Source organism: Carex rostrata, chromosome 15, assembly GCF_964058835.1.
Source record: "Carex rostrata chromosome 15, lpCarRost1.2, whole genome shotgun sequence".
NCBI classification, from domain to species: domain Eukaryota; kingdom Viridiplantae; phylum Streptophyta; class Magnoliopsida; order Poales; family Cyperaceae; genus Carex; species Carex rostrata.
Window position 1 is genome coordinate 6,134,471 of NC_135932.1, and position 115,548 is coordinate 6,250,018.

Below are 115,548 nucleotides of genomic sequence, written 5' to 3' on the forward strand. Positions count from 1 at the left end.
TGGAGACAATGAAACAGCCTTACAGCCAGAGCGAAGTTAAGTGCTTGATGCTTCAGCTACTTGAAGGAACCATGTACTTGCACCATAATTGGGTTCTCCACAGGTAACATTTCTGTTTCTGCCCTCTTTTTTTCTTGATGATATTTAGGCGTTAAATTTATTCTGTGTAATAATGTTAGGTTTTGTACTGACAGGGACCTGAAGACTTCCAATCTACTTCTAAATAATCGTGGGGAGTTAAAAATTTGTGATTTTGGGCTAGCTCGTCAGTATGGAAGCCCTTTGAAACCCTACACTCCCTTGGTAGTGACTTTGTGGTACAGGTGAGTATTTTGATGGTATTTTTTTTCTTTTCTTTTCTTTCTTTTCTTCATTTATCATTTTCTCACCCTTGCAGCTTGCAATATGCTGTTTTCTGACATAGGATTTTCTCTATTGGCGGTTAATGCAGGGCACCTGAGCTTCTTCTTGGAGCAAAGGAGTATTCAACCGCAATCGATATGTGGTCTGTGGGATGTATAATGGCTGAATTATTGGCAAAAGAGCCCTTGTTTAATGGGCAGAATGAAAAAGAACAGATTGACAAGGTACAAATTTTCAGAAGCAAAACTTTAGGACTTCCCTTTACTTATTAGTCGTTATGTAATCATTTATTTCTATGTTTCAGATTTTTAAAACCCTTGGGACACCAAATGAGAATATCTGGCCCGGTTACAAGAACTTGCCTGGTTCAAAAGTGGTCTTCACCAAACAACCGTAAGTGTTACTTCACTTATCTGAAATTGTCCCAATCTCTTGGTCGTTCTAATTTAAATAATATCTCCATTTCTTTATTTCTCAGGTATAACAGGCTGAGAGAGAAGTTTCCACCCACATCATTCTCTGGCCGACCAACCTTGTCAGAGGCTGGATTTGACCTACTCAATAAGCTACTGACTTATGACCCGGAGAGGGTAGGCATTCTTTAATATTCTCTATTTTTAAGGAGGTTCTTGTATTAACCTTTCCTAATTATTTTTATTTCTCTTTTTGCGTGTTTCAGCGCATATCTGCAAAGGAAGCTCTTAGACACCCTTGGTTCAGTGAAGTGCCTCTTCCCAAGTCGAGAGATTTCATGCCTACATTTCCTGCCCATAATGACAAGGATAGGTATTAACACATCTATTTCTATGCCTCATTCTAAATTCAAGACTTTTGTAATTGTGCATTAGTCGCAACTGGAAAGAAGATATCTCTAATATATTGTTTTGTGAAAAAATGCTCATTTTAATTGGATGGTTTAGTACCCAGTAAATGCCACAGAGCATCTGCATTGATCAAATTAGTTAATTTTTAACATTTATGCAAATTTGTGTTGCAGGAATGTAAGACGTAAAGTCATGAAGAGTCCCGATCCATTGGAGCAGCTAAAGGCACATTCAAGAGGCGTATTTGGCTAGGCTTGATAGTAACTTAAATTTAGCTTTTTAATTTGACCCTCGTCAGTTAATTTGGTACGACAGGTTTCTTTGCGAGGTTAGGTTATGCTACCCAAGAAGGTGAAGATGTATGACACTTGCAGCTACCTCGTGGAGATGCCAGGATAGAATTTTTTTATTGGAGGATTTGTATGCCGCAAGTCTAGTTCTACTTCCCTCGTGATAGCAAGGTGTGGAATATTCAGTTTTTTTTTTTTTTTAAAATATTGGCTAAAGCAGTTTCCTCTCTCTGAACTCATGTAATGTATTCCCTCCTTTGGTGTGAACAAAGCTTTTAGAAAGTACAAAATGTTATAGTTCTTTTAGAATTAATTTTCTAGAGCATGTTTCTTTTGATCATTTAATTTTGTTTGCAAGAGTTTGAATGGTGGGAGGCGGATGGGATGGTCCGTGCTTGGTTCTGTTCCTGACTAAATGGATGAGAGATGAAATCACAGAGGTAATGCAATTATGCAGTGGCTACTTAAATAATCTCAGGTTTACCAAATGTTAAGTAAATCTGAAATTACCACGATGAGTTGTAGCTGGTGGTGATAAGATAACCTGATCTTTCTGAGTGAATATTGAGGTCGGAAGGGGTGAGAATAGTGACTTTCTGACTTTATTCTACATGGAGTAGTCCCTTGACAACTGACCATTTGATGAGCTTGTATTTCTCTGTATATGCTTGCATTGTATGAGCTGATTAAAGTAATATTGAGAAACAATAAGAAAAAAGAAAGGGGAACTAATGCATAACAAGCAGATATATCTGATTTGAAAAATTAAGAACAATTTTTTTAATTTACTATTGGGGGATGTAAGATGCGGTTGAACTTAACTTTGTATTGCCCATATGCAGCTCCATAAATCATAAGTTGTGGCTTCTTCAAAGTAAAGATGGGCCCAATATGTCTACTTAAAGTAAGTATTTCAATTTTACCTGATGAATGGCCTCTGAATTGTGGCCTTTTGTGGCAAGTCTAATCTCTCCCACCCTCTCTTTATATCTCTTTCCTTGCCCTCATAGATTATATGCCAATATTACCATCAAAATTCAGTTGGCTCATCTTTTTGCAACCTTTCTAGAGTTTGATTTATTTTTGCAAACTTTTTGTACCCTTATAAGTGCAGTAGCAGAGTTTTGGTGGTGCTACTGTGAGCTAATTCATATATGTAGAGAATATCAAAGGTTTGTTTAACTATAAGATTTGTATTTGTCTTCCTTGTGTTGAATATGTTTGTTGTCATTAGCTACATCAAACCTTCTCATATTTTGGCTTTATTGTACTTGGTGCAAGCAAAATAATAGAACACTTGTTGAATGTTCCCTGGGGCTATCGTCAATAGTTTGAAAACCACTACTTGTCAGTTGCATGCTATTCCGGAAAATTTGTAAGCAGCCTTGTTGAATGTTCCTTGAAACCTTTAGATATCTAGAATTCTTGATATATTAGTCCCTGGTAATATTTGTGAAATGCCTTTCTTTGGAAGAATGAAATAAGAATAGATGAGAACAAAATGTGTAATGTGTTTATTATGTCAGAGTGGTTTTCTGCTGCAGCCTATACTGGTTGCTGATGCTGGTGTTGGCAACATTTGGCATTCTACAGGTTATTCCAGCTGCCTATGCATTTTGTATTAGTTTTGTGCCTCAAAACCAGTACAATCTTGCGTGCTGCAACTATTTCTTTTTACAAACTTGCATTACACTGGTTATACAGGGGATAATTAGGTATCTACATTAGTTGATAATGTGTTTATGATTTGGTTCATATTCTATGTTTATGAATGAATATTTGCTATTTGCATAGTTTGAGCAGCTAATTAAATTGACGTCCTGAGAAATTTATCATTTTTATTTTATATATATTTGTCATGTGTTAGTTCACAATGTCAATTGGACCGTTTGAGCATTCAATTTTCAGCTTGACACAGATGCCGGTGGCTTCTCCTGTCCTAGTTTTTTTAATCCCAACTCATTTCGAGGAATCTAGGTTATGTTGGTTTTTTATACGTTTTTTTTAATCAAAACTTGTTTGGTCAGGTGTATAATGAACCAATGTGGACATTTGGCTTGTTCAATGTTTTGTACTTTTATTTCACATGTTACCAGTTTTCCGAATAACAGTTGCTTGAAAGCTTGCCATTGTTTAGCTTGAAAGCTACCATACTACAGGATTCCTAGATATATGGGTTTTCCAAAATGAAGCCATCAATGAGAGGGTTCAATTTTCAGAACCATACAAGTCAGGATAGTTTCAATTTTCACGTTAAAATCCAATTAGATGTGAACTGTCCGAATTTTGTTGTACTTTGGCCTGTTCGGATGTTTGGGTTCAAAATGGGAACTGATGGGTTTGATGATAATTTGATTTCTAAATCCTAGATCCGTTCGGATGCTCAGTTTCTTCCCAGCAAGTTCCTTCCTTTCTTCCCATACTTCTCCCCAAACAACGTAAATTGACGGGAAATCAAAAATTCAGTCCGACTAGATTTTCATTTTCCCAATTCGTGCTCTCCTACTTTTTCTCTCTTTGACCTTTTTTCTCAATCTCATTCGCGTGGGAGTAGAAAGAAGCGGATGTGCAAGAAAGTAGACGGGAAGAGCTGCTAGCACTGATTATGACTGGAGAAGGTACAGATGTTCATTGATTTCATCTATTGTTAACTCTAGCTCTAGCTGCTTGAGCTTCTTCATTGATTAGATTATTTTGTTCCTCTTAAACTTGTTTTTTCTTCAATTTAAGCTTCAATTTGTCATCGCTAATTAGATAGGTATAACTTCATAGTAGATTCATCATGAGAGTCAAGTGCACTAGAGTCATAATTTTTGAAATAGGTGATGTCAGAATTTTTTATTTCGAGTAGGGTTTCATTCGTCTTTTTGTTTTAATTAGTGGCAGCAGCTGCCAGAGTTGTATTAAATCAGAAACCAAAAATTACATCCTCTCTTAAGTCTAGAAGCATGTCTCTACTATCCTTACTCTTACAAATCAACATCACAGAGAAAATAGAGCAGTTGGACATCAACTGGTAAATTAGCAATAAGAAGAAAAAAAACAGCAAAACTAGCTCAAACAAAAATTAACAATGCCTGGAGGACCATAGGCGCTCTTCTACCAGAATTCTTTTTGCCACCAATTTGGGTTGTCTCATACCACCTTTGAAGACTCTTTCGTTCCTTTCTTTTCAAATAAACCATGCTACGCAAATAAACCAAGCAGTCTAGGTTCTGACATCTTCATTTGTGCTGTTTTTGCAAACTGCTAGGGACTCATACCATATACTCTGTACTATTAAAAACTGGCTTGAAAATTTGAAAACCAAGTTTTAATGAGACACACCACCAGACGTGCACTGCACAGGGGCAGAGAAAAAACAAGTGCAGTGCTGATTCAACAAGGCAATTCTGGCACATGACACATCCCAAATCACATTGAATTTTCCTTTTTCGCAAGACAGCTTGTGTCAGAGTTATATCTTGTATCATGAAACTCGAAATACAGCTGACTGCTTTTATTAATTTAAGACTATTTTTCTCTTGGGTTTTACCTGTTCTTTTATTATTTAAACATGTAACTAATAGGCTAACTAGTATCAGGTGCATGTAAACTAGATATATGCACGAGGAAGTAATAGGTTTGCTATAAAAAAGAGTAAATGTATGTGTACTTTAGGGCAATAGTTGGGGATTGGCTTTTTTTAAAATAGGTTTGCTCTTAAACGTATGTGTACAATCTGTTTTATCAATGAAGAACTTTATTTCATTTTTTTCCCTTTCCATACAATATATTATGTTTATTGTCTTGAGCAGGTAAGTATTGTAACATCTTTATTTCATTTTTTTTCCTTTTCATACAATATAAGATGTAGTGAAGCAAAAAGGTCTTTTGATCTTTATTCTATTTTATGGTTTCATAAACCCCCCTTATTCTGGTTCAAAGATGAAACCAAGTCATTAAATTTTAAGCATTCTATGATTTTCAGAAAGATAAGAGTACCAATATGTAACTTTGTTTATCTTTCTTGTCAGAACTTTGTTATTCAAATCAAATCAAATTTCAGTATATCTTGATAAGGCCAATAAATTAAGCATGTCATTAGTATTTATAAGCATGTATAATAGGGTTTTCTTGTAAATTCAGTATAAGCATATCATTTCTTTGTTAATTTTGCTTTCTTGTGTGCTTGTTTCTATTATTAGTGTTTGCTCCGTTTTTCTTTGGCTGCGGCCTTGGCCTTGGCTCTGGTGCTGTTGCTTGGTGGGTTGGGTTCTGACTTCACTGGTACCGTTACTGGTACCAGCTTAGGCGTTTTTCTTTGGATCTGGCTTTATTGGTACCGATACTGGTACCAGCTGTGGAGCTTTTCTTGGCTCTGTTTTTCTGGCACCGAGTTGGTGTTGTTCTCTTGTGCTGGCCTGCTTCTCTTGCCTGTGTGCTGGTTTTTCTTTCTGTGCTTGGTTGGATGAGCGTTGTTCTTTTCTGACTTTTGTTGGTGCAGCTTGTGTTGTATGTGTGCCTGGTTCTGTGCTGGTGTTGTATGTGGGCTTGGTTGGCTGTTCTGATTATTTTCTTTCAGCACCATTAGTATTTTTCTTTCCCTTTCGATTTTTTTTTTCTGTTGGCTGTTGTGATTGAAGCATGTAGATTTTTATTGACTGTTATTGAACCAAGTTTCTAAAGAAAAACTATTATGAACTTTATCATGCATAAGGGAGAGGGGGGTTTCCGATGGGCATCGGACCAAATCCGGTTTGATGGGGGGTTTAAACCGTCAGATCTGCTTTAGGATTCGCACCCGCAATTTTGCGTCTGCTTTAAAATCCGTACACACGAATCCTAAAGCAGATCTGACGGTTTAAACCCCCCATTGAACCGGATTTGGTCCGATGCCCATCGGACACCCCCCTCTCCCCATGCATAAGGACCTTTCTTAAAAAAAAACCATAGATGTTTGTTCAATAAAACATACACAAACAGAAAATACATTGAAAACATATCAAATAATAATAAATATATTAAACATTCTGCAATAAACATGCTAATTAAATACTTATTATTTAACTATAAAAAATCTTTATATTTTATAAAATAATAATTAAGAAGTAACATTATATTATTATTTAATTAATTAATTTAATTTTATTATTGATAATATATTAATAAAGAAAATTGTATAATATTAAATATTTTATAAAAAAAAATAGAGTTTTTCATAACTCATCTCACGGTACAACCGAACATTCAATTTAATACATTCTCATAATTAATTCTGTGCGTATCCTTATCCGGGTTTTAACTTTTTCAAAAATGAGTTTTCATTTTTGTCAAATCTCATCTTATGTAATCACGTGACATCCGAGCCTTGAGGGAAATGTTTTTCCTACTAGAATATAATTAAACTTGAGTAAGGTAAAGAGAGTACGCATTCATGTTGAAATATACTCGAGTCTAATGTTTCATGTCGTAACTAAATTAGTTTGTTGATTTTTAACTTTTGATTATAATTCAACTTTTTACTTTTTTTTTATATGAATTAGATTATTTCCTAAGTTAAACTAAGACCAAGTTTATACTTGGCTACCTGATTTTTAATTTCGAACAATTTATTAATGGTGATAGGTTAAAAGTTGGGCTTTTGAGCAATTTCATTAAATGCAAAACCCTTCTGTATTCTCCATGACTACATATTGGCCCAAAATACTGAGTCGAGATCGCTTATGGTTTCGACTAGTGTAGTAAAGAATGTCCGTTTAGATCGATTAATCGGTCAATTAGTTATTGGTGGTGATTAAATTATTATGATTTTTTTATTAATCAGACGATTATTTTAGAATATGGCTGATTATTTTCAATTATTCTTAATTAATCGCTTGATGGTATTCTGTCTGTCCGACGACTGCATACCGTTATTTACAATACTAGTTTCGACAAAACATTATTTACAACACTAGTTTTGACAAAACGTCATAATAAGAGCCTGTTCGGCAACTCAGTTCCCATGGTATTTTTATAGGAAAAAGTGAGGTGTAGGTAAATTTCCTATACCGTGTTCAGTGCTCAAGTTTTACTAACTATTTCCAATTCCTATAGGTTTATTTTCTTTTTCCTCTTCACATTTTATGAGGAAAAAAAATTTACTGGGAGCTCCGTTATATTTCTCAAGATGGCATGCTCTTGCAAAAAATCAATTAAACAATTGAATTGTGAATTATTGACCGCGTTCAAAGTTTAATTAAACTTGGTTGAACCTTATATGTTTCATATACTCCTGCTACTCTGTCTCAAGATTTTTTTTATGGCATGTCTCAAGTTCTAGCATTTATCGGTCCATTAATTAAGAGATATAGTTAATTAACTTGTTTATTAATTAATTAATTAATTAATTAATTAATTAAAAGAGGAGTTATACTCATCAATGTTGTTGAATTAATTAAATTAAAATTAACTTGTACAATCAAATACTCGATTAAATAAACACAATTTAATAATACAAAGGCTAAAATTAATTAAACAAGCACAATTTAGTAATACAAGAAATTATTAAACAAGCATAATTAAACTAGCAACACTTAATTTTAATAGATTAAGCTAATTTTAAGTTAAGTTTTTATTTTCTGACATCTAACATAATCATCCCACATAAGCCTAGCAATTTCATCTCTTTTTTCATTCCGTGCCTGACGTAGATTGTTAAGTCAATTCAACGTATTTCTCATGCATTGTATAGTCAATTCACTCATTTAAACTTTTTTTAGAATCTGATATACAATTATATTGATCATAATCAGTGATTAGTATTAATACACTTAATATAGTTTAATATCAATATTACATCTTCTATAAAAAGAAAAACAAATAAATATCCTAACAAATTTCTCCATGCATTTGCCAAACACCTATATTCACGAATTTTCTATGGGTTTAAATAACTTTGATTTTGACAAATTAAAATTTTCATTCCCATATTAAAAAAACCTATTCCCACGAAATTCCCATATTAAAAAATCCTATTCCCACGAAATTCCCATGCTACCGAACATGCCCTAAATCTGTGTATTGCAAATAATTCAAGGTTTTTCTGCTAATGTATAATTAGCAAAATGTACCTCTACATGACAAATATTTCATTAATATTATAATTTTGATTACTAAAAGACGGAGCATGTTTTTTACAACAAAAAACGGAGCATGTAAGTTTTAATGTCCGCGAAATTTTAATGTACCTGGGATGATACGGATCCCGGGTTGGATCATGGCAATAACTTCGTGCCAATTTTAATGTCCGCGAAATTAAATACGAGTTCATTCAGTTCAATATTTAATTTACTTCTAAGAACTAGTGGCAAAAGCAATACTTTGTGGGAACTGTGAAGTGACAGGTTTAAAACCGGATGAAAAATCTTGACTTGATCTCCAATATTTATTCAATAATAATAATAATTTATTTATGCTTCAAAGAAAACAAGAAATTTGCTTGCGTGTTATCATTAAACATAGGTGATGGGTCCGAATAATATCATGTTCTTTGTAATTAATATTTGAGTACCTCTCTTTCTTTTGCAAGACACACATGCACGGTAATTTGCACATCATTTTTCTAAGGAAAAGAAGGAAATCTAACAAAATAGGCAAAATTTGAATTGAACTGTCCGTTCCGTCAGAAGTTTCCAGGTCCAGGTGCAAGCTGAATTGATATTGATTAAATGTATCCAAAAAGATCGCTGATTTATTAACAGTTTGTATTATTTTTCTTTTTCTCTTTCTTTTTCATCAAGAAAGGCAAGAAACTTGATTATAATTTAGTAGATCTTGATTAGGTCTTATTTCCCTTTTTTTGCAGCTATATTCTGATACAGAGAATCAACTTGCGATCTACCCTGAGTAATAAAGTTTAATTCTGAGTCTTCATTTTTCTTATATTTACATCTCAGTCCTTAAAAAAGATTTTCAGAAGATATAAATCTTCTTCGCCAAGTAACTCTGCTCCCCTCTCCATATATTCCTAATTCCTCCTGTTCCAGCTCTCATTTACTCTGTTTTCCAGAAAACAAAAGAATTCCGAAGCCAGAACAGAGAACCAGAAAAGAGAGTACAAGAGAATAGAACAATGGTGAGGAAGAAGACCGTCATGGAGCCAATTGCTACTACCTCAGCGCGTCGTACGACATTTAAGAAGAGAAAGGCTTCTCTTTTTAAGAAGGCGATGGAGCTATCTACTCTCTGCCGTGTCAACGTTTGTGCGATTGTCTCTGAAGGGCCTCATGACCCAAATCCTGACATGTGGCCCCCAAGAGAGAACACAATGCAGATCCTCTCCAAGTTCAATGCCATGCCGGAGGCCGACAAGAGCAAAAAGATGGTCGACAGAGTTGGCTATCTTTACCAGCAAATGGAGAAGCTGCAACTGCAGTTGAGGAAAGTGCAGAGCGAGAATTGCGAGCTTGAGAACGCAATTCTGTTGCAGGAGGTGCTTTCTGGCCAATCCTGCATTGCGGATGTGGCATCATTTGAGAGGGTATCCAGTCTGGCGGTTATGGTAGAGAGACGTCTTGGTGAAATCAACAGGAGAATGAGGGACCTGGCCTCGGCGCCAGTGCTTCACCGCACAGCTCTTGACATGTGGGCCCCGTTAACTGCTGACTTGGCTTTGGAGGAAGGGGGCCAGGATGCGGGTGCACGTGTGTTTGGGCCCACTAGTGATTACGTGACACCTATGATGGTGGGGCAACCGGTGGAAGATGAGATAGAGAAGTTCTTTAGTTCTAATTCAATTTATGGGTGTGATGATGAGATTACTGCTCTTCTCTCCTCTTAGATTTTCTTTGCATGCATTTCTAATTTTTAACTGCTTAGTGCTTACCTAAATTCTATTTTTTTTTTAACTGCTTGTAATTTGGTGAAATTAAAAGGAAACTAATTATAACTGTTTAGCCCAAAATAAAGGCTGTTCTGAAATTATTTTTATTTTGTTTGTGGTACAATCCTCAAACTAGATTAATTACTAATTTACTACTGTTGTTGTTTATTATGATTGGCTTCTCATTTAATTTGTGAAATTCCTGTTGGGTTTTGGGTTCCCCTTTAACTGTGGTGCTTCTCATACCGTTGCTTCCTTCCATGAAATCTAGTATTATTCCGTTCTGGTAAAAACTGGTATATGGATATCAGAACATAAGACATAACATGTATCTAAGTTACTTATACAAGCAATTTGTTTTTTACCAACTAAAAAATGGTACTGCAAGAGGAATAGCAAAGATACTTTGCACCATAGTTTCTCTGTCTGGAGTTACAATTATGACTTTATACAAGGGGCTTGTTGCAAAAACCCTATGGCATGGTGTTGGGCACATATAAGGAGGTACTAGATTTTACCAGAACCTTGATGATGACAACACAAGTGCTAGATGAAGACCAAATAATATCCATTTGCAACCTATTTTGGGAGCTATGGAAGGCCAGGAACAGTGAGGTCTTCACAGGAAAGAAAACATCACCACAAGGCATCCTCAAAGAGGCACGCATGCTGGATCCTCCAGTATACTCACTTCGACAGCGGGCACCAATGCAAATGGAGGTATCCCCAATTCAAATCCATGCAGGAACACAAATAGTGCTGGTCGATGCCTCAGGGGAGGTATCTAAGAAAACTGGCACAGGGCCGGGTTGTGTGCTTCGATGAGTATGGGAAACTAGTGGATGCAGGGGCGGATCTACTGTAGCACAGGGGGTCTCTCTGAATTTCGAGTTTTAGTGGTGATTTATTGGTATCGATCGACTCTGCCTCTCCCTGAATTTTTTTTTGCCCCCTTTTGAGTGTTTGAGTTGTAATTCGGGTTAAATTTAGTGTTAAAATCAAAATAAATTTTTTGAATTATGATTGATAATATTAATTATAAGTTATAGAATCATAAATTATAAGTCAAGGTGTTGAAAAAATAAGTCAAGACATTATTTTTTTTTATCGAGTACCCAATTAGTTAATGGGTTTAAATCCGATTCGATAATTTTTTGCCCCTCCCTAGCGAAAATCCTGGGTCCGCCCCTGAGTAGATGCAATGCACACGTTTATGGTTACTAATGACCCGTTTCATGCGGAGGCGTGTGCCCTACTGCAGGCCTTGAACCACATAGAGAGTGGTGACAGCACACACCATTGGGCGATTTTCTCGGATTGCAAAACTCTGGTCGAGGTTGTAAAAGCCTTGACACTAGTCCTTGCCATCCTGGCAAGCAGGGACTACAGTAGAGGAATGCATAAGCAGCATAACGGTATGGAAATCAGTCCAGCATAGAATCATATTGTACCATGCAGGGAAGGAAAGGATGACACAACCTCACTGTGTAGCAAATGAGGCAAGAACAACGCAGCTAAGCTCAATAGGAAGGAATTGTTACGCTAAGTGCACCTCTAAATTTGCTCAAAAAATGAAAATAAATGTGATTGAAAGTAAATAGATGAGTTTAGAGAAATTTGACACGCGGAATGTTAACGGAGTTCGGCAAAATAAAGACCTACTCGAGGTGAGAACGAAGTCTCAAAGTCTAGATAAACAAGAGAAACACTCAATATATCACTCTAACCTAATCTAAATCAAGATTGGTGAAGTGAGTTTGAAGTTGTTTGAGAGATATTGAAGTTTTAAGCTCAATCAACAATGGTGGAACTAAAGCTCCTAGAAAATCGCCTCTTTTGCAATTAGGGACAGCTGAAGTATTTTGGAAAGAAAGCCCAATCCCCTATTTATAGAGTCAGCTCAAAAATGAGCTAATTGAGCTAAAACGTTACAACATTTTTCCTTTGCAATTTTTAGGTTTTCAAATTGTCTGACAGCTCAGCTTAAACGATCCAAAACTTTACAACGTTTATAAAACGTTACATAACGTTTTGCTCTGTAAAATCTTGATAAAAAAACAGGAATTGTTTAAAACTCAGATTTAATTAAAACGTTACAACATTTTGTGAAAACGTTACAACGTTTATAATTTGAATTTTAGCTTTGATACAGCTGTACTTAACGTCTTTGACAATTTCTAAATCGTTACAACGTTTTGTAAAAACGTTACAATGTTTTAAGTTGTTTCTGTACAGCTGTGCTTCATCAGTTCTGACAATCCTAAAACGTTATAACGTTTTAGGGTATTTCTGAGTTTGATCAAGCTGTTACTTCAGCGTTTCTGACAAGTTCAAAACGTTACAACGTTTTACCTCTGTTAAAACAGCCTCAAACTTACTTTACAAAGTATCTGATTTTACAATTTGTATTCTTGATAAAGATCTTCATGATTTCTTCAGTCCAAGCACTCCATAATGTAATTCCATTTGACTTGAACTTACATATCTTTCAAAAAAATAGAAGAAATCGTAAAATTATTGCACCAACAACAGGAATGGCATGGAACTGGTTAGGAAATTAGAAGTAGAGATGTCTTTAATTCGGCAAGTTCAGTTATAGATTCTTAATTTCTGTTTGTTTTAACAGCACAATGTAACTCTTAATTGTTCAATGAAATACACCTACGGTTTCTATCAAAATAAAAAAAAGGAGGCACCATATATACCATACATAAAAACATGCGTCATAAACTTGGTTATATTGGGTTAAGAATTTTCACAAGTCGACGAAATGTAACATTTAAGAATAATACATTTTAATCCTTCCTGATTTAATTACATCACAAGTTAAATAACGCAATATCTCAATAAAAAAAACTGTACCTTAATTTGTTAGGTTTAAATGCCAACATATATTTTACATAAAAGGATTCAAATGCCTTATTTTTTATTGTTTATGATTCCATCATGTCTACACTTTTTTAAATTTTCTAATAACAAAGATTTTGTCTACACTTTTTTAAATTTTCTAATAACAAAGATTTTAAAATATATATGTCAAAATAAAACAAATAGATGTAATTTATATTATTTTCACAATATATACATAAAGATTATCACTTTAAGTTTTATTTATATGAATCAATATGTTCATAAATTATCACTCAAAATTTGAGTTAAGATGTGAACCATTCGATCTAAATCTGCACTAATATTAAAGGGCCCCGTGTCATTATAGGTGTGGATCAGATTGATCTGAATTCTGATAGTACGGTTCAGAAATAAAGTTAATGCAGAGAATACGGATTCCGTCTCAACGAGCTTTGAATCTATCCAATGTCTAAGAATGGCCTGATTTATGGATTAGATGCTTTCAAAATCGATTTACTCATTACGCCTCCAAAATTATGTAAAATTTGTTGTCTAAAATTTAATATTTAAACGAAATTTTAATATCTAAAATTTATAGTATGTTAACGACAATATAAAATTGTGAACTTTCACTTTATTATAAGAAAACTTGGGAGTTAAAAAAAAAATTAACGCATAGATGTTTCGTATTATCTGTTTTTTATAATTTACATAGTTTGTTCTCCAAATTTCAACATTTGGAGGCATTATGAAGGGAACGATATTTCTGAGGCACATAATCCCCGTGGCTATTTTTGTTTGTATAAAAAATTATGGTTAATTATACTCCCGAAATTTTTATTAATAGCATAAAAAAATAAATCAAAATACTCTATTTTGGGAGAATTTTATAAATACCCAAGTTGCAGAGCTAATTCACAACTTCAATTAATAGAGTCTACACAGACAATTTTCCTTAACTCTTTTTTTTTTAATAAATATTTATTAATAAAAAACAAAAAAAAATCTTTAGGCTTAAACTTTGAAGGACACGAATTCTCTTTTTAAAAAAGCCCAAAATTTTATAATCAAACTTTGGTTGACGCAAATTCCAAAAAATAAATAAAAATAAAACTGGGGCTGCAGATTAATCTGCAGAACTCAGTCTGAGACAGCATATTATCTGTACAGATCTCAGTATTTGAGTCTGCAGATTGACTCTGCAGCCTAGATAAAACTTGAATTTCTCATAAGTGAGGCTGTTCTGTTTTTTTTTTTTTTTTTTTGCTATTAATTAAAATTTCGTAATATAGCCTCACCTTTATGTTGGTTTCACCTCGAAAGTTGTAAGCCAGATTAATAAAGAAAGTTATAAGCCAGAATAATAAATTTAGCTTTGTTAAAAAGATGGGATATTTCATGGTTCTTGTCAAGTCCCTATTTGGCATTTCGTTGCATGTTGCCACTGCTTCAATATGTGAAAAAAAAATTACCTTCGTCGAGATTTTTTTTTTTTTTTTTTTATAGTAAAAATTGAATATTTAAATATCTACATAATGTAACTTTAGACGAGAATTGAGATCAGAACCTTCAGACAATTTACATGAAACATAATGCTATGACTGAAAAAGACAAACTAAATAGTGATACGCACAGAAACTATCAAGAAAACAAATCTACTTTATCAACTTCGATCTGATGCGTTATAACATATCGTTGTGTGATAATTTAGGTTGTAATTTGCAAATAACATTTTACATAAAATATAAAATTTAAGAATGAAAACTGACTACTTCATGTTTATTCCTTTTTAATATTTGACTGAGAGAACTATATATGGTGATCATTTGTCCTATAAATTTTTATATCTTCATTTTTAAAGTTTACAATAATCGATCTGAACCGTTCAACATGATCTTAATTTCTATGAATGGTCTACAATCTTTATATAAAGTGATTTTCTATTTATCTAGTAAAAATAGTGATTTTTTTTAAGAAAATATAAAATTTATTTTTCATATACATTTTGATGTTGAGACTGTTGAATCATTAAACGGTTATGATGGACTGTGTGAACTTTCAAATGAAAATATGAATTCATAGCACGGACCGCTGTGCATACTACTAGTCTTGTTTATAATTTTTCACATTGTTGTTCCACTTTCAGATTCTTCTCATAATTTTGGTATGACTTTAGAATCGATGTATACTTTAAGTCATGAATAAAAATGAATTGTATGTGAAAAACTATTATATATGTCTTCTAGTTGTTAAATTAATTTTGTGTGAAAAATGTATAGTCCATGTAAAATTGTTTATTACTTTTAATATATTGCTTATTAGATAAAACATATTTAATATAAATTCTACAATTTTACAACTGAGATATTATAGTAAATCAATTAATTAGTACTATAATTCAAGCACCTATTCACCCAGACAAGATCTGAATTCTCCATTGAGTAGATCTCAGCCACTCATCAAAAGCATATTTCAATCTCAGTCTTTAATCAAAAATTTCGATTTTATACTTGTGAAAATATACATAATCAAAACAATAAAACATCTTCTGTCGGGCAATTATCATTAATTGCTTTAAGAATTGCACTCTCAAGTTGCGAAAAACTGATAGTAGTTTTATTTGTGAAATGCCTGAAACGAAAAGCAGAGTCGGTGTATGTCAATCTCTTTCATGATACAGTCGATCCTAAAGAAGGAAGACACACTATTATCGTCACATCTTCACTCGTAAATTTCAGCTTTCGGTTGAACAAGAAAGCACAATCACTAGGTGACCACATCAACAGCTCCGATGCAGGATAACATTGTTGCAATGTGTGTTTTTCGGAAAAACAAACAGGTGTAGAAAAAGGGGTTTATACTAACAATTGTACATGGTTAATTTGCCAGCTAAATCATTGTGGATGAAATTGATGGCAATGTCTATTGGCTTTTGGGAGCTCTCGACTTATCTATTTGAATATATTTGCAAAACATACATAATTACATTTTACAGTTTTTCTCTTGAGTATCTGTGCAGGTTCATGACAAGTGAAAGACTAGTAATTACATATCAATGATGAATTAATACACTGTAATATAACATTATGGATGTGGTCATGAAGGCACAAGACACTTGATAGCAAAAACATTAATTCAAAATTAAGGATAACGTATATGTAAGATTGGTAAAATAAGCTTGAGATTGAAATATTACCGATCCTAACTATTTTTTTTTTAAACTTCGTCCGCTACAACACGAATGTTTTGTACCACCTCGATAAAAAATACAGCGGTGATTGAACTGCAAGTATAGTAAAAGAATTAGACATTAAAAAAAAGAGAAATTTAGATATATATACCCATCATAACTTCTTCAATTAGATATTTCTCCATCAAAACTTCAAAATTAGTTATTTGTCCATCTTAACTCACTTAATTTATCAATATCCCCATTTTTTGATTAAATCAATTGAAAATGCTGATTAATAGAAATAAAAATTTAAAAGGACAAGTATGCCCTTACATTTAAATCTGTGTTTCAATGGCAGTTACACATGTTTTGGATTTGTTCACGTCGACTCCTACGGTCCTACCATAATTTAGTGAAATCTAGAACTCTATACCTTGAACCTGCTTTACTCTCATACTGAGTACTGATTTCAATTAGCGTGTGTGCAAGATTCAATCTCTCTATGAGTGGATTTTTACTATTGATTTCAGAGTGGACTTCTTCCTGAATATTTAGTAACCAGCAGATATTAGCTAGCTCGTAAACTCTCTCCTGGCCCTCCACTCGAATAGTTCATTTTTATTTTTCTGCTCATTTTAGCTGGAAAATAAATATGTGTGTTATAATCTAATTCATCAATCCAAGAAAGAATCTCATTTTAATTAGCAATTTAATTTCAATTCGTTTTATTTTCGTTTCTTTTTTCATGCATGTCTCCCAAGTGCAATAGAAGTTTAAACCAGACGAACTGCTCCTACCACAACATAAGCCAAAAATCTACCATGCAAGACATGAGTTGTCAACACATCTGGGTAGACTTAAAAACATGTAATTTCCTTGACTTTACATATGAGCAAAGCAGCTGGACCCGCTGCACAATGTCGACCTTATCTTCATCTCCCCTTTGGCCCTTTCTATGAGATTGAAAATGGTTGGTTTCAAGGTATTACATTAAACTAATTAAGTATAGTATTCCAAGTAAATTAATTCCATTGGCGTTTAAGATCTCTTACCTTGTGAAAGGCACTCCATGTGCCTGACTATATTCCTACGATTCTAGAACTGGGGATAAGAATAATGAGAAGAGTTTGAACTAGAAGTAGTTTAGGTTTAAGCCACACAGAGAATCTTCTACCAGTACAAGCCAATAATATTGCCCAGGAATGACCAGCGGCCGGGCTTCATTTTGAGGAAACTTTATATACTAGCTTAATTAATTAACTAGAAGTAACAAATAGAAATTTATCCTGACCGACGGGCTTCATGAGGAAACTTTTACATATTAGCTTAAATTAATTTTTATCACCAACTTCAACTTCTCACTGATTGTTACGCCTTCGTTGCTCAAAACATTGTCATTCTCATTAGGACTAGAATTATTATTAGAACTGATAATCAATAAAGAGAATAGATCGATATTGGTTGAATCTTCCTCCATGATATACAATTGTGAGAGGAAGAAGAGAGAAGGTAGAATTGGACGGAAGGTGAAAGATGAGGTGCAAGGAAGAACTGAGGTGCAGCCGTGCAGGAAAGACCTTGGAGGGGGGGGGCAAAATTGTCAATTGAACTATTAGTCATTATTAATTTATACTTTTTAGTGAAAATTTTGAAACATGGGGATATTAATAAATTAAGTGAGTTTAGAGGGGAAATAACTAATTTTGAAGTTTTGATGAGAAAATATCTAATTGAAGAAGTTACGATGAGTATATATCTAAATTTCTCTTAAAAAAAAACTAATAGTAAATATAATTTACGAAGATGCCATCAGGGTCGGCCCAAAACAGAGATACAATTAGAGAAATGTGGTGTTGCTTCCCAGCACTTTTATATATATATACAAAAAAAAACTAAAGTTGGGATCGGTACAACTCGTACCGATCTAAATTTGACATCTCAATACCAGATCCCTCTGACACTATTTTCATAACCGCAGAAAACTACAAAATAATTTAAAAAAAAATCTGAGTTATAATCGGTAATTTTTATACCGATTTAAAATTTAAGATTTTTAGGATCGGTAGAATTGCTATCGATCTTTCTGTTTCTCTCTCTAGTTTTATATTAATTTCTACAGAAAAAAATTTTCCATTATAATACGCCATAAATTTTTCAGTACAAATTTTATATTACATTTAGGAACTTGAGACTAGGTCTGTAATTCTTAATGTAAATTTAGCTGGTTGTCCGTTTTGCAATAATCTAGTAATTCAGGTAGTCGGATCGAATTTAAGCTTGTGTGGCTTACCAATTTAATTTTTAAAAACCGGATTGATCAAATTTGTTTAATTTAGGCGATTAGAGATGGTTCTTTTTTAGGAAACTTTTTCTTTTAAGTCGCACTGAGAAAAAATTATTTATATTATGTTATATATTTAAAAAGAGATAATTTTATAAAGTTAATTTACAATTAACAAATTGTATGCATTTTTTTTAAATGTTAAAAACGTTTATAATGATAAGCAATACAATTAGTCACATGATAATTTATTTAAAAAGTACAAAAAAATATATATTATTTTAGAGTTACATCATACCTTAATTGTAGAATGCACAGTTTTTTAAAGATCCTGATAACAATCCCCGCACTTTTATCCCCGTAAAAAAACCCGCAAAAACTTCCAAAACAATCATGGGAGGACCGCTTAATCATTAATAAGCTGTTAGTAAACTGTCAGTGTTTAACTTGAAGCATCAAAGTATTTATGTTGAATTTGCAAGTATTAATCCCTATGCAATGATCTCTATTTATGAAAGAATAATTCAATCCATCAGTTATCCCCGCACAAAATTTTCTTTTTTTTGAATCATCCCCGCACAACTGGGGATCATTAAATAAACAATCCCCTCATAAATACTTGACAGTTATCCCTGCACAATTTTTTTTTGTATCCTCCCAGCACAACTGAGGACCATTAAATAAACAATCACCTCACCCAATAATAAATATTTCTCAGACATAATGATAAATACTTTATGTTACATATATAAATATTTTATGTTATATGGATAAATACTTCTTAGACATAATTGCAACTTTCAGTAAAACATCAATGATAAATACTTTATGTTACATGGATAAATACTTTATGCTACATGAATAAATATTTCTCAGACATAATTGCAACTTTCAGTAAAACATCTATGACTTAAATAGATTAGATGAATGTTATATATTACATGAATAAATACTTGACGATACAAAAATAAGCACTTTGTTCTTGAACTTGTCAATAAGTAATGTTTAATCAAATCAATGTATCATCATGTCAGTGACAATGATAAATACTTGTTAAAACAATGATAAATATTTTTTTGAACTTTGTTCTTAGACTTGTCAATAAGTAATGTTTAATCAAATCAATGTATCATCATGTCAGAGACAATGATAAATACTTGTCAGAAACAATGATAAATATTTTCTTGAACTTTATTCTTAAACTTGTCAATAAGTAGTAATGTTTAATCAAATCAAAGTATCATCATGTCAGAGACAATGATAAATACTTCTCAAACATTATAATAAATACTTGTCAGAAACAATGACAAATACTTTCTTGAAAATCAATAAACAGATAAACATTTATTAGTGGAGATTGTTATTAAATGACAATATAACTAATGCGGGGAATGTTATTAGATGACAGTATAATTAATGCGGGGATTGTTATTAAAGGACAGTATAATTTAATGCGAGAATAAATGGAAATTATTAACGGAATTAATGGAGGGATAAATGACGGTTAAGGAAGTTAATATTGAGATAGAGTACGAGAATAAATGGGGGAACATGAGTGAGGGGAATGATATAAATAGAGTCGGGTTAGTATGACAAGCTTAAATTCGACCCGACTACCTGAATTACTAGATTATTGCAAAACGGACAACCAACTAAATTTACATTAAGAATTACAGACCTAGTCTCAAGTTCCTAAATGTAATATCAAATTTGTACTGAAAAATTTATGGCGCATTATAATGGAAATTTTTTTTCTGTAGAAATTAATATAAAACTAGAGAGAAACAGAAAGATAGGTAGCAATTGTACCTACCGATCCTAAAAAATCTCAAATTTTAGATCGGTATAAATATTACTGATCATAACTCAGATTTTTTTTTTATTATTTTGTATTTTTCTGCGGTTATGAAAATAGTGTCAGAGGGATCTAGTATTGAGATGTCAAATTTAGGTCGGTGTGAGTTGTACCGATCCCAACTTTAGTTTTTGTTTTATATATAAAAGTGCTGTGAAGCAACACTGCATTTAATTTCATGCAGTGTAGTTGTTAACAGTACCCTCAAACAATACCAAAATCTCCCTTGTCACTTTCTATCCTGTATGTGTATTAATGAATTATGATTTCCGTTATGATATTTGCCAATTTTCTACGGGATGTTCAAAATATCTTGACATTTTGTAATGCATGCATATACACGAATACTATATATACATAATTTAACAAGACGCAATATACATTTGAATAAGGGAGACAGCAATTACACAGCTAATGAATCATTTAAATCACATATTCTAAATTTCACTACAAACCAAATACCGGGGAAAAATTTCAAGCACTAGCTCAGACATTCACCTCTTCGATTAAAAACTTAATTTTGCTCCTACAAAAATGCTATCATAATAGAAACTTCACAAATGTAACTTTGTTCTCCACATACTCCCGACAACCTTTTTTGGTGAAGGGTCGTGAGGTCCCTTGTCCCTTTGACCGGATGTGAAATAGAGCCAGCCATCCCAAAACCCTACTAATGTAGTCTTGATTCGAAATGGCAACCGCCCAATTACCGACCATTCCTACACAGTTAAAACTATGTCATGGAGCTTGTGTGTATGTTGTGTTGTTTGTGAGGAAAAAAGAATTGTACTTACAAATTATACTAGAAATGAACAAACTGAAATATTTCACATCCAATAAAAAGAAAAATTGGTAAAATGCTTACCAGTTTATTCAGATCAAATCGAAATATTTCACCAACCAAGACCATCTTTTTGGTGACAGGATGTTTCTCTGTAGTTCCACCAACAATAATTATAGAATTATTAACATTAACCCATGCAAATTCTATGTGAGAATCTGGCTTTGGCATAGAAGCAAGCTCCTTCCAACGGTCTGCACCATCTTCTAGCATGTATACATTGCTATACACCACCTGAAGAAACCCCCATATGCAATCATCAAATCCGATAGCAGATGGTCAGTTTAATTCAACAAATAATTGTATCAAATTTTGATATTGCATCTGACTAGGGTCTGAAGTGTTTTTTTTTGGGGGGGTTTATTTGGTGAAAAATTGAGCTTTTTCTGCAGGAATGATGCAGAAATCAGATTCAGTATCAGTAAGTATCAACTGAAGCTGCAATAGTTGATTAGGAATCATTTGCTAAAACACTGAATTATGAGTAGATCTGCTGCAAGTTAAGAAATAATAGGTGCTTTCTGCAAATACAGTCATCTAAAGGATTCAATTAAAAAAAAATGTTAGCTTATTAAAGCTTTATACCTCAGGTCTTCTAACACACTTGAAAATGGGTGAACCAGGTTTAGCCATAAAATCTCCTTCTTGTCCTCCAATTGCCAACAGCTTATCGTTAGCAACAACACAAGCCCTATTGGTATAAAAAGAAAACACATCTTTATGTTTATGTTTAAATGAAGGCACAACTTCTCAAAATACCCCAGCAAAATCTCAAATATGATATCTGTCCCCATGGAAAGGGAAGCATCATGCATTCCCTCTTCAAAACAAGAGAACACCCTCCAAATTCTCCCCTTTTATTTTCTTCATGATGCACAAGCTACCTTTTTTTTTTCATCTCCAAGCAAGTGAGGGGCAAGTAAAATCATATAATTTTTTAACAAATTGAAAAATAAGATTTATTGAAGGCATGGGTTATATTACCAATGATTCACATATGATATTGAGATTTGCAGGCACACACGTATTACCGCTAATAATACAACTAAAATTTGTAAACCTGAAAGTAAGTTAGAAACCTGTGGGGTCCACCACGAGGTATGGGTATCTCAATTCTCCACTTGGTCTCGAGGGCTTTTCCGTCTTTTACAGAAAGACTCCAGTGGTCAAACCCTATTTCATGCCTATCCTCCTTGCTCCCACCCATCACGTGCAGTCGACCCCTCCATAGCTGTGTGGCCGGTGCATACCTATGTCATACAAAGGAAATGCCCTTTATGACCCCTGAAGTAATAAATACTGGTTTTTAATTATGGAAATGGAGAGTAATGACATAACCATATTCCACATATGGAAGCGGATATAGAGACATGTAATTATTTTTTATCTACCTTTCCGAGTCCTGTTAATAGAAAAAACGAAATGGCTATATGAGTTTTTTTATGAAAAAAAGAACTTCTCATTTGCTGTTTTTGAGTTGTGGGCAGAGACCTTTCACCATTGGAGAATAGGTTGTCTAGTCCGGGTTTAGGAGTTCACCTTTGCAATAACACTTATTACTTTCAATATTCCAAGTGCAAAATCATAGAGAGTATATTTGTAGTGCAAATTTGAAATCATATCCTTGCGAACAACAAAATATCTCTGTAAGCATACAAATACAAAAAATACCATAGGGGTGTTTTCATATTTCCAACCTAGAGTATACATGACATTTTCTACAGCTTTTCTGAAACTTCAAGACTTCCAAAAACAAAATAAATAAATATACAAACAAATCAACAAAATAAATCACCAAAAAAAAAAAAGAGTCAGACAGAAAAAAAAATGGAATTCAACTAAAGCATTTACCTAGGAGCTGGTAGAGAAGGCAGGTCTCGCCATTCCTTAGTCACAGTATCCAAAACGAAATTACGGGCAGTAGGCCCCCTGCACTGTGGGCCATACTGTCCAGTGACTACATAGATGTACCTCCCATCAGTAACCATGCCCAAGTGTGAGTGTGCCATTTCCTTTGGCATGTCAAACCTCTCTCCCCATGAATTGTCAGAGAAATTATATACATCAACATGTGAGTGCACCTAGAAATACCAGTGATGGAGTCACATAGGAAAAGATTACAGTTTTTCTCGGGCAATCCAACAAGTTGACTGAAAATTGTCAAACTCGTAAGTGATTTTTCAAGCTTCTAAAGTATCTACCATTGTCTAGATCTGATGCTTTGTGTGAGAGTTTAGGATACCAACATTGAAGTATTACAGTTGTATACAGAATTACAACAACAATATAAAAGTGGCAAGATAATCAGACATTTCTTATTCATCTGTACAAAAATTACATTAAGGTCTGTCATTTCAGTTACAACTTCAGATTATCACTTTGTCAGTAAAATGGATGAAATATTTATTGGTGCTGAAGTCAAAAGGGTCGATTTCTTATTGGTGCTGATGTCAAAAGAGACAATTCTTTTTCCCAAAATAAGGCACTGCACATCAGCAGAGACTGGCATATTTTTTTTTCCATTTTTAATGTGAGATGATAATGCTGACCAGATCAGTTCACATTAAAAAAGTTAGAGAACTTTGGAGCTCTAAGATCCAAAATCGAGGTTCTGTGATACTTCACGAATAATTAGTGTAACTTATTGAAATGAAAAATGAATTTCTTGCTTACATAGTCAATGGTGCCATATCCAGCAAATACATATAAGAGATTTTTTATTTGAATGGCAGCCCCGTCTAGACGTGCAACTGGTGCTGGAGCCATCTCCTCCCATTCTAATTGTGGGGCTGGTATGTCAGCAAAAGTTGCATTTGGCCCCTTCAAGTTTGCATTTTTGTCATCCTTCTTTGACTACAGAGGACAAACAACTAATAAAAAAGGATCCTTCTCAGCCGTTCTGTTAATAATTTGATATACTAGTTTAATGCTTGTTGCAGTAAGAGCTACTAACCAAGTCTTTTTTTAATATTATAAGGTTGATTAACCAGTAAATTTGAAAGTCACAACTCCTTAAAAGCAACCTAATTCAGATCAGCAAAATAATTCAGTAGTAGCTTTTATAGCCCTGAATTTTACGTCTCGAGTAACCATTATCTTAATTCGCCTCTGTAAAGTTAATTTCTATGCTCCTCAGATCATTACTCAGTGACCTAATTTTAGGAGAAGTACCAAGTGAAATAATCCCCGATCTGAAAAACCAACCTTCGGTTTCTTGACCACAGGAGGGGCATTGGCGGTACCACTGGTACGGAGGTATGCATCCAAAGTGTTCGACCGAATAAGAGAGGAGGAGGAAGAAGGGGCGAAACGCAAATCCAAGATCAGAACCAGACCGAGAACCACAATGCACGACAGAACCAGACAGGACTTTCTCGACCCAGATTTGGGAGGCGTGAATCTCGCCATGGCCATTTCCTCAAGTCATATGGGGAGAGGCGTTTTCTCGAATTGTTGATGCCATCTCCAACTGCGTATAGCTATTACCGTCAGATGGGTCGGTGGCGCGGTGCTAGTTGGTACTTTGAAAGATGGAGAATCTAATGGGGGCTTAATCACAGACAATTGAGCTTGACAATCAGGAAGAACGGAGGAAGGCACACCTATTCAATGCCAAGTTGCGCACCTGGAGGTTGAGAATAGGCTCAATTCAGACTTCTTTCTCGCCTAATTTTGGGTTCTGGAACAAAAAGGGACTCAGAGAGGCGGGACGGAGGCTTCCCAACATTTACTGGTACAAAACAAGGTGCTGTCAGAACTCAGAAGAGAAGAGAAGATGTTACAGAGAGGTCCCCATAAGTTCAGTATTTGCGAAAGTGAGAAGCGAACTCGATTTGTCTTTCAGTATTTAATTTAGAGAAATTTGGATATATACCCATCACAACTTCTTTAATTAGATATTTACCCATCTAAAATTGAAAATTAGATATTTTCCCATCCAAACATACTTTATTTATTAATATACCCATCTTTCACTTTTTCACTAAAAAATATAAATTAATATTAATAAAATATTTTAGAGACCATTTTACCCCTATCATTACTTTCCTATATTCTTTTCTTTTCTAATTTCATGCGTGACATTTCTTCACCCCATGCCAGCCCTCTCCCCTTCCCCTGCTCTCCCTCTCCCCCTAGAGCTCCTAACCAAGAAAAAGAACTATTTAATTGGTAGATCTGAAAAGAACAATTGAAAATGGTCACGCAAAATCTTGGAGAAGAAGAAAGGTCATGCTGTGCCAGAAGCTTATCGGATTCGTGCAAAACAGTAGCAGACCTGATGGAGGAAGTGACTTGGCACTAGAAATTTTATGAACAAAAGGCGCAGGGTGCATCGCACGGAGTTGGGACGGATCAGCATACAGTTAACAGGATAGTACAAGAGGAAGAAACACATACTGGTATGGTACCTGGTACATTGACCCGGTACCACCCTTCCTGACAGGGTCAACACTAAGGAGAGGCAAGCTACTTTCTAAAAGATCAATACTCGTAACTATAGATTGCTTTGGCAATATTTTCATTTTATTTCTGATAACTTTAGGTTTTCTAGCAATTTAAACTTTTGTTTTCCAGATTTTACATTTCACTTATTTAACTTTACAAAAAAAAAAAAAACACAGCTCAAATCTTTTGAGCTGGAACGCTTTGTATTTTATTTAGTTACAAGACTTTTGTAACAGGTATCAATGAATTCAATAGGGGCTTGACCCTTATTTTACTAAAAAAAAAAAGAAAAGTCACGCAAAACCAATCACACGGAAAGTTTAGGAAAGAATCTGTTAAGGGTAAAATTGTCTTTAAGTGTTTTATTAATATTTAGATATATTTTTTAGTGGAAAAAGTTGAAAATGGGTATATTAATAAATAGGTTATGTTTAGATGGATAAATATCTACTTTTTAATTTTGAATGGGTAAATATCTAATTAAAGAAGTTGTGATGGGTATATATCCAAATTTCTCTTTAATTTAGACCTTTTATTTTCGTCTGTCTGTCTAGATTTAAATGTACTGTTTTTTTGGGCCAACCGCTTAGGCCCGTGTAATATGTATATCTTTTATTAATATGAAATGCCTACGGGATTCTCCTTCAAAAGAAAAAGAGAAATTTAGATATATGTCCATCATAACTTTATCAATTAGATATTTACCTATCAAAACTTTAAATTTAATTATTTCCCCATTCAAAATCATTCAATTTATTTATATCCCCATTTTATGATTTAATCAATTAAAAACATTAATTACTAGTGATTAAAAAAAATTACATTTTTATCCTTATCCCTTCCTTCTCTTTGCTAATTACCATTCTTCTTTCATTTTCATTTTCATTTCTTTGCTGACTGGTTCCTTAAAATCACTCTCTCTTGGTGCCCCACTTGTTTGTCTACCTGACCTCTCTCTCCTTGAGCGCCTTCTCTTCTCAGTTCCTATCACATTTTTTTTTGTCAATTTTTGGTTGGCTGATTTCAGAATCCTAAAGTTATGCTTCATAAGATGTCACGATGAAAAAAAAAAGATGGCAAAGGAGGGTAAAAATTAATTTTGCTTGTTATATAAATTAACAAGAAGGAAAAGGAGAAAATTTCATCTCCTCTATCCTTCCATTCTCTTTCCGATCCTCTCTCCTTACATTTTCTTCGTGGAGCATGGCTGAATGTCTCCTCTAGACTTTTCAAAATTATTAATTTACAAGCAAATTAAAGAAACATTATTTTTTTCTTGTGGATCAATAATTATCAGTGTTTTAAATAGCGCGCTATAGCGCCGCTATAGCGTTTTCTGACCAAAAAAGCTATGGCGCTATGCCCAAATAGCGCCGCTATAGCGCGCTATTCCGCGCTATAGCGCCGCTATTTGAGCATAGCGCGATTTTTTTAACCCGTACGCTATTTCACGATAAACGCTATTTAAACCATTGATAATTATAAAAAGACATATTGCGTATAATTAGAATATTATGTATTAAAGCTCATTGGGGAAAAGACCAGTAAATGAATAATCAAAAACCCAAATGAATGAATTGATGCATAAATATATAATACAAAGTTTCCGTGAAAATATATAATATAAAGCATAACAAGAGATGATATAACTTCAAAAGGGCTATCAAGTGATAAGATCCATTGCAGCTCTCTATGTCTTAATTGTCCCACAGTTTAGTACTTGGTCTGGATACGCCTATCAGCCCTCTCCCTTATTGCTCTATCAATCTCCATTGCACCTCTCCGACCCTTGTGCTAAGAGATTGAATCTAAGCAGAAAAGAGAACAATTTAAAGATTTTAGAATCAGAACTTGAATCTGAAATCGTCGTCTGAATGTGTGTCCATTTGGATTGAGAAGGAACTGAGAAGAGAGAGGGCTCAATGAGAGAGAGGTTAGGTGGACAAGCAAGCGGGATAACAAGACAGATTGATTTTATGCAACTAGTCAGCAAAGAAATATAATGAAAATGGAAGAAAATTGGTAATTAGCAAAGAGAAGGAAGGGATTAGGGTAAAAATGTAATTTTATTTTTTAATCACTGAAAATTAATGTTTTTAATTGATTAAATCACAAAATGGGGATATAAATAATTTGAATGATTTTGAATGGGGAAATAACTAAATTTAAAATTTTTATGGGTAAATATCTAATTGATGAAGTTATGATGGACATATATCTAAATTTCTCAAAAAAAAATTGTAATCACTTTGCAACTTTAAACAGTTTATCTACAGAAGATCTATCTCGGGAATATTTAACAATTTTAGTTTCAGTGCTTAGCTGCTTAGCAGGAGCTCCGATTCCGAAGCATGTTGGGACAGAATTTTTTATTCACAGTAATTATAAAATTTAGATGTACGAAAATAGAAACAGTACTTTATTTTTAACTAATATAGTAATATTGTAGGCAATGAGAACGATCCAACTATTTATGAATCGGAGGCATTGATCAAGATCTATTTTTTTTTTTTTAAACAATTGAAATTTGTAATAGTGATACTATATTCATCCAACTATTTATAGATCGTAAGTATTGATCAAGATCCATAAATATAGATCTTGATCAATGCCTTCTATCCATAAATAGTTGGATCGTTCTCCATGCCTATGATCTTATTATATTGGTTGAAAACGAGGTACTCTTTCTATTTCCATAAATCTAAATTTTATAATTACTATGAATAAAAAAATTCATGTTGGGAAGTGATTTATCACAAGGCACGTGACCACGTGTGAAAGAGTCTTTAATCCTGACTCGTGACTCGTAACAGAGACTACAACGGAATTCAGATCCAGTGCGATACCCACCGACTACCGAAATTTTTATTAATGACAGAAAACATAAAAAAATAAAAATAAACTAAAACATCTTCAAAATGGAGGAATTTCACATTTGTTCAGGCCGTTAAACCAATCTTCGGCTCATTTATAGAAAACGCAGATTGATTTAGAGGTTCCTCAAAACTTAAATATATTCAATATTACACTACATTTTTTAGACTTTTGAGAAACCTCTAAGCCAATCTACATTTCTCATAAATGAGCCGCAGATTGACTTAGCGGTCCGAGTAAATGTAGAATTTTTCTATTTTGGAAGTGATTTGATTATTTTTTGAAAGGGTATAAATAAAAATTTCGGATACCGTGTAGAATGAGGTGCATTATTCTTTTTAAGTCGACATGAATTTTAAAAACAAATATTTGCTTGAAGTAAGAATGGAGGTAATTTATTATTCATCCATATTACTTCGTCACATTTTCTTTCTCAAAAATGAACTCAATATAAATATCATTGTTTGTATTATCAAATATATATTCTTATTCTCAATTACCACCTCCTTTCAAAAAGTTGCCCACTAGTCGAGAAAATCTATTACATAATTTTTTTTAGATAATATAGTCGACTAGAACCAAATGGACACACATTTTGAGTTTGAATTAAGCCCTTTGTGTCCATTTCTAAGTTGATTAAGCCCTTCGTGTATTCAACTCTAAAATCTATTAGATTGATTTTAAAAGACGAATCCAAACCGTTAAAATTTTTCTACCTTATGAGTGATGCGTCTACATGCAAAAAAATTTTAAATTTTAAATTAATTGTGTATAGAGTTGGTCAAAATTTTAAAATTTTAAATTAATTTTAATACATTTATTTTTTGGATGTCTTTTGACCACTTGACTCTATACAATATTAATTTAAAATTTTAAAATTTTCGCATGTAAACGCATTACTCGTAAAGTAAAAAGATTTCAACGGTTTGGATTTATTTTTATAAGTCAATCCGATAGATTTTAGAGTTGAGTTCACAAAGGAAATTGGTGAACTTAGAAACACCCTAGTTCTACTCAATATAGTTAGATCAATTAAGTGAGTGATGACTTGTAAACTATAAATAAAATCTAAATATTGGACCTGCCTTTCGCTACAGGTCCGCTATTTTTTAATGATTGCGTCTTTGAGAAAATTATAAAAACGTAAATATAGGTTAAAATAATTTTCTACTTTATTCTATGAAATTGAAAACACAGTGAAACTAAGGCTGTGCTTCAGAGAGGGGTAGAAATTCTTTCATTAAAGGAAATGAACGGGAACGAAAAGGAAGAGGAGAAAAACACGGTCTGTCCACGTTACTCATCCGCTTTAGAAGAAGGTAACTGGAGAAGAAAGGAGAGGAACACGCTACTGTGGCAAGGGGAAGGCGTTGTACAAAGTTTCAAAATTTGTAACCCCTAAATCGGAGTGTTGATTTCACTGCAACGAGAGGGAAACCGCGCTCGGGATCTTCATTCCCCTTCTTCTTTGTGTTGCGTTTGTGGAGCACAGCCTAATAGACTGATACATAGAAAATATAATGATTGTTTAAAAAAAAAAAAAAGGAAGTTGTTTTGCTTAGCAATGCGAGTTAGTAGTATTGACACAAATATTTTAGCTATTACTTTATACTCAAAAGCATGTTGATCACAATTTTTATGTTAGAGGACCAAAACAAATTAATGTGTTTTTAAAAAGTATGTAACATTTAACGAGCAAATTGTATTTTATGAATAGATGAACAAGATAATTAAAGTTAATTTCATGTTAAGTGCAACAAATAAATAATTGGGAAATTTTGAAATATACAAAGTTTCATGAAATCTGACATGAGGAAATTAAGGGATTGTAACAAAATGTGTATAATATTAATTAAAGTTTTGAACATTCATAAATTTATATAATTCGAAATAAAAAATTGTAAAAAAATTTCAATGTATAAGAATTTCATTGACTGAATGGTACATAGCAATTAAAATATTAATAAAGAAGAGAAATTTAGATATATCCCCATCATAACTTGCTTAATTAGATATTTCCCCATCCAAAGTTGAAAATTAGTTATTTCCCCATCTAAACATATCTATTTTATTAATATACCCATTCTAAATTTTTTTCACTGTAAAATTCATATTAATATTAATAAAATAAATATTTGACAATTTTACCCTTAAATAATTCTTTCATCTTTCTTCCCTCTTTGTAAGCTTCACTCTTCCCCATGGCTATGCTCTTGCCTTCCCCTTTCCCTGCTCGCGTTGCACCCCTGATATCACCTTACTGCCTATTTTAAACCCCACAGGAGCCTCGCTGTCACTGCTTCTCTTGAGAATAATAAAGGAACTGGTGGTTCATGGGTCAGCCCGGACTAGCTCACTTCACTGACCCGAACTATCTCTCCGCGCGCGATAACTCAGACTTGCTTGGAGGCCCTCTTCCTGCCATTGTACAAGTGGATGATGAAGAACGGCCCGGTGCACTGACTGGCAGCTGAGCCCCACAATTTCATGGTCGTGACCCTACTGTTACTAGCAAACTGGCATCAGAGAGTGAAGACCTTTCATGTTTGGTGCATGTCAAACATTTTTGCATGAGTTATATATTATTATTTTGTATACAATACAATGATTTGTGCTTAAATGTACTATTTCCGTATACCATGTACTTTATGATTAATTGTGCATCATTAAACTGGTGTTTACAATAATTATTTGTCGAATTTTGATTTTTGAAATTAATGGCAAAAAGACACATAACGTTGGGCTATGCTTTTGGAGCTTCTAAGGGAGGCATGATTTGTTTCTCCCTTGAAACAGAGGAATATCACACCTGGAGAGAGGGAGAGTGGGGCATAGCCATCTTGAAAGGAAGGGAAGAAAGAAGAAAGAATTATTTAAGGGTAAAATTGTCAAATATTTATTTTATTAATATTAATATGAATTTTACAGTGAAATTTGTTTAGAATGGGTATATTAATAAAATAGCTATGTTTAGATGGGGAAATAACTAATTTCAAACTTTGGATGGGGAAATATCTAATTAAGCAAGTTATGATGGGGATATATCTAAATTTCTCAATAAAGAATAATAGTTATAATTGAGCTTCATTTACAAAAATTTGGAATCTTAATATTTCCATTCTTATCTTCTCATATCTCTCTTTTTACTGCCTCTACGTCTCTCTCTCTCTGAACTCTTCCAATTTTCTATTTTGTTTTTTTCTTCGTAAGGCAATAGAGAGAAGCCTCTCTCTCTGACTACTTGAACAAATTTGATTGGATAGGTGTTCCCACCTTTCTTTGTTCATTATGTTCTGCGCTGCTGACACTGGATATTTCCCTTGCTTATTCTCTCTATTTTGTTCTCTATTAATTGATCTAGGGTTTAGGAAAATATATGATTGAATAAATTTAAGTGCAAGTTTAATCTTGTAGTAATTGAATTGAAACCGTTAATCTTGTGTGTGTTAAAGGATTTGCTTGAGGATAAAATTGGAACTTATATGATAGTTTTATTTGATTGTGTGAATCATTTTTTCTTGTTTTTGCTGGCCGAACTGAAATGGATTAAATTATCAAGTTTGAATTTTGAGTTTAAACCCTAGCTAGCTGTACCTTTTGGTATGTATATAGCTGAAATGGATTGTAACTGGGGTATTTATAATATTTTCTTTGTTATTTGAGATTATTTTAGAGTTGATGTGTGGTTTGAGGGTGGTTGATAAAATATGAATATTGGTATCTATCGGTACCAATTTACATTTGTTATTGGTACACTTATTTGAAAATATCATGGGCTTGTTTGTAAAAGAAATATAAAGTAGAAGGTTGAATTTGCAAAATTTCTAAGAGTTGATAAATAAAACTTGTTAGAGAGGCCTTAGTGCAAATATATATATGTATATATCGGCTAGGATTTAAAGGGTGAAATTGGAATTTAAATTGTAAGCTTTGGATTTGGATTCTTTGTTTAGGAATAAAAATGAATTGGATTGCACTCAAGAAATACAGGAAAACATAATATTAAATAAAAATATTAAATTTCCAGAGTATTTCTTTAGATTATAAGAGCATTTACATCTCTGTTATTATTAAAGTTTCTAATAATTTTTAATTAAAATTATTGGCTCAAATTATGTCTCATTTATAATTTGTTGCTGACATAGCTTAATAAAAACTCTAAAATTAATTTCAATTATGTGAGAGTTAAAAACTTTAGAGATCTTAATTTTTTTTTAAAAATAACAGTTATTTAAAAACTCATTTGAGTTGCTGGAATGTAGATGTTCTAATATTCTACGGTGAACGAAATAAAAATAATTCATGAAAAGTGCATGCTACATAATCGGCCAGCCACACAACAAACAGAGTAGAAAACCATTAAAATGTATAATGAACTTGGGTCATATGATGGGCTAATCTAATTTTGACAATCCCATAAAACTAAATATAATTAGTTAATTAGCGCACTTTTTGAGAACAAATCGTATAATTTAATAAATTACGATATTTGAGAGATTATTGAAAACTTAGTTGTAATACTTAAATTACAATGAATTAATAAAATGTTTTTTTTTGTAATAAATTATTCTCACTAATATTATTGAATAATAGTAATTCCATAAAATGTTTTTTTTGTAATAAATCGTTCTCACTAATGTTTTTTTTTTTTGCATGATTATAATAATAATATTCTTGTCAGACAACTCTTTTATTGAATAATAGTAATTCCATAAAGAAGAGGGTTCAAATGCATCATGATTTTGTGCTTCAATATATTCCATATTCTTTATCTCCATTTTCAAAGTTCAGACAGTTGATTCGAACCGCTCAACATGATCTTTATAATAACATATGTTATATTTTTTATCTCCATTTTCAAAGTCCTAACAGTTGATTCGAACTGCTCAACATGATCTTTATAATAAAAATATGTTTGGAGATCAAATTTTACATTTTTTAGAATTTTTTTACTATATTTTAGATTGATACAAAATCACTATTTTAAGGAGATTCTAGACCATTCGAAAAATTGATATTGTACCTATAATAAAAGAATTCTAAAAAATATAAAATTTGATCTCCAAACATATTTTATTATAAAGATCATGTTGAGCGGTTCGAATCGACTGTTCGGACTTTAAAAACATAAATAAAAGATGTGGAACATATTAAAACACAGAATTATAATGCATTTGAACCCTCTCTTCCATAAAATAAATAATTATGGTTCGAGTCCCTCTCTTCCATAAAATAAATAATTATGGTTCGAGTCCCTTCACAATTTTGTGAGGTATATAATAGACGACAGTACTATATTCCGATTATTTGGTATTCAGATTTAATCATACGGTTTGTTCGAACCTCCTAGAAACAATATCGTTTTGCAATCGCAACTCACAATAAATTATCTGTTCAATGTAGATTAGGTGTAACTCTCTGATCTACCGTCTACGGTGCACCTTGCCAGTCCATAATCCGTATTCCATAGACAGTGGCACGAAGTTCAAAACCAACTACGACACCCCATTCCCATATCTCAAGCAAGAAAGAAAGGAGCTTCTTTATAATCTTATCGCCATGCTCCTCTGACGCACTACGCTCCATCTCTCCATTAATTCCATACAGATTCACTATTTCCTAATCAACCAAGCGATTCGTGAAGCGGGTCAGTCAATGGAGCGTTATTTTCAGTTTCAGATGCATGGCTATGTAATGTACCAAGTACCAACAATTGTTAGATCAAGTAATTTAAACACCGTGTAAGTTCGATTGCAGCACATTTTCAGATGTAACTGTTGCCAAATCCTTTAATACAAATTTGATCTAAACAATGTAAATTTTTGCTATAGTATTTGCTACACCATACCGCGTCTTGATAACTGAGAAGTAGAACGGTGCCAAAATTATAGTCTCTGTTTTCTTCTGAATCGCTGATGATCTCCATTTTTTAACTCTATCGGGTCGGGTATTGGGGTTCGGATTTAGAAGTTTGAACGAACGGATAAATGACTTTTAATAGTTGTATGATTTATATTTATTTAGGTTAGTCGTAAGTGTCATTTCCATTTATTATGAAAGATGGGTTATATATATACTATACGATTATCAGATTTTTAATTAAGTTTAAAAAAATTCATAGAAACGATCCGGGCATCAAAAATTAAGTTCAAAAATCAAACGGCTAGTATGGCTCTTCTGAGGAATTATTTTCTCTTAACAGTTATATTAGATCCAGTTGATGTCTGGTATCAACTAGCAAAGTTGTATTTGTTGTTATTATGTATCTTGGTCTAGTAGTCGGTACTTTTTGATTAGATCCAGTTGGAAAATTACTTTTGACATAGCAGTTTTGACTTCACGCAACACACAGACTGTGTAATCAAAACGATAATGCATATGGTTCATGCACTACATGAAGCCAAAACTGCTCCTTTAAAATCTTTATCCGGAAAATTAACTAGGGATAATTTTGTGGTTGAGCATTTCTATCTCATAAACTTTTGACATTTCTAATATGGTTTGGCGGTTTCTATGTCAATTTTAGAGATGTACCTTGATTTTTAAAAAACTATTTCTAACTGTTATGCTGGTCAAATAATTCACTCAAATTATTTCTAATAGATACATGATCTATTTACAAACTCTAAAATTAATTTCAAAAATGTGATAATTTAGAAAATTTCAGAGGTCTTAATTTCTAAACAGTAATTATAGTTATTTAGAAATTTATCTCAATTACTGAAATGGAAATAAATGGTAGTTTAATTAATGAAAATTATACTTGATAACTATTGTTAGTTTAAAAAAAGGAAGGTGTGTTTATCTTATCTGTTGATGCCTGAAAAACTGTAGTTCTGTTTTAATGTTTTCATTAAATTGAAACTGTTGTAGACTATAATAACTAACTTCTTTAAGAAAGTCATGGACAGGTATTATGATAACCGTAAGGAAACTTTAATTCCCCACTACCGGATTTCTACAAGTGCATATTTAATCATTATATTTCGAGCAAATTTAGTGTGTGCTATGCTATGCTAACGAAAGAACTTCACGAAAATAATTTCAAAATTTACCGGATTGATTTTAAATGACAAATTTAAACCGTTGAAATCGGCATACTTAACGAGTGATGTGTGTAGATGCAAAATTTTGAAAAATGAAGTTTTATAAGTTATTTTAATGTATTATGTTTCATCGTTTTTTACTTCTTGACTTTATACTAAATAAATTCGAAAAATTTAAAATTTTGCATTTACACACATCACTCGTGAAATAAGTCGGTTTCAACAATTTAAATTTGTTGTTTGAAACCAATCCGATAGATTTTGAAGCTTATGCTCATCAAACTCTCTTGATGAACATACACATGTTAGCTTTACTCTTATACTTATATATATTATAAGTATAGTACCATAATGAAAACTCTTTTATTCATCAGAAGGTAATATTTTAAACGAAAGTATATTAGTTTGATAATATATTAACTTCACAACCTTGACAATATTCATAATTAATTGTAATTTTGAAATACAAGCTTATGCTCATAATTAATTGTAATTTCACATGAAAATTTATGAAACTTAATGCAAATTATACTATTCATCACACAACTAAAAACTTGCAATTATTTATACCTGGCCGCATTTTATTGTTTATGGAATGACACTAAAATTATATAAATTTTAGCGCACAACCATTTATACATCCAACAACATATCTATAAATTTTTCTTGTTTAATTTTTGAAGTTTTTTATATTTTTCTATTTAAAAATATATCATTAAGATTGTCAAAATATTCATTGGCAATAAATTTCAGTATGTTCTAAAAAGTTTGTTATGATGGTATGAGTCACTATATTTGACCTCCGGATTAACTAAACGGATAAGATCCAAATAGGTTATTCGGATCCAACTTGCTTCACCTTGCAAGAAACCAACACAGCTCTCATGCATATCCATTCCTCTGAGCACATTATATACACCTTCATAGCCACCCCTATTGCACCAAAACACATCCAAACTCTCACAAAATTCTCAAGCCAACATGAGCTTCTATGATGTGCCTGATGGTGTAGAGATAAGAGGCAGATATGACAACCAATTCGCGCAAATTCTCACCCGCGATGCACTGGAGTTCGTTGCCGGCCTACAACGCGAGTTCAGGGACCAGGTGCGGTACGCGATGGAGTGCCGCTGCGAGTCCAAGAAGTGGTACAACTCTGGAGGGTTGCCAGGGTTTGATCCCGCAACGAAGTTTGTTAGAGAAGGGAACTGGAAGTGTGCCTCCGTGCCGCCAGCTGTCGCTGATCGGTCAGTCGAGATCACTGGCCCGGTCGAGAGGAAGATGATCATCAATGCTTTGAATTGCGGCGCTAAAGTGTTCATGGTAAGATATATATTGTTTATGTATAATTCCTGTTAACTTATTGCATCCATCTCCTTTTTGTACATCTTTCTTGGTTTTAATATACCTCATCAATATACATATTTCAAATCATGTACATTTTTTAGCTCAACTAAAATTTACTGCCAATTCTCTCAAGCTTACAAAACTGAAACGAATCATATTCTAACTTCACTAACAACAGGCGGATTTCGAGGATGCGCTCTCGCCAAGCTGGGAGAACCTGATGAGGGGGCAGGTGAACCTCCGAGATGCCGTCAACAAAACCATCACCTTTCACGATCAGGCCCGCAACCGGGTCTACAAGCTCAACGACACAATTGCAAAGCTCTTTGTCAGGCCGAGGGGATGGCACCTGCCAGAAGCGCATATCATAATTGATGGCCAGCCGGCTATCGGTTGCCTCGTCGATTTCGGGCTTTACTTTTACCATAACCATGTGTCGTACAGGTCAGCCCATGGAGCCGGTTTCGGGCCTTTCTTCTACCTTCCTAAAATGGAGCACTCCAGGTGATTGAGCTTTTGAGTGATGTTTGCAACTTAGGTTTATATTTTGAGGCGGTATAGAGCAGTACCTATGGTACTGGCAAGTTAGTACAAAATCTTTGCAAATTTTTTACCGGATCGTTCAACTTATTTTTTTTTTTAAGATTTTGACTGGTTTGGTGTAAAACAGTGGCAGGGTAGTTTTGTTGTTGTCAGTTTGGCGTAATTAAAGTCCCAAACTGAATTCAGCACCTCAAACAAAACAGAAAATTATTCCACAAACCGAATACAGAAAAAGATAAAAGTAAACAAACAGAACTGAAGGTTAAAAAAAATCAAAGATCACTAATTACAGTACAAAATTGGTATATAATTTCTTTGTACGGTAAACCGACAGGGAGGCGAGGATCTGGAACAATGTATTTGAAAGAGCCGAGAGGACGGCCGGGATCAACCGGGGAAGCATTCGAGCGACGGTCCTGATCGAGACTCTGCCAGCAGTGTTCCAGATGGACGAGATACTCTATGAACTAAGAGACCATTCAGTTGGGCTCAATTGTGGAAGGTCAACTAATTCTATCTCTTGTTGTTAATTAGTTATTTTGGTCATGTTCCATTATTTAGGGGACACAAAAAAATGAGCGCAAGTGCGTACCTAAAATGCCATTTAAATAGGAGAGATCAGTTTAAAGTTTAAACAAAGAAAACTGATTAAAAAGGCCCGGAAGGTTGTGTACCTAAACACGGGCCGACATAGATAACAAAGCAAAAAAAAATTACCTTTTATCGGCCCATGTACCGTAATTGATAGATTGAGATAATTAGATTAAGAACACGTAGTGACAGTTGGAAGAACTAATCAGTTTTGATAATATTTACCCAAAAGAGAAAATTAAAAAATATATATATATATCGAGATGTATGATTTACTAGGGGATTTGCTGATTTTTTTTTCTTTTTCTCTAAACAAACCACAAACACAGGTGGGATTACATTTTTAGCTATATCAAGACCTTCCAAGCACACCCAGACAGACTCTTGCCGGATCGGGTGCAAGTCGGGATGGCTCAGCACTTCATGCGTTGCTACTCCGACTTGCTAATTCGTACTTGCCACCGCCGTGGGGTCCATGCCATGGGCGGCATGGTAAATCAACGCTTCCAAGCATGGCAATCTCTCATTTAAGTACTGTAATATCTGAGTCATTCGTATGTAAATGTACATTTGTTATGTTTTTCAGGCTGCTCAAATTCCAATAAGAGACGACCCAGCTGCTAACGATGCAGCACTAGAACTGGTACGCAAGGACAAGCTCCGGGAGGTACGGGCTGGTCACGATGGCACGTGGGCCGCTCACCCAGGATTGATCCAGCCCATTTTAGAGGTTTTCACTTCAAACATGGCTGGTAAAGCAAACCAAATCCAGACCGCCACACGAGAGGATGCAGATGCCATAACTGAAGAGGACCTCGTCCAGATGCCTCGTGGGACACGCTCTATGGAGGGTCTCAGGTTGAACACCCGTGTCGGTATCCAGTACCTCGCAGCTTGGCTCACTGGTACCGGGTCAGTACCACTGTACAACCTTATGGAGGATGCAGCAACAGCTGAGATAAGTCGGGTGCAGAACTGGCAATGGATCAAATATGGTGCGGTACTGAATGGGGATGGAATAAAGATTAGGGTTACACCGGAGTTGTTTGCCAAGGTAGTGGAGGAAGAAATGGAGAGGATCAAGAGAGAGGTTGGAATGGAGAAGTTCATTCGCGGTTTGTACCGGGAGGCCAGTAAGATATTTGCCAAGCAGTGCACAGTGCCTGAGCTCGACGACTTTCTGACACTGGATGCATATAACCTTATTGTGGTGCACCATCCTAAAACAAGCTCCAGGCTCTGAAGAAGAGGCTTTAAGTTGTATCTCTTAAGAAGCTTTGAAATAAATGTTTGTACCGACGTTCGCCAGGAATAATACGGATACGCTGTTTAATTAAGTTTGATAGTTTGCTCTTAAGGAAACAAGAAACAATGTTTTTTTTTTTTTATCTTTGCCATATTTGAAATTTTTTTATCAGTAAAATCTCTTCTTATTTTTTTTTTGGGTAAAATGTTAGGAGTGAACACAGAATGAGGGGAAAAAAAAAACTAGCAATCATCAAACCAACTGCCTTATATATACTTACAAGAATTGTACATACATACATACATGATCACATAACTAAAGCTTACTAAATTAACAAAATAATAATAGAAATACAAATAGAAAGTTAAGCACAACACAATATTGTGAGATTGACGTCATTTGTCTATATTCTAGATAAGAAAGATAAGAAACCAATCAACAACTTTTGGTCTGTTCTAGAACTGAGTTGAAATAACTGATAATAACCAAATTGTCATTTCGACCTAATTTTAAACATTAAATGTTTTCCCTGAACCTCGGTTGATTAAACTTACACAAACAGCCGTAACTATCCCAAGGAAGCCACCAGCAATAACCTAACATGTAATGTACAAATCTACAATTATAATTTATATTAACATAAAACGAGATTTATAACCATGTCAAACTAATATTATGTTAAATTCAATCTTTAATAATTTAGCACAGAGAACCACTAAAAAAGAGATTGTAGATAATCCATGCTAGTCTGCTAATGGACTAATTTCAAGTTAATTTATTCTTTTATTATTCTAAACATGGACCAATGTCAGCCAAAAGAAAATTCTAAGTGGATCAAAAAATCCCATACTGTACTGGTACAAAAAAAAAACGGTACGGTAATCTTCTGGTGTCAGCTAATAGCATACCTGAGGTACAGTATGACCGAGGAGTTCGCGCAAAGGCTTGCTCTCAGATAAGGGGTGTTCTTCTGGAAGCTCATATACAATTTGGTTCAACACCTAGAAAAGAGGTAATTACTATAACTAGTTATGCACCACAATTTAATTTCTAAAATTTGAGAAAATTACAAATTAGATTTTTTATCTTAATACCGCTGCTTGCTTCCCAGCATGTAGCCTAATCCCAAAAGCATCGTACATTACCTACAATGAATAAATAAAATTACAAAGCTCTTGGCAAGAAAACTTAAACAAACAAAAAAGGAACGAAGAAAGAAAGAAAGGAAATTGGCGTACGATAGAAGCTAGAATTAAGGCAGTGGCAAAAGTGGAGCTGCCAAATCCTTCTACAATACCGACACCTACCGCAAGTGCAGTTACAGTAGCCGAGTGAGAAGATGGCATTCCTCCAGAAGCTATGAATTGTCTGGCATCCCACCTTTTTTCCTGGTACCTACACCGACCAGGACAATAAAATGAAGTTTATATAATTTTTCATGACCGTCAATAAACCCTGATTTTGTAACTACAATCTACATCTCAGTATGACAATGTTGCCAAAAATAGCCTCAATTTATTCCTCGTGTGTCTGCATCGACCTTCATCTCCAAAAATTAGGCCCAAATTAAACAATTTTTGCACCAACAAGCCCTTAGAGTTTCAACAATACCACAATGATTACTTAATTTTGGTTTGATTTTACCTAATTAAGCTCCCACTTCCCTAAATTGTGAAAGTATATACGAAAGGAAGTAAAATGTGTCTATCAAACCAACATAATCTTTGAAAACGTGGTCAATATGCAATTCTAAATTCATACAAGTTAACTGCCCATCGAATTATTAGAAAAAATTGCATAGTATATGATGACCTCACCATAACTGGAATAAAAAGGTGGTCTGGATAAAAATGGCAAAGAACAATTTTTTACCTTTCGAAATTAGATTATTGTACAGTAATCCTACTAGATCTGTTCTTTGCTTTAACATAACAAATGATATTAAACAAAGAAACAGATTTTGTTCATGCAATCCCTCCAAAGATCTGAATTTGCACTACTACAAATACTGACACGGAAACTTAGTCTTATAGTCCCAGTCAAATTTTCTCTCAAATAACAAATTCAGAACTACATGCAGCTGCAAGAAGCCGTTCTGAGATTGTTCACAGTGACAATAAAAGTTTCTGGATAACCATTCAAGAAAGTGTGCGAAATATATCGTACCAGTGGGTGAAGAACTTAGTTGATTGCGCGATTGAAAAGGCGATAATTGCCGAAATCAGAGGGTAGTTTCGCAAAATCGAGTGATACTGATAAGCTTCTTCATTCCCCGCTTCTTGTATGTACCTCATCTCAGTTCTTCTTCTTATGTATACTTCTCAAAATAACTCTTTGGCAACCTATCTATAAGTGAAACCCTTAAAACCAATGTTGCTTGTTTTAAAGAGAGAGAGAGAGAGAGAGAGGCTTCACCGCCTCAGCTTGTTTGCTCGGATCGAAGGCCCGAGAGAGAGAGAAGAGAGAGATTTTAATTGACAAGGCTTGTGCTGTCGATAGCTTTGCGTGGGGTCAACAACGGCCAGTCGTAGGTTTTGTTAGTTTGAGGCGGTGCACTAAATAAATGCCTGAGTCAATACTTACAATTACTTGATCTGGACCGTTCTTTTTAACTTGGCACGAATCTCAAAGCCCAATAATACTGCTAAAGTGAAGGGAATCTTGTACAGTAATGGAGATGGGAATGGGTAGTGACTAGCGAGTAATCACATTTCCAGCTTTTGATTTATTTATTAATTTTAAAATATTGGTTTGATAATTAACTAATAAATATCGTTCATGTATTAAAAATATTATACTTTTATTATTTTGGTTTCAGGTATACTTGTCAGCAAATTTATGGCATGATTAAAAACGAATGAGGAGTGTTTCAATGTCTCCTGACTTTCATATCTCATATTTTATATCTTCATTTTTAAAATATAAATTGTCAATTCAAATCATTCAATATGATTGAGGATGAAATTTTATAATTTTTGAAAAAAAATTTTACTAATTTTTAAGATGGATAGAAAATCACTGTTTTTTGAACGAAACAAAAACAGTAATTTTGTACCTATCTTAAAAAATAGTGAAAATAAAATTCAAAATTTTCAAAAATTATAAAATTTCATCCTCAAACATAATTTAGTATAGATATCATGTTAAGCGGTTCAGATCAACAGTTTGAACTTTAAAAACGAAGATATAAAATATAAGGTATGATGAGGTGCAAAAAATATAAGGTATTGAAACTCTCAATATGGTGTTTTGCTAATGCCTTAAATTGGAGATTTCAACTCATATCAATTCAAACAATAAATTTGCTTTATGTTACTAGATATATAGATAATTATTATGCCAGTTGATTGTTGTTCATTAAAAGTCATTTCGACCGTTGTAAACATTTCGATACAAAATAACAAACACCAAATTGTGTAATTTTTATTTATGTGAATTTTCAAATTTTAAATTTCATTTGTGACAACTAAAATATTGCTAATGGACTTTGCTCCAACAACCTATTTATGTCAAGTTGATTTATTTGAACTTTATAGCACATGTGCCGCAGAAGCTAACTAGAACGTCATGTTAGGTTGCAGTAAAAATTTTATTGTTCACGTGGGAAAAAAAAATCACTCATATTGTATTTTTATTTTCCCATGTGAACAATTAAAATCAGTTTTAAAATTTTGCAATCTCATTCCCTTTCACTTCCGTCCGCCTAACAGAGTAACAGGCCCTAATTGAAAAAATATATCACTTGGCCATATTTGAAACCAGTGATAAAGTGCTTTTCAAATTTTAGAAATTTTTATGATTTTAAGATTTCATTTTGTCGCATCGTCCATGATTCATCATCTCCTCTAAGGTTTCCAAGTCATCATAATAAAATACTTCTAATCGTTTTGGAACAACCATTAATTATTGTCAAATTTGATCATATATGGCTGAAAATTTAATTATTTATTAATGATAAATATTTATCAGTGTGTGAGATATAGCTAATTTAATTTACAAAATTATTTATTTATTACGTGATCATGGATAAAAGTTTCTATATGTTTTTTATATTGCATTTTATTTGTTAATATTAGTTTTCCTTTTTGACCTTAAAGGAGGGATTCCTTGGTAATTATTATTTTGAGTATCATAACAATATATTTAAGAAAATGAATAACATTGAGAATTAAATTTGTAAGTATGTTACTAGACATATAATTAAGAGTAAAGATGTTGTCCCCCTTGAATCTGTCCCCTATCTGTCCTCCTAACAACCTTCCTTTTTTATTCTCTCGTTGTCAAAACCCACCCTCTTTAATCTTCTCTTAGAAAGAAAAAAAAAATTCAACACAATGTTCTTCTCCTCTACTGCTTGCCACCATCTACCCATGCCGACAATTGTGATGGCGGTCGAGATCCGGTGAGGCGAGCGTGGTGCACCGTCGAGGTCCGGCGAGGAGAGCGTTGATATCTCCATATTTGATCTACTGTTCCGACCAATTCCTGTACCAAAATCTGCGTTTTAAACCACCAAATCGCGTATTTTACATTGAATATCCATAGAATGTGGTACTGCTGCGATTTCATTCTTATTTTGCAGAAAACGGGCGAAATCAGGGAAGTTACTGAATTCTGAGACTCTGCACGCGACCCTCATCAGACCTGACGCGGGTAGCGTCAGAGTCGATGCGGGTAGCGTCAGACCTGACGCTGGTCGCATCGCGAGCTTCCAGAGCAGGCAGCAAAGGCCCAATAAAGACCCAGAATTGAAGCACTCGTTTTAAAAAGTCTATAAATAGTCCACCCCTGACACAGAGGAGGGAGTTCCGAATTTTGAAGATTCAAAACCTCAAGAATTGGAGTGTTGATCAAAAAAGAAGGGAAGATCCTTGCTAGATTGCTACATTGGGTTCTATCATGATCTCTTCTCTTCTCTCTTCTTTTATGATGTTGTTTGAGTAGATCTTTCTTGTTTCTAGGGTTGATGTAGTCTAAAGCTTTGATTGTATGTATTGAATTTGAATTTGAGTTGTTCTTGTGATCAATTGATTGAGTATTATTCTTTCATTGCTTGATTTTGATTGTTTGAATCTTGATTGTCTATTGTTGAATGTTTCTTGCATCTCTTCTAACATCTTGACTTTGATCCTTCTTGCAATTTAATCAAGCACTTGAGGTAGGTTAGAAATCTGAAAAGATAGATCAATTGAACCGAAAGGTGAGATTTCCATTTATTGAGAGATAGTGGATACCTTTAGCAAACTGATCAATTGACTTAGATTGAACACGAATAAACGAGAGTTGAAAGTTGTAGATCTAAGAAGGTGAAATTGCAATTCCTTACTAAGTTTCTGGTGCTAATAAACGAGAGTTGAGGCTCAGGAATCTTAGGTAGAGTCAGTAGAACCTTGCACAATCGAATAACTCAGAAACAGGTGCAATGCTGCATTCACTCGAGGACCACGCGAGTCGCATGGGAGACCATGCGGGTCGCGTCACTAGGGTCGCATGCGAGAGCATGCGAGTCGAGTGAGGGTCCAGAGAGGCAAAGCTGAGGATGAAATCTGAAACCCTGGAAACATCATTTTAAAATTGACTGAAACAAACATTTATTTTCTTTTGCAATCTTATGTTATTGAATTTAGAAATTGAAACGTATTCAACCCAAGTTTGTCACTTCTAGTACCTAACTCATATTAGTAGGAATCCAGAGTCGAATTATACCGTCCCTGAGGATCGATACCTGATTATACTATACGGATAGGACTGTGCACTTGCAGTCTTAAACGAGAGTTGATTCAAGGTTTTTAAACGGGTACAGCTAGCTGTACCTGAGACTTTGTAAGCATACTTTTGTGCGAACAAGCGTGGTGCACCGTCGAGATCCGGCGAGGAGAGCGTGGTGCACCGTCGAGATCCGGCAAGGAGAGCGTGGTGCACCGTCAAGATCCAATGAGTAGAGCGTGGTGCACCGTCAAGATTCGGCGGGGAGAGCGTGGTGCACCATTGGAGGGGGTTCATGCTAGCCCAGCGAAGGTTGTCACAGTGCAACATATGAATACTTCATTAGTTAGATATGAATACTTCAGTTGTTAGATATGCATACTTCATGTTAGATATGAATACTTCTTGGAAGAGGTGGGTGAGAGAGATGAATTTGACAATGAATTTTGAATTGTATAAATTATTTTGAACATGTATGAATACTTCGTAATCGTTAGTATGAATACTTCTTGGAAGAGGTGGGGTGAGAGAGGTGAATCTGACTTTGAATTTTGAATTGTATAAATTATTTCAAACATGTATGAATACTTCATAATCGTCAGTATGAATACTTCATTTGTTTAGATATGAATACTTCTTTATTTAGATATGAATAATATATAGTTTCGCTGTTGTGGTCCCCAATCTTGGCAAATGTCGCTTTCAGACGATTGCGGTCCCCAATCCATGCTGTCACAAGACGTCAGTGGTCCCCCTGGTCGTTACTGGTCCCCCTGGTCGTTACTGGTCCCCTCCAGCTTGTGTTTACATATGATGAATGGTTCTGATAATAAGTATGAATACTATAAATTCGTAGGTATGAATACTATAAGTTTTGACTATTAATAAAATAGCATTAATCTTGCTCTTTGGTGGTAGTTAGCACGTTTTAACTTTTTTTTTTGTCTTTTAGTGCGGGAGACAGATAGGGGACTGAAGTAGGGGGACTATTAGTCGATCCCTATAATTAAATCATGCCTATAATATTTGATTGTAAATTAAATCGTCAATATTGTCAAAATAAAAAATTATCAATTGATCTCTGTTTTTTTACCTTAAATCACTTGGATGAAAAAGGTCCACCCTTTTTTTTTTTTTCTTGTTCTCAAGTATTTTCTTCATTTTTGCTAGTATAACAATTGGATGCAATCATGCAACGGATCTCAAAGTATTTCGAAATATTTCATAATATTTCAAAACGAAGAAAATTGTTTGACTAGCAGGTCGTACAAGAAAGCGTCGAAAACTCAGCTTATATTTTTGTTTCGATGTATAAAATACAATCTATGAAAAGTAGAAATATACTTTAATGAGGAGGGGTCCACTTACAACATTTGAAAGTTACAATAATTTGATTTTGCAATTTTAAAAGTCTAAATAGTTGATTCAAACCGTTCAATATGATATCTATATTAAAATGTGCTTTGATATCAAATTTTGCATTTGTTTTAACTTTTTTACTATTTATTAAGTATTTTACAAAACTATTATTTTTCAATGGTCCTTGTCTAAAAACAACCATTTTGTAAAATACTTAATAAATAGTAAAAAAAATTCAAAAAAAAATATAATATTTGATCTTAAAGCACATTTTAATATAGAGATCATGTGTAACAGTTTGGGTTAACTATTTAAATTTTAAAAATTATAAAACGAAATTATTATAAAGATGTTGTAAGTGGATCCCTCTCTACTTCAATTTGAATTTGAAGAATAGACCTCGAACGGTTGATGGTATAAATGATAGACCAAGTCGTTGCAAAAACTTGGATCTTTCTTGCGGGTAAACTAAAATACGCTGTGTATTGATTAATTGTCAAGAGCCGAATATGCTGCCAATTGGAACGGACATCAAATGTGAGCCTGGTAGGGACAACAACATGAGTACCATTTTTTTAGTCTGATGTTTTCTAGTACATGTTGTTAGCTTAATAAATTAATCCAGTCAACTTGCCTTGATAGTTCATTTAATGTCTTCTCAGGAGATAATTAACATACTCTTTAAAAAGATATAATAATTGGAGGAGAACTAGAGAATTTTAAACTCATCAATTTCTTTGTGAGTTTAATTTTAAAATTTATCAAATTGATCTTAAATAATGAATTCAAACTCTTAAAACCGCTCTTGTTAACTTTCAAATGTTGTAAGTGGACCCCTTCTCGTTAAAGTATGTTTCTATTTCATAGATTGTATTTTATACATCGAAACAAAAATATAAGCTGAGTTTTCGAGGCTTTCTTGTACGACCTGCTAGTCAAACAATTTTCTTCGTTTTGAAATATTATGAAATATTTCGAAATACTTTGAGATCCGTTGCATGATTGCATCCAATTGTTATACTAGCAAAAATGAAGAAAATACTTGAGAACAAGAAAAAAAAGAAAAAGGGTGGACCTTTTTCATCCAAGTGATTTAAGGTAAAAACTCTTAAAACCGCTCCTGTTGGGGTGAGGTTTAAAATATTAGTGGTTAAATTTGGAAAAGGGTCCTACAATTATTTTTGGAATCGTAGCAGATTTATTTCCCACCCCCAACATGACCCAAATGCTTAATCCAATACAAAGGCCCGAATGTTCAATAAAAGCAAACCTCCCTAAAAAGACGAGCAGGATTGCTTGAGAACCAACGTTTCCAATTAACCCATCTCCAAACATAAATTAGCAACTTTTGTTCTGTCTGGAGAAAACAATGAATAATACAATGGACCATTTCCCTTCAAGTGGGCAACCAGCATCACATAATTTTCATCGCAATTTATAAAACATTGGCAGGCCAATGCAAGAAGATTATAAAATTGGGTAACAAGGGACTAAATTTGGGAACCGAATCGTCTGCTTCCAGAGTCACTGCAGAGTGGGCCCCCATTTAACTCTAAACCCAAAACCATTTTAACCCTAAACCCTTTAACAGTAACCGGGCCCACCCCGCAGTGACTCTGAGGGCAAAATTTGTGCCATATGTAAACTAGTTGAGATCCATTATTTGGCGACTGTCATGTTTACCACCTAACAAAGAATATACCTGATTCACTAAAAGCTCTGACTAAATTGTTTAGTGCTTAATCTAAAGTACACACCACAAAAAGCTAACTTTGTTCTGTGCTCTTCTTGATGAAGTTCATGAGCTCAATTTTGGCAGCCTCCAAAACGACTTGGAAATCAATTTCAACATATCGTCCCCTGTACAGTATCACCAACCAATTTAAACCAATTGAGAATAATCCAATTTGGGCAGATGCACTATAGTTAAATTATCTCATAGGTTGGAAAATACCAGGTGCACAAACAACCATACCCCATCTTGTGTTGGTACACAGTAACTACGGAGTTAAACTCTGCACTTTTTTGGATTATGGTTTGGGGATAAATTATCACGCAAGACTCAACTGTTCAACTTCAACGTGGTAATTCAGTGGCTTAATGTATATTGGGTTCAATAATATATCAAAATATTTCTTGGATCAATAACAATGTCCGAATGATATTTGGTTGTATAACAAGATAGACAAAATAAGAGTCTACTAGAAAGTAAATATTTTATGTCATGCACAGACTTCCCATTTCCAGATATGTACATAGATCAGTCTATTATGTTCAAACTTCGAAGGTGTCTAGTAAGAGTAGTATCAAAACTATATTGTATAAACAAAAGAGGCAAATTAACTACAAAGAATGTGCAATATAGAGCAAAACCTACCACAGATAGTTTCTGGCCCAAGTTGAAGAAGGAAAGGCTGGGCTTGGAATCCCATGCATGATCCTTGCTAATGCTCTTGGTGTTAACTTTACTGAGGAATTATTCTTCAAAAAGGACTATAAAAAAATTAAAAACAGAAGTAAATATAAAATGGCACAGCACTGATCTCCCTTGAGTCCAATATAAGTTTTACAAAGCAAAGGTCCAAAATTCAGCAGGCACGGATATTAAGTACATGAGCGGCAGAATTTTTTTTTTTTTTAGAACTCAGCACAGGCTGCTAAGGTGGGCAGAATATGTTGTAAATCCAGTAATTTCAGATCCAATAAGAGTTTCTGTACCCAACAGAAAAGCTTTAGAATTCAGATTAAGCTATTGGGTCCCAGTACCTACTTGAATATTATTTATGAGAAAATAATTTACCTTCATATCTGCATGCAAAAATGGGCTGAAAAAAAACAACAAACATTCTATTAGTACTTGGTTTCCAAATTAATAAACAATTTAACTGTCTTGAATATTGTTTTATTGCTTGATTAAGTACCTGTGTTGCTTCATTGCATTATTACATTCATCTCCTATTGTCGTTTGCTTGTTTGAAAAATATTCAATGATATGTTCTTGTATACAAGACGTGTGTAGAAAGCCAGAGCAACTGCTGTCCCCTTTGCATTCTTTCAAGGCAAAATTCGCAACTTTATACATTATGTCCAACTTCTGCACCTGTTAAATGAAAAATACAAGGTCATGTTGATAAATGGATCACTCAAGCCATAGCTGATGTAATTAATACAAGAATGCTTCTTACAGGCGAATTGTTAAATGAAAAATACAAAATCATGTTGATAAATGGATTATTCAAGCCATAGCTGATACAATTAATAAAAAGAATGCTTCTTAGGGCAAATTGTGAAACATCAGGACTTACCTTGCATATTTCAACCTGAGATAGCCATTTTGTAAGGCGTGCTGAAAGGGCAAAGAGGTCATCTGGCCTTTTCACAAGCTTGAAACAGTATGCTTGATCTTTCAGCTCGTAAGTTATTTCATCTGAAAGCTGGTTTTCCAATAGAAGTATACATGCTACATTAAGCCATATTTAGTTTAAATCTGTACTTTTTTTCCAGGCGCCTTCTTTTACACAATGTGCGTAATAGAAAGACCCCCAGAATTGCTGAAATTATTTGGCACTGAATCGATGTAGTAATACATACAGACTAATACCAAAATTTGTTATTATTTTCAACCTTCAGGTTTTTTAGCTGATCCAACACCTCACTGGCTTGTAAGCGTAGGCTATTAGCAACATTTGGTATGTCAAACACATAAAGCCCACCTTTCTTCTCCGATCTGCAACAGGTAAAACACAAAATAAATTAATTAATTAAAGAACAAGTACAAAACAGTACCCTAAAAAGTGCAAGTTCACAAAGGAAAAGAAAAGGCCACCCACAGATTAAGAATTGATCTGATTAACATATCTTTCTCAGCAAGCAAGTGGGGAGATGTCTGCACATAGAGAGAAAATAATGTCAAAAAAGTTCTTAGAATAAGAGAAATTATTGCATGCGATAGAATAATCCTACCTTATGGAAGCTCAATGAGCATGTGACATTAAGCTGAGGTAATAATTGGAGATATTGTTCATCGCCTATCTCTAGCATTGTTAGCACTGTGAAGAGTACCTTGAAATAGAATCAACAAAATTTGGATCACTTAGTATCAAATCATACACAAGAATTACAAATGTACATAGTATTTTTTATTTTTGAAGGTTAGTCGGCTTGGTGCCGTTAACATTTGTATTAATAAGAAAAGTTATTTACAAAGTAGGACTCTAAGACCTCTCCTAGTACTCTTTAGCATAATTACAATGAACTATTCTGTGAAAAGCGTAGCTATGAATGAACTATAAACACTCGCATGATTTCACTCCCATGCCACCGCCATAATGGGCGGTTGTCTATCCCCATCACAACCAGTTGTGCACATCGACGACCGCATCATTTATTAATATATGTGGTGATAGACCACCGCCATAATACAAATGTACATAGTTTTCATGAACAAAACTTTAAGCTAGCTATCGTTGAAGAATTTATGTTTCAGTTTTTATCAAGGCCGCCTTAGCATTGATTGCGCTTTTCAGCTATTTGGTTCAATTTTATAATCAGTGAAAAAATTGTATCGCCTAGGGTTCATTCTTTTTAAAAATGGAAACTACAAGAAAAGGTTTTCAAAGGGACTTTCATGAATTTATCTCCATTTCTCTTCTCCATCTCTCCAAACCCTTGATACCTCTCAACAGCAATTAGAACAGTTTTCTTTCTAACAAGCAAAGAAGTGGGGGGCCTATTTAAAGTTTTTATTTTATAGAAAATAGACCTCTTCTTTAATGTCAAGCTTTCGTGCAGTAGCTTCCTTTAACAAGGATTGGATGCCTCCAGTTAAATTAACTTCATCGGAGAATATCTGGCCAAGAAGTCTACTTAATGCATACTCATCTACGCCATCACTGTGAGAAAGAAGCACCAGAAAGAAGGAAAATCCCATGTTATTATCAACACCAACTATAAAAACCCAACATATATGTGAAGGTACCGAGCTTGCAATACCAAATAACACTACCAACCGATCATGAACTTACCTGCATGTATTCACCGTGATGGTGCAAAAGGACGATTGACTGAGGCAATGCTGACATAATCATGACAGGAAGGACAGAAAAAAAAAAGAGCAAAAGAGACGCTTGATGCCAGTATGGTACTGGATAACCATATATGTAACCATATCTCACATTCTTACCTGTATGATAAGCTACGTATCTTATAATAAGTTGTAGTGTCAAGAAATAGGTGGCAATGTGATAGCCTGCCATCTCTGCCAGCACGTCCTGTTTCCTAAAATGGTTTACAAATAATAACAAAACAAAATGAAAGTTGTTTAAATTGTAAGATAGTAACCATGAAGTAATCATCTTCACAGTGTCTTAGTTCAGCCAGGCACGTATAGTACACTTGGTATGACACCCGTCTAAATCACTTGTAAATTGATGCAAATCATAACCAAACAGAAAGCATATAACTGACCTGAATATATTCCTCTAAACTTTCGGGCAAGCTATAGTGGATTACCTACAGAGAAAAAGAAAAATATAGTTTGCACTAGTACCAATGAAACAAGAGGCAATAGAATATGGTGTATTTTAATTTTGCTGTTTTACCCCTTCAACATCACTCTTATCAAGTCCCATGCCAAAAGCAACCGTAGCAACAACCTACAATTAGTAGATAAGAAATTAGATTTCGTCTAATTAAACAACACCATTAATCTCCAGGCACCAAAAAGTTGAAATAAAACATTACCACTCTAATTTTATTTGAGCAGAAAAGCTCCTGAACAAGGCTTCTCTCTTTAGCGTGGAGACCACTATGGTAACTCTAAAAGATGCAAGTAAAGATATTTCAGGACTAAAATAAAAGAACTTCATGAAATAAGATGGAAGGCTATATAAAACCAAATTTGAATGAAGGCTGGCTGTAATCAAATTTGAGCAAAGGCTATATAAAAACCAACCTTTGCCTTGATATAATTGTCACACAAAAGCTTGCTGATCATATCAGTTTCAGCCTACTCATTAAAAATATTAAAAAGAGCTCAGAAATTATTAACTACCATAATAATTTAATGCAATGCCAGTTAAAACATGTGTAAGCATGAAAAGAAGCCTGACCTGAAATTTACAATACACAATTATACTCTTCATCCCAACAAAGGGAGATGACTTCAGCAACACCAATAGATCCTTTGATCTACATTTAGGTTAAATTGCAATGTTAGAGAAATCAAGAGATCTTGCTACCATTTTTTCAAATATCAATTCAGTGCATAACCATGTACCTGTTCTCGCTTGAGCTAATAGAGAGCTGTAAGTTCGCCCTTATTTGGGATTTCTGAATAAGATTATTTGGTAATATTTCCAGTGATTTCATGATACTATCAAGAGTTTCAGAAGTAGCAGTTGCAGTCATAGCAAGTATACATTTCACATTAAGCTTTTTTGTAAGTAACGACGCCTTCAGCCGAAGATACGATGGCCTGAAGTTATGGGACCTGGTAATGAACAAAAATAACATAAAGCAAATGAAAATTTGATGGCATAAACACAATTTTGTGCAGAATTAAATCTAAAGAAACAAAATGATGGGCTTAATATGTATCTACTGAGGTTTCTATATGGATTTGTGATTTCAGAATACTTCTTAAGACTGTAACACTTAGTTTGAACCCGTTTTGCCTCAATCGCCCTGACTTACATAGTCATTCCTCGATTTACTTGCTATAAAGTAAATAAAACCTATACAAAAAGAAGAAGAAAAACACTCTGACCAGCACTGGTACATAATAATACTGCAATATAAAAAAGCAACTTACCATTCAGATATGCAATGAGCTTCATCGATCACAACAAGAGAAGTAGTCAAATTATCCTCAAAAACTGATAGGAATTCTGAATTGAGAAATCTTTCTGGAGAAACAAACAGCACCTGCATCATTAAGCTTCCCATAAAAAAGTATACTACCTTAAATTAGGCTATTATACAGGTTGATTGATCTAAGAGTTGCAACTACATAAATTGGTGCCAGATAAAAAAATATTGCTTCTGGCATTTCATAGTTATGGATGAATTTCGGTAAAATGTAGTTATATTTTTGCATTTTTAGTACATTTGTTTGAGTTTCTAATTTATTAGTATTTTAGTTAGGGAAACATACCTTGATTTCTCCACAGCGAAGCCTGTTTAAGGTCTCAATAGATTCTTCACTGGTCTACAACAAGGACAAAGAAGCATTTACTGTTAAATCGTAAATGCAAGACAACAAAAATGAAGAAAAAATATAAATTTTTACCTGGTTACTGGAGAGAAGACCACCAGGCAAAACAGGAGGCAGCTTCTTTAGTTGATCAACCATCAAAGCTAGCAAAGGGCTCACCACTAATGTCACCCCTGGTAATATCAGAGCTGGCAGCTGAAAAATTAAAAGATGAAAATAAAATGAAAATGGCCCAAAAGAAATCCACTGCTACAAACCTAGACAGTATTAAACAGGCCTTAAGCGTCTAATCACTTATTTTCTGATTCCTCTGACAACATTTGGATATTGTACTGGTACTGGTACTGGTACTGCACCAGGGTAGTATTACAGATATCATGCCATAGAGTCTGAGGCTCATAACCAATAGTACAGACAATAGCAATACTGGAGGCTGATGAATAATAATCTCACTTTAATAATGGCATGCAAAAAAAAATGATTTTGCATACTGTACCTGATAACATAATGATTTGCCAGCACCAGTAGGCAATATAAGCATAGTTGATTTCCCCAAAACAACATTTTTTATAGCTTCCAGTTGCCCCTCTCTAAACAGATCAAATCCATGACTTAATTTCAACAGATTTCTCAAATTCTCTTCTGACAAATCCTTTCTCACTGCCTCTACAGCTAATTCAACCTCTTTCACCAATTTTGGTTGTGCCTTTTGCTTTTCAAAAATTCCATCTAAGCCCGACAAGTCAACTTCTTTATCACCATTGTTGGATTTCTTGCCAGTCCATTTCTTTCTCCTAAACCCACCACTAGCTGAATATTTTCTCTTTCCATTTCTGAAACAAGATTTTCGGCCATAGCCGTTAATATTTAGTCGCACAAAATTACCCTCATTGTGAAGCTTGGGTCTTTTCACTTGATCAAATGGCCCGGAAATTGGTGCTTCAACCCGGATCAGATTCGGGTGAAGTCTCTTTGTTTGTTTTGATTTCACCTGATTTTGAGCAAAGTTTTCTGCTTGTATTGGGTCAGGTGCATCGGCGTTAAACTCCAGAGCAGGATCAAAGGAAGGTCGGCGCAATTTAACAAGACGTGCAAATGATGAAGTAAAATTCGAACTGGAGCTTGAGCTTTCTGGTTTGCATATCCTGATCGAGATATTCTCCTGGTTTGAGAAAAATACACCATCCCTGACCGGATCCAGGTTGGGCTTGCTTTGGGCTTCAGATTCTGATTCAGGTTTATTGTTCAAACCAGCAACACCTTGCGCTTTTGAACTGCGGAGCTTTTCTTTGCATCTTCTCTCAGAATGTGGAGATACAGTTCGGGTTGATTTCTTAGTGGGTGCGGGTTTCGGTCTTTGTTTTGGTTTAGTGCGGGAGGAAACCCGAACGGAGGAGTTAAGGGAAGGGGGAATTGGTGTTGGGGAGTGAGAAGGGCGGGGAGGTGTCGCTGAAACGTAGGACCCACTGTCGGAGTCGGAGTCAGAGGCCATTAGGGAACTTGAAGAATGCGAATGGAGAAATGGAGTGGACTGAGAAGCGAGAATTTTGGGCGTTTTGGCGGTTTTGGTTGATGATGGCTGCGTCATCTCTCCATTTAAAATTGCACGGGAGGGTCTGGCTGGTGGAGTGATGGGGAAAAAGTTACATGGGAGTATGGGACGAGTCCATTCACTGCGAAATGGAGATCTTCTAATTTTTTTCCCGCCGAGTGAATATGACGAGCAAGATACTTGCCTGCACTGGATGCACAAGAACACTGGGTTGAGATAATTTCTTCAGGACCCCTGGATCAAAACATGACAGATAAATTTTAGTTTATGTTTAAGAATATAAACTCATTTATGCTAAATAAATTCAGAGAAGGGTTCAAATGATTTTATTTTTTTGTGCTTTTACCATGTTTTATTTTTTTAAATATTAATAAATCAAAATTTAAATCATAAATTATAACACCCGGTAAATTTCATATTTTATTTACTTAAAATTATTTTTGGACTAAATTGTAAAACTTGAAAAATTAAAGGGTTTAGATATAAAAAGTGCAATACTAAAAAAAAAGAGTGAGTCTATGGTACTATGCATATCACGGGGTTGTTACCGTGCTACGGCTCTACATTCGAGTTTTTAAATTCTAACGGTCGATCCGAACCGTTCATCTTGTTCTCCATATTAATATGTGTTTGGATATCAAATTTTACATTTTTTGAAAAAATTTTACTATTTTTTTAGATATTTAGAAAATCACTTAATCTGAAAATTCTGGACCATCCAAAAACAGTGATTTTCAATAAATCTAAAAAAATAGTAAAAAAATTTCAAAAAATATAAAATTTGATCTCCAAACAAATATTAATATGGAGAACAAGATGAACGGTTCGGATCAACCGTTAGAATTTGAAAACTCAAATATAGAGCCGTAGCACGGTAACAAATCGTAATATGCATAGTACCATAGACTCACTCAAAAAAAAAAATAGAAAGATTGACCAAAGTGGCATTATTGCCACGTGATCAATAGTGGATGCTCATCCTTAATATATTCTAAAGGAAGCCATCTCTCTCTTTTGGACTTTTCATTTTCATTTATATTTTTCTTTCCTCTTTCCGTTGGGCAACAGAGATGAATATTTCTTGAAAAGAAACTATGTAATTAGATTGGTGTTTATTCTTTGTTTCCCTTTGAAAATCCAAGGTTGGCACTATATAGGTATTTCATTTCTTTCTCTATATCGTTTCTTCCGTAATTTAATTTAGATTTTTAGTGAAATATGAAAATTAGCAAGTTAAAGCTTGCTCTCGGTGTTGAAATAAATGAAGAAAATTAAAGAATGGTTGTTTAGGAGGCTGCTAATGCTTGAAGGATTATTGAACCTCTTTGTCTTCTCTTGTTTTCTTGTCAGGTTTGAGCCCAAGCGTAGTATCACATTTTATCCCTATTCTGATTATAAGGGCTGATTTGTAAGAACATAAAAAAAAAGTTAAATTTGCTAAATGATACTTGAGTGATAATAATTTGTCAGAAGGGTTTAATAGAAAAAAAATGGAAAATAAGTGTGGATTGATTTTGGCTTTCGGAATTGTATTCTGATTGAAAAATATGTGGCTTGGTCAAGAAAATATGAAACTGGAAAAGATATAAAAAGACTTAGTTCAATTATGTTGTGGTTGATAATAAATTAATTTGGATCTTAAGTGATTGGATATATGGATTGAACTGCCGGACTTCGATTGAAGTTTGATTGAATTAGGAAGGATAAAGGACAAAAAATTAAATAAATATGAACTTGGGAATTAAATATTGGGACATATAAATTATTGTGTTATATTATAAGTATTGATCATAATATATAATTCTGATATAGGCATATTTACGGATGAAACTGACAAGATGAATATTCAAGAAGAATAGATTGCTAAAGATCTCGCCTATTGCCCTACAATATCAGGTGCGAGGTTATTGGATTAGTCTGAGATTCATAATTAGGAATTAAATCGTAATTCGCTGTGCATTTTGAATTTTGATTGACTAGATTGATTGAACTGTTGCATCATATGCATACCACAATATAATTGAACTGAATTGCAAAGGTAAGTATACTGATCTATCATTTTAGTACAGTTTATCAATTGTCTGTTCTTATTCTATTGATTGATTGAGACCACAGCGACTGAATTAATTGAATATTGAATACTGTAATCCTTGAACCTCCATATAGTGAAGAAAAATGATTAATATATAATTCAAAGTCTAGATCGCTACTAGACTTTGATCCGGGATCCTTATGTGCATACGATGAACGGCCTCAACTGAACTCAGTACCGATTGGGTAGAGGATATTGTAAATGATTAAATGATTATAAACTGTGGTAAATGCCTATTCACTGGTCACTACCTATATGGTGTGGCAATATTGATATTCTATTGAATTGCATTATCGTTGAACTGAATTATTGAAATTGAAATGTCTGACTACGAACCATAACTGTTATAACGGTATAAGCCTAACACTACAGATAATGGATACGAGTAAAGGCAGACGTGGGTTTATGGTGGGCGTCTGCATAGATAAGCGGGGTGGTATCTGTTAGTGTTATCAAACTCAGTGGTTGTAAAGATTTAGTCCCAAATATTCTTGTTAATAGTTATTTGATTTTCGGTTAATGTTGTGTATATTGATTTCCGATTGATTATTGTTGTTGAGCATTTGCATTCGTCATTATAGAACTAAACTGATAATTTCTCGTGCGGTGATTTCATTCTGAATGTGGATTTCCTTTGAATCCAATAATCTGAGTGACAATCAGCACTGAGAAATAATTTATTATTTCTCACTCGTTTCTCCTTGTGAGTTACAAGTTCATTATGCGATGTCAGAGAAACGCTTCCGGGTTATAATTGAAAGCAAGGCCACCTAAAGGTATGGAATTTGGGGTTATTTTATCTGACATAGTGTAGAGAGTATATCTCTAGCATCATCTACTATAAAATGTCAGATAATTATTGTAAATAAATTGGGATGTGGCAAAAATAATGAATGCTATTGGCAATGCATAAAAAGATCCGTGCCTGGTGTTACGTATATTGAATAGTAAATAGACGTGGCATGTTCGTCGCACCTCCGGATCGGGGGTGTGACATAAATGTCAAAATAAATTATTAGATGTGATCTATGTTATTTCCTCTGTGTTTTTATAAAAAAATATCACATTTTGATTTTGTTTTCATGTGAATCGATTATTTAGAATTGGGCCGTTGAAAATCTATTTTAAAAAAATATAAAAAATATAATATTTTAATATATAAAAAATTATAAATCCATAACATTATTTTTGACCGAAACCGAAGAAATTAAACAAAAATTTATGTTATTCAGCTGCCGAGATTTTCAGCGGCCCAATTCTTTTCTCGGCTGCTGATATATTCGACGGTATGGAGATTTTTAGAGATCTTCAAAATATTTAGGTATTGTATTATTTTTTATTTAATGTCGAATATTTAAAAAAAAAAAATCGGGCCAGTGTACCGAGTGCATTCAATGGATGTAGAAGATAAACGAATGTATTGATGTTGTGTATTCTCCGAATGTATACTCCGAGTCTCCAACTACAACGATCGGAAGAATAAATAGGTCAATTCGTTTTCATTAAGCCTTTTTTCACAAACAAAAACCGGATCAAGTTTTCATAACAAAATAATATAAGTTTACCGAACCGAACCAATTTAAGAACCTTAAATAAAGAAAAATATAACCATTTTAATTGAAAAATCAAACTATGTAATTCAAAATTTAACGATTTCGGTTTTCGAATGAGTGTGACTTGGTCCACAGTCGGTAAGAGAGAGGTCTAAATTTGATGTTGTTGGACTCGATAAAAAGGAAATAAATACCGATGCACATTAAATATAAAATTTATTGACCATTTAAAATAATAAAAATATCAGGGAAAAAATTCCCGTTCCATGTTGACACTTTCAACGAGAATGCAACATCATATTGACTATTTATGTACTTCCCTACTATATATTTAACCTATTTAAGTATTAATTTTCTGCTCTTAATATTTATTCTCAAATTATGTTCGTACAATATATTTTGCTATATGTGCATTGCCTAATCAACATTGGTCTAAATTTAGCTCTAATTTTTCTCGTCTCTCTCTCTCTCTCTTACATTTGCTGTCATGTTTTCCATACTTATGATCACTATTGTAATGTCCTCTCTTTTCGTTAATTACATCTTGAATTTCCAATTTATTCGGTGTCATGATGCTCTTGACTAATTGCAATTGATTGGAGGCATGAAGCATGATACAATTTCGAAGCAATCATGGTATGATTTGAAACGATACTCGTGTTTCTTTCTCTATGTTTTATTTCCTGATCTTTATTTTCTATTTTTCTTGTGAGCAGTTGAGCTCTTTATGATATTTCGTGAGCAATTTTTTCATCTAATGATTAATTATATTTGCCTGAGATATTATTTTCCTTTATCATATAAATTAATGTCCAAATAGCATGAGTTCCAAGCGAGTCAATTGTTTATTTACTTTCATATAGTCTTCTTTTTTATTGGATTGATCTGGTTCTATTTCTTTACCAATTACCGTAGTGTAAGTATCGGCCTGTGTAATTAGTTTTGTAAATTTATGCAAGTCTCACTATTAGTCAAATAACGCAAAATTTTATAAATTCATTTATCAAAGATTAAATGTTTGAGCGTTTATTGTTTGAATTTATTCAAATAGTATTATGATATAATTATTTTCACGGAAATACTTTGAAACCATAATCATTAAAGAATAGTTATCTCAAACAAAAGTCCATATTTTAAAAAACAAACAAAATCCATATTCTATTTCATTTTTTTATATCCAACAATAAATTGAGAAATTAAATTGGATACAACAAAGAAGTTACTATCACAATTACATATAACCAGTTAGCCAACTTGTACGTAACTGTGACAATAGTTTTATTTTTTATACCTTCACATTTTGTGCAGCTACAATTTTTTTCTTTTTTTTTTTGAACAGAGCGTTGCGATCGTACACAAGTTGGTTAACTGATTTTATTTTCAATTAGTAAATTTTCATTCGATCATTTTTTTTTTCTGACAGAGGGGACTGAAACTAATAAATAGGAAAACAAAACATCATATTTGGCGGTAAATCACTTTAAAACCTAGAAAACAGAAAAATTAAAACAAAATTTAAAATTTACGAAATATTAGATATAACATTTGTACGATTTTATATTTTTAACTATTTTCCAGCACTCTGCTTTGAGTACTAATGCAGCCCCTTGATTTGTCCGCCTACACCATTCTATATTAAGTATTAACATTTTATGCAGTACCACATATCTCGGAATTTTGCATGAAAATAAACAAAACCGGTAATAATGTACCTGCGCAATAGTTTTGCGGCACTTTTACACAGATCGCTATATGAAAAGCGTCGCAGCGGATCAAACCCCGCTAACACGCTGCGCGGATTTGAATTCACATGCTCTGAGATATCTCATATTTTGCGTGACTTTTTGGAAAATCTCAACCGTTGCAATACGTTATGCGCGAATCTCAAAGATCAAATAATACTGGCCCCTACGTCACCCCCGAATAGGAACCCGACACGTAGGTCACGCAAAATATGAGATATCTCAGAGGATACGCACTCATATTTTGCGTGAGGAACGTGTCTGGTGCTTATTCGGGGTTAGCGCAGGGGCACTATTATTTGTGCTTTGAGATTCGTTCTAAACATATTTGAACGGTTAAGAGTTTCCATAAAACACGAAAAACATCATGGGATGCGAATTCCGGATCGGGGCACCTCTTAGCGTGGGCTGGTGGGCACGTTCATGCCGCGTAGTGGGGTCCACAAGCCTCTCTCTCTCGTTGATTATTTCTTCTATGGCTCATGCTTTATGTCTCAGAAGGTGCAGTTCGCTTCTAACTCAGTAGATCTGTTTTGTATCACCCGTTATATAGTTATCTGTAGTGTGTGTGACACATGAAATTCGGGAGAAAAAGTTCGGAGAAACGCAAAAAATCAATAGGGAAGTCTCCTCCACCGACCTAAAAGGATAGGGTAATAATTTGTCTTACATTTTTTATAAGACCGTCACGGGGTAAAGAAAAAGTATGGGATGGGCCTTATCTAGGTTCTAGGAGCCGATCTAGAATTTAGACCGAAAATAGCAGAAAAATATATATTTTTTGAAATTTAATGTATAAAATTTGTACATGAAAAAATAGCATAAAATGGGAGAAAAAATAGGAAACTCAGTTTGTTCTTGGTCGAATCGGATTGGAAACTGTTTGTTTGTTTGTTTTTTTTTTTTTTGCAGAATCTTGTTTTGTACTTGAAAAATAGAAAGAAAGTGAATAAACAGTTAATTTGTCAAAAATTATGTTAAGACAAATTATTACACTAAAAATTGATTCATTCTATGAGGTAGTGCTTTGTGTTGTTCCTTTGTATTGATTAATTGGTTCGGATTTTTTGAAAAAGTTTTAGTAGTTTTATAACCAATCGATTGTATATAATCAATTGTAAAAAGTGTTGTACTGTAATGCAAGCCCAAAAACGAATTTTAAAAAGAGTCCCAGGTCAAAACTGAAACAAAAAAAAAACTTAAAATAAACATTAAAGTAGAAAGGACTCAATATAAAAATTAAAAACCGACCCATTCAATTGAATTACAAACACTGATCTCACATGTCATATTCTTTTCTTTTTCTCTCTCTCTTCTTTCTGTGGAAAAAAACAATGTTTTCTTCTTATTATTCCCCTGATTTTTCTCTTTTCTTTAACACACGTTACACCCGAGATATTATAGACATAGGGAGGATCTCAGCTAGAGCCAGAAATAAACACTAACACTGTTAAAAAATAAATACTAATGGACCTCTAAAAAGTTCCATAATCCAGAAATATACATTCACCTACCCTAAACCGGATCCATATCCTCCCAGGTATCTGACTCAACACAATTGAAACGGACGACTAAGATTTACTCTCAGCTGGTCAGGATTCGGGATGACAGAGAGAGCAGGATTATTTGTGATTTGAGATGCGTGCCAATCCATTTTCAGACCGTCCGATTCAATTCTACTCAGTCAGGTAACCTGAGGGGATACGAATTCCCCTAAACCTATGTAGGTCTGGCCTGGCCTGGCCTTATCTCCCAAGCGGCCCATTTTTACGGATTCCACGTGGTTTCATCATCGACCGCACAGGCACCTAAAAAGATTCAGCCACGTCATTATTCGGACCGCAAACAATACCGCGCCCGTTTGAACTAATATTAGTCAAAGCGGCCTGGATCTACGTCGGATTAAAACGCTGGATCTTGCCAGCTCATCGCACGCTGAAACGGACATCGGATCGCGTTGGACTGGCACAAGAAGACAATTCTATGCGGTATTTTACTGACAGGTATCCCGACACTGTGAAAGAGCTTCATAACATACGGAGCCCACACGTCAGTGTATCGACTCCCCGTTGAACGATCGGAAAAAGATACAGAGGATAAAAATAAAGAGGGATCCAGAAGACTCGAATCTCAGATCTGGAATTTGTGACCGTTTGATTAAAAACCAAACGAACGGTAGCGATCATCAAAGTACCGACCCCGCGTATTATAAATAGAGACCGAGGGGTTTGTTTGGGTCGCGATCTCTTTCTTTGAGTGGTTTGGAGGGTCTCTTCGTATCGACTTGGCGGCTGCATCTAAAGGCTGAAAGAGAGGGAAAAGAGAGCGAAAAGAGGGGAAAATAAATAGGATAACAGGTCAGCAAAAAATAGAATAAATAAGTCGATTTAGGGTTCTTTTTCCCTTCTTATCCGAATAATTTTGGGGCCGAGGGTTTCTGGATTCAGATTGCGTTTGCGTTTTCCAATTAGGGTTTGAGCGGGGGCGGGTATTTATCCTGGTTTGACCTCATTTCGCTGTCGATCCGATCTCAAGGGCTTCATATCGGGAACTAGAGGGCCTCTAGTAAGGATTGTTTAGGTAAATCGGATTAGAGTTGTGAGATAGGCTTTGATCTTGGCATTTATTGTTTGTCTGAGCTGAATTGACCGGATGTTCTACTTTGATCGAACAATTTTATATCCCGTTTCATACACAATCTGTGCTGCATGAACACTGGTTATGTTTACTGGTTGCTTATTTAAGCTTATTACTGTATTGTTGTACAGATCTATCTTGTCAATTTGATGACACCAACCGTGTTGCTAGAGAATAGGCAACTAGCGAGAGGCTTTGAAGAGGTGTCTCTAAGCATGGCCGGCAACAAGCACAAGCGGAACTCCTCACCTGAATCCGAGGGTTTAGATGCAAGCCCTGCACATGTTGACTCAGAAGATTCTTCAGCCCCCAAAAGGAAGTGCATCAGCCTAAATAGAGGTGGGTTTGAGGGTTTTGATGTACCAATGGAGGTGTTCACCCTTTCAAAACTCTCTTCTGCTGAAAGAAAATCTTTGGAAAACAAATTAAGGTCAGAAGTCGAAAAGATCCAATTACTGCAAAAAAGACTTATGTCCGTTGAAGCGAATGTGAAGAAACAAGCCATTACAAGCATGAAAAGACCTGGGCCAGATAGCAAACCTGCTCAGCCTGCTGCTTCACTTGGCACCTCACATTTGATGCTGATGAAGCAATGTGAGACACTATTGAAGAGGCTAATGTCGCATAAACATGCATGGGTTTTTAGTACTCCTGTGGACGTGGTAAAATTTAACATACCGGATTATTATGACATTATCAAGCATCCAATGGATCTTGGTACTGTAAAGTCAAAATTTGCATCTGGTGCTTACACCAGTGCATGGAATTTTGTTGCTGATGTGAGACTCACCTTCACTAATGCCATGACTTACAACCCACCCACCAATAGTGTTCATGTCATGGCTGATACAATGAGAAAGTTTTTTGAAACAAGATGGAAGCCCATTGAGAAGAAGCTGGTATCGGCCGAAGCAAGTGTTAAAAGAGTAGAGACTTCAAAACCTGGGTTAGTTACCCAACCCAAAAAGAAACGGACACCTGTATTGGAGGAAACCTCCCCAGTTGTAATGGAGACTATTAAGCCGAAGATGACTATTGAAGAGCGTAAGAATTTGGGTGACAGGCTTGCATCTGTTTCGGCTGATTTGCCGGTTTATATTATTGATTTCTTGAGGCAGTGTAGTGGGAGCACTGATCTGACTGGAGAGGATGAACTAGAGATAGACATTGACTTGCTAGATGATGACATGCTGTTCAAGCTACAGAAGCTTTTGGATAGGTACATGGAAGAGAAGAAACGGGGTGGCCAAGAGAAAGCTGACATGTGTGAAGTGGAGGTATTTTCATTTTCTGGGTTTTTTAATCAAAAGGATACCTGGTGCTTAGATGCCCTAATTGATTGCCTTTCTTGATTTGGTTATTTGCAGGTTCTTAATGTATCTGGCCTCAGTAATTCATCCATGCATCCTTGCAAAGGTAGGTATTCTTTTTCTTTGCTGTGCATCCTTAGCCTCTATCTGGTGTAAAGTGAATATGCAATTATGAATAATTTTGATTTTCTGAAATATCTCTTGTTTGATGCCACAGTTAATGAACCAATGGAAGAATATGTTGACATTTGTGGTGATGATGCACCTGTCACCAGCTATCCCCCAATTTGCATTGAAAAGGAAACACCAGGCAGGGGTAGCAAGTGTAGCACAAGCAGCTCCAGTAGTGATTCGGGTTCGTCATCTAGTGGTTTGTATTATATCTTTTGTTTTTATTGTACTTTCTTCATAAAGATGCTTGTTATTGGAAGTGTAAATTATATTCCATATACATTGTTGAGTATCATTCCGCTGCCATTTATTCTTGGTTCCCTTTTTTTGCATCGAGTCAAAACAGCAAATCCTAATATGATGCTAAAAGGAAATTTTAGAGAGTCGTTAGGCTAAAATTATTCTCGAGTACTAGGAGTCCGTATCCTCTGCACTAACACACCGTTCGAGTTTAGCTCTGTACTGTCCGATCAGAATCTGGGTCAATCCGGCCAACGCCTGTAATGCACGGGGCCCTTCAATATTCGTGTGGATTTAAATCGGACAATCCAGATCTAAGTTCAAAATTTGAGTTAACTAAAGAGGATACAAATACGAGAAATAGTAGTGGCGGCAAAACAGGACAGAGTGAGAAGCTAATGACTTTCCCACAAGATAAAGTAAATTTTTATGAGATGAGAATTGGCAACAATTATTTTATTATCTTGACTAATTCGACCCCTAGATAGTTCACTGATCAAATTTATCTTGGTAAGACGCATGAAATTTAGCTTAATAAGTTGTCATACTTGGCTTTTTTTGTGGCCTCTTATTACCTTAACTAAATTAAATTACAGTTGGATTCAAACACATTTAACAAACTTATGTTGGTAAAATGCATGAAACTTAACAAGTTGTTGAATAAAAATAATGGTTCTGGTCAGATTTCTTTCATATTTGGCTTGTCTTTTGGCCTCTTATTACCTTAACGAAAATTAAATCACAGTTGGATTCAAACTGAAGAATGTGTTTTTTATGTTGTATTAATTGATGTGTTTAGCATAGCGAGCAATGTGTAGATCTGAACTGAAGAATGTTATTTTTACGTTGTATTAATTGATCTCATTTGACAGAGCAATGTGTATATGTCAAATAAATTTATTTATCTAGTCAATAATCAATACATCTGAAAATCTGTGCACCATAGATTATCCATTGTACAAAAAAGAATGAAAGTAGAACTTTTGGGTGTGCACATGTCACTTGTAACACATTATACATAACTCGTTGTTTTAGATTTGTTGTTTGGGATTCAGCTTTTGCAATATATATCCAGAAGGGAAGTTTTGGTGAAAATATGCTTTAGTGCAAATCCTTTTTTTAGTTGTCACGTGAATTATTGTGGTTAAAACAATGAGTTTTGATATATCAATTGCTGTGTTGACTGTTTTGCAGTTAGAATAAAAGTTGTTTTTTATAATGTTTGGATCTGTATGTTTGTTCAAACATTAAAACTTGTCTTCTTAATGGTTAACTTGTGAAGCATGGTCATTGCAACATGGGTTTTCACTAAACAGCTCTTTTTCTGTTTCTTTAACTGCTTTTGCATAAAGATTTTTTACTTGATAGCATGGTACCAGTTCAATACAATTGCAGATTGCTTTGTTGTATTAGTTCTTGTTGTCAGTGTTGCATTAAAGTTGGCATCTCTTAAGCCGATTAATTCAATGTTTTTGCAGATTCAGACTCCAGTAGTTCCTCTGGAGATTCACATGATAGAGCTGTTAGCCCATCTAAAGTTTTAAAGGTTGGTGATCTGCAATATACATTGCATGGTACCCATGTTGAATCTTTAAACCCAACTTAGTTAAATCTAATCTTTATTTATTAGGAAAATGCAAAGTCTGAGCACAATGTGGAGCAAGAAAAGAGTGATGTCATCAGTTCTCTTGATCGTAAGTCCATCGTTAGATTTGATTTACTTAAAATCCTGAGTGATGTCTGGTCAGTGGTAATAATTCTTGGTTTTACATAGTGAGCTCTAATTTTTGAAATCTGGTGTATGTGCAGGACCTGTTAGTGGTTTGACGATCCCAGATCAGGATGCTCAGTCAAAATCCGAGTCTATCGGGGCAAACACAAATCCAGAGGGTAAGCAGTGAGTTTCAGAAAAGGCCTCCAGAGCTTTTAAGCATTTAAAATTTGCAGAAAGGGCCTTATCCCTTTTCCATATGGAATATATAGGGGAATCTGAGAGGCAGGCCTCTCCAGAGAAGTTATACCGAGCTGCTTTGCTGAGGAGCCGGTTTGCTGATACCATTGTCAAGGCTCGCGAGAAATTGATTACTCAGGTTGGTAATTCCCTTTTATTTTACTCAAGATTCTGGAATTTTTGGTAATATTTTACTTCATTTGTCATTCAATAATACCCTCAGTCACGCGCTTTACTTTCTGACTTCTGCTTGCCTGTAATTTTCTGTCTTCTCTCTTGAGTTGTGTTTGCTCAAGAAGAGTGGTGATAGTCGTGATACCTTGTACTTCACAGTTTCATGAGAATTTCACCATTGTTTACTTCGTACCAATAGAAGAGGTTTATAACTTTTTATGAGGTGTTAATGCCAGATTAGAACATCTGTCAAGAATTCTTTTACTGTTAGCTGTAATTGATGAGGATATTTTAATTAGCTTCTATCCTATTTGATTTTGATGAACAATAATAGGATGGTGAGAAGGGAGACCCTGAAAAGCTAAGGCGTGAGAGGGAAGAACTTGAAAGGCTACAAAGAGAAGGTATTATTATGGGTGCATGTCAACTAGATTTAAATTTTTATTCAGTTGTTCAAACAGGTTTAAACTGTACAACACCTGAAAACAGAAAAGGCAAGGATATTGGCAGAGGCCAAGGCTGCTGAGGATGCTCGCAAGAGAGCAGAGGCTGAGGCTGAGGCAGAAGCGAAGCGTCAGCGTGAGCTCGAAAGAGAAGCTGCTCGAGAAGCTGCCCGTCAGGCCATTCTTGAGGTACAGTGCTGCTGACATTGTGCATGAATTTGCAAACTAGGTCTATGGTGTTCTTCCTGGTTCAGTGACTGCTACTCAGATTAGTTGGCTTTTTGTTATTCCTCTTTTTGGGATAAGCTCTGGTTAAAATGTTACTACTGGTACATACCAACGCTAAATAGTCTGGTATCACTGCACCCGCCCACCCACCACCAACATAAAAAAAGGAAAAAAAATGTTAACCCCAAATAATTACTGCCAGATGTTAAAAACCACTTGTAGCCTGGTGTTAATTTCTTTCTCTAAATGCTTAAATTATGTAGACGGAAAAAACTGCCATGACCAATGATGTTGACATGCTGAGGGAACTGGAGATGTTAAGGTCAGCACCAGCTGAAAATATTGGTAGCTCTGTGGACGAAACTAGCCCAGGCAACTCGCCAGATGGTTTGCCAGATTTTATGCGGGCTGGTTGCAGCAATCCGTTAGAGCAACTAGGCCTCTTTATGAAAGTAGATGATGAAGAAGAAGAGGAAGAGTACGATCTACCCAAAGTCCAACCACCACCTGTAAATGATGAAGATGAAGGAGAGATTGAGATAGACTGAAACATTGACTGTGTCTGTGGTGTTTCAAAGTCGATCCCTCTGTATTTAGCTTAGTTATACTGGATCGGTGCTCATACTGAGCAAAATGGCATGATAGGAAGGTGGGCGAAAGTGGGCACTGTTTATTGGGTTATTTGGACTGTTTGTCACAGACAGGCCTGCAATTTTGGGACCCTTAATGAACAGTGTGACCTGTCTGTATTTAAATTGGAATAGAAGGGAGGGGGCAGCCTCTCAGAGGATTTCCCCATTGTTTATTATTATTAATAATATTATTTTAACCCTAATTAACAGTTCCATCTTTGTATTGTTTAGCGAGTCCCAAGTGTGAAACTTAGTTCGCTCCTGTTGTGGGTGGGTCTGGCTAGTCGTTTTGTTTTGAAAATTGTTTTTTCTTTTTCAAAAATTTGAGAAATTATTTATAGCAAGTAGAAAATAATTAATGGGGGTGGCTGGGTAAGAAGACCTGGGGTTTTGGAGTTGGCTGATTAATTTTCTTGTATACTGTTTGATTGTTGCAACAAAGTTTTGACCACTGCTCCTGCTTCCAATCACTATTTCAAATTTATTGTGCTTGCAAATATATAATGACGGATATTCTGTTCGAGTATTGTACCATATAATTACGACAGCATTGTCTATTATAAAACGACGTCATACAACAACATTAAGAAGTGTTGATAATTGAATGCCAACTACATTTTACAAGACCGTTGGCACAAAATTCACACATATTACACCATACTCTCACGCTAATCATCTCGTATCAAAACCATTATTACAACGAGGAAATTATCAAACATAATTTAGTAGACAGCAAACTAAATTAAGGCACACAGTAACAAATTAAAAGTAGTCAAACCCCAGCACACTAATTATGACAGGAAGGTCAATTAGGCTGCAGAAATAGCTGACCGTTTAAACATTCGGTTGAACCTTTGACCAGTTACTGGGTCCTCCGCTGATAATCCTTGTGCACCAAAACAGAGGTAATGGTTTATCGCTCTACTCTTACCTGAAACCGTTTTGACTTGTGAATCATTTTCCTGCAACCCACCTCTTGTCTCGAATGAGTTGGAACAAGAGGCGACATCACTATCAACACAGACACCCTTTTGTTTCACATCATTTGGAGGTTTTGATATAGGTGTCAACAGTGGCATCGCTTGAATTACTCCCTGCATCATCCCACTGGCAAATCTCTTTTTTGTGACTGGGCTAGGTGTGCTATTTCTAACTGCCAGTGTTCTTTTATTAGTAGCTAGAGAAGTCTGTTTCGAAAACCTTTGTCTTAATGGGGTTGGTGTCTCAGCACACTGATTCAATCTTTTAAGAGAATCCATCGAATCAGCATCTAATGCTCTGATTGGTGAATTGTGTTTCTTTTCTTTCAATTGCCGTGGCCACTGGAGTAGTGACTTGATACGGCTTGTTGCCTTGTCTAGAGAATTCTTTCTCCGGTCCATCAAACATCCATTATATAATTCACACCTAACATCGCCTTTACTGGCTTCAGAACAAGCACTCGGTCTCTCACCGTTACCCGCCTTTGCATCAATACCTGTGCAGAGAATTATCTCTGCATCAGAGATCTTGAACAATGTTCCAGGGCTTGTAGCAAACCCATGCATTCTCAAATTTGAAGGCACATAAGGCCTTCTTACCTTGTCATTCAAATTTGAAACACCCCCAGCTAAAATCAATTCTTTGATCAGAATTTCGCTGGAAGGAGACTTCGGCTGTCGCTTCAACAAATCTAATGGTGTGAAACCATCAAGATCTTGTAAATTCAAATCAATCGATCTAACTGACATCAGCAACTCAACCAAATCAGACTGGAAATTATCCACCGCAGCCATGTGAAGTACAGTTCTACCTTGGTTGTTTTGAACATTTATAATTTGATCCAAATTAAAATCCTCTTTGACTAGGGTTCTCATGAGTTCCATTTGACGGTCTAAGCGTTTGAAACCAGGAGTCCTAAAACCAGCAACTGCCATGTGGAGGAATGTGTCGCCATTTTTATTTAAAAATGAAATCAAAGGAGGAGAGAATGCGATCAAGGTTTCTACCACGAGCAGGTGGCCCCGAAATGCAGCAATGTGCAGTGCTGTATTGCCATTGTTGTCTTGAGAGTTTATTAACAGGAAAGAGTTTATAAGGAAATCCACCACCTGACAAAAAGATTAAATTTTGTGTGAATTCAGGCCTGACCTCAGTCGAACTGGTAACAATGTGCATACTGGGTAATCCTGTTAGATCACTCATTTAGTTTGTTTGGTGACATTTTACTTCTAATATCAATTCTTTTGACTTTTCTAATTTGTGATTATTTCGGCGATATGTGAATTTGTTAAATTATCTTTAACTGTAAAATGAAGGTTCAAAATGAGATTTAAGTATAAGCATTGATTTTCCTTTTTGGTAGAACAACCTAACATTTCCACAAGTGTGCCTTGCCTCTAGCTTATAATAGGTGGGGTGCAACTATGATAAACTTGTTAAATTGTGGACGTGACAAACAAATAAATATTAAAAAACAGGAGAGTAAAAGTTCCATAAAATATATACCTCAACTTGACCTCGTCCCGAAGCAGCATGCAGAACCGTGCTACCATTCACATCTCTATATGCTGACACATCATCGCACCCCTTTAGCAGTTCCTTGAGCATATCCAAGTTGCCTCCTCGAGCCACTGCATGCACTGCTCGGTTAAGCACCTCCAATGTGAACATGGACATCTCACTGCCACCTTCATTACGGGACCCACCTGCCAGGCCAAAACCCCTGGGCGAGAGTGCATAGTCCAAATTAACCCTGAAAACCCCGATATTTTTCCCTCTTGCTGCAGCATATAGTATGTCGGTGAGGCCATACTCTCCTTCACCAAAAACCAACAGCGGGTCCCGCTCTAGCAAGTCTTGCACAAATGGCATGTCACCAGCTGAGGCAGCTGTGTAGAGAAGCCAACCCCCATACCTGTCAAATACATAGATTAGTTTCTCGATTGAAATTCAACTGAATTATTGAACGAATTATGTATAAGACATGACTATACTGAATAATACTTGTAGAAGCTGCACTTTGCTAGAACCTTTAGCATAGGTATAAGAACCTCAATTAACATGCAATTGCACCAACAAATAAAAACTGACAGTATGATATCGATACCAGTACTGCCACACAGTATGATACGTCATCCACACCCTTACATTTTTCACTTTATCTAACAGGTACTTAGATTTTCCTTGAAAAAAAAAAAAACTTTGTATTTCAAAATTTCAATTGCACACTCAATACCCTGCTTTCAGGAGAGAGTTCTTGCCATCCTTCTCCTCGCACTCCTTAAGAAGATTGCGTGCGACAGATGCACGGCACCTGGCAGCGTCCACAAATCTTGAGTCATCGTCCCAGAGGGACTCAAGCCGGCGAATGCGGCGTAGAGAGGTGAGCTTGATTAAGTGGTTGATATCGAGGCGTAGCAGCTCGCGTACCAGGTCATAGTGGCCGTTTGCTGCCGCATAGTCAATGGGAGATGCGAACCACCACTGGTGGTCCCCAGTGCTCTCCCACCTCAGTGGGAAGTATGATTGCGCCATTCTCGCAAAATTAGTTACAGAAGCTGAAAGCAGCATACATCAACATATCACAAATCATTTATAGGCTATACTAATTTGATGTAAGGTTACACTAGGAGTATATTTTTCCTAAGTTTTTGAATCCTAAATAACTGAAATCTTTCTTGTAGAAACTAGAAAGGGGTGCATATAATGAGACCCCAACCAATCTTTTTAATATTAGCAAGTACTCAAATTGGTTGTATGGCACTGGGCTTGTATCATTAAATGGTCTCAATATTTGGTAGGCAACCTGGTACTTACTGGCACTGACAGGGACCAGAGCAGTACAAAATATAAAAGCATGGCAATTCTTTTGTTAATACTAATTAAACTTTTCATACAGAGAGGGGTTATTCTCATGAGAAAGATTCAGTTAGGATGATTTCAAGTATACCTATAGAAATTTACAGCATCAACATTTAGGCAAGGAGAAGAGAAAGCCCAAATGCAAAATTTAGAGAGATCAGCAGAGAAGATGACATGAAGAAGTCAAAAAGTAAACTAAGAAATATATTGTATAACAAAGAATAAGACAAAAAAATGATCTAAATAGAAGAAATTGTGCTGATTTAAGATAAAAACAATGGGATGAAGCATGTTTAATTGGAAAGATGCACATCACAGATAAAAGTAATTGTATCAATATTCAATAAAACATCTAAAACTGCCAGGAAACAAAATCAATTTCATTAAAGCCATCAATAAAGGAGACAATTAAAAGGGTGATTTAATGCTTACAAAAAGAAGACAAACCTCAAGGGAAAGAAGCCATCATCATCCAGCAAAGCGCAATTGCTGTAGGGAGCATCAAATAAAGGCTTTATGTACTCGTGCCAGGTGGAGAACACCTCAATTTTAATTATCTCTGGAGTTAAAAAGGAAGCTTTGTAAGAAGAGAGGTACGGTTTATTGGAGAGAGAAAAAAGCGAGATAGAGAGAAAGAGATGGATGTGGTCCGCTTTGGCTACAGATTTTCTAGAGAGAGAAGGTGAAGAATCTTCCGGGGGCAACAAATTAGGGAGAATTCTGGATTCAACCCTGTAACATAAAGAAATACAACTTCAACCCTTGCTTGTACCGTAGTTAATTAGCACAAGTAAAAGAAAAGAGATAATAAAAAAATATAAAATCATCTTACTAACCTTCAATTAATTACAACCAAACAAGATTAGTTATGAACTTTTCTTTTCCTTCCTTTCCTTTTTTCCAATATTGTCTATGCATATAATATTTAATGAACACAATATTTTCTCCTTTTGTCTCTTATGCACTAATGTGGTAAATAACGGTATGCGGTCGTCAGATGGACAAGGTACCGTCAAGCGATTAATCGGAAATAATCAGACATAATCGGAAGTAATCGGTCGTTTAATTGAAAAAATCCATAATGGTTTGGTCACCGACTCACCGCCAACAACTAATCGGCCGATTAATCGGTCTAAACAGACGTTTTTTACAACATTGTTCTGTACTATGTATCTAAATTCTCAACAATAGTAAAATAAATAAAAAAAAAAAAACCAAGTGGAAAGGGATTGCATATAATTTGAAAAACCCCAAAGCATTTCTCATCTGTCACTTATTATTTTTTATATTTCACAGCAAGAAAATAGGTAAAAATATGGCATTTGTAGATAAATTAATACGATACATTAGGCGTAAATGTGTGATCTATTTTTTGTATTTATAACAAATTCATGAAATCATTTTGTTTTGTAGGGATATCTTTGATATTATGATGTTATGTTAGAAGAAGAAAAAAACAACAAAGATAAGAGGGTTTCTCTGGGATTCAATGGAGACCAAGAGAAGGGAAGGGATGAATGGCTCTGTAGCATTTCTTGCTTGGGTAATTGGGTTTGTGTACCAAATGAAATTATTTGAATCGCTTTTAAAAAAGGTTCGCTTTTGGATTGATCGGTTGAGAAAAAGAGACTGGATTCCAGCTTTTGCTCGTGCTCTGCAGCTTCTGACCGGGCAGTCAAAATAATGCAACTGAATATTTACACAATAGTCCAGTGAGATTCTCAAATTAGAGAGAGAAGTTTGTACCTTGATATCTATTTTTTTATTATAAATAAAAATTTCGTTAATTCTGACATTCATTTTATTTTAAATGAATTTTTATAATCCGCAATTATCTATTTTAAATGAATTCCAAAATTATACTATCGGTAAAAAGAAACTTGTCACTCTCTGTGCTAAATTAGACAATGTTATCTAAACCGATTTAAATTTGCAACAAAAAAATTTGTAGGTCTTCGTATTTTTTTGAAGTATTCCTAAATTTAAATAATGAAGTACTTTCATGGGTAGTACGAGACTTCTAATTTTGTTTTGGTAGCTAAAAATACTCAACATTTCTCATTATTTTTTAAGAACTTCTATGAATAGCGAAAATTTGGAAGAAAAAAAAATGCAAGATTTACTCATTTCTTGAGGGCTAAAACATAAAATTCCTCAAAAGTACTCTGTGCTGCACGCTGGTGTGAGAGACACATTGTGCAGTGCATGCTTGAACAATATAATTGCAATTTACCAAGAAAATAAACTTGTCGTTACAATTGTTAGATCCAAGGAACTTGTGAAAAAAAATAAAAGAAAAAATTATTACATCCGAGCTTCATATCTTGTTTCATTATGTTTTGCATTCAAATTTGTTGATGTTAACAAAAAGCACCATTGCAATTTAAATTGCAATGTGAGCAAACATATTAGTAAACTCACCAAAAAATAATATTTTTAATGATAGAAAGGGAAAAGTTGATAATTTTTTTTTTTTACAGCCGATGATAATCAACATTAGTGTTAATATAAATTAAAAAAAATATGTGTACAAATGAACTCTTTATTTCAGGTTTTTGGTTCAAAATCTTAACGGTCACCAATTTAATAAACAAATAAGGACCCAATCCTTATTTGTTTATCAGAAAAAATTTGATATAAAATCTATTGGAACAGTAAAAAAAATATTTATAAATTTAGTTGTTTGGTTTAAAAAAGTATTATGATGATAGCTACAATTCTCATATAAATTTATTGTTAATAATAACAATTGTTTTTTAATATTATAGTACTTGTGTGTTCCTATAGTGCTAATTACAGTTGCATGATGGGAAATAAATCTACTGCGATCTGAAGTTTGGAAACAAAAACTCTGAAAATTTTTTTGCGCACACATCTCGAAATAATTCAACGGCTAGATTAAAAAGAAAACAGAAATTTTAAAACAATGTTCACATGTGAAGAATCGCAGCAGATTCGGATCCTGCATGATGCACATTGCCACGAGGCGTGGGGAAGGACAGTTCTCACATGAAAAAAGAATAATTTTGATTAAATCAAAACGGTACAACTAACTATGTACCTAAAAGAACGAAGTTTATTTGTTTTAAATACTGTAAAATTAACATAAAAATAAGCTGTCTTAAATAATGAAAAAGTAACGTATGGCAGTACGACACTCAACCTAATGCATCTAATATTAATTTAATCGAAAGAAAATGCTGCTCCTTGGAGTTGAAAAACTATTTGTGCCGACCTCCTATTGTTAAAAAAAATAAACATTTCGGTAGTTTTGTTTTTCCTAGTAACTAAAGAATATTAATTATATGCGCAATTCGAACCAATTCGGATATATATATTTTTTTCAAATATATATAAAAGGATTCAATCCAAATATGTACACCTGGATTAGTAAGAGTATTGGGATCTCCGAATTGGTTCTTTGATAGTAGATGGGTTTTGGGTGGTAGAAAATGCGGATTCGGATATATGCGGATATCCGTTCCGTTTCTGGGGTATGAATTCGTATTCGACTATAATATGCATATTTGAAAAGTATCTGGATTTGAATTCGGGTAATATCTGAATCCGTTTACACGCCTAACTATAACTTGATTAATACTAATTAATAATCATGTTTGATTAATTAAATCACTCATTAAATGAGCAAAACTAAGATGCGGTGAGCATGGCGTGATGTGTTAAAAAAAAAAATATGGTGGTGAGATTGGTAATTTCCCTTACCAAAGGGGGGTTACCACCTGGGTTGGACCAGGTAAATAACCAATCAAAAACTTCTCTATCCTAGAAAGCTTTATAGTGCTACAACGCAGAGATATATATTAAGGAAGAGGAGGGTTCAAATGCCTCTATGTTTTTGTGCCTCCATCTCTTTCCATCATTTTCAAAGTTCAAACAGTCGATCCGAACCGCTCAATCTAACCTCCATACTAAAATATGTTTGGAGGCTAAATTTTATATTTTTAGGAATTTTTTTACTATTTTTTTAGATAGATACAAAAATACTGTTTTTAGATGGTTCAGATTTACTGATTTTGTACCTATCTAAAAAAATAGTAAAAAAATTCCTAAAAATATAAAATTTGGTCTCCAAACATATTTTAGTATGGAGGTTAGATTGAGCGGTTCGGATCGACTGTTTGAACTTCAAAAATGATAGAGAGAGATGGAGACACAAAAACATGGAGGCATTTGAACCCTCCTCATTAAGGAATTCAATTCAAATAAAGTACTCCTTGTGGGACTAAAGGTCAGCACTTCCGCTCAGTATCGAACAGGCTACGCTATTCTCATTTTCCAAAACTAGCAAAATCATGTTCAATGGATGAATTATCTTCTCCATTATAGCGTAAATGGAGAGACCAATTAAGCTAAAATTCAAGCCACCTTCCTATCAATATCCTTTGCAATATTTTTTTATTTTCTTTAAAGATGCCTCGATGTTAATAAAAAATACAAAATAATGTTCATTCAACTAAATTAGGAAGTAACTATGTTTAAATTAAGCTAAGGATTTTCAATTATTCATTTATTTTTATATTTAAATTTTATTAATTAGTATTTGTATCTATGACTCAATTATTCGTAAATTATCTGTTCCGTATTCGTATACGTTTAAGATGGATTTGGTTTTAAATTTTGACATTCGTTTACTATCCGTATCCGTATCTGGTCATTCAAAGACGGATATGAATTTGATACCAACATTATCCGCTCCGTTTTCACCCCTAGTTATTGTACATTTGTAAATCAAAATTATTGTAATCTCTTTTGTAATAGAAATAAGTTTAACATCCAACAATTATATAAAACTATATAATTGTCAATGATGATATCACATACTCCGTCACTTTGCAATGGTATACTCTGCCGCTTGGCCTTGTTTTACTGATATACCTGTTGCAAGTAAGTTTATATTGGGATATTATATATTATGTTATATTTATAAATAAATCAGTTATTTTGAAAGATTGAATGGATACATTGGAAATTTTCTTAAAAAAACTAATAGGTTTATTATGGTTCTGCTATCATATCATTTTAATCACTCTTCTCTTGTCGTTATATTTTGAAATATTTTGAAATAGAAAGATGAAATATTACCAAATTTGAAAAGCTTCGACTGATTTCACTGATCGAAAGTTTTGATTTAGTCCAGAGGTAGTCAAAACTAAAATCCAGAAGTTGACAAAATATAAATCCAAACCAACTATATACAAACTTCGTACTATTTTTCAAAATCCAAAAATAGATGTATGTCTATCTCTAAATGTATGGAGCTCTGCCAATGGATGTACATTAGGTTCTGTTCGGCACGTAACTATTTCCGTGGAAAAAAAAAATTACTCAGAGTGATTTTTTTTTTCCACGCGCACAGTATTTCGGTCATTCAAATTGGATCCGAAGCCAAGCCCATTCCCGTTCACAGTCAAACAGGCCCTTAGACCGTAAATACTGTAAACTAAAAAAAATTGTTTCGTCAAACATATATGTACGGTTTTCGTGTAGATTTTTCAAGTCACTAATTATACTGTGAAGCGCTTCATGTTGGATCATTAATTACTGGTGTATGCCAATTGTCATAAAATAAAAAACAATCGTTAAGTGGGGTTTCATAAAAAATTCTGCTTATCCAAAAAATAATAAACAAATATATTTGGCTTGTCGATGTTGTTAGTTCGCATCACATATTTCAAAAGAAACAAATATTAAAGATATAAAAAAATCATTAAATATTGAACAATCATATATGCATATTAATAATAACTTATCTTAACATAATATCCATGCTGTCGAGGTTAAAACACATTAAGTTAGGTAGTAATACAAAGAATAAATTACAAAAAGAATTTAGATCAAACACAAATGATAAATATAAATACACTTTTAGATTAAACTCATAAGAATTCAAAATTATATGTCTTCACTCTAGAAAGGGGTTGCTTAGCAGCTCATGGCGGGTCAACAACAATGTCAACAAAAGATACAAGAGATAAAGAAAGAGAACAAAAGAGAGAGATGGAAGAAGTACACCCTCTTCTCTCATGCACGCCGTCTTCAGTTTTCTGCCCTTTCTTCTCTTCTAATGGAAACTTTGCTATTTTACTATTCTATCATTTCTTAATTGCATAAGCCTTCCTTTAGAGAAACCATAGTTTTAATCTATCTAAACATGTAAATAATACTGAGTTCTTTGCTCTAATATAACAAGGAGAAGCGTTCTCATTCGTCCAGATATGTTAGTGGGCCTTAGTGGAGCTTGGCTACCAAGTTATAGCTGCAACTGTCGTTCTGTTAGTTATTCTGTGCGGATGTCTCAATAGCATGCGGTTGAATAAATCAGTCGCACGATCGAAATTGTTCTCTGTCTCCTGGCACTTTTCCTGTACGATTGCTCCCTGAATAGCATGCGGATTGGTGACATCCGCACGCCTGGGACTTTGTCTTCAGATTGTTGTGTTTTATGCATATTTGCTTGTTTTAGTAATATATGATTGGACAAGTTTGAACGATCGTTGTTTTGACGGCAATAACCTAAAATCTGTCAAGCGTACCGCCCTAGCTAAGCGAATAGATACAATCATGAGTAATTCTATTCACCATGTTTGGTTGTGGCCTAAATGGTGGAATAAGGAGTTTAGGTCTCGTTATTCCACCAAACGTGCCTTAAATGAGCCGGCTTAAGATGGCATAAGCCGATCTTTAGGCCGGCCTAAATTAAGCCACCTCACATGGTGGTTTAATTTTTATTCTACCTCGTGGCCTAACTTGAACGATTATAATAATATTTTATTTGTATATAATTAGTATATTATTGTTAATAATTATTATTAGTATATAATTATATAATTAATATCTTATATTGTTAATATATTAAATAATTATTATAATAATATTATATAATTAATATCCTTTTATAAATAATTATATAATTATTATGTTATATTGTTAATATATTAATACTGTGTAATTAGTATCTTATTAACGATATATAACTATATAATTAATATGTTATATTGTTAATATATGAAATAATTATTATAATAATATTATAATATTTTATAGTTATTATTAATATATTAATATTATATAATTAGTATCTTATTATTAATAATAATTATTAATATATAATTAATACCCTATATTGTTAATATATTAAATAATTATTATAATATTATAATAATATATTAATATTATATAATTAATATTTTCTTATTCATAATTATTATTAATATGTAATTATATAATTAATATGTTATACTGTTAATATATTAAATAATTATTATAATAATATTACAATATATTATAGTTGTTATTAATATGTTAATATCATATAATTAGTATCTTATTATTAATAATTAATATTCTTAATATAGTAAATTATTATTATAATAATATTATAATATATTATAGTTGTTATTGATATATTAATATTATATAATTAGTATCTTATTATTAATATATAATTATATAATTAATATTTTATATTGTTAATATATTAAATTATTATTTTAATAAGATTATATAATTAGTAATTATTATTAATTTATAATTATACAATTAATTTTTTATTATTAATAATTATTATTAATATATAATTAATATTTATATTGTTAATATATTAAATAAATTTTATAGTAATATATAATATATTACAATTATTATTAATATTATATAATTAGTATCTTATTATAAATAATTAATCAATTTAGGCTTTTAAAACTTTAGTCCTCCACCAACTCTAACCAAACAAGAAATAGTTTAAGCTATGATTTAACTTTAGGCCTCAACCAAACATAAATAATTTAGACCGGCCTAAGTTGGAATAACCAATTTAGGCCTACTTAGCTTTAGGCCACAACCAAACATAGAGATTGAGCTTACAACATTATATGATTGGACTTGTGGTAAATTAGACAAGCCTATTTGCTTGTTTTAGTAATCTAATTAGGAGACCTTTTTTGCTTGCATTCTTCATTTTACTGTCATCAATAGTGGAGAAAAAATGATTTTTTGTTTTTGTTTATTGTATTTTGAAACCAATATTCTGTGTGTTCACGAGATATTTTTGTGGATTATCCCGTAACTTCCAAAAGAGTACCTAAACAGCTGAACACCAATTTGTGTGCTATTTGTCGCCGTATGGTTACACTATTACAGCGATTCGGCTTCTCTGTAGCATCATGGAAATCAAGAAATGGATCCCACCAGATAAAACAAGCGATCCGTAATTTCCAGAACTCCGAGGGTCTTAAAGTAATTTACGCACAATTGGAGACGATGAAATAGAGAAAAATATTGTGCGAGGTCGCAAATAATCTGGGTAAACATTTTAACAGAGTAGTTTTTAATTCATGCAGCGCATTAATCATATGCAGTGTTATTTTGTTTTAATAATATGTGCGCTGTATGTATTAAAAGTTGCTCTGTCAAAAGCTTCACCCAATAATTTAGTAGCTGAGGATACGGAATTTTTTTTATAAACCATAATTAAAAAAAAAATTCTTTATGAAACCAATATATATATATATATATATATATATATATATATATATTTTACAAAAATCATAAGAACCGAAATATCATTTTGGTTTCGAATTTTTTTTTTGGGACTGAAATGACAATTCGGTTCCAGATATTTTTACAATTTTTCAACGTATTTTCTTCTCAAAATATGTGAAAACGACTGGGATCGAAATAACAATTCGGTCTCAAAAATAATAAAAGAGACTGAAATGACATCTCGGTTTTTATGAATTTTGTAAAAAAAAAAAATGAAGTTGATTTGATAAAATTTATTTATTTATTTATGATTTCTAAAAAAAATTCGAGATACGGGCCTAGTGAACAGGAAAAAAAAAGGTGGGTCTTAAAAAAAGATATGGAGCCTACTAAACTGGTAAGGTGGCCCCCACTCTTTAGCATGGGCGATAGGCCTACCTGCCTACCAAACAACTGGTCCACCAAACACTAAGAAAGTAATAATTAAAGAAAAAGTAATTTAAAAATTAATTATTGAAATTTAAATCTTTTTGTTGATATTTCATTTGTTCGATTTTTTTTTTTTTTTTTTTATTGTGTGATTTTTGTATCACGTCATTGATATGCTTCTTATTATTTTTTAGTTATTTGCTTCTTGTTATCATGTCCTATGTGTTTGATTTGTGTAAGATACAACATAACTCTTTTTAAAATATATATTTATATATTCCTCGGTTAAATTTTTGCGTGGTTAATTGTAACTTTTAATATTAAATATAAGTTTAATATTAAAAAAATATATTTAATGTCAATTTTTTTCTAAATGTAAAATAATTTTAAAGTCTAATCTATATAAATTATTTTTATTTTAAAAAAGAACAATTTTTAATATATAATTTTTTCAAAGCGAAGTTCGAAAAACCATCTTAGTTAAAAGTAAAGAGTACAAGAGACAAGAGTTAAGAAGATGAACAATAAAATCCTAATATGGTGGAAATTCATATCTTATTTCGTCGACTTTTTTATTAATAAAATACACACACACACACACACATATAGGGCATGGCTAAATTGCTGCCGGCAACATTTCAGCGGAAGTGTTGTTGGGGCAATATCGTAATTTGTGATGTTCAAACAACAAATCCAAACCGTTAGATGTTTAATCTATATTATAATCTACTTGGAGACCAAATTTTACATTTTTTGGAATTTGTTTACTATTTATTAAGCTGGTTTGAAAACTGCTGATTTCAGTAAATTTCTGCGGCATTGAAATCAGCGATTTTCAAACCAGCTTAATAAATAGTAAAAAAATATATAAAATTTGGTCTCCAAGTAGATTATAATATAGATTAAACATCTAACGGTTTGGATTTGTTGTTTGGACATCAGAAAATAAAAAAAGGGGCAGCAGCACCTCCGGCTAAAATGTTGCCGGCAACAAATTAGCCGGACCCTATATATATATATATATCGTGAAAGGGGATTGTTTTGCTGGAAAATCGAAATATAGGAAAAACAAAATTGATTATCCCATCCTTTTGACGATACAAAATTTATTAGTGCCCCGCTAATCTTGCTAAGAAAAAAAATACTGAACGGGATAATCTATCCCGTCCAGCACTGTAGCAATTTTTTTTTCATTCTCTTATATGGATCCAAGAAAAAAAAGGGACGTGATGGTTTATCCTGTCCAGATCAGTGTCTGAACGGGATAAATCATCTTGTTTTTCCTAGATTTTGATTTTCCAGTAAACAATCACGTTTTTTCTAGATTTCGATTTTTCAGCAAAATGATCCCCTTTCGCGATATTTTTTATTTTTATTTTTGATTAATAAAACAATCGGTCGAATTTCGTGTAAGTAGTTTTGTTTCTTTTCCATTTCTTGTGTAGAGATCTTCTTTAATTGAGGATACACTGAAAATATTTACAACCTATTTATGATAATAGCATGTCGTTACTATGACTCAGTATATCAATTCTTTGTAGGTATATTTGTTTGGACATCATCTCTCTAATTAATTATTTTATCATTTATAGCAACAAATCATTTTGTTCATGTGTCCACGTCCACTCTCACACATCACATGAACATTCATACACTCACTGAGCTTCCATGATTTTAATTAATGCCCTTGATTACGATCAGATATACATGAATGTTTATACTTATATTTAAACTATCATTGTTAGTAATTATACAATTATCATTAGGTGTTTATATCTATATATTATCCTACCCAATTATTTTATAGTATAAAGGTAAATGCTAAAACTTGCACAGTTAAGCATTTTATAGTACCAAAAAAATTATCCAAATAATAGAGAAAAAATATTTTATTTATTTTTGTTTAATAATTATTTAATCAGGTGATATAATTATTAAATGTGTTGTAAACATAATTTATGTTTGTAAGAATATTATTTTTAACTCTGCATGTGTAGTTTCTACACAACTTATCTCAAGCTAGTAAAAATGAGGAAGGTTCGTGATAGATTTGGCGAACCAGCAGTAAAAAAAACAGACTCTTTATAAAATGAAACTCTCGCGGATTGGAAAGGAGTAATTGGATGGGTAACCTCCTGAGAAGTCTCTGTGTTTCTGATTCCGGTTGGGTTTCATTTCTAGCATACTTCAATTTGTTTGAGAATAAAGACTTTGAAGAAGAAGTAAGAATATTATTTCTAGTCTGAGTTATCATCTTCTCTCTGGCATGAAACGTTAAGATTATTAGAAGAATTTTTCAGAAGTGTGTCAGCAAAAATCTGCCCACATTATTTCTATTATGTTTTCTCCCTTTTATCTTATGATATTTAGGTATCAGTATAAATTATGGTAGTAATTCCTCTTGATATTTTAACAAAATAAAGCCAACAGGTTTGTCCAAAAGCGCCATAAGATTTTTTTTTTAAAAAAAGGACTAATGATGTAGCTGCTGCAAGAATGTGACTATGAAAGTCACCTCCCAATAATTTCATCAAAAAAGGGAGGCTACTTTCTTAACCTATTTTTTTTGTTGTTATCCCAAAAAATATCCACCTTTTCATGTATTTTTTTTTCTTTGAGAGAGTGCCATCATGCATGTTTGCCACTGGGTAACCCAACCACATGCATCAGTTCTATCATCAATCCCTTTCCCTTGCCTCTTAATTTGTTCAATAAATGCATTCATCAGGAATCTGTAACAACCATAGCTCTTGTTGCTGGTCTCCAGTCCATTTCCTGGGATCCACTCTGTACACATCTTTTTGGATAAAGAGATGGCATCACATGTTCATTAACCATGCACAGTGCACTTACATTAAAAAATATTAATTATGCACAGTGTTTGCATTTGTTATGTTATTTAGGATTTTTGTTTTTGAATAATTGTCCTTGGTGATATTGAAAAGCACTTGCTAATATAGATTATAGAGTAGCACATTCTCACACCACTTACTGGCATATTCTGGCTTGTACCAGTGGACCTAGCCAACACTGTCAACCAAGAGGTGCATGTATCTGTGGGTGCGTTTGATTTTGCAAGGATTAGTGCAAAAATAGTGATTTTTGAGTTAGTGAGAATGTGCTAACCCGAGTGGTATGAAAATAGTGTTAATCCATGACTATTCGGGTAGTAAAAATATTTTTTGAAATACCCATACTCTTTACCCTTTATAAAATATCCATATTGGCCTGGACAACCGGATACCCATTATACCCTTTACCTTTCATAAAATACCTATTTTGCCCACAAAAATCGATCAAATATAAGACTAACATTTTTCTTAAACAAGCTACAATATTTTTTATGCTTTTAATAAAGGGTAAAATGAGTATTTTATAAATTTTAAATGAGTTCTAATATAAAAGACAATAAAATGGGTAAATTTGTAAGTTTTGCAAGTTTAGAGGGGGAAATACTTAATTTTGACGTTTAGAGGAAAAATACGTAATTTTGATGTTTTTGAGGGGTATATACCTGAATCAAGAATGAATGGTACCTATATGCTATATACCTGAAGCCAAACCCCAAGGGTAAGGACTAAGGCGACACTTAGCAATCAGCATCTATGACAAAGATTGTTTTACATCATCTACTATAACACAATCGGGTTTAACAGAATAGTAAAGTTACCTGGAATTGGGACACGGTGATATTTTTGTTTCTCAAAGTTGACCTGAACTCCAAAGTATGAAATTGAATCACTTGTAAGATTACAAAATCAACGGCTCAGATCAAACAGATTATGATCATCATGATTTCCTTCTGGTTCACAACCCAGATTCAATGTAACCTTGTTGCAATTATCCCTCCTTCATAACATCCACATCCCTCTTAAGATTAATTAAATCTATTGCACTTCATGTCAATGTTTTTAAAAATAAAGAAGAATTCAAATTTAGTACCCAATATAACTCTTGAAGAAAGAAGAAGCTGAATTGAAAGGGAAAAACCTATGAGAAGAATAAATGACAGAATTACTTCGGTTGGTTCTTACTTGCATTACTGTGAACAACATTTTCCAAAAATAAGGAAAACAAAAGAATAGAGCGAGTGTCACATATGCATGCAAAAGTAAATTTAACCATTATGAAATAATTTACATAAATAAGCTAACGACAAAAGCAGCTGGCATGCAAATTATCAAGAAAGCGACACAGCTCCATTAATGAAGGTGTTATGTAAAACTTCTGATGTAATGGTTCTGATTTTCTATTTCAAGGAACACCTAAATAATTGAAGTCATATCTCTGTTCATTTTGGGGACTACCCGAAAAGCTTTAGGACACCTAATTGATGTTCATTCTACTCCTAATCATCTCCTTCAGATGAAATTCCAGAAAAGAAGAAGAAGCTATTTAGGTTAATAAGTTAACTACTACCAAAAATTGCATATACCATGTCAAAATTACAGAAATAGGCATCTGCTCATATCAAGATTTTGCTTAGTTTAGTTCCAATACTTTACTGTACGCACCAGAACAGTTAGTTCTGCACTGGTTCACACTACCTGTTTTCTCTTCTGAGATGATACAATAGTATGTAAGATTGATTTATCCTTTGAGATTAAGCAACAACAGACTTAAAATACTAATAAAATACTATGAAAGATAATAGATGCAGCAAATATCTGATGATAAAATATCTAGGTATTCACAAAACATCTAATTATTCACCATTTAATTTATCCATACAAACTTCCTCTTTGATCTATGAAATTTTGAATTCTCTGCACGGCATCAACCAAGCCTATTCTCTTGGCCTCATTCAAAAGAAGCTCACAAGTAAAACTGCTAGGGTTTATGTCACAACCAACCATCTCTTCAAAAAGATGAAAAGCAGTGCTAAAGTCTCCAACTTTACAGAAGCCATGAATCAAAATTATATATGTGTCAAGATCTAGACTTATACCGTGCTTATTCACAATTTCATCCAAGAAAAACGAAACCCGATTATTTAAATCTGCTTTTCTCAGACATAACCGAAGTATTGGCCGGTATGTCCATAAATCTGGCTTACAATTTGATATCTCTATTTTTCTCAAAACACTCAAAGCACTTTCTACTTGACCATGGTGGCAAGATATTAATATCATAGTATTATATGTTGATAAATTACGGGGCACACCATTGACATCCATTTCTAATTCAAAAATGTTCCAAGCTTCGTTCCATCGGCCTGCTTTACCAAGCATGTATAATAGAGAATTGTAAAATAAAGTATCAGGGGCACACCCAGTATTTTTCATTCTTGGAACAATATTCAATGCTTCATTAATTTTACCTGACTTCGCCAATGAATTCATGATGGTGGTGTAAGTAACCACATTAGGAGAACAATTTTGCGAAACCATAAAATCAAGAAGCTCATAAACCCCAGAAAAGTCGCCTTGGAGACAGTAAGCATTTATTATAGTAGAAAAGGTTATAATTGAAGGTGCAAACCCATACTGCTTCATCTCCTCTATCTGCTGAACCGCCTCTTCAATTTTCCGTACCTTGCACCAACCATGCACAAATATGTTAAAGGTGTGTTCGCCAGGTGGTATATGTGATTTCAATTCCAAAAATGCCTCTCTTGCAAAATTGACCTTTCCCTCTTTACAAAGTGTATCCAGCAATATATTCATAGTCTCAACATTTCTCTCGAAACCCAAAGTTTCTAACTTATCAAATAATGAAATAATTTCTTTCCATCTCCGGGCCCCAGCCAATCTTCTCATGGCCTTGGCAATAGTTTCCAGCAAGAGGGAGCGAGTACTGCTAAATTCATATAGCAAATCCCACATTTCATCAAACTTCTTCATTTTTCCAAGTAAATCTATCATTCTATTGCAAGCATGTGTGGTGTGCCTGTAACTCTGGTGTGAACTGGCCCAATTAAAGAAACCCAAAGCTGCTTTCCAGTCATCCCCAAACTTTTGAATCAAACTATCTACTAAATTTGAACGAAGTTCAAATTTTGATAATACTTGATCTGATTGAAGGGATTTGGTAACATCCTCTGGGGTGACATGACTCGATTTTTGAATTGACCTCTTGATTTGTAGGAAAAACTCAGCTTCTTGTGGCATAAGTTTAAATTCAGGTTCCTGTGATTTCTTTTTAAAACCATTAACTGAAGTTATTGGATCCCATGGTTGGACGGTACTATGAACCGAGTGAACTGAAGAAACAAAGATCTGGCTTTTCACGTGAAAAATTTTACTCTTCCTTATGCCAAAAATAAGTAGATGACAATTTTCAATAGAAAAAGGAGAACCCTGCATCATGGCAAGAAAAAAAGATCAAAAACTTCACAATTACTAAAGAGGCATGCTAATCGTAGGGGCAAGGACTGGGGGTGGGTTGCATTATAAATTTATTTAAAGAAAAATTTGGTCCACCTATCACAAGGCATCGCATCACTGTACAAAATGTTCATGTTAACCCTGCCTAAATTGAAATTTATACAAAGTTTACACTTGACATGACTGAAATATGCAGGGTTAAAAAAAACCAAATTTTTAAATGTTCATCCTCAATTTGTACATGGTTGACCTTCGATTGGATTAATTTTCTCAAAGCACATACTTAATTCGAATTTATGCAGGGTTAATAATTGTGGGTGCTTTGCACAGCAACGCGGCATGCTATCATACATGGACGAGCTGGAGACGAAAATGACAAGGATAAAAGCTTATCCCATTTTTTTAAATGTCATAGAAGATCAAAACTCAAATCGACAGAGTCAATAAGTTCTTCACTTATATGAGATAACTAAGAAAATGCTTTGGCTTTCTATTTCAAACATTATAATATCATGTAGAATTCAACAAACGGAATACTCATTCTTGATTGTAGAACAAAAAATAAATAAAATGAAGAAACGGAGAAAAAGGGGGTTTGGTAAGATCAATACCTTCCCGAAGAATCTCATAGAGAAAAGAACTACGTCGACAACTGAGAGAGTATCTAGGGTTTAACACGCTCTCGGTTCCAGTTTCGCTTGGCGCCAGAGACTGAATGGTCTGGCAGAGAGAGAGACAGACAGAAGGGGTTAGAGCATGTTCAACAGTGATTTGCTTATGGATTGCTTGGGATGATGTGTCAATTGTTTTTATAATTGCTGGGTTGTATGGCTATTGCTTATTTAGCAATTGTTGGAAAGAATTGCTTAATTAGAAATCATTTTCTAAAGATGAGTTGGCCAAATGTTTAATTCTCAATTGTTTGATTGATTGCACCAATGTAAGAGTGGATTGCTTAATTTTTAAAATTTTCATAATTGCTAATTTAACAATTAATTTCAATTGCTGGATTGGAGATACTCTTACAAGCTGAATGGTTAATTAAGACTGAATGGAACCTGCTAGCCTAATACGCGTAGCAGAGAGAGTCTCAGTGGGCTCAATATTGAGTTTTCAAAATTTTAACTGTGGATTCGAATCATTCATATTAATATGTGTTTGGAGACCAAATTTTATATTTTTTGAAATTTATTAAAAATCGCTGTTTTTTTATGATCTAAATTTGCTGAAAATAGCGATTTTCAATAAATCTAAATAGATAATAAAAAAATTCCAAAAAATATAAAATTTGATCTCCAAACACATATTAATATGGAGAACAAGATGAACAGTTCGAATTGATTGTTAGGATTTTCAAAAGTCGAATATTGAGCCGTTGCACGGAGGCCCTCTATGCAATGCATAGCATATTTTGAAAAGTCGAATATTGAGCCGCTGCACGGAACCTGCTAGCATGGATAGGATTTCGCTTATAGAGAAACGCTATCAAATAATATATAACAACATTTTACTCTAATACAAACATTATTTAGAAAATTTTAAATAATATATATTTTTGGTGTTGAGGTAAAATATTGTCATTAACAGCGTTTTACTTCGAGAAAAACGTTGTTCGTCTCTTTAAAAAAAATATTGTCAATTAAAATACTTTTATTATGTTTCGGAAATTTGCAGTGATCTCATAATTTTAAATTTATTTTTTCCAATTGTTACAGAAAAATAACATCGGAATAGGCGTTGTTTTTTTATTTGTTTTGCTGGATGCACTGGGCTGCCAGCCTGAAAAAAAAAAAAATTAGATTCTAGAACTCTAGTTTTCCGAAAGTTTATTTATATCTAAAAATAATTCAAATTTTCAATTCTACACTCCATTTGCAAAAAAAATTGAAATCTGCTGAATCCGCAAAATAATTTTCAAAATCCAAGCTTGACTTTCCGTAAAATTATTTATCAGATTTAGGTTTTTCTGATATTTTATTTAATGAAACAGAAAATATTATGATTTCTTTTTTTTATTGAAATATTACAAATATTTTTATATTTCTTTGAAACTAGATGGAATACTAATTGAATTTATTAGAAAGATTGCGATAAATAACCGGATTAATATTTTTCAAGTCGAATATTTTGCAGTTGTAAAAAAAATTAAAATATTTCTTTGAGTGTTGCTGAAATATAAAATAAAATTATTTTAGATCTAAGTTATTGATCTTGGTTCAAAAATCACTTATTCGTGAAGTACATTCAAATTCTAAGATACTCCATCTAATTTAAAAAAAAAATGATCTGCCATCATTTCAGCTCTATCGAAATGTCAAATCAATGTTTTTTTATCGAAATAAGATCAAATATCTTAGAATTTAAATGTAGACCGTGATAATTTCTTTATTTACTTAAAAGTGACTTCTGGACCGAGATCAAAAACTCAGATCCAAATTTTTTTTAATTTTTTTCTAGTAACACAAAAAGAAATATTTTAATTTTTCTTACGGTCGCAAAAAAAATTGGCTTAAAAATGTTGATCTGAGTTATTTATCGCACTCTTTCTAATAAATTCAATTATAAAGTATTACATCTATTTTCAAAGAAATATACAAATATTTTTATATTTCAATACAAAAAATAAATAAATCATAACATCTTCTATTTAATTAAAATATGAAAACCAGAAATCCTAAATCTGGTAAATAATTTTCCGAAAATAGAATTGTCAAATTCGGAAAATTAATTTGCGGATCTGAGGGCTGGATCTGCGAAATAATTTTCTAGATTGGACACAATTTGTTTGCAAATGGGGGTGTAGATTTGTAAATTTTATATTTTTTTTAGTTATAAATAAAAATTTCGGCTAATTTTTTATTGCTTTATAATCGCTGATTCAATACATTGAGGCAGCATAAATGGTCTCATGGGTGACCTAATGTATGCTCTTATCAGGAGAAAAAAATTGAGGCTCATGATATTATCAGAAGGCATTTAATTTAAGCATCTATTGACATCACTCGCGAACTTCTTCATGTTTACTCCGGATTTAACAAAGTATCTATTTTTGAAAAATGTATATATGTTTAAATTCTGAATGTATTTCGGCAAGAATAACAATAGGTGAGATTAATTCGGCTGTACCCTTCATTATAGCCCCCCACAAATAAAAACTAACAATAATGAATAATTCAATAGGTTATATACAAAAAAAAAAAAAAAAAATCCTATTCAGGTTGGATGCATTTCGATTGACTTGCGCCAGAAACTCAGAAATGTAAAATGGACAAGTCTTAATGGTCTTGATAATATTCAGTCTTTGAAAGCCTTTTCCATGTATAGTCATATAATTTGACAAAGCCATGTTTTTAAATAAAAGAATTACACATGTTGCTATCTTCATACATTGATAATAATTTACGAATTTTCATGTAATTTAAATGTCGTTATATTCCCTTAAATAACATTAAATGTGTGTTTTTTTTTATAAATTCAATTATTTGATAATTTTTCAAATTATATACGTTTCATAACTCCTACATTTCACAAATGTACAAGTTAATTTTGATGGTTGCCAATATTTATAAAATTAATTCTTCGTTAATGAAAAATGAATTCACCTCCAAAAGAAAAACAGACATATCCTAATTTTTTATGCCTCTCAAGCAGAAAATACACAAAGAGACGAGGGTACTTCATTTTACTTATTATTATTATTATACATAACCTTTCTTCCATAATATATATAAAGGAAGCAGCTAACAGTCCCTCGAAAATCTCCGGACTTTTTACACTAATCCTATAAACAAGTTCATTAGATTCGGTAATACTATGAAAACAATCCTATAAACAAGTTCAATGAATGTTCTGCAGATGAAACCGCGTGTTCCCAGATGAAAACGCGTGAAAGCTGTTGAAAACGCGTGGTCAACGAACAAAGTACAATTGAAGTACAATCGACAGTTAAACTGAAGACCACCTTCTGTGAACATACATATATTATCCTGTGAACATACACATATTATCCTGTGAACATACAAATATTATTCTGTGAACATACATATTGTACTTGAAATTATGGCAGTTGAAAGCGCGTGGTCGAAAAAGTACTTCTTTCGTTATCGACGGTTGAAAGCGTGTTGAAACTAAGCTAAAAAGAGAAGGTTTTTATACACGGAGATTTTCGGAGAACCGTAGCCCAGGAGACGTTACCTTTTCTCATATATAAAAGGTCTATCATAATTCCAGCCACAGCATTGCACCATTAGACTATATAATTTACAGGTAATTAACAACATGGGAGCGAGAACAAACGAAAAAACGAAAAATGAAACGGGAGTTGAAGAAGTGAACTACTATTGTTGTGTCATTCTCACACCTCAACTATCAAGCATTTCGAACACGGATTCTTCACTAGATCGCCAATCAATTGAAGAATGTTTTCTCCTGGTGTTGTCCTGTTTAACCGAAGAACTCATAGAGGCAGCATTTCTCCCATCTGATCTGACAAGAGAGAATCCATGTACTGATCCAGAAGCAATATATTTGTCACATGGCCTCTCTCTACATTACTAGAATGCCTCCTGCTATTTCCTTCCCATTTAAAGCCCAAATTAATTCTTTAAAATGAGGCCCAATTGATTTAAAGCCATAACAAATGGTGCCATACCAGTGTGTGTGTGTGTTGTAAAGTAAAACACAGACAGCCGTGGTGAGGATAGGATTCTAAATTGTTTCTCAATTAGCTTTTCATTATTATTTTTGTTTCTGGCTTATATGCAACTTTTTTCTATGGTTGTGCTTGTGCTGATGAAATTTTCTCTTTTGTACTTGACGTGAATATTTAGGTTTATTATACTTGTGTTTTTAGGTTTTGTTGTAACAGCCGCTTCCCAGTATTTGTTTGGGGGGAATTAGAGTTTAATTAAAGCGGGTAAGATGAAATTGACAATTGGTTTTTTGCTCTTTTAAGGAGACTTTTTGTTCGTAGAAATTATTAAAAAAATAAGAAACAGAAATAAAAAAAGGTATTCTATTTGTAACAATCATAGAAAGATCGGAGGTATTGGTTATGAATCGGAACCAATACCAATCCATAATTTTGTTATTCTTTTTCTCTAATTTTCTTTCTCAATTCGCTTTCTCAATTTACCTGAGAAATAAGGTGGACCCACCTCTTCGAAATTTTTTTATAAACCATAAATAGAAAAACAATTTTTAGGGAACCAGCATGATTGTTTTTTTTTTTTGAAAAACCACAAAGACTGAGTGGAGCATTCGGTCTCCACTTTTTTTTTTCTCCAGACCGAATGCTCCACTCGGTCTCACTCTTTTTTCAACTTTTTTTTAACTTTTTTCAACTTTTCCGTGCGGCAAACGGTGTGGCATATGTTTTATGTATGAGACCGAATCGTTTGCCCCCCGGGGGGCAGGAATTTCCTGCCCCCAGAGTCTCTGCGGGTGGGACCCCATTTAAAAACAGTAACAAAAATTAAACCCTTAAACAGTAACGGTCCCACCCCGGTCCCACTACGCAGAGACTGCAGAGGATTTGATTTCTTTATGTATATGTATAGAGAGTGACTTGAAATTTCAAAATCCAAAAAGTCGATCCAAACCGTTCATCTTGTTTTCCATATTAATATGTGCTTGGAGATCAAATTTTACATTTTTCTGAATTTTTTTACTATTTATTAAGGCACTTTGAAAATTGTTGATCCAACGGTGGCTGCTAATTTTACTGTTTTGTTAAGCCACCGTTGGATCAACAATTTTCGAAGTGACTTAATAAATAGTAAAAAAATTCAGAAAAATGTAAAATTTGGTCTCCAAGCACATATTAATATGGAAAACAAGATGAACGGTTCGGATCGACTTTTTGGATTTTAAAATTTCAAGTCACTCTCTATACATATACATAAAAGGATTTTTCGGATCTTATGTGGCCGAATCTGTGAAAAATTGAAAAAAATGGTGAGACCGAGTGGAGCATTCGGTCTGGAGAAAAAAAAAATGGAGACCGAATGCTCCACTCGGTCTTTGTGGTTTTTCAAAAAAAAAACAATCATGCTGGTTTCCTAAAAATTATTTTTCTATCTTTCTACGTTGGAATCTTATAAAGTGGGTCCCATATCAATTGGAGAGGAAAAATGAAGTCCTTGAGATGGAAGATGGCTCATATTTTGGTAGCATCTATCACAAATTTTTGGATCGGAACCAATACCTCTGATTTTTCTATGGATGTTACAAATGAACTACCCTTTTTATTTCTCTTTTTTTTTATTTTTTTAATAATTTCTATGAATAAAATATTATCTCTTTTAAGTGTTTTCATTTTTCTGCTTGGATTGTTTATACATTGTTAGTTAGTCATTTGTGGAGTGATAGCCCATTGAGCTCTCTTGCCATGTGTTGGATTAAAGAATGTAGAACAATATTCAGAGTAAAGATCGGATTTGTTCTCACTTGCAGTTATTTGGTTAGTTTCCTTTTTAATAATGGGTTTGCAGTAATTTTACTAAAATTTGTTCTAACAGTTTATACTTCTTTAAAAAAAAATATTGTTAGAAAGTTAATTATTTTTATTAATGGGTATTATAAGACATGTTTCTGTTGCCTGGTTAATTAAAAGGTTAATCATGCTTGTCATCCAGGTTTTCTAAATGAAGCCTAAAATTTGATCTGATCATTACTTCATTAATTTTAAGTTTGTTTTTCTGTTAGTAAAATAATAGTTACTTCCTTTTACATTAACATTGCCATTTTAAACATAGTCCACGACATATTGCTTGGTTGACTATACATTCTAAGAATTCAAAGAAATAAAATCGTGTCATACAACTACTCGACATACAGACTAAGTCGAGATAACCAAGTTAAAATTCAGTAGACAACACCATATATTATACCCAAACGGATACATATACCGGTCGTTTTCTATAATAGTGATTAAGTGAATAACATAAATTTTATCATAAATTTTAATTATTTGCGCATGGTACTCTTGATAACTAGCTATGCTGAGTTGTTTTGAATGTTGGCGGGGGTAATGACGCTTGTTTTTGCTATTTGGATATCAGAACTCTCTTAATTTAAATTTTAAATTTATATCTGTAATAAAATATATATTAAATTATTATTTAAATACAAATAATTTAAATTCATATTTTTAAATATTTATATATCAAATATTCATATTTAATTTTCAAATAAGAAAGGATAATATCCAACCCGACTCCATACGGCACTGTTTAAACTTTATTATTCATGTGAACTGTTAAAATTAAAAACTAGGTCAAAATCTTCACTCAAATCCCGTGGACATATCGAGTTGGCTGGTACAATTTGCCTTAGATTGTATCAATCATCTATCTCCAGAACAGATTTAGCGTCAACAACAGATTTCAAACACAAACAGAGTTCATTGAAACCTCAAATAGCTTGAAACATTCGAAGGACGCCGTGACAGACATGATTTCTTGCAAAAGCAATCAGAGTAGTGCGAACAACGTAAGAAGATACGTTCTTCATTTTATTCTTAAACTGAAAGTTAAAACCAAAAACCAAAAAAAGTAAAAGAGCACAAAGAGAAAAATATAACTCCAAAAGCTTCACGCATCCAAATTAGATTTTTTTTAATTTAACAGAGTTCTGATATCAAAATAGCAAAAACAAGCGTCATTACCCCGCCAACATACAAAACAACTCAGCATAGCTAGTTATCAAGTGTACCATGCGCAAAACTTTTATTCATTAACATACTGAGAAAAGGAAAACACAAACATCCCTTGGTACTGGTGGGTAAGATCACAGTAGCATCCTATCGGAAACACAAATTACACCTTGGCCATGTGACGGACTAGGTCAATAACACGGTTGCTGCAAGGAAAAAAAATATAGGAATAATTAATACAAGCCGATGCATATATTATAAACTCTGTCAAGGGTTTTAAAAATAGAAGCAAATAATGGTTACCTGTAGCCCCATTCGTTGTCGTACCAGGACACAAGCTTAACAAAGTTTTCATTGAGAGCAATACCAGCCTTGGCATCAAAGATGCTAGACCTGTTAAAATTAATGATGCTACTATTTAATAAAACGTACATAAAAGTACCAAATCATGATGCCAATTGTTGCAAAGACGAACAACAATTTAAATAGAAGAGGAACCATGAAATTTCTAGAAAAGTGAAAAGGTACCTGCTGTCTCCAACGAAGTCAGATGAAACAAGGTCATCCTCGGTGTAACCCAAGATGCCCTTGAGATTGCCCTCAGACTCCTCCCTGAAAAAGGGATGAACATTTCATTAGAATACATCCATTTCAAGTAAAAGGCATTGGTGGGGGGGGGGGGGGGGGGGGGGGGGGGGGCAGAAAGAAAGAAAAAGAAATACTCACTTAATGGCAGCCTTGATCTGTTCATAGGTAGCAGATTTCTCAAGTCTAACAGTGAGATCAACAACAGAAACATTGACAGTTGGTACACGGAATGCCATGCCGGTCAGCTTGCCGTTCAAAGCTGGGAGCACCTTTCCGACAGCCTACAACATGCAACATGTAAAACAAATTAATATTCACAAATACTCCAAAATTAAAAATTAAATATGAACAAGAATTGAGCAATGAACACTGGAGGAAACAGCAGAGAATACTGCAATAGATTAATTGGAGATGCCCTTGTTTGTGCATAATTTTACCACAGAAAGAGGAAGTACTTGATGAAAGTCAGTAAATCATAAAATACCTTGGCAGCACCAGTGCTGCTGGGAATGATGTTAAAGCTGGCAGCCCTTCCACCTCTCCAGTCCTTGGCCGAGGGTCCATCAACGGTTTTCTGAGTAGCTGAACAAAAAAAAAAAGGCAGAACCCACAATAAATAAACAAGGCCATAGTGCCATACTAATACAACTAATAGCTACTTCTTAATGGGTGTCATAATGTTTCAACGTCACAAAATCATAAACAAATATACCAGTGATTGAGTGCACAGTGGTCATCAAAGCCTCGACAATGCCAAATCTGTCATTAATGACCTGCAAATATTGAATTCAACAACAACAAATCATTATCCCAGGAATATTAAATTGTTTCTTTAATTTAAAAGCTACAATTGCTTAGAATAAATTGTATGGTATTGTTGCAAGTATTACCTTAGCAAGGGGAGCAAGGCAGTTAGTGGTGCAGCTAGCATTGGAGACGATGTCAATATTAGACTTGTACTCCTTCTCGTTCACACCAACAACAAACATCGGGGCATCCTTGCTGGGAGCAGAGATGACAACTTTCTTGGCTCCGCCCTATTTCATTAAAAAACAACATTTTCTTAGTATATATTATGTATGAGCAGAAATTTATATATACCATCGTTAAAATAGAAGAATTGTTGAATACCTTCAAGTGGGCAGCAGCCTTATCCTTGTCAGTGAATACACCAGTGGACTCAATTACGTACTCGGCACCAGCCTCACCCCAGGGGATCTCCTCAGGGTTCCTTCAAAACCAAAGCCCCATGTCAGCACTTAATGAATGCATATAAAACATATCATAAAATAAAAGAACAATTGAATTTAGTAATTAAGTGCTGTACCTGCAGCCAAAAACTGCAACGGGCTTCTGACCAAAAAGAAGGGTCTTGCTGTCCTTGACAGAGATCTCGTCATGCTTCCACTGGCCGTGCACGGTATCATATTTGAACATGTAGGTCTGTACATCACATTTATAATGGTATCTGTTAGTGCTTTGATATACTTCGAGATATAAAAAGTTTGACATGTGTACTTTGCTGATTGGTGTGCACCAAAAAAATGAAACAGAAACTACATTACTGATATGACAAAAAAAATTAAGATCTAGTATTTGATGTATATACATGGGTAATAGAATCGATGTTAGAGAAGTAAAGGAAAATTATTCCCGGTTTATAGAATAATTATTTGTTGTAGTTGGAGACAGAATCAACTTCATATTGAAGGTCTAATCTAGACACAAGAGGTTTATTCACTTCAAACCCAAGAGCAGCCAGAAATTTATATTTAGATTATGTGCGTACTCTAAAAGACGTAAAAACTAGTGGCACCACGATCCAACGATACTGTTCAGTTTCCTCATCAAAGCGAGAAAGATATAACTAATTGAATTTTTAAAATAAGCAGAGGTAAAAACTAGTAGCACCACGATCCATCGATACTGTTCAGTTTCCTCATCAAAGCGAGGAAGATAACTGATTGAATTTCTTTTGAATAAACTATAACTAATTGAAATCAAGACCTCATAAACCTTTCTCAGTGAAAAGCCAGTCAACAACCATCCCATCTTATCAGATCTAAATCAAACGCACTGATACATCAGTAATTAATCGGCATAAGCTAAAGAAAACAGATCAGTCTATCTAGATTGAAATATACCATGTAGTCAGTGGCGATGAACGGATCGTTGACAGCAACAAGCTCGATGTCATCACTCTGAAGAGCAACCCTGGCGACCAAACGCCCGATCCTTCCAAATCCTAAATACAAAAATCGAACATCAAAAATTCAATTAGAAATGTTGGAAATTGATTAAATTTATCTAAAAGGACCTATTCAAAAGACAGATCTATAGTTTTAACTCACCATTGATTCCGATCTTGATCTTGCCTGAAATTCAGAACAAAAACAAATAAAATTGTTAGAACTGAATCATAGATAGATCACACAAACGGTGTTGAAAGAAGATAAGATTAAGCTCGAGGGGACAGTCTCACCCATGATAGTATGGAGAAGGAACACAAATCTCAAGGGTATAACAGGAATTTAGCTAAGAGAGAGAAGAAAACCACAAACGATGTAAAAAAAGTTGTCTGAATGACTAGAATATAAAGGAGAGGTGCAGTGCCTCGTGATGTAGGGTTTTTGGTATGGTGTTCCCTAGTACAATTTTATATCTATCGTGGTCCAGCAATGCAGCCGTTGATTCTTATCTTGTCCGTTGATTTCAAAATTTATTGATTTGAACGGTTGATATGAAGACACTTGGTAGATGTGCTAGAAGATGAGGGGTAATCTGGAAAGTTGAAATCCTAGTGCGGTGTCGGAGACTGAAGGGGTTTCTTTCTAGATGGTTCCGCTCCAATGCGGCAATAATAAAACAGTCAATTATTTTACATCATTTTACTTCTTATTACGTGTTGAATTTTTGATTGGTTACTGTGACGCGCTGAAGTATAGACGGCTTAGATGGTATAATAATTGTAGATATTACGCGTGAGGAAGTAGTGTGGAGGGCTGCTGGATTTAGAGATTTCGGCCCATGGAAAGAGGTAAAAACCGTGAATGGATTGCTTCCCAAGCCAGACTTGTGGCCACAATAATTCAAGTATCGCAAAAGAAAGGAAAAAGCGATTGACATTCTAGAGTTTCTCTTGAAAAAAGGAATCATTTAACGAGGCATATCCACACCCAACTAATTTAAATTAATTTATTTTGATAAATAAATTAGGTTATTTTTTCTAATAACGGAAAATATTTTGATGCTCGATATTTGACCATTTATAGAAAATATATATTATAAATGCACTTTCTATCATGTGGATTTTATATTAAAAATTCAAACTGTATACATTTAAAGTTCACTCACTAATCAAACGTCGATATAATAATTGATGCATTAGTTTTTTAAATTGCTTGATTTTAGACTTACTTTCAAATTTTATATCAAAATTTAATACATTTACAGTTCACTCACTCATCAAACGTCAATATAATTGATTCATCATTTTTTTAGATTTCTTGATATAAGATTTTTTTTTTAATAACAGCGGTGTATAGCACTGATTTCATATTGAAATCAAAAGTGTAGTTGATCTGGTACTCAAAATAGATATCAAAATCATATACAAAGGTCTTGGGAGCTGATATTAACACTATAAAATATGTTATTGACACAACACAATTTAAAATTTCTATTTGGTAGACAAAATTGCCCCCCGCAATCAATTACTTCTTTTGCTCTCTTAATTTGTAAACTTTTTAATGCTAATATATTTTTTAATGTACTTTTTTAATCTCTTGTCTTCTTCGTATAGAGAAAAAAAAGCAATGTATTGGAGCTATGGATGATTTTATTGTTATTTATCAAGCTTTTAGAAGATTCTCTTTTGGTCTTCTGCTATTTTCTTTTAAAACAAAATGAGTTTTATTGATCACCTTCTATTATCTGAATTGAAATCTTGTTTATCTAAAAAAGCACAATAAAAATAGATATACTTTTAAATAAAGAAAAATGTATAATAATGTATGAGAGTGAAGGGATACTATTAATTTCTAAAAAACTTTTAAGGAAAAAAAATCTTATAATGATGAATGAGAGATACAGTTTTTAAAAGAAATAGTTAATGAAAGGTAAATTTGTCTGTATATTAAAATATTTAGACAGTGTTGTGTTAATAAAAAGATTAGTAGTGTTGATATCATGAACCAAAGGTCTTACAGCTGTTCATACAATCATAAAATGCAGCAACAAAATAATCTACAAAATCCTATCACAAACTAATACCAAAATCCACAAATCAATTGAACAAAATTAACAAAATACTACAATTATATAAGATCATTCCAATTAACTAAATCTTCCTCATCCAACTCTTCTCCGAACATTCAATATGAGAGGTTGCCATCTCCAGAACCCTGAATGACCTCAGTGCTTTTATTTTGGGTAATGGACAACAGAAGGTCCACTGCTTAATTCATATACAGACTTCTTTCCTTTTCCTCCATAATTTGATATGAGAAATCCTTAGCATCAAAAGTACTTCAAATTTTAAGAGTTCACTCACTTATCAAACGTCAATATAATTGATACATTAATTTTCAGTTTGCTTGATGTAAGACTTATGTTTAAATTGCACTAAGTTTGATACATCAAGTATTAATTTAGGACCAATTTCTACAAATTTTTTTTTTTACCTTAACTGTTTTTTTTTTTTTTTTTAAAACTTGACTTATGCAATCAAGGAACGTATTGAATTTTTACCTTAACCGTCACTGTGTCAATTGTGAGAGTTACTTAATAAATTTGACGTTAATATAATCATCAGGCAGAATATAATATTAAAATAAGCATGATAAGATACAAATCATCACATTTGCTCTTAATTTCAAAGTCCAACAAAGACTTGGCATCTCGGTGTCGCAGCCTCTCAGGTTATATAATTGTAAATGAATTAAGACTTACCTTAATTCGAACAATCAAATTCAATGCTACGATGGGAAAATTCAAATTTAATTAAAAAAGGGAAGCTGATTCGTTCTTTGTAACTGTAGTTGTGGAGGACAAATTTTCTTTGAAGGTAGAAAAATCATTATATAATAGGAAAAATTTCCAGTGTGCCCATCTAAAATTTTGAAATAGCCAATTTCCTCACAAAATCATCATAATATCCAATATACCCATAAAAAATAACTTTATTTCATCTATTCCCTTTTATTTATTTAACCTTTTATTTAGTTATTTTAAAAACTGAACTGACTAATAAGCCCTTGATTTAAAACTGGATGTGTCCATTGACCAATAACATAATTAAATTTACAAGAGATCGAATAAGAAATGGAGAACTCTGTGTCTAATATTTTATGCCTTTCTTCCCTCGGTGCTGAAAATAATACCTTTACCGTATCTCTCTCTGCTCCTCCATGTCTTGCTCTTACCCTCTCTAGTTCAGTAATTTGGCAATTTAGCTTTCAAGCTTCCAGTACTCGCTTTATGTTTCAAAAGTCATAACCTAAACAATTGGCTCCTCACAATTTTGTAATAACCTAAACAATCGGTTCCTCAAGCATATCTCAAGGAAAGCCCTACAGGATCCACATTCCCTAACCAACCTAGCAAGAAGGACTGGACTTAGGGTAGCAATGCAATTGGATGAAAATTGGGTAAAAATTGTTAGTTAGATGTGAGAAAGAAGGGCATGGAACAGTACTGGTACGACACTGTTCACAGCATGTTACTGGTACCAATCAGCGGACTTGAAGGTACCAACGCAAATGGATGGAAACTAGGTTTAAATTGTGATTTAGATGTGAAACATAGATGTCATGGCATGGTACTGGTACGATTCAAGGTCATGGCATGACACTGTTCACTGCATTAATCTCTTTTAGACTATCTAGTTTCTAGGAATTAAGTGTAATTTCAGATTTTTCTACTTTTTTGGCTTATTGCATTAGGCTAGCTTGAAGTATTGTTTTCTATTTCTCTAGGACTTGGACTTATGCTATGTAATTTCTATTGATTAGTGAGCATGCCTCTGCGGGTCTTTCCCTAAAAAAAAGTTTTATATGCATCGGTTTAGCAGCTAGGAGTAAAAAAAAAATTCCTGAGGAACCTTGAATCAATCTGTGCATTTCGTTTTTCTGAAAAATTGCATAGTTGTTTTTTCTATTTGCTGAGAGACACGTGACAGAACTGGGGCTGAGAGAGCCACGCGAGGTACTTGGTCTAAAAGAGGAAGAAACAATTAGAGATAATGGACCCTCCAGTTTAAATTCAAGGTTATATTGGTCAAATTAGTTTTTTTAATAATAAAATAAAAGATTAAATGAATAAAAGAGGATAGAAGGAATAAAGTTATTTTTTTTATGGGTATATTGGATATTAAAGTGATTTTATGAAAAAAATGGCTATTTAAAAAATTTAGATGAGCACGCTGAAAATTTTCCCTATATAATAATATTTATTTAAATAAATAAGTAATTGTTCCAATTTGTGGTGCGGTGGCAAAGTTTGGTGGTCCCAGGAGCAGACTATTTGTCGCATTTTGTTGTGCGCAGACGAAGCTCGGAATCAATTTTCAACGGAATGAGAGAAATTGAAGATGTGAATTTGAAAAGAATTTCTGTGGCTTCATTTTCTGCAGCAGTATGTACAGCTAGCTATCTTTGTACGGAAGACCTGAAGCCATTTCGAATTAAGTTCCCATCCACTTATTAACAAATCCATATCCCATGCGTTAACTCAAATTTTGAGTTAAGATTTGAACAGTCCGATTTAAATTTGTCACGAGCAAAACTATAAAATTTAAATATAGGAGCTGAACTATAAAATACATAATACATGAAAATACAAAAAAAAAAATTGTGGTTACGAAGAATTGAACCCTAAATCTCAATCAAGTAAAACTCTAACTACGACAGTACAAATAATTATTTGTTATTTTACAAGAGAGTTAAACTATATAAAAATTTAATTAAAATTTTAAAATGATAAGGCTGGCTTAGCCACCTGAGTATGTTTCTTCCGAGAAACCTAAGGTGCAATTTTAAAAAAAGACGGCCCAGATTAATCTCGATCGGGTCCAACTCAATCTTGTGCGAAAGAAAATTACAAGGGTCTGCTTTGAGATTCGTGTCAAGTTAAAAGAGCAATCCAGATTTATCAGTTTAGTCATTTTTTGGCTAAGCCATAGATTCGCCTCTAAAATCTGCACTAATATTAAACCTTGTGTGTTACAGAGCCGAATTGGTCCGAATTTGATCGAACTCAAATAATATAATTATGCAGAGGATGCCGATAGGGGTGTTCATCAGTTCGTTTCGGCCCAAACCGAACTAAAATAGACAAACCAAAGTTTTATTCGGTTTTAAATAATAAAACCGAACTAAATCGAAATATAATCAAAACCGGATAAGAACCGAACTGAACAAATCAAAGTAAATTTTGATTTGTTCGGTTGAATCGAAAGAGAATATTAATCATAAAAATTAATACTTTTTGTTTAAGTTTTTGAATTTTAAAAAACGAATTAAATAATTTTGTTTGATATGGTTTGACCGATTTAAAACCGAACCATGCAATATACAACTTTGTTGTAATATTGATTTTTTTTAATGTTTGATTTCGATGGGAGGATGAGTATAAAATTTCAATCTAACCAATTTTAAAATTTCTAAACTGAATAAATTATTAATAAGTTTTAAAAAAATAAACCGAATCAATTCATTTAATCATAAAGCCCGATCCGTTTAAACCGAACTATCTTGGTTTAATTTAAAACTGATTAAACCGGAGATGATGAACACATTCTAGATTCAGGTTCCTATAAACCGAATCAATCCATTTTTAATCAGAAAGTCCGATCCATTTAATGCTTTCTATTTTAAAATTTATATTTGTACGGATTGCTCACAGGGGTATGATCAGTTTTGACTTTTGAGATTCCAAAGAGAAGTCTATAATGCTTTCTATTTGAAATTTTGAATTATGTATCAGGAGGAAATAATGAAATCTGTTTTTTTTAATACGGTTGACCGTATATTGATATAATCAAATACTTAATAACTTTTTAATATCTGATGTCACATTAGCAAGAGCGAAATCACGAATAATTTGGTAGGGGCCTCCCTGACTCAAAATAATATTACCAAATGTGAGTTTATTTTTATATATTTCTAAAAACATTGTAAAAATATATTTTAAATTCAAAATAATAACAAAATCATGCGTCAATCTAAAATTATGGTTGGCGCTATAAATTTGTTATTTTCATCCTACAAATTAGTCTGAAAAACACACTGGTCATTTAATTTTTTGAATTTAATTAAAACAACTATTTTAAATTGGCATTCACAAGGATGGACTCATAATTTTCTTCATAAGGGAGACAAAAAAAAATATCGAATCGGATTTAAACCCATTTAACTAATTATGTACTCGATAAAAAAATAATATTTTAACTTATACTTTCCAATACTCTGTTTTGTAATTTCTGATTCTCTGACATATAATTATAATTACCAATCATAATTCAAAAAAATATTTTAATTTTAATTTCAAATTTAACTCGAATTATAAATCAAACATTTAGAAAAAAAATAAAATTAAAAAAGACAAAGTCAGTCGGAACATTCCAATCTTCATAAAACTTAAAATTCAGAGAGAACAACTGCTCTCCGGAACTACAAGGGTCCGCCTCTTAGCGTTCAACCTTGAAAACCAAACACCTCATAGCATATTAGCGTGGGATCCAAATCCACTGTTATTCTAGATAGAATAGCAGCGTGGTGCTCTCCATTTTTGTGTTTATCTCTCTTGTAAAAAAAAGGAGAGAGAAATATAACAGAGAGAAAGAAGAGCACAGATAGCAAGAATTTTAAATAGCAGCATATCTCATTTCATTAGCGTGCTGCGGTGGAGAAAATTTTTAAATACATCTCATCAGAAATCCAACCGTGACCAAGATAGATCCACTTTTCAATATTAAATTGTGCCTAGTTTGGTAAATATAATCTGAAAAATGGAATGAGATGGAACTAGCTAGATGCTAGACACGGTTACAAAAAATAAGAGTAGCATTCAGATGTCGCATGACGCATCGATCTCTATTAAGTTATTCTTTAAACGCGAATAATATTTGATGTGATCATAAAGCTAGAGACGCGTGTTTATTGTCTATTTGGTTATGTAATGTAGAGTGGGAAAAATGGCACGGCGGAGCCAGCTTCGTTACAGAACGGCACAGCACGTGTTACTTTTTCGTGTTATGATTTGCATTGCCGTGATCAGCTTGTAGAAAATTTGGCACGGCACGTAATCACGCGAGTTACGTGTAATTAGCACCGTTATGTTTTAATCAAATAGTGAAATCTTGAATAAACTAACTTAAATTATGAAAGAATAGTTAAACGTGAGAAACGTGACCAATTATGTTTGAACACGGCACACAAGTCACAGCGTGACTCGTGAGCCGTGACCACCCCTCGACATTTTAGTCACGGCACGAGTCACTCTTCAGTGTTCACTTGATCACAGCACAGCATGACACGAGACTAAAGTCATAGCATATTAGTCACGGCATATTTTTTCCACTCTAATGTACTGTCTAAGTTGTTGTTGAGGAATTTGATTAAAAATTCCAAAATACTTTTATTTTTGGTGTCAGGGAAACACAATAGATATATGAACTTTGCCCGAGAATACATGGACACACAGCGTTAACAAACAATTTACTGTCAAAGCGTCACTTTCACTCTCGCACACCTCATTGATCGATTGATCGGTTTTTATTTGTATAGATATGCTATCGTACTGTGTTAGTCCTTTTCTGATATGGAATAAGGATTTAAATCAGCTGAAATCTGATATCATCAGCAGTAACTCTGAAATTTTTAGAATCTCGAATTCAACCGTTGAACTGTTTCGAGATGCATGTACAGAAAAATCAGCTGTTCCGAAATACCTGCACAGGAAAAGTTGGACGGTTGGATTTGGAATTTTAAGAATTTCAGGAGTACTGTTTATGGATCTTGAATTTCAGCTGATTTGAATCCATGAAATAATGAAATATTGTTTTCTTATTTACGAATATATATATTGTTGTCGGTAAATATCAATTATGTATTTGTCCGTGTTAATAGAGATGGATGCAGAATTTTTGTCAGAGGAAAAAACAAAAATCGAATTCAAATATTTTAGTGAGTTCAAACTCATTAACTAATCGAATACTATATAAAACAATCAACCTTCAAATAAAATTTCCATGTTGTTACCACTGAAAAAAATCAGAATTATAAAATTTAAGTAGTTTTTCATCACATTTTGCATATCCAAACAGAATTGTTAGCATTATACGTTGGGTAATTTACAATTCATTTATTTTTTCTTAGTATTTTTAGGACAAGCAAGATTCATGCAAACGGAATTCAAACCAACAAGAACATTTATTTTTAGGAGAAATTTTCCTTTTGAGTTATTAACTTGAAAGATTCCCTTTTGAGTTGATGCTGAGGATACGAATTCCATTAGCAGTGGTTAGGTGCTAACTTAAAAAGACATTTTGAACAAAACGAGAGAATTAGAATAATCAAACAACTTGTTGAAGTCTAAACTAAATAGAATCTCAGCAACATAATTAAACCAAGAAGATGACAATCAGATGCAAATTGAGGGAATTGAGGGAAAGGAGGTCCAAAGAAACATGAAAAAAATGATATTTATATCGTTGATGCTTGATCGTTGTTTTTAATACAAAAACTGAAAGGCCATAATTAGTCTGCGTCCGTTGAAATTATCCTCATAATAAACAAACTGAACAAAGAAGAAAAAAAAAAAGGAGGATAAAGCGACCCTTCAACAGCAATTGCCAGCTGCCGTTGCTCATTTAATTATTAATTTAGTGGTATTATTCAGATTCGCTTGTCATTATTTTTAATAAGATAATGTAACGTTCTTATCTTCTAACGTATCATTGTAAATATAAAAAAGATTTCAGTTTCCAGTCTGATTTGAATTCAGTGTCTTTTCGACTGTGATATGCGTACAGAGGACACCATTGTTAGACTCCTATCACTATAATCAAGTAATGATGAACAATTTGCATCCACATGATGCACATACTTATGTGCATTTTTTGTTTTCTTTAACTGTATGTTTTTTACAGAATTATGTAATAGTTATTTTGTAATTTTTTTTTTATCAATAAAGCTGCCTATGAATTTTTAGCAAAAAAATAATAATAAAAAAGATTCTCTCATACGACACAAGAGCATAATTTGTTTTTTTGTTTTTGTTTTTATAAATATTATTATCACACAAAAATCATGAATTGACTTGTTGAACTAATTTGCGGATACAGGAGACTTTCAATATAATGATTATATTGTTTTCTATCAATAATTAGCAAAAAAATTAGTTTACATAATTACACTGCCTTTTGAATTGTAAAAATTTAATAAAGAAATTATGGATGATTAATAAGCTTGCCCTTAATAGAGTTCATTAATTTTAACTAGTATCATACCCGTGCGTTGCAACGGGGACATATTATAAGAACAAATATATCAATGAAAATAATAATTATCTAAAAATTAAAACACATGTTAATAGAAAATTTATATGATTATGTATTTTTAATTAACTTTAATCGTGATCTCTAATAACAATTTGATGATGTGATGATTCTTTATTTTTAAGTACCAATGATATCAAATAATAGCTCAATTCGAATCTAATATCAAATATTATACAACAATTCAATATCAACATATAATATGATATCAAAAAACATAAATAAAAAGTGTTATCGTTTGTCTGTATAAGATATATATATACACACACATATTATAAGAAAAATATATATTCACACACACTTTCCAATTTAGAATACACACACACACACACACATTGATATATTATATATTGGAAATATATTCTAAATTGCCCACGCCAATATGTATAGAAACAAAGAAATAAAAATAAGGAAATTAGAAAAAAAAATTATTTTCATTGTGATTCGTATAGAAACGAAGAAGTAAGGAAACAATAAATAAGAAAATTGAAGATGGAGTTTTCTCAATTGAAGAGGAGAAATATAGAAATAAAAGAATAAGGAAATAAATAAATATATCGCTAAATTTCAAAATTTGTTCATTTTAAATTGTAACGTATCGTGTGGCAGCACATGTGGTGGGTATGTTTTTAACTAAATTTAGACTTCTATACATAAAAGAGATACATTTAATCAAAAGAAGACAAATTATGTAATTGGAGAGTTGAAATCAAATCCGAAGTTTCATCTCTCAATCGTAGCCGTTGGCGGATCGGACACCCAACGTGCTTAATAATATTTATTAAAATGAAGATATTTCTCGAATCAATTCAAAAAATTTCTTTAAAAAATATGAAGAGATATCCATGTCATCTATCACGGCATGCTTCATTACGCAAGAGTGCGGTCACAATTGTAAATTTATAATATTTTAACAAAAATCTTATGACTACATTGCTCCCTACAAAATATCTCATTATCTTGTTTCTAGAAAAATTGACATCCGTCCAAATTTGAATTCATTGTTTCAACTATGCTATTTTTTTTTTCTCTCTTTTACTCTCACATCCTTTTTCATCATAATATTTGTAGCATGATTCAAGAATTCGGACAATCTGGTCACACGATTAGGAGTGTTCATTGGGTACGATTTAGTCGGTTTTGAAATGATTCGAATTAGTTTGAATTAAACAGTTTGGTTTTTTCGGTTTAATAGTTTGGTTCAGTTTGATCTGAAAATTTTCAACACCGAAATAACTAAATCAACCGAACTTTTATATATTATGAATTTGGTCTGAACTGCTTCGGTTTATTTCTTAATACCTCAGTTATTTCTTAATCAATTGTTTTAAATATTTTCATTTATTTCTTAATATTTCGGTTTATTTATTAATATACTTCAGTTTATTATAAATCAATTGCTTTAAATAAAAAATAATATATTTCGGCTTGAACCGAACAAACCGAAATAAAACTTTGGTTCAGTTTGGTTCAGTTATATTTTGGAAACCGAATTATAACTTTGATTAACCTAGTTCAGTCCGGACCGAACCGAACCGATGAACACCCCTATGTGATCCTCTTAAATTGCAGGGATTGCAATCATGGAAATTCTAGAAGAGAAAGATGGGTTCAAATAAAATAATGAAGAATTCTTAATCAAAATGTGGAATCTTTTTAACCCACTGTCCCACTTTATGCCTGGCAGCAAAGGCATATTCTCAACCTTATACCGTGCATGTGGAAATAAGCTAAACAAAGATTTGTGTGGCCTGCGGGACAGCATACATACAAGTTATTAATCAATCAACTTACTCTCCTAGTACGGCTATTTTTATTAATATCCAAAAAATAAAACTTAATTTTAAAAATAACTATCAGTTCTTTTTTTTTTTTTCAAAAATAATTCAACCGCCAGGTCAACGGGCGGCCCAGAATATTAGCAAACCGCCAGAACTACGGGCGGTCTCCCTGGGGACCAAACCGGCCCCCCCTCCACGGGTGGTCTCTGTTTTTTTTTTTTTTTTTTAGAGAGATTTGAGTATTTTGATTTAAATAATTTTGTGAAGAAAATTTTTTCTTGTTTATTGTGTATGCCAAAAAAATAAGACATTTGATCAATTTATGAAGTGATGTCGTAACTCTTTATAACTTTGATTTTATTTGTCAGTTAGATATTACAAGTCTAAATATAACACTAATGAAGGACTTGGCCTTTATTCAAAAATTTTCAAGCTCTGACAGCTTGTTGATCTTTTTCTCTTTTTCCGGTTTTTATAATATATGTATAATATATACATATATACATGGGCACGGCTAAATTGCTGCCGGCAGCAGTTCAGCGGAGGTGCTGCCTGGGCAATATCGTAAATTGTGATGTTCAAACAATAAATCCAAACCGTTAGATGTTTAATATATATTATAATCTACTTGGAAACCAAATTTTACATTTTTTGGAATTCTTTTACTATTTATTAAGCTGGTTTGAAAAACCGCTGATTTCAGTAAATTTCTGCAGCATTGAAATCAGCGGTTTTCAAACCAGCTTAATAAATAGTAAAAAAATTCCAAAAAATGTAAAATTTGGTCTCCAAGTAGATTATAATATAGATTAAACATCTAGCGGTTTAGATTTGTTGTTTGGACATCAGAAAATAAAAAAAGCCCCAGCAGCACCTCTGGCTGAAATGCTGCCGGCAACAATTTAGCCGTGCCCTATATACATATACATATACACATATATACATATATACATATACACATATACACATATACACATATACATATACACATATACACATATACATATATACATACATACATAGAGGTGGGCTACGGTGAGTTGCGAAGCAAAACGCGTTTCTACTTCACGCCATATTTTTATTTTGAAAGTCCAAACGACCGATCCGAACCGTTAGATGTTTAATCCATATTGAAATGTGCTTGGAGACCAAATTTTACATTTTTTGGAATTTTTTTTACTATTTATTAAGCATTTTTGAAAATTGCTGTTTTGCTGTGAACAGTAAAAACAGTAAAATTTTCTGGACCATCAGATCAGCGACTTTCAAAATTGCTTAATAAATAGTAAAAAAATTTCAAAAAATATAAAATTTGGTCTCCAAGCACATTTCAATATAGAGAACAAGATGAACGGTTCGGATCGACGTTTTGAACTTAAAAATTGCAAAATATGAGCGTGAAGTAAAATAGTCGCTTTACTTCGCAACTCACCGTAGCCCATCTCTACATACATATACACATATACATATATACAATTTTTTTTTATAAACTCATTTTTTTATAATATATGTATATATAAATATATACATATACATATATTATATAGAGATAGGCTAATGTGCTTTCGGTAGCATATGGACCGAAATACACACGGTCCAAATTTGAAATTTGAAAATTCAAAAAGTCGATCTGAACCGTTCATCTTGTTCTCCATAGTAGCGGCCATTTTTATTAATATGGAGAACAAGATGAACGGTTCAGATCGACTTTTTAAATTTTGAAATTTTAAATTTGGACCGTGTGTATTTCGGCCCATATGCTACCAAAAGCACATTAGCCTATCTCTATATAATATATGTATATGTATATATTTATATATACATGTATACATATATTATAAAAAAATGAGTTTATAAAAAAAATTGTATATATGTATATGTATATCTGTATATGTGTATATTTGTATATGTATATGTGTATATGTATATGTGTGTGTGTGTATGTATGTATGTATGTATGTATGTATGTATGTATTGATGTATGTATGTATATGTGTATATGTGTATATGTGTATATGTGTATATGTATATATTATACATATATTATAAAAACCGGAAAAAGAGAAAAAGATCAACAAGCTGTCAGAGCTTGAAATTTTTTGAATAAATATCAAGTCCTTCATTAGTGTTATATTTAGACTTGTGATATCTAACTGACAAATAAAATCAAAGTTAATAAAGAGTTATGACATCACTTCATAAATTTATCAAATGTCTTATTTTTTTGGCATACACTTTAAACAAGAAAACTTTTTCTTCACAAAATTATTTAAATCAAAATACTCAGATCTCTAAAAAAAAAAAAAAAAAAAGGAGACCACCCGGGGGGGGGGGGGGGGGGGGGGGGGGGGGGGGGGGGGGGGGGTTTGGTCCCCAGGGAGATCGCCCGTAGTTCTGGTGGTTTGCTAATATTCTGGGCCGCCCGTGGGCCTGGCGGTTGTGTTATTTTTGAAAAAAAACAGAATTGATGGTTATTTTTAAAATTAAGTTTTATTTTTTGGGTATTAATAAAAATGGCCGCTCCTAGTACATATAAGGATCCATCCTTTTTGTTTACAATAGAAAATATAAATTAAATATGTATGTGAAAATTAAATATTGGATTGTTGAAGTATCCAGATCTAACGATATTTTACATGATATAATATGTATCTCATATACGATTCGTTCAGCAACTACTGCAACAGGCTTATCTACAATTTGCTATTTTTTTTTTAATGTGAAATGCCCGTAGACTGATATTAAACCTGAGATTACAACAGTTCGTAGTACAACTGTACATATTAGTATTGAGTCCGGCTAGTATGATATTGGTGTCACGTAACAATAACTTCAAAATTAATTGAATAGACTTCAAACCGTTCAAATCAATTTACTTTATGAGTGATGCGTTTACATGCAAAATTTTTATATTTTCGAGTTATTTTAATATCAAATCAAGCAGTAAAAATGTCGAAAAATGAATGTATTAAAATTAACTTAAAAACTCACACATTTAACTGCTTGATTTGATATAAAATAAATTCAAAGAATTATAAATTTTACATGTAAACACATAACTAATGAAGTAGATCAGTTTGAACAGTTTGGATTCACAGTTTGAAGTCAATTCGATAGGTTTTGAAGTTAGTGTTATATAGATTGAAATGATAGTAGGGACTCGAGTTATGAATAACTCGAATTCAACTCGGAAGATAGTGAGTCGAGTTGAAAATATTGAGCCGAGCTGGCTCGCTGACTCGAATTCAACTCGCGAGTAACTCGAGTTGACTCATGACTCGTGAGTCAACTCGTTTAAGGTGTTAAAATGTTTAACACTTGAATTGATGATTGTTGTTATATAATAATATGAGAAGTAAACATTGAATTAACAAACAATCCACAACTAAATGATCAAATGAAATGAGTAGGGCCAACCAGGGGCGGATCCACTGTAGCACAGGGGGGTCAGCTGCCCCCCGCTGGATTTTCAAAAATAGTGCTAAAAATTTGCTTTCCGGACCTCTGCCCCTCCCTGGAATTCAAATTGCCCCCCCATAGCCCATTCTGAAATTCTAATAGACGGAACGGAGCCCATATAAACTCTGAGCGAAACAAATTAGCATAGCCCAAATAGGCGCTGATCCCAAATAGCGAAAATTAGTTGAACCAAAATTCCCTATAAATGTTGAATTGTTGATTTTTTTCAAGTAATTTTGGATTTTTATTATATTGATTGGTATTTTTTTTTGTTATGTTGAATTGTACCCGATAAGCTATTGGATTTGAACCCGATAAGCTATTTGCATCCGATTATTGCCCCGCCCTGACAAAAATCCTGCGTCCGCCCCTGGGGCCAACTTAGGTCAGTCACACCTAGTCGGAAAAATGTAATGGACTGAAAGTTACGGAGGAAATCATTAATCAAACGAGTCACGAGTTGTAACAAGTGAGTTGAGAGTCCAACTTGAACTCAACTCGTTTAACTCACGAGTTACTCAAGTCGAGTCAGACTAACTCGAATTTTAAATGAACGAGTTGTTAGCGAGATCATTACCGAGTTGAGTTCGAGCGGTTCACGAGCTGCGAGCTTTTTATACAGCCCTAAATAATACTGATATTATACTAGTCAAATTCATTAGTATTGATCAGAATAATGATTACTATTTTAGTATTCTTGAATTCAAATGGAGCGTACATTTCGACACAGCTTGAAGTCTTTGAATCTTGTGCTTAAAGAGAGATGCCGCGCGGCACTTAACTTGCTCTCCATTTGCCACTTACATGGTTCCATCTCAAACCTTTTTCTTTTTAATAAACGTCCCCGTAGGAACCGTGAACCCTCTTTTCCTCGCACCTTTATTAGTCCTTTTCATAAAACCCATCACATCTCTCTCTCTCTATTCCATGTCCGGATAAAACCCAAAAAAAAAACCCGGAAAAACCAAAGAGAATAGAAAAATATTTTTTTTTCAAGATAAGCACAAAATCACTATTTTGGATAGTTCATAATTATCTGAAAATAGTAATTTTGTTTCTATCTAAAAAAATGGTATTTTTTTTTCAAAAACCATAAAATTTGTTCTTCAAATACATTTTAATATGAAAATCATGTTGAGCAGTTCAGATTGACTGTTTGAATTTTAAAATCACAAAAACTGACTCGTTGTAACTTAGACTGAAATTATAACGTTATGACACTAGCTAGACTCTATTATATAATAAGATAGATTATGTTAGTTAATGTAATTTAAAAATCGATGGACTATATACATAACAATTTGAAAAATGTACCTCTAATTACACTTGATCGATGACTACATAATTTTCAGATTACATCAAATTAATTATCAACATATATAAAATATACAAAAAATTCTGCAACTTTTTTTTTGTAATTATTTTTATTAATAAACACATCCTAGACTATAAAAATGATTCTCGCCCATTTTTATTAAAACTCTAAAAAAAAAAGTTTTTTTTTTACAGATTTGCCATCGCATTTGGTTTTTTTTTTAAATTGTCCCGACCGCCTGGCCCACCCTCCTAGCAGACCGCCCGGGTTAGGGGCGGACCACCAGGGACCAGACCGCCTGGGGTCCAGGCGGTCCTCTTTTTTATTTATTTTTATTTTTTAAAGAGATCTTAATATTTTGATTTAAATAATTTTGTGAAGAAAATTTTTTCTTGTTTAGAGTGTATGCAAAAAAAATAAGACATTTGATATATTTATGAAGTGACATCATAACTCTTTATAACTTTGATTTGATTTGTCAGTTGGATATCACAAGTCTAAAAATAACACTAATTAAAGACTTGGCATTGATTCTTAATAATTTATTTATTCAAATATAATAGGCAAACGAACACAATAAATAGTAAATACATTTTAAAATAATTATATGAATAATTCTTAAATAATCTCTTAGGCTTTTGACTAAATAAAATACCGATCGTTATATGGCTACCGTTGAACGAAAACTTAAATTAAATTTTTGAGGCACTAAACAACATTTTTTTGAAATTATGATGCTTTGGATGTTTAGGGGTGACTCCCAAGGCAATATTTGGATCCGTCTCATCCCCTCCTTTCCGAAAAGTGGTAATACGCGCAAATCCGACTTTCCTAGCCAAAGTTATGGCTATTTAAAGTTATTTCAAAAGCTGAACTTTGAAAATTCATAACTAATTGTAGAATAGTCCAAATAAATTGAAATTTGTATCAATTCTGTGTATTTTTGAATGCTCTACATGCTGGTATAATCACTTTTTCAGTTTGGTCCCTGTATCAGTTCAGACTTGCTGATTTACCAGAAAAGGTCAAATTTGATGTTTTTAGTGCATTGCACTATACCAGTGGCCTTTGCTTAGTGCTTGACTGCTGAGTTTGGACTTGGTACTATACCAGAGGTCAGTCTATAGTGCTTTGTGCATAGACAGAGATCTAATTTGAGGTTTGTACATATTTTAGTAGCTCTAAACTACTGTTTTTGCACCAGAGATAAAAATAAGAAGATCAACAAGCTGTCAGAACTTGGAAATTTTTGAATCAAGGCCAAGTCCTTAATTAGTGTTATCTTTAAACTTGTGATATTCGACTGACAAACCAAATCAAAGTTATAAAGAGTTATGACATCACTTCATAACTATATCAAATGTCTTATTTTTTTGTCATACACTATAAACAAGAAAACTTTTTCTTCACAAAATTATTTAAATCAAAATATTAATATCTCTCTAAAAAATAAAAAAGAGGACCGCCCGGACCCCAGGGGGTCTGGTCCCTAGTGGACCACTCCTGGCCTGGGCGGTCTGCTAGGAGGGTGGACCGCCCGTGGGTCAGGTGGTCGGGGCAATTTTTTTAAAAAAAATCCGAATACGGGGGCAGATCTGCAAAAAACTTCTTTTTAGGGTTTTAATAAACTTTATTTTTATTTTTTGGCTGAAAACCTGTAGGCAGTTTCATTGATAT

The 115,548-nt window shown here is 33.5% G+C and overlaps 10 protein-coding genes across 20 annotated transcripts in view; 4 read left to right on the forward strand and 6 right to left on the reverse strand.

The window, feature by feature from the left end:
- LOC144565930 (cyclin-dependent kinase G-2-like) overlaps positions 1-3,647 on the forward strand; it is a 5,086-nt gene extending 1,439 nt beyond the window's left edge. The window contains exons 1-10 of one of the 2 annotated variants that reach the window (XR_013515069.1): positions 1-103; positions 195-323; positions 452-587; positions 668-756; positions 842-953; positions 1,043-1,149; positions 1,361-1,648; positions 1,836-1,917; positions 2,320-2,653; positions 3,022-3,647. The exon at positions 1-103 is cut by the window's left edge and continues 1,439 nt beyond it. Coding sequence is in view for 1 of the 2 variants with exons in the window: in XM_078315773.1 (XP_078171899.1) it covers positions 1-103; positions 195-323; positions 452-587; positions 668-756; positions 842-953; positions 1,043-1,149; positions 1,361-1,439 (755 nt within the window). In the remaining variant the exon portion in view is untranslated. Of the gene's footprint in view, positions 104-194; positions 324-451; positions 588-667; positions 757-841; positions 954-1,042; positions 1,150-1,360; positions 1,768-1,835; positions 1,918-2,319; positions 2,654-3,021 lie in introns of those variants that run through there. The other variant, XM_078315773.1, reaches the window with a different exon arrangement.
- Positions 3,648-9,541: 5,894 nt separating this feature from the next.
- Positions 9,542-10,311, forward strand: LOC144566594 (agamous-like MADS-box protein AGL80). The gene has a single exon (XM_078316643.1). The coding sequence runs from the start codon at positions 9,573-9,575 to the stop codon at positions 10,278-10,280; it is 708 nt and encodes a 235-aa protein (XP_078172769.1). The 5' UTR covers positions 9,542-9,572; the 3' UTR covers positions 10,281-10,311.
- A 10,575-nt stretch (positions 10,312-20,886) lies between these two features.
- On the reverse strand, positions 20,887-24,886 carry LOC144566275 (kelch repeat-containing protein At3g27220-like). The gene is made up of 7 exons (XM_078316260.1): positions 24,526-24,886; positions 23,995-24,174; positions 23,173-23,402; positions 22,401-22,571; positions 21,907-22,012; positions 21,346-21,555; positions 20,887-21,199 (listed from the first exon to the last, which is right to left on the reverse strand). Exons 1-7 carry the CDS (start codon positions 24,733-24,735, stop codon positions 21,035-21,037), a joined length of 1,272 nt encoding a protein of 423 aa, XP_078172386.1. The 5' UTR covers positions 24,736-24,886; the 3' UTR covers positions 20,887-21,034.
- Positions 24,887-36,499: 11,613 nt separating this feature from the next.
- On the forward strand, positions 36,500-39,513 carry MLS (malate synthase). The gene is made up of 5 exons (XM_078316597.1): positions 36,500-37,010; positions 37,213-37,538; positions 37,912-38,079; positions 38,498-38,660; positions 38,755-39,513. The coding sequence occupies exons 1-5, from the start codon at positions 36,669-36,671 to the stop codon at positions 39,409-39,411; spliced, it is 1,656 nt and encodes a 551-aa protein (XP_078172723.1). The 5' UTR covers positions 36,500-36,668; the 3' UTR covers positions 39,412-39,513.
- A 153-nt stretch (positions 39,514-39,666) lies between these two features.
- On the reverse strand, positions 39,667-41,968 carry LOC144566565 (uncharacterized). The gene is made up of 5 exons (XM_078316613.1): positions 41,581-41,968; positions 40,653-40,809; positions 40,509-40,559; positions 40,323-40,415; positions 39,667-40,010 (listed from the first exon to the last, which is right to left on the reverse strand). Exons 1-5 carry the CDS (start codon positions 41,706-41,708, stop codon positions 39,924-39,926), a joined length of 516 nt encoding a protein of 171 aa, XP_078172739.1. The 5' UTR covers positions 41,709-41,968; the 3' UTR covers positions 39,667-39,923.
- Positions 41,969-48,105: 6,137 nt separating this feature from the next.
- LOC144566550 (DEAD/DEAH box RNA helicase family protein) lies at positions 48,106-55,258 on the reverse strand. 6 transcript variants are annotated; one of them, XM_078316583.1, is made up of 20 exons: positions 54,189-55,258; positions 53,768-53,887; positions 53,633-53,686; positions 53,291-53,403; positions 52,757-52,969; positions 52,590-52,668; positions 52,433-52,486; positions 52,222-52,296; positions 52,080-52,133; positions 51,946-51,990; positions 51,662-51,756; positions 51,242-51,371; positions 50,443-50,541; positions 50,310-50,365; positions 50,104-50,206; positions 49,785-49,913; positions 49,401-49,579; positions 49,280-49,304; positions 48,857-48,972; positions 48,106-48,339 (listed from the first exon to the last, which is right to left on the reverse strand). In XM_078316583.1, the coding sequence occupies exons 1-20, from the start codon at positions 55,182-55,184 to the stop codon at positions 48,246-48,248; spliced, it is 2,829 nt and encodes a 942-aa protein (XP_078172709.1). In that variant the 5' UTR covers positions 55,185-55,258; the 3' UTR covers positions 48,106-48,245. The 6 variants fall into 6 exon arrangements, with proteins under 6 accessions (XP_078172709.1, XP_078172710.1, XP_078172711.1 ...); XM_078316584.1 differs by lacking the exon at positions 52,433-52,486 and having other exon boundaries at positions 54,189-55,223; XM_078316586.1 differs by lacking the exons at positions 48,106-48,339; positions 48,857-48,972 and adding an exon at positions 49,026-49,191.
- A 7,602-nt stretch (positions 55,259-62,860) lies between these two features.
- On the forward strand, positions 62,861-68,617 carry LOC144566551 (transcription factor GTE8-like). 4 transcript variants are annotated; one of them, XM_078316592.1, is made up of 11 exons: positions 62,861-62,988; positions 63,400-64,545; positions 64,636-64,684; positions 64,796-64,948; positions 66,468-66,535; positions 66,620-66,683; positions 66,799-66,879; positions 66,973-67,079; positions 67,449-67,518; positions 67,604-67,746; positions 68,049-68,617. In XM_078316592.1, the coding sequence occupies exons 2-11, from the start codon at positions 63,418-63,420 to the stop codon at positions 68,331-68,333; spliced, it is 2,148 nt and encodes a 715-aa protein (XP_078172718.1). In that variant the 5' UTR covers positions 62,861-62,988; positions 63,400-63,417; the 3' UTR covers positions 68,334-68,617. The 4 variants fall into 4 exon arrangements, with proteins under 4 accessions (XP_078172718.1, XP_078172719.1, XP_078172717.1 ...); XM_078316593.1 differs by having other exon boundaries at positions 62,866-63,211; XM_078316591.1 differs by having other exon boundaries at positions 62,866-62,988; positions 64,796-64,933.
- Positions 68,618-69,049: 432 nt separating this feature from the next.
- Positions 69,050-72,926, reverse strand: LOC144566552 (Ankyrin repeat family protein). Of its 2 annotated transcripts, none has more exons than XM_078316594.1 (4): positions 72,708-72,926; positions 71,635-71,956; positions 70,905-71,313; positions 69,050-70,507 (listed from the first exon to the last, which is right to left on the reverse strand). In XM_078316594.1, the coding sequence occupies exons 2-4, from the start codon at positions 71,931-71,933 to the stop codon at positions 69,227-69,229; spliced, it is 1,989 nt and encodes a 662-aa protein (XP_078172720.1). In that variant the 5' UTR covers positions 71,934-71,956; positions 72,708-72,926; the 3' UTR covers positions 69,050-69,226. The 2 variants fall into 2 exon arrangements, with proteins under 2 accessions (XP_078172720.1, XP_078172721.1); XM_078316595.1 differs by having other exon boundaries at positions 72,693-72,926.
- Positions 72,927-85,846: 12,920 nt separating this feature from the next.
- On the reverse strand, positions 85,847-88,253 carry LOC144566556 (pentatricopeptide repeat-containing protein At3g04130, mitochondrial-like). Its single transcript, XM_078316598.1, has 2 exons — positions 88,129-88,253; positions 85,847-87,490 (listed from the first exon to the last, which is right to left on the reverse strand). The coding sequence occupies exons 1-2, from the start codon at positions 88,144-88,146 to the stop codon at positions 85,913-85,915; spliced, it is 1,596 nt and encodes a 531-aa protein (XP_078172724.1). The 5' UTR covers positions 88,147-88,253; the 3' UTR covers positions 85,847-85,912.
- A 6,842-nt stretch (positions 88,254-95,095) lies between these two features.
- LOC144566559 (glyceraldehyde-3-phosphate dehydrogenase 2, cytosolic) lies at positions 95,096-98,383 on the reverse strand. The gene is made up of 12 exons (XM_078316604.1): positions 98,242-98,383; positions 98,111-98,134; positions 97,904-98,004; positions 97,087-97,202; positions 96,891-96,990; positions 96,650-96,796; positions 96,472-96,532; positions 96,244-96,341; positions 95,898-96,040; positions 95,700-95,783; positions 95,475-95,564; positions 95,096-95,377 (listed from the first exon to the last, which is right to left on the reverse strand). The coding sequence occupies exons 1-12, from the start codon at positions 98,243-98,245 to the stop codon at positions 95,335-95,337; spliced, it is 1,011 nt and encodes a 336-aa protein (XP_078172730.1). The 5' UTR covers positions 98,246-98,383; the 3' UTR covers positions 95,096-95,334.
- Positions 98,384-115,548: the final 17,165 nt, after the last annotated feature.

What these genes read in the sequence shown, in the direction of transcription:
- MLS (XM_078316597.1), top strand. Translation starts at nt 36,669, where the DNA reads ATGAGCTTCTATGATGTGCCTGATGGTGTAGAGATAAGAGGCAGATAT. An exon ending in GTTGGGCTCAATTGTGGAAG is followed by an intron (nt 38,080 to 38,497) that starts GTCAACTAATTC and finishes CCACAAACACAG; the next exon opens with GTGGGATTACATTTTTAGCT. An exon ending in TCCATGCCATGGGCGGCATG is followed by an intron (nt 38,661 to 38,754) that starts GTAAATCAACGC and finishes TATGTTTTTCAG; the next exon opens with GCTGCTCAAATTCCAATAAG.
- LOC144566275 (XM_078316260.1), bottom strand. Translation starts at nt 24,735, where the DNA reads ATGGCCATGGCGAGATTCACGCCTCCCAAATCTGGGTCGAGAAAGTCC. An exon ending in CCTTCTCTACCAGCTCCTAG is followed by an intron (nt 22,572 to 23,172) that starts GTAAATGCTTTA and finishes TGTATGACATAG; the next exon opens with GTATGCACCGGCCACACAGC. An exon ending in GATTTGATCTGAATAAACTG is followed by an intron (nt 21,200 to 21,345) that starts GTAAGCATTTTA and finishes TTAACTGTGTAG; the next exon opens with GAATGGTCGGTAATTGGGCG.
- LOC144566594 (XM_078316643.1), top strand. Translation starts at nt 9,573, where the DNA reads ATGGTGAGGAAGAAGACCGTCATGGAGCCAATTGCTACTACCTCAGCG.
- LOC144566559 (XM_078316604.1), bottom strand. An exon ending in TCATCGCCACTGACTACATG is followed by an intron (nt 97,203 to 97,903) that starts GTATATTTCAAT and finishes TGTGATGTACAG; the next exon opens with ACCTACATGTTCAAATATGA. An exon ending in CAGATCAAGGCTGCCATTAA is followed by an intron (nt 95,784 to 95,897) that starts GTGAGTATTTCT and finishes TCCCTTTTTCAG; the next exon opens with GGAGGAGTCTGAGGGCAATC.
- LOC144566550 (XM_078316583.1), bottom strand. Translation starts at nt 55,184, where the DNA reads ATGGCCTCTGACTCCGACTCCGACAGTGGGTCCTACGTTTCAGCGACA. An exon ending in ATCAGCTAAAAAACCTGAAG is followed by an intron (nt 49,914 to 50,103) that starts GTTGAAAATAAT and finishes TTGGAAAACCAG; the next exon opens with CTTTCAGATGAAATAACTTA. An exon ending in TGGGCCAGAAACTATCTGTG is followed by an intron (nt 48,340 to 48,856) that starts GTAGGTTTTGCT and finishes GATACTGTACAG; the next exon opens with GGGACGATATGTTGAAATTG.
- LOC144566565 (XM_078316613.1), bottom strand. Translation starts at nt 41,708, where the DNA reads ATGAGGTACATACAAGAAGCGGGGAATGAAGAAGCTTATCAGTATCAC. An exon ending in ACTAAGTTCTTCACCCACTG is followed by an intron (nt 40,810 to 41,580) that starts GTACGATATATT and finishes TGGTCGGTGTAG; the next exon opens with GTACCAGGAAAAAAGGTGGG. An exon ending in CCTTAATTCTAGCTTCTATC is followed by an intron (nt 40,560 to 40,652) that starts GTACGCCAATTT and finishes TATTCATTGTAG; the next exon opens with GTAATGTACGATGCTTTTGG.
- LOC144566552 (XM_078316594.1), bottom strand. Translation starts at nt 71,933, where the DNA reads ATGGCGCAATCATACTTCCCACTGAGGTGGGAGAGCACTGGGGACCAC. An exon ending in AACTCTCTCCTGAAAGCAGG is followed by an intron (nt 71,314 to 71,634) that starts GTATTGAGTGTG and finishes TGTATTTGACAG; the next exon opens with GTATGGGGGTTGGCTTCTCT. An exon ending in CGGGACGAGGTCAAGTTGAG is followed by an intron (nt 70,508 to 70,904) that starts GTATATATTTTA and finishes TCTTTTTGTCAG; the next exon opens with GTGGTGGATTTCCTTATAAA.
- LOC144566551 (XM_078316592.1), top strand. Translation starts at nt 63,418, where the DNA reads ATGACACCAACCGTGTTGCTAGAGAATAGGCAACTAGCGAGAGGCTTT. An exon ending in ATCCATGCATCCTTGCAAAG is followed by an intron (nt 64,685 to 64,795) that starts GTAGGTATTCTT and finishes TTGATGCCACAG; the next exon opens with TTAATGAACCAATGGAAGAA. An exon ending in CCCGTCAGGCCATTCTTGAG is followed by an intron (nt 67,747 to 68,048) that starts GTACAGTGCTGC and finishes TAAATTATGTAG; the next exon opens with ACGGAAAAAACTGCCATGAC.